This window comes from Crinia signifera, chromosome 4 (genome assembly GCF_055691185.1).
Source record: "Crinia signifera chromosome 4, ASM5569118v1, whole genome shotgun sequence".
Classification (NCBI taxonomy): Eukaryota; Metazoa; Chordata; class Amphibia; order Anura; family Myobatrachidae; genus Crinia; species Crinia signifera.
Window position 1 is genome coordinate 129,338,407 of NC_139220.1, and position 144,179 is coordinate 129,482,585.

General features: G+C 43.1%; 3 protein-coding genes across 6 annotated transcripts; 1 reads left to right on the forward strand and 2 right to left on the reverse strand.

The window, feature by feature from the left end:
* Positions 1-12,413: 12,413 nt before the first annotated feature.
* Positions 12,414-66,648, reverse strand: XPOT (exportin for tRNA). Of its 3 annotated transcripts, none has more exons than XM_083182445.1 (25): positions 66,494-66,648; positions 63,609-63,745; positions 63,313-63,395; positions 46,245-46,301; positions 44,954-45,023; positions 42,925-43,143; positions 41,472-41,656; positions 41,173-41,341; positions 39,715-39,951; positions 39,241-39,279; positions 38,820-38,882; positions 37,438-37,562; positions 33,935-34,079; positions 33,338-33,457; positions 30,796-30,890; positions 28,778-28,847; positions 25,329-25,567; positions 24,688-24,973; positions 23,075-23,264; positions 17,821-17,937; positions 17,626-17,741; positions 16,129-16,176; positions 14,101-14,172; positions 13,223-13,279; positions 12,414-13,114 (listed from the first exon to the last, which is right to left on the reverse strand). In XM_083182445.1, exons 2-25 carry the CDS (start codon positions 63,666-63,668, stop codon positions 13,088-13,090), a joined length of 2,889 nt encoding a protein of 962 aa, XP_083038571.1. In that variant the 5' UTR covers positions 63,669-63,745; positions 66,494-66,648; the 3' UTR covers positions 12,414-13,087. The 3 variants fall into 3 exon arrangements, with proteins under 3 accessions (XP_083038571.1, XP_083038570.1, XP_083038572.1); XM_083182444.1 differs by having other exon boundaries at positions 66,370-66,602; XM_083182446.1 differs by lacking the exon at positions 66,494-66,648 and adding an exon at positions 49,435-49,545 and having other exon boundaries at positions 63,609-63,623.
* A 17,342-nt stretch (positions 66,649-83,990) lies between these two features.
* Positions 83,991-106,469, reverse strand: TMBIM4 (transmembrane BAX inhibitor motif containing 4). 2 transcript variants are annotated; one of them, XM_083182448.1, is made up of 8 exons: positions 106,351-106,469; positions 106,029-106,168; positions 96,503-96,611; positions 90,238-90,343; positions 89,369-89,402; positions 89,131-89,248; positions 86,924-86,969; positions 83,991-85,957 (listed from the first exon to the last, which is right to left on the reverse strand). In XM_083182448.1, exons 2-8 carry the CDS (start codon positions 106,120-106,122, stop codon positions 85,751-85,753), a joined length of 714 nt encoding a protein of 237 aa, XP_083038574.1. In that variant the 5' UTR covers positions 106,123-106,168; positions 106,351-106,469; the 3' UTR covers positions 83,991-85,750. The 2 variants fall into 2 exon arrangements, with proteins under 2 accessions (XP_083038574.1, XP_083038573.1); XM_083182447.1 differs by lacking the exon at positions 106,351-106,469 and having other exon boundaries at positions 106,029-106,199.
* Positions 106,470-106,544: 75 nt separating this feature from the next.
* Positions 106,545-133,560, forward strand: LLPH (LLP homolog, long-term synaptic facilitation factor). Its single transcript, XM_083182450.1, has 3 exons — positions 106,545-106,674; positions 107,476-107,691; positions 133,242-133,560. The coding sequence occupies exons 2-3, from the start codon at positions 107,484-107,486 to the stop codon at positions 133,403-133,405; spliced, it is 372 nt and encodes a 123-aa protein (XP_083038576.1). The 5' UTR covers positions 106,545-106,674; positions 107,476-107,483; the 3' UTR covers positions 133,406-133,560.
* The last annotated feature ends 10,619 nt before the right edge of the window (positions 133,561-144,179 follow it).

Here is a 144,179-nt window from a genome sequence, read left to right on the forward strand (position 1 = left end):
GTAATGTGTCCGTAACCTGCTTACCCTTTATACCTAACTACGTGCGAACAAAACGTAGCGCAGCGCAGTGTACCTTTTATTTAGTATTTTGCACCAAAAACAATACCTTAATACGAGATCCTTTCGCAGTACTTTGTCTCTATTCTGCGAATATACCTTAAAGGACAGTGTCCGTAATATACCTTATCGCTATTATGCGAATAAACAGACACGACCACTGAATAGGAATAAGGAGATTAGAACTCCGTAAAAGGTTTGTATTTAAGTCCCTAATGGACAAAAGGGGGTTACAGAAATAAGAATAAACAGGTATAACAGGTGATACAATATCCTAACAATGAATACTAAACAGACTTTACTAAGGGGAAAGAATACAGTTACAAGACACAATCAGCCAACAATACTTATAAGAATAAATACCGTGAAAATGCAACCGTTTACCCGTCTCATCAAGTATGCAAAGCGCAGTCCGGTCAGAGCTCACTATCGTTCAGGAATGAACTATAGTCCGGTGGTCAGGTCAGGGAAAAGTAGATGTGCCGAAGAGAGCGAGCCTGCTCCGGGTCGCCTATCTTATAGGGTCAGAAGGGGGAGGTCAAAGGCCATTCTCATTGGTCAGGGGTCGAATGTCAGGTCAGCTGTGATTGGGGGGTAAGCTGATACACCTGGTTTGGCTAGGTCCAGGGGAGTGAACTTTAAGAGTCCTTTGTTCGGTGGTTTCGGCGTCAGCAGTGATAAGAACTGGTTTCATCTGGATTTCTTTGTTACATTCTTTCAACAGAAACTGTCCCTGGATTATGGATTATGTCCATAACTATCGAGCCGTGTATATTGCGGAATATTCGCAATGACCGGAATACTTCGCATAATGAACTGAACGGAACGGTACTAAACACGATACAGATAGATGTATGCAGGGCTAACTAAGCTATGTGTGGCGTTCTAAACCTTTAACTATATTTTACTTAGGGTCAGTATGTATTTATGAATTTATGTGTGATAGTATGGCTACTCTTCTGGCCCACTTTGCCACGCATACTCGGGTATGGAAACTTTATTTGCGCAACTCTGCGAACCAAAATGGCGGCCATACTATCCTAAAATGGCGTGTGTGTAACTCGACTTCCATAGTCCACCCTTTAACAGTAATTATAAAACTGTTACAATACAAAACATTTCACACGACAATACAGAAATTCATAATCCTAACAGAGAAATTGGGATACATGAAATAAACATATAAGGGGAGTAAACCATCTGCTCTCGGCCGATCCAGGATCATGGATAAACGATGGGCCGCATTTATCGAACAATCTACTCAGGGTCACGAAGGATAATGTACAATTTTGGGATAAAAATAAAAACAGGGGTGGTTACAACATATACACGTTTTTCAGATATGGCATCCTTTGGTAGGTATTGTTTGTGACAACAGACCCTTGAACTCTTTGTTGTCTCTCTTTTTGGTATGCTTTTAAGTATGATGGTATTATCACTATCAAACATCCGGTCCTGGGTAATGTATCAAGTTTATAGATTCTACCTTGACCTAAACTGGGATGGGTAACACACTCTCAGAACTCTGTATTGTCCGTCCAATGCCTGGCAGCAGTGCGGCGGCGGTATCCTTGATTTTGAAGATAACGGATAGTGGGGGGGAGACAAGAATAGGACCCACAACAATAGAGAAAACTGAGAAAGGAAAAATTTGGTTAGTAATCCTTCCAACCTGTTACCAGTGGGGTGTGTCACAGTCCCTTTTGTAGCTTGTACAGGTTGCTTGACCTTAGCTGCTCTTCAGTCCTCCCGAAATGGTGCCTCTTAGCGATTTCTTTCTTTCGCCCTCGAGTGTAAGGACCTTTTGGTTTTCTGTTCCTTTGGCAGTAGGACGAACGTACCCGAATCTCTCTCTCTGCGACTTTGTTATTGAGGTAGTGCTGGTCAACAAGATCTGGGGTGGTCCTTTCCAAAGGTCTATCAAGCAACCTGTATATGGCAAAGCAAGGGAAACAACAACAACATCTCCTGGTTCATGGTTATGACAGTTCACAACAGGTGTCAACAAAGTCCTTTTGCTGCAGTTTTCCAGGTGTGGATACATCACTTGCATTTGTGGTCTAGGATCTCCTTGTGGGATTACCATAACCTGTGGCTGCCCGCCAAGCAATGTTTCGATGGGGACCAATGAGGTGGAGTTCTGAGAGTGATTCTACTACTACAAAAGAGATTATGGGGTGTACCATCAGTCCCTGAAGGTTCATACATGACTTAAACCTTTCATATATATAAATATACTTGCATACTCAAGGGTGCTTCTGGGCTGCTATATCTATACACACAAACGTCAACACATATATATATATATATAAAAATAAATAAATAAATAAATAAATGCTTCTAGAGTGGACTGTACGAAGCCAATTTTGTATTACCTGCAGAGGATCCTGCTGGAGGAGGGATGTGGAGATGGCTCTGTGGGAACAACCGTTGCAGTTTCTTTCCCCCCAGACAAGTAAGGCATGATCCTGTCGTCTTACCTGTCTGTGGGCACGCCAGAAATTTCGGACTCATTTTTTTTTTTCACATACCTTCCCTGTCAAGACAAATCAGGCCATGGGCTATCTCTGTCCTGACAGTTTGGCATGTTCTCAGAGTCACTGGTTTTCCTTGTCCATCTTTCTATTCCTGTCCACATCCCTTCGGCTTCCAGACTGCTTCTCCTGCAGGGGACACAAATCTTGTATTTCTATGTGAATGTACTGACATTTACAGGGGGGACACAAACATTATCCGCAGAGCGCATGGCTCACCCAGATGCCTTGCCAGCATGTTCATTATCAAGTGACACTGAATCCTCATCGAAGATGTGGCCTTTACACTTGATAACAGCCACTCTGTCCGGCAGCTGTGTGACTGTCAGAAATCTTTTAAACTTACAACGCTTGCGCCACTGGAGTGCCAGCTACTGAAACAAAACATCTGAGGCGCCATAGGGCCTAAGATCTTCTGTATTACCCCAACAAACATACTTGGAGTCGGCATGAATATTGGCTGTTTTTCTCTCAGTTCGCAGTACTATTAATGAGACTGCTGTTGCTGAGTGAGACGTCCAATGGGTTCAGCCTCTACTATGCCTTTTCCATCTATTACGGTATAGCCAGTGTACAATTTTCCCTCTCGGTGTTGTGGAAAGAACGAAAAAAAAAATGAATTACCTCTTCCAATGGGTTGTTACCACCCTTTGGGGGCCTGCTGCAAAAGGTCTGACTCAAACATGTCATGCAATCATATTAGTCTCGGCTCCCACTAAATTCCACCATTCCAGCAACCTCAGCACTAATCCACCCTTTGTGCCTTTGGCGGGCACACCTGGTAAGAGTGTTGCTGGGTTTACAATATTACCCATTTTACTGGTAACATCAATGCAAGTTCCCATTTAGTGGACTTGGCTGATGAATATTTTTCACATGTTTAGGCAGAATTTTAGGAGTGTCCAGACTATATGAGAAGCATAAACAGTTAAAACACACCCCAACACCACATTCTCAGTTTTGTTTACCAGTAGTGCTATGGCAACTACACTGTGTAGACAAGTAGGAAGTGCTCAAATAATAGGGTTTAATTGCACACTGCAGTACGACATTGGTCAGGCTGGCATCACCAGGTTTCTTACGTCACTATATCTGTCGCCCCCTCAGCAGGTCTAATATTCTAAATCACATGGTCTCTTGTGTCAGTTTTACCCATGGCAAAAGCTATAATCAGGCCTGTTTCTCCTTCTTTATCCACATCTGTCTGTGAAGACATGGGTATTGTGATTGCACCTATTTATATGTAAATGCGTTTTACAACCCTTTTCATTCTTTGTAGAAGGGGAATGCTTTGTGCATTACTTGGACTGCTTTTCACAAGATGGTGGCTGTGGTTGCCCTGGGTAACATTAGGAGTAATGCTTAAAGTTACTGGGACTTTGTTCAAGATTTACTGAAAAATATATTGTGACTACTCGCTTTATGGGGTATCGCATATTCACAATGGGTATTTTTCTCTGCTGGGAGTGCGACAGATTTTTCGAACTATTTTTCTATGATTTGTGGGTTTATGGTTACTAATGTGTCCCAGATTTCCCTCCCCCTCCCCCCCTTGTTCAGGCGCAACCGCAATCCGTCCTGAGATACCTTATGTCCTGCCTCAGGAGGATACACCAGAAGTTGTCTATCGCCAACTGCTGGTGCTGTGGATGAGGAAAGGACATAACAATAGATCATTAACCCATTGTATTGGTATTTACCCATTTGTGGGCCGTATGGACAGTGTGCGATCTTGCAAGACCCGGGGGAGGGGCTTGGTGGCTTTCTGAGGTTTCTGGAACAGAAAAGTAGGGAAAGGAGAAAAAAATTGGAAAAAGAGAGAGAAAAACTCAAAAAGGGTAGAAAATATTAATGACAGTAATGTGTACATTTATTTTCAACCAAAAATTTTTCTTTTATTTTGATGACACCAGGATTTAGCACTATGGGGGAATTGGCTCTCAACTATTTGGTTCTTACCCTTTTCAACTCCTGTTCTGATTTGTAAGCCCTCCCTTTCTTTCTGTTTCCCAGTGTGGTTGTGACTATGGGCTGTGTCTAGGGGTATTTAGCTAAAAGTTCTCTTTTGGGAACCTTGTTATTTCACTGGGTATTTTTCCAGCTCAACCTCAGATTTCGAATGGTGAGGCTGTACTTTGGGGCGCTATACTTTCTGTTTTTAACAGGGTTTCTATTGAAGCTATGGTTGCCATTGATCCTGTGTCCTTCCCATCTTTAGTTCAAAGGGAACTCGGTATTTGTGCTGTAGTTTTTAGCTACCTTAGATGGATTTGACTCTATAACAGTGGAATACAACATTAGCCTCTGAGGACTGTCCAGCATATCTTGCACTTCTTGTGTAAGATTTCTAGGAGTGTCCAGAAATACCCCATTAGGGGTGCAATAGATGACACATCCCATTTTACATAGTAAATCTCTACTCGGGAGGTTAGTCGGGGCCGCTGCAGCCAACAGAAAAGAGTGTTTGGTATGCAGAGGCCCGATTGTAACCTTCGCTGGTTTCGTCAGTGGGTAATGTTGTATTTTTCCTGTTACCCCAATTGCTGCTACTAATTGCTTGGCACAACCTAGATCAGGAGGGAATGTTGTTAACGGGTTTGTCAGTGAAACCCAAGTGAAGAGGAGTGTTGAGAACAGATCTGGCCGCCCCTGTATCAACCAAAAAGGTTTGCCTTACTCCAGCTATATCAACCTTCACCTGAGGTTCCTCTCTAAGGTGTTGAGTTAATCTAACTGGCTGTAGGATACAGGAATGACCTGTTTCCTATTGTCTGACCTGGGTTGCCCTTAGCACAGTGTCAGCCATCAGATGGGGAGGAGGCATGTTGCGTGACCTGTCTGTCTCCTCTCATTGTCTAGGGGCTGGGTATCTCCGTGTCTCACCTTTGTGAGATTCCCATTCTCGCTTATGTGTCTGATAATTCCTGGGGTTTCCTAACCTACAATGAGCTGAGTAGTGACCTTCCCCATTGCAGTTGTAACAGATAATTGGTTTTCTACCTGTGTCCCTGGTGTTTCGTTGGTATGCAGTTTTGTTTGGGGCATTAGTAAGGGCTTGGATGCTAACCATCATCAGTTTGTCAGTTTGCAGTTCCCTGTGCTTTGATATGTTTTTGTCATGGGCTACGGCAGATTCCCGTAGGGCATCTACTGTCATTCCTCGCCAATTTGGGAACGATGTTTGGACCCTGTTCTTCAATTTCTCTCTCAGCCCCTCCACTAACACAGAGACAACCATCTCCCTCAGGTGTGGGTTACCCTTAAGATCGGCGACACCAGTGTGTTTTGATACCGTCATCAAACACCGGTTGAAATATTCGCTAGCTGATTCACTATCTTTTTGTTTGATAGTGAATATCTTGCTATATTCCACTGCTGCGGGAAAATACACTCCCAACTGCAAGTTGATTAGGCGTATATTTTCCTGGTTGATCTCATCATTTATCTCCTTGTCCACCTTCAATCCACTATCCTGAATGAATTTCAGGATATCGATGTGAGTGGGGAGACAGGCCCTCAACATGATTCTCCAATCCTTGTTGGTGGGCTCATCAGAGTTTCCCAGATCCCTTACAAATTTCTGACATAATGTCAGATCTTTCCTAGGATCAGGGAAATCTGAAATGATGGACCGCAGCTCTAACCGTGTCCATGGGTTTAGCATGGTCATCTTTCTGGTAGGTATCACACCCTCTCTGTCTGCCTTACCATAGGGAACTTCCAGTGTGCGCATAGGATATGTTTGTACCACATCCGCATTACTGGGACCTGCTTGGGAGTCGTCTGTGTCCGTGCTGTGTAGTGCCTTCTTACCTGGGTCCAAGACTATGCTGTTGGCATCTGCCGTCTCCTCTTCCTGTGCTAGAGCCTCAACAGCGGGTTGAGCTTTTCCCTTAATCATATTAATTGCATGGGAGACGGCTAGTGCCAACAGCTGCTCGTTTTCCTCTCTGGTTTCCTTATAAGGGGATAAGACAGGGTACAAGTTAGCAACAGGTAAATTACTACTCAGGTCTCGCTTATTAGTCATTAACCCCTTCGGCACATATGGGGGTGGGGGAGCGGTTGCGGCTACGGTTGCATTTTTATTGTGGCTGATTGTATCTGGCACTGCCAAACATTTGATTCCCCATTGTTCCTGCCCTTCCTTCTGCCACAATTTAAGAATTTCCATGTGCTTCACTCTCTTCTTACGACTGGAGAGTAGACATATTTCATCCTTTACTGCAGATAAGATTTCTGGATCAAAGCTACCAACACTGGGAAATTCTAACTTGCTGCCTTGTGTCATTCTTCTCCATTTATTTTTGTAAACAACTGCGAGTTCACCGTGCTTCCTGCACATAATGAAAGCCGCCGACCCTTTGGGTCGACTAGATTCCTCCCTAACTGACTCGGTATCCCTGTGTGAACCGTTATTACCCATAATTACAGGAATAAACGTTCACAGCTAGCAGAAACCGGAGGGCCGTTTATCAGTGAGTCACTCCCAAATCACTCCTTCTCCACAAAATGGCACTATTCCGCAATCAAGCGTGAAGCCCACTATGCGAGGTAATGTACTCAATCACCAAGTCTTTCAACTAGTAGCGAACTGCTAGCCAACTTGCAAGGTGCGGCAGTTTTTCCAGGGCACAGCAAAACTTGTTTTTCCTGTACCCCCAAAAACTGGTATTTCTAAAGTAGCTGATCGGATCACTGGGTTCCGATTTAGCCTCTTGTACCCTCCCAGTGGATCAAAATAGGTAGTTCCACGGAAGGGGCAGTTCCTATGGGCACGTCGTCACGTGAACCCGGTCCTTGTCCTACCTGGACTGTCCTACACTGCGCTTGAGTCGTGTCGTCACACACCCGTTCGCCTCAGTTATGTTTCACACTGGGCGCTGGTTACACCTTGGTCTTATGCATATATTTGAAATATTTCTGTACAGAAAATTCTTCCCAGGCTGGTAGCTTTTCACTAGATACTTATGCAGGTATAAATCCCTTATAATACTCTATAGGAATCTATTAAAATAATGCTTGAGTTGCTTGTTTAAAAAAAAATGAACAAAAAGAAAAAAACTTATTTTCTTTTATTAATCACCGCCTTATTCGCAGTATATTGCTATACTGTTTAAATAAAGCTAGTGGTTCAATACTGTTCACCTTTGAGTTCCTATGTGTGCTGCATGTGCAGTACCAATGAACAGCCACGTGTGTACATGCGCTGTTCACAGGCCGCCGGTGAATCGGCCACCCACGTGTTCTATAGTGTATTTGCAAGGTTGCACTCGGGTTTCGCTATACGCAGTAATTGCGCCTAAATGTGGAATAAATCCCTTAACTCCGTCCGAAAGTTACGTATCAAGATGCGAAAAAAAACCCCGCACTTAATCCGTAAATCTCGTACAAAGATGCGAAAATTTCCCGATATGGGCACGTGCTCGCGCACCTTGCGTAATACACAATAGACGCTTTACGTTACTGCAAACGGCCCAGGACTTGTCGCCACGTGGCGGAGTCTCTGGTTTTGCAGTAACTAACAATAAAAGTTATAGTTTTGCACAGAGGGGATCCTCTATGTACTATAATAAACACAGACTCCACGTGTGCGAACCTTATCGCACGTGGTACATATACTGTAATAAACAAGCAGCCCAAGACACTATACCCCGTTAAACTACTTGTGGCAGGCAGAAGTACAGTTTACTAAACACTTAGGTATGATATGCTTTAAAACATGTGGCTTTCACTCATTGTACTCCGGGTTCAGCGCTAGCACTTCCCGAACCCCGCACTGCCGTGGACTCGGCCTATCCAGCAATGGAAACAAATAAATACTTCCACCCTTTTGCTGGTATAGGTCGAGCCGCACGCCTGGTACTGAGTTCTGGACTGTGGAGCGGACGGACGAGCCCTCAATTGTTAATGGTGATTAAAATATAACCAGAGAGACAATGAGTGAAAAGCGCGGGTTACGTAATGTGTCCGTAACCTGCTTACCCTTTATACCTAACTACGTGCGAACAAAACGTAGCGCAGCGCAGTGTACCTTTTATTTAGTATTTTGCACCAAGAAACAATACCTTAATACGAGATCCTTTCGCAGTACTTTGTCTCTATTCTGCGAATATACCTTAAAGGACAGTGTCCGTAATATACCTTATCGCTATTATGCGAATAAACAGACACGACCACTGAATAGGAATAAGGAGATTAGAACTCCGTAAAAGGTTTGTATTTAAGTCCCTAATGGACAAAAGGGGGTTACAGAAATAAGAATAAACAGGTATAACAGGTGATACAATATCCTAACAATGAATACTAAACAGACTTTACTAAGGGGAAAGAATACAGTTACAAGACACAATCAGCCAACAATACTTATAAGAATAAATACCGTGAAAATGCAACCGTTTACCCGTCTCATCAAGTATGCAAAGCGCAGTCCGGTCAGAGCTCACTATCGTTCAGGAATGAACTATAGTCCGGTGGTCAGGTCAGGGAAAAGTAGATGTGCCGAAGAGAGCGAGCCTGCTCCGGGTCGCCTATCTTATAGGGTCAGAAGGGGGAGGTCAAAGGCCATTCTCATTGGTCAGGGGTCGAATGTCAGGTCAGCTGTGATTGGGGGGTAAGCTGATACACCTGGTTTGGCTAGGTCCAGGGGAGTGAACTTTAAGAGTCCTTTGTTCGGTGGTTTCGGCGTCAGCAGTGATAAGAACTGGTTTCATCTGGATTTCTTTGTTACATTCTTTCAACAGAAACTGTCCCTGGATTATGGATTATGTCCATAACTATCGAGCCGTGTATATTGCGGAATATTCGCAATGACCGGAATACTTCGCATAATGAACTGAACGGAACGGTACTAAACACGATACAGATAGATGTATGCAGGGCTAACTAAGCTATGTGTGGCGTTCTAAACCTTTAACTATATTTTACTTAGGGTCAGTATGTATTTATGAATTTATGTGTGATAGTATGGCTACTCTTCTGGCCCACTTTGCCACGCATACTCGGGTATGGAAACTTTATTTGCGCAACTCTGCGAACCAAAATGGCGGCCATACTATCCTAAAATGGCGTGTGTGTAACTCGACTTCCATATGGTATAAGAGAAGAAGCTGCCACAGGCTAACAACAGCACTATGGTATATACCAGGGAGCGCTATAGCCTAATTTGCATACAGCCACAATCTGTTTTACCCAGCTCTAACCCCAATGTCTGCACGCAGAACCTGGGGAAGCTGTTGCAGGTCTGGACACCGGGAGAAGGGGCTGTTCATGAGTCCCGGGGACTGTCTCAGCCAAAGCAGCGTCTCTTTGTGCATGCAGCGGTGCCTTGTCTTTAGAAGATGGCTGCCGCTGCTTATATAGTCACGCTGGGGAGAAGCTGGGGCCGCTGGGAGCATACCACTCCGCTCCCATAATGGCGCCATGTTTAAAATAAACCCAGATCCTGCAGTACCGCCATCTTTTTAACTGACCCCAACGGCTAGCCGGGGGGTCAGGCATACACACACCCGATGCCTTTGCTGGCCAGAGGCAATAGAGGCTAAGGGAGGACGGGGCGCTATCACTCCGGAGACGGTGGTCTCTGCAACCGGGGCGCGAGCCGCCCGCAGCTGCGGCGAGTCCCCCCGGCACCTCCCACTTTGCAGACAGGCAGCAGCAAGTCCATGCCTGTCTGTGCTATGCCAAGAAATCTTGACTATTACATTTTTGCCCTGGAGCAAGCAAGAGTGTGACCAATCTCCAATCTATTGTTGGAGTTTGTTGGAGTGTGCATATGTTGAGTAAGAGCAGTATTCAATACCCTGATGGCGAGCGATCGGCACATAGAAGTGCCGATCACTCGCCGTCAGGGTATTCAACGAATCTAGTTAACTCGTCATTCACCTCACCTGTTCCCTGAGGCGAGGTGGAAACAGTGAGTGTGGCCATTAAAACAATGAGGCTCGCCACAAAATGCAGCAGACTCACCGTTTAAGGGGATCCTCGCCAGCCTCAGAGGATTTTACCCTTACATTGAATATGGCCTTCCTTGCCGTACAAACCCCCTCACCGGTGGCATTGAATACCGCTATAAGTGTAGCCACAATGTTCTTTTTGCCACTTCACCAGAAGCCGTAAAACTTAATGACAATATTACATTAAGAGAAGCCTCACAAATATTCCAGGGTTTTTGGATTTCTAAATTTCTCAATTATTGATGTTTATATGTGTACATATAGAATAGATAGTCCATAATCTTCAAGTCTAAAATCTGATATCAGATTCTCAAACAGCTGTAAAAATTTTCTTTAAGAGCTGAGAGACAGGAGGTTAAGAGATAGGAGAAAGAAGGCATGGCAAGGATAACAGTCTGCCAATATGAAGTGCGGTACTTATGTATTATCTAGGCTCCCATGTTAAACGCACCCCATTTTTTCATACCCCTACTATCCAACTACGCATGGAGTTGATTTTATATAGTGTGGCGAGCGCAGCGAGCCACCGCGCCCGAAGCGCGGCGAGCGCAGCGAGCCCCGCGAGGGGACGCGGTCTCATAAGAAAAACGGGAGCCCAGATATTACATAAGTACCTGAAGTGCTAGTATTTTGGTAAAACATACACTGGGTTGCTAGCTATTGTGCTCAAGGTATGAACGGTCCAAATACTAGTACTACCTAACCCTTTTTTATCAGTCTATCACAGTGGAGGCCAAATTGGTCCTCGAGATGTACCAAGCGTTCATGTTTTCCAGACCACCTGTGGATCTGTAGACTGTTTGTTAGAGATCAATGCGCCACAAGTTTGAAAATGTGACCGTAAGGACTACACCCCCGCACCAGCTAGGCGAACTGTTGGTAGATCTCGAGGAAAGGTTTGGCCAGACACTGATCTAACCCACCTGCTTTGACAATGCATACTGGTCACTGCTGACCGATTTAACTGCTGAAACCCATGTTAATTACCAGAAGGTTCATTTAATGTGCAGACTTGAGAGCTGCGAGAAAAAACTACTTAAAAAATGCAGCTTTGGGATTTTACGTGCATTGAAACCCATTTCAGGTCGCAAACACATGTCGATCCTGGGTCCGACACATTCACGTTAAACCCGGGTCGCCCATTATACAGAGTGACCTGGCTCAAAATTGCTGGGTTGCTCGACCTGGTGCTTTCACACCGCACATTGTCCTGGGTCGTTAAGTCAGCAATCGAGCAAAAAACAAGGTTCAAAGTGAGGTGTGAAAGGGGCCATAGATTGGTGCATTTTATATAGAAACATTGGATTACTACATGGGAATAAAACATAAATTGAATAACTCAGGCTATGAAACTGGAGTTTTTCCCTGCAAGGTAAACCCTATGCCTTATTGGAGAACACTTTATATTACAGACATCTATTATGTAGCCATCAGTGGGTGTTAAGCCCCATACAAACTTGTGAATAATATCACTCAGAAAGGGGCTTCTGAGCAATAGTGTTCACAATATCATCTAGTGTGTACACTCGATATCATTAACAATGTGCGCTCACACAAGTCATTATACGACCCCCCTCCCACGTCTGAACTTGATCATGCCCTCATCTGTACGTTCGCGATGACCATGCTGCCGCTCTCTTCCATGCTGCCGCTCTCTTCCCTGCAACCACCAATATTGACGGGGGCCTTGTTTATGTATATGGGGCTTTAGTTATGGCTACATAGCACTGTTCAAGTTCATAAAATAAAAGATGTTTTCAAGGATGAAGATAAAAAAAATGCCAGAAACTTTTCAAAAGTTGACTAGATAAAATTTATTTTCCTTTTATAAAAAGTTTGTAGAACCAGCTCCAATAAAATGCTAACATTCCAAGAAGCAGTATGTTTTTATGGACACAGTTTAATCTCTGTAATACACTTTATAAATACTGTTTGAATTAATTCAAGCTCATTTATTTTGGGTCCACTTCATATCTCCACAAAACAATATATGACTGGATTGTGTCAAAGACATGGTTAGTCATGGCACAATAGGGGTTACCTTATCAATACAGATTTAACTAAGAAACAGACTGCCGATTTTTCTTCTTTATTAGCCCACAATATCCATCAGAAAAATCATATTTAGAAAATTAAACTCCTTCAATTAAGGTAATAAAAAAAAATTAAAAAAATGTATAGACTTTTTTCTTTACACTTTTTTCAAAGTTCAAAATAAAAAAAAATTGTAATACATAAAAAAAACAAACAAAAACAAAACTGGGGAGAACCAGGTAAAGAATCGTAAGCTTAGGTCACCTGCAATAAAAGTGTTTTTTTTTTTCTTTTAAATGACAATTCTCGCAATTACTTCTGAAACAGTATGGGAAAGATGGGTCTGCAGCTCCTAAATCCATGAATTAATTCACTTTTGTATGGCAAGAAGCAACTTCTGTATAGAACACCAATTTAAAATGCATGTACAAAATAAGCAATCTACATAAATTAATAACTCGAGTCCGGAGTATGGACATTGTGTGCAAAAGAATTCCAGTATGTTCCTCAGGGCTTTGCTCGCTGAAAAAAAACCTAGAAAATACAAAAAAATGAAAAAGACATTGATTGGAGAACAATGACATTTGTACATTGAATGGACTGATTGTGAAAACATTTTAACAGGTCTAACAAATAGCATACCTTTAAATAATTTTTAAACACTTTAGCATCAGGCTGCTGAAGAGCTTGACAAAACTCCTGCAAAAAAACAAAAACCTGCATGTTTTAATAATGCCTGTCAATACAAAATCTGTGAGTTATAGACAACGCTAAAATTCGCATAATTTATTTATGTTGCTCGCAGCTGTGTCCTCAAGATGGAGTTGAACAACAAGGACACTATAACCTTCATATGACAATAAGGGGCAGATGTATTAAGCCTTAACAAGAGATAAATGCAAGGGTGATAAGAAGAGATAAATGTCCAGCCAATCACCTGCCAACTGCCATGTTACAGGCTGTGTTTGAAAAAAGTCAGTAAGGAGCTAATTGGCTGGACGTTTATCTCTCCTTATCACACTTGAATTTATCTTTTGTTAAGGCTTAATACATCTGCCCCGAAGTAAGATATCAGTGCCAGTAAAAACATTGAGCAGCTGCTTTTTCAAACGAAAAAGTTACTACAAAAGGTAAAATATTTTTGTCCTCTGTATGCCTTGAGGAATATAATACTGTCACTACATAGACAATCTGGACACTTTTTTATTCAATCCCAGGTTTTGAGACTGAAAAACGTGAAATCCCGCGATTGGTCTCTGGACGTCTGGCCACGCAGGGAACTGCTGTAAAGCTGGCTTGCACGTCAGAGCCGAGCAAATGCATTTGCACGTTTTGAGCCTGAAATCACGTGATTTGAGGTTTCAATCCTGGCAACAACTGACTTGAATCCCAGTATGCCACCGATCCAGAGATTGGCATTCATAACTGGGCGGTCTGGGATGTGTACAAGACAAAGAAAAGGTTTGCAGCCAAGAACTATAGGTGCATCTCTCCCATCAGTTAAAATCAACAGAATTTACCTGGATGATTTCTGGTGCTACTTGTAAAGATGGTAAATACTCTTGCTGCAGATACTGAATACATTCCGGTCCCTAAAGCAAAAAAATGTTCAGTTAAAGTAAAAATACAAAAAATAGCAACTTTAAGAAACACTTCTAATTACTGATAAAGAGCAGGTCATCCCACAACCGACACACATTCATACAGGTTTCCTCATACTGCTAGCCTCAATACGCCATTCCCAAGACTGGATTCAATTAGGTGTGATTATTATACCCAGAGCCCTGTTCTCACATAGGGGTTTATTCTAGTTCATTCTTTCTGACAAAATCCTTCTTAGATGGACAAAACCATGTGCACTGCAGGGGGGCAGATGTATCATGTGCAGAGAGAATTAGATTTGGGTGAGTTATTTTGTTTCTGTGCAGGGAAAATACTGACTGCTTTATTTTTACACTGCAATGTAGATCTCACTTTGAAGTAAAACCCCACCCAAATCGAATTCTCTCTGCACAAGTTACATCTGCCCCACCCGCAGTGCACATGGTTTTGTCCATCTAAGAAGGATTTTGTCAGAAAGAATGGACTAGAATAACCCCCATAGTGACAGAGGAATATTTGTGTCAGACGCTCAGATGAAGCAGTTACAGGACCGGGGGATGTTTAGTGTGACTGCAGCGATAGTGAATAAGAACACCTATTTATATATACATTTTAGTGTAGTTTGGCACCAAAACCAAACAATAAGTTGGGTTGTCCTCCTAGTAGAACAGCAGCACGCAGACAGAAAGAGGTAGCATTCCAAACTTTAAAAAACATCTTATTAGTGGGATCTGGTCTGCATACTGGTTGTCGAAATACATGCAGTCCAAACACAGATGTTGGAACCCCAACACTGATCACAAAACTGGCACCCCAATATTACTCACAATGTCAGCCTTCAGAGTACTGTCTGGGTTAGGCACTAAGGAGGGAGGGAGTTGGGGAGATTTAGCATACTTGGCATAAAAAGGTGGTGTTCTTTTTACCATAAAAAAGCACGTCTATCTTCTAACCAACAGCATCTCAAGTGCTGGGACCCAGATACCACCAAGAATTAGCAATTACAGTCATTTGAAGACCTCCGTGGCTCTTTGCAAATTATCCAAGATTTGTTTCACCCTTAAGACCCTTTCTATTTACTTGCAGCATTTATTTTATAGTAGAGAAGGTCAGACACCTTTGCATTAATAAGGCTTCGGAGTTAAAGCCTCTGCCAGAACTTTCCTGCACAGGAACAGCAGATCAACTGACGCGTGTGCTACTACAGGCAAGTTTTTGGACTTTGGTGCTAAACACATGATGCAACAATTTGGATTACAGAGAACAGGAATTTTTTTGTAAAATATAAGTAGAAGACTTCACTAAAACCTGTCCATTTCTCTACCCCGAACAGGTCTTATCACTACTACCATTCTCTCCCCTGTTCATTTAGACTGTTTTTTTCCTGTGTACTTGTTTTCACCCCACTGTATTTTGGCATTGGATTTGCTCCACTGGAGACTGACTAAAAGTAAATTATACGTGCTCTGGTAAATAATAATGCTGTGTCAGGAATTCACTGCCTCCTTGCCGGAACTTGATTTAATGCCTTGCAGATTTAACAGAAATAATTATAAAAAAAAAAACAAACAAACAGACAAACAAAAAAAAAACACCACAAAAAAGCCCACCATAGATTTTCATACAGAGCTTGGGAAGTATAGCGGGCGTGTACTAGGTTTTGCGATTTCATAATGTTGTAATGTATTACAGGGCTGTTTGGATTTTTTTAAGGTACCGCCTTTATCCCAAATCATTTCGATTTAAAGGGAATTTTAAAAAAATCCTGTAATTTTACCACTAGCATGGCAAGGTCATTCATGAACAGGAGAGAACTGTAGAAATAAGGTGTCAATCATTTCGATTTAAAGGGAATTTTAAAAAAATCCTGTAATTTTACCACTAGCATGGCAAGGTCATTCATGAACAGGAGAGAACTGTAGAAATAAGGTGTCAGGATCTCTTACCCTTTTTAGATATATAGTTTTCAAAGTCACAGCACACTCTGACAAAGCCTGCGGGCATAAGAAATGCTTTATTAGGTAAACGTACAATATAATAATAGAACACATTTAAACATTGTGTTTAATCCATTAAGGGAGATTTTTGGGTGGAGATGTACTTCGCCTGGGAGAAAATGGAAAGAAAGCACCAGCTAATCCGCTTCTGATACCATGTTACAGGCTGTGTTTGGAGCAGATTGGTTACTAGTTGACCTCTCTACACTTAATCACTCTCAATGCTTGGTACATCTCCCTCTTTATTGCTAACTTGTGTGCAAAGGCACTTACTGGATTCCAATATAACAATCACAGACAAGGTAGATTAGTTTGCATATACGTAGAGCAAGGATGGTGAACCTTGCTCTACGTTTATGCTCTTGTATGAACTACATATTGAACTACTTGTTGAACTACATATTCCAGCATGCTTTGCTATTTGGCCATGCTAAAACTGTTGTAGGGCATTCTAAAATGTCTAGTTCTACAGCTGGAGGGCCAAAGGTTACCCATCCCTGATGTAGAGGGAAAGCAAAAACAGTGCATAAAAAAGGCAACACACCCAAAATGGAAAGAACATTATAGGACAAAAAATCCATCTGTACCCAAATTCCCAAGTGATAGTCTTATTTCTGAGCATCAAACCTAACAACGCTCCAATAGCCTACTACATGAACAGTTAACCCTTTCCAGAATTACTGCAATAACAAAATTAAACAGTCCAAATTTTAAGGGGTCAATCCAATAAGTGCGCACTCTCCACTCCAATAAAAAAAATGCCTATTCACAATACTCGCAGCTGGTGTATGAGCTTGGTCTGTCAAAAGCAATGTGAAAAGTGCATGAAAAAAAGAGTGGCCTTCCTAGATCCTTAAAAAGTTGACCATTTTGTTTACAAAATCATACAAGAGGCTGTTAGTTTGCTTTTACAAAGTTTTGCTTTTTAGGACTTTCACAAAAATGAAAAATGTTTGAGGCATTTGTTTGAGGTGACAAATTAAAAAAATTATAAAGTGCAGTTTTTTAAAATTAGTTGATTTGGGGGGTAATTTGAGGGCTTAACCTCCCAAACATGGCCAGTACTTTTCCTCTTCTCATAAGTTAGACGACCCCCTGGACTAAAGTAAGATCATTGGAAAGTTCCCGTTGTCATTATGGTGGGTGGCCAAGGGGTTTTATACAGTGTCCCAACATTTTCACCTTTAAACAAGGCTTTTCCATCTTACCCTCAGTGAGGAACGAAAGGAAAAATGAGAGTTTACGCTGACTATTTCAGTGCATGTTTTTAACTGGTTTCTTGAGGACTTTGCAAATGAGAAATTGCAGACAAAACAGCAAGACACCACAAATTGGATTTACCCCAGCATGCCGAAAATGAAAAAATTGGTTCATTCAGCATGTAAGTACTTGAAACAAAATATAATCTAACTATTGTCACAGGTCAGGAATATGCAATCAACTCACCAATATTGTTTGGGCATCTGCAAGGTCAAATGTTGGTTTAAGAGGTGCTAGAAAGCATGCTGGGACAATATGTTTGTAGACAAAATCTGCAAAACCAACGAGTCCATCTTTACCAGCTGCAGAAAACATAGTATATTAATAAAAAATCATAAAGCAAAGACAAAGCAAAAAAAAAAATGAAGTCAAGTCTCTTACCCCACAGGTCTACTAGTTTTGAGAGGATGATAAAGCAGGTTTTTTGAGCAATAGGATCTGGGTACTCTACAGCACCTTGAATAACTGTGAATAAAACACGCTCCACGTTCTCAGCACCTACAAACAAATAGGAGACAAATTTTACTTTGTTGACCTGAATAATCTTATTTTAAGTCTACAGCTATTAAAGTCATTAAATTCACTTCCATGACTCCATCTACTGTGGGGACACTGGAGAACGCTAGGTGGTGTGAGGAGCCTTGCTTGTTAAAATTTTCAATGATTTATACATATCTCTACCCCCTATATACTGACTTACCTCAGTCTTAAGTGCCTGAATAATAATATATATATATATATATATATATATATATATATATATATATATATATATATATATATATATATATATATATATATATATATATATATATATATATATATCGCTTGCAATGCAGACCCTGTGCTATGGGAATCTACCTGCTATGGGGGGAGCATCTGGAAGGACCTGTCACAGTGTTGACTGATAATCACGCTCCTCAGTGGTATAAGTAGGAACAGGCTTCTGGGTGACTGATCAGCACTGCACAAGCCACACATATTGCCATTACAAACCTGCAAGTTGTGGTGCAGCTTAGCAACAGAAGCTAAGCAGCCCTTGCTGATAGACTGCCATTGGAGGGAAGAGTACTCGCACTGGAAGGACAGTCAGACTGTTGGCCCAGAATAGTTGTGTGACCCTGTTCTTCGCTCCCCACTGCAGTTCATGTGTGCATGCAGACTACCCTTCTGCAATAGCAGCACCACACAGCACACGTCTCAGCCAATTCTGCAGCAGTGACTCTTTACAGGGAACCTGATTCTGGCTACCTATACAATGCTGGGGTTGTGGGTTTTCTATGTGGGGGGGTAATTTGTATGGAATATGCATACATTTGGTCAGACTGCTAGCAGTGAGAATGCAACATGTAGCAAGCTAGTAAGAGACATGGTTAATACACTCAGAATATTAGGGGTAATTTACCAAGATGGAGGTTCAGATTAGAGGGCAGTTAGAGAGTAATGTGCTGTGGGAGATTAGAGTGGAAGAGTCCGATCTGGAACGCTCTTTAGTAAAAGTATTCTGTAGACCCCTCCAGGGGTTCTTACACAATTCAGACTGACTGTCCGAAAAAACTCAGGTGGGCTCTGTACCCACAGAGATGATCCTATGGTGGAAGAGTGCTTTCTTCAGTTTTTTTAGTTAAAGTTTCAAACTTTCTTGGGTAAGGAGTAGGCTCAGTAGGAAACAACAGCTTTATAGGCTTATAGGGTCCCATATTGGCTTTATAGGCTTATAGATTCCTTATGCACTATAATTTGAAGGGTTCTTCAATTTATTTATTTTTACTAATTTGTGGAACAAACACTGTTCAGCTATGTGCCACCCATCTTGAATCACAGAACGTTCATTTACGGTTTCATAAATTAAAAATGTAATTCCTGTGATGGAGAAAAGGAGAATTTCTGGTTCCTATGGACATTCAGAATGGCTATTTTTACAGATCTTAACCAAAGGTGATAGCTGCCATGGTAGCTCACTATTGGTCACTGGGACAGACAATCGTCTCTTACCTTGACAACCTCCTGATAACAGGCATCCTATATCAACAACCTTGTTTCTTTTAGACATGGCTCAGTGGAACTGAATTCGGTCCTTGAAATTTTATAGTAGGTTTAAATGTTTTACTTAAAAAGGAGTACCTGTGTCTTTTATTCACACAAGAGGGGTTTGGTGTGCATCAAAGCAAATGCGGTCCTGCTGGTTTTGTGCTGTCATTCATCAGATTTACATTGCTCTCGCCATGCAGTGCCATCCAGAGTCCCGTCCCATTCCACCTTATCACTTAGTGCCTCTTGGGCTGCGTACCATGGGTCTCTACTACTCAGCTGTATAGGGGAGGCAGCTGTATTTTCCGTGCACACTTGTTAAGTTCTACCATTTTGAAAGTTGTGTGTCCAAGGAAGCCAGCTTTGGGACATCCCCAGCGTTTTCCAGTGTCCCTTACTGTAAGAAAACAGCATTGTAATACGTCCTAGTAAAATCCTTTTCTCAGATTCCATTGGGGACATTGGATGCTATCCCAGCTCTTGCATTCGATTTGATTTACATTGGTTTGGTCTGTTGTGACATGTTTTGTCACTTGGTTAGATGGGTTCCGCTTCCTTCCTTTTCATCTGTTGTTGATTAATTTAGCAGACATCAGGTTGGGTATGGGAGGTAAATATTCCCATATTTAAAATTTAAAGTGCCAGGCTTCATCTATTTTCCAGTGTTCTCCAATGTCCCCATGGAATTGGAAAAGGTACAATTGTGGTGGGGTGCAACTGGAGAGTGTTAATAGAATGGCTACCGCTTAATAGAAGGACAATTACACAAAGTTATAAACAGGCAATAGGTTCAAGAAAGAAGGCAATGAAGAACATAAACCAGATCAGCCTGTAATCTGCTTATAATTAGCATTAACCCCTTCCTGACAGAGCCAGTTTTTGCGTTCCTGACAGCCATTTTTTTCAAATCTGACATGTTTCACTTAAGTGGGGATAACTTTTTTTTGCTTTTACTTATCCCAGTGATTTTGAGATTGTTTTCTCGTGACACATTGTACTTCAAGTTAGTGGTAAATTTGGGTCGATACAGTCTGTGGTTTTTTGTGAAAAATACCAAAATGTCGTGAAAAAATGGAAAATTTTGCAATTTGCAAAATGTCACATTTTCTGCTTGTGAGACAAATAAACATACCACTCAAAATAGTTAATAACTAACAAAGACCATATGTCTACTTTATGTTGCAATCATTATTTCAACCTCCTTTTCATTTTTTTGGACACTAGGAGGCTTCAAATATGAATAGCAAATTCTCAAATTTTCAAGAAAATTTCAAACTCTGATTTTTTTAGGGACCAGGTCAGTTATGATGTGACTTTGAGTGACTTGTATGTGAGACACCCCCATAAATGATGCCATTTCAAAAACTGCACCCCTCACAGTATTCAAAACAGCATTTTGGAAGTTTGTTAACCCTTTAGGTGTTTCACAGGAATTAAAAGAAAGTGTAGGTGAAATTTCAAAATTTCATTTTTTTTGCAGATTTGCAATTTTAATACATTTTTCTAAGGAACACAGTAGAATTTACTAGAGAAATGTGACTAAAAATTGATTCCCCCAATTCTTTGGTTTTCATAAATATCCTATATGTGGCCCTAGTGTGCACGGTGACCAAACCACAGGCTTCATAATAGAAGGAGCACCTACTTGATTTTGGAGCCTCCTTTTTATGAGATTATTTTTTAGGCACAATGTAGGTTTCTAGCCACCATAAGATGCTAAAAGTTAGGTACCCCCCCACAAGTGACCCCATTTTGCAAACTACACCCTTCAGGGAATTCATCTAGGGGTATAGTGTACATTTCAAACCCCCAGGGGTTTCACCAATTGTGGTACAACTGGGCAGTGAAAATGAAAAAAATTAATTTTTCATTTTCACAGCTCAGTTGTATCAAAATTGGTGAAACCCCGGGGGGTTTGAAATGTACACTATACCCCTTGATGAATTCCCTGAAGGGTGTAGTTTGCAAAATGGGGTCACTTGTGGGGGGGTTCCACTGTATGGGTGTTTCGGGGGTCATTCAACCAGAATCTGTGCTGCAAAATCCAAAAATCACTCCTTCCCTTCTGAGTCCTGCCATGCACCCAACTGGTATTTTTTGGTCACACATGAGGCATTGCCGTACTCGGGAGAAATTGGGGCACAGATTTTGGGGTGCTTTGTCTCCTTCATTCCTTGTGAAAATGAAAAATTTTGAGCCAGATCTGCATTTTTGTGTAAAAAAATGTAATTTTTTACAGAAAAATGCAGTTCTGGCTCAAAATGTTTTATTTTCACAAGGAATGAAGGAGACAAAGCACCCCAAAATCTGTGCCCCAATTTCTCCCGAGTACGGCAATGCCTCACGTGTGACCAAAAAATACCAGTTGGGTGCATGGCAGGACTCAGAAGGGAAGGAGTGATTTTTGGTGGTGGAATGAATGGTGGGTGCTATGTCGCATTAGCAAGACCCCCGAAGCACCAATACAGTGGAACCCCCCCACAAGTGACCCCATTTTAGTCACCAGCTTTGGGAGGGGGGCTGGCGCTGCGGCTGGCGGGGGGGTGGGAGGGGTGCTGGCGCTGCGGCAGCCGGGTGGGTGGGAGGGAGGGGGGCTGCCGATCGGTGGTAATCGGTGCGGTATATACACACACACATATATATATATATATGTGTGTATATATATATGTGTGTGTGTGTGTGTGTGTGTGTGTGTGTGTGTGTGTGTGTGTGTGTGTGTGTGTGTGTGTGTGTGTGTGTATGTATATATATATATATATATATATATATATATATATATATATATATATATATATATATATATATATATATATATATATATATATATATATATATATTTTTTCAGTGCATATATTTCATTTTTAACTTTTTCTGCAGCTTGATGCTGCTGCGGGGGGGAGGGGGGAGGAGGGCAGCGCTGCGTGCGCTCCAGACGCACCGGGGGAGCTGCTGCTGCTGCCGGGTGAGTGCCCGGCGGGTTCGAGGGGGGGCTGCACATCGGTGGTGATCGGTGCTGTACTTGACAGCACCGATCACCACCGATCCCTGTGTTACCGAGCGGCTTAGCCGCCGGTAACACAGGAAACGCTGTGAATGGCTGTTCAGATTTGAACAGCCAATCACAGCGATCGCCGACCGGGGGGGGCACCCCTGCCCCCCCTGGGCGGCGAGGGGGGATGTCTGCTGTCAGGGACAGCAGACATCACCTAACTGTCACTGCGTCTCTAGACGCAGTGACAGTTAGAAGTCATGACGTACATGTACGTCAAATGTCGGGAAGTACTTCCCGACCATGACGTACATGTACGTCAAATGTCGGGAAGGGGTTAAACACTCAATTTAAAAGAAAGTCAACTAAAAAAATCCCTAGAGTGGCCAAATACATGTTTTCTTTTTAGTATGGTCTTTCATAAATGAAGGAAAGCAACAATGAATCACACAGATTTATATTCTCACATTTGCCCCAGTCCCCCAGGCAAGTAATAAACATCATACTCCGTGTATTACCTGTCTGGGAGAAGCATTGTTCCTGGCTGGCAGCTCAGTGCAGGGGGATATTTTTACATTTGTTTTCACCATTTATAGTCTTGCAGCAATTACTAACCCTGGTTGGCTACGATCTCATTCATCCCACTCCCAGTGACTGTTTGCAGAAAGGCAAAATAGCTTCTACGTAACATTTGCTTATCTAAAGCAGCAGACTGGTCATTTTCATCGGATGGACGTACTAAGACCTCAAATATAGCATGTAGAAGTGGCATGAAGACTTGCTGCAGGAAAGGTGACACTTGTGCCTATAAAGTTTTTTTTTTGGGGGGGGGAAAACAGAAGAAAAAAAAAGTAGTTAATTATACCTGCTCAGTGTAGACACACAGCACTTGTATGCAGCAATCCAAAAGGAACCTAATCCAATGTAAGCCATACACCAAGTGATCAAAATAATTATTTGCATAACAAAACAGTAGTTCATAGCGCTATAGTGAACAATACGCCTAATGTATAATTTTTTTCAAATCTGCACAAAATGTTTAATATGCTACAAACCTACTAGAGCTGATATCTTGTTGTTTACACATCAAAAAGTTACATATGGTGGTAAAATGCCTTTTATACAACCATTTTACAGATGATTACCATTACATAAAAAAGCTAAAGAAGCACTGGAGAATGACAAATTGTAGTGATTGAGAAATAGGAAATGGGATGCTTTTGAGGGATCACATTTAAATAGGTCCGTACATCTAAAACTTAAATGTTATTAAATTACCATACAGGTCAACTTAAAGACCAACATGAAATGAATCCTTTTCAGTCAGCACCAAAAAAAGCAAAAAACAGTGAGGGATCTTTACTCAAGTAAAGTAACAATACTGTATGTCCTATTGCAGTGATAGTCATCCTGCGGACCTCCAGCTGTTGTGAAACTACACATCCCAGTATGCATTGCTACAGTTTTAGCATTTCCTAATAGCGATATTCTGGCAAGGCATGCTGGGATGTGTAGTTTCACAACAGCTGGGAGGTCCTCAGGTCAGCTATCCTATCAGAATCTAGTGCAAACATATATAGGTGTAACAGTCATACACAGAATATTAAAATGCACAGAAGATTTGGATTATACCAGCAGTATGCTAAATCGAATAACTGGTATAAATACCCCAGTAGTCAGTAAGAGAAATGGACTGACCCGATCCTGCATAGAAATTTATGTAGTATCATGGCTTATGTCCACTTTCTGGCTTCTACTTTAGCTCTAGGACAGTGAGCAGCCAATGTTGGGATACTGACCAATCACTGCCATAGAAATAGACCTTGAGGTGAAGTATCTAACACCCCTTCCCAATTCTGATAATTCTCTCTCCTCTTCTTCTAGGATTCTTATACCATTCATAACAGCTGCACCAGTCTACACAAGGTATTGATTTAACAAATCAGATTATTGATCGTATTAATCACTGATCTTCATCAATGCATTTTAACATTCTATTTATGACTACCTATATGTTTTGAGTCGTACTATATCTCTGCTTATGGAACTACTTTGAGTTAGGCGATGTACCCTCACAAAAGCAAAAACAGTTCTACTCATTGTGCATGGCGTCTAATAGGGCACAGTCATTGGCATTCATGTACAAAACATATCGTGGTATATCCATCAAAACGACAACCTGGACCAGGCCTCTAATTTTTAGCAGTCATATTCATTTCTATATGTACCTTGAACTTGGCAGTAATCTGGTTAATCAAAGGAATGAATTCTTGCAGGTCCTTTGCTTCACAGTCTTTTAGCATGTGCTCAGAAGCCGTAGGGATGAAAGGAAGCACTTCCTCCTCCAAGCAAATGATCATACGGTGCAGGAAAGTGCGAACGCCTCCTCTGAGAATTTCTTTTTGCACAGGACAACTCAGGGCAGGTAAAAAGCTTTGCAAGCAGTCCAAATAGGCTTCTGAACAACCACACTGTTTCACTGTCTGCTTGTTGCTAAAGGCTTTACTTGTACGGCTGTAAAGTAAATGCAATAAGGCCATTAATGAAAAATATCAACTGTGCTATTACTCCATATAAAAGGCATCTAATAGCTTTACACTACATTGTCTGGTTGCTTAGAACAAAAAGCAGATACTCTGGCAAGCATTATCGCCCGTAGCTTGTTCTTCTACCCGATCCTTAAAAAAAAAAAAAGTGTATGAACTATGACTTGCTAAATGATTACATTTTACTGGACAAGCGTTCTATTCGTTTAGTGTGAAGTATGCACAGATTACGTAGCTTGGTGAACCTAATGTTTTCAGTTAAATGTGTATGCTATACCTTTATTCTGAGAGCAGTGGAAAAAAAAGCGGTGTATGGTACACACCTGGCAAATCCAACAGCATGGTTAAGGCAATCTGCTAATACAGTCTGTCTCTCCTCATCCTGCTCTACTACCAGCTTCCCCAGCAGAATTTTGAACTTTTCCATTAAAGGATTTAGCAGATTCCGCATTAGAATACTTTTCCTTTCAGCCGGGTAGTCACTATTTACAATAAGTACACCAGCAGTCTCGTATATAAAGAGCTGGTCGTCACTGCTTAGCAACATCTGGAAACCATTTTCCTATAGAGAAATAAACAGCTTATTTGGTTAATTTAACCTGCAAAGTCAAACTAAAAAAGGTTTAACCACATGAATGCATGCCTCTGTGCTACGAAAACCATCATCAATGTACCCATCAACACAATTACACAGTACATTTAGTGGGCCCATTATACAAACATCATTAAACAGAAGTACAATAATGGTGTTTACATAAAGTAGCAGAATATTAGCTGTGGTGGTGAAGGTGTTTGGGCACTCAGCAGTGCAATACAGCCGCAAAATGAAAGCAGCCATAAGGTGAATGGTATTTCTGTGCAGCTATCAATGTTGTGATAGAATATTGGCTTGGTCCATATTAGCATCTCATTACATTTTGTTCTAAGAAAAAAATAAAATACTTTCACACATTCCTACAGAAATTACATTCCATACCCAGGAATCCTGTCAGGAAAGACGTCAGACGTGACCGAAAAACAGCAACTGCTGCTGAGGGGAGGAAGGTTGATTTTCCAGCCCTGGCTTTAGAAATCCAAGCGTCCAATTACCCTGCAAACAACCACTTCCAGGTAAAGGGAAGTGCCTCTAGGCTCTTTTTGGATTCAGCATCAGCCATCCACGCACGCAGCCATAAGGATCTGTGTGCTGAGAGCACCATAGTGGAGGTCCTGGCGTTAATGACACCAACCTCCTTAATAGGTATCACAAAGGACAAGCCTGGTATCCTGAAGGTGTTTAAACAGGGTTGTCATATCACCTGGTTCCACCCGACAGGCCTTCCTGAATTTGACCCGCCCGCGAGTGAATGGTGTGAGTCATCCAGCAGCAATAGGCCACTGAGACGCACCCGCAGCAATGTAAACAGATTTTAACATGAACTCAATCTTTCTATCGGCCGGATCCTTCAAAGCAGCCGCCCCTGGAACCGGCAGGACTGTCGGCATCCACCGATGGCGGGATTTTCTGACCTCTCTGCCCTCTGGAGCAAAGGGTAAGGTGGACACTAGATGCTGGTCTGGAATTTTTTATACGGGGATGCCCAAGCTTTCCTGAAAAGGTCTTCCAAATCCTTAGCATCTGGAAAGGTGACACTAGCCTTTTTCTGTGTAAAGAAAAAAGGATTGCCGCACCTCAGATTCATCAGCAGGGATAACTACCATCTCTGATGGCCACAATAAGAGGTTTAGAGTTAGAAAAACCTCTTCCTCCTGCTTCTCCTCGAAGTCAGAGCCAACCTCTAAAATCCCATGCTTTGATGGTGCATTAACACCTGAGGAAGAAGCAACCAGTCTGTCAGATTTCTGCAGACCTTCCACAGACACCTGTAACTGTTGAGACTGGTGCTGTGTAGCAGCCATTTGCTGAGACATCTGCTTCATCATAGCCTTCATCGAACTCAGCCACTGGGCTTCAGGAAGTCCCCCCCCCCCCCAGAGACCTCACTATGCTGAGATAGCTGGCTGCACTGATCACACATGAGTGTCAGCGGGGGAAGGGGAAAACCTGGTGTTACATACAGTGCACTTTCTCCCCATGATGAAAGAAACAGTCACACTTGTACACAGATATAAACACACAGTGAAAACACAGGGGGATAAAAGCAAGTCTGCCCCAGCCATGTAAGGGACCCAGAGGGAGAGAAACCAGCACACTTGCCAAACAGACCCAGTGGGAATATAAAAGGTGCTATCAGTGGAATTTACACAGATTTCCCAGTAAAACAAGCCCTTAAACATGCCACTGAGAATATTTATACTGGCAAATATAAATAGAACATGTAAAACCATGCTCGAAGAGGATTGGAGAGTTGGGATGAGGGTAGTGTGAGCGGGAGAGTATGGGATTCCCAGCTGCCTCATGGTGCCGTCCATCTTCAGGAAATTTTTAGTGAGAATCTGAATGTGCATTTAAATAAAAAAAAATACAATGTCTGCCTACCGGTCATTCACCTAGTGCCCTTAAAAAGCACTCAAATCAGATGAAAAGCAGTGAAAGGACATTTAGTCAAGTAGAAATCTTCCAGTTACTTAATGTATTTTATTCTCGATAATGCATTATTTTTAATACACGAGTATGCATGGAGTATACAATAGTGGCATTACTTGCTCTTTAATGAAGTTTATAGAATCATGTAAGAAACAAATGCTGATTGTTAGGGCATCCATTAGTGTGCACCACCATAATCATGCATTATTTTTAATACACGAGTATGCATGGAGTATACAATAGTGGCATTACTTGCTCTTTAATGAAGTTTATAGAATCATGTAAGAAACAAATGCTGATTGTTAGGGCATCCATTAGTGTGCACCACCATAATCATTCAGAGATTCCATGGCACTGAAGTCTACCAGTAAATAAAAAGGAACACAATTTTTCAGCAGATAAGAACCATATGGTCGAGTCTGCCCATTAGCTTTGGGATAGGGGTGAGGGTATTAAGTATAAGATATTAGGGTTGATTTATCAGTGCCTCTGGAGCTGGTGGCGTTCGATTACAGTGCTTAAAAATGGTTATTGTTTTTGGTTTAGGAACAAGTTTTATTATTTCGTTTATAAATACTTTAGTAGACATAAGTACTGTATCATACATACAGTGCCTGCCGTTTACTATTTGACATTTTCTGCAGTATACTTTTCTGCATGGTCAGTGTCACAATGGCACTATACAATTTTGATAAAATGTAATTAGTCTAAAGATGAACCCTTCGTTGCATGTTTTTTTTATATTTTCATGCTTCTTGTGTATTGTACTGACAAGGAACAATAATAAATAAATAAAAATCACAGGCAAAAAATAAAAGATTTATTTTGAAAAAACGCTCTAGCAAATTTGATACACCATGTAATAGTATACCTATATATGCAAATTTGCTACATACCCATATACATAAGGTACCGGTACCTTATGTATATGGGTATGTAGCAAATTTGCAACAAAGGGTTAAAACAGTGATAGCTAACCTTGACACTCCAGCTGTTGTTGAACTACACATATCCCAGCATGCTCTACTAATTTTACTATTTGGCCATGCTGGGATGTGTAGTTCAACAACAGTTGGAGTGTCAAGATTAGCCATTACTGTGTTAAAAGCTAAATGTTCCAAATACTTTCATTAGCACTTCATCTATATTCATTAGAACTGTTCAATTGCTTGTTGTGATAAGTTACTGGTGCATTTTCAAGTAGAAATGTCAATAAAAAGCAGTGTTCAATTAACAATAACTTACAGGTGGAGAGAGTTCCAGAAGATCTTGAATCTGTCTCAGAATGTCTTCTACAAAGGCATTCATATGTTTACTAGGTAAATTGAGAAAATATATAAGACAACAGGGTAAGTGATGGTATTAAACTGTGGGAAAGTATTTACATGCAACTAAATGTTAAACATTTGGTGTAACGGTTAGCATTACTGCCTCACAGCACTGAGGTCTTGGGTTCAATAACCACCATGGCCCTAACTGTGCGGAGTTTGTACATTCTCCCCGTACTTGCGTGGTTTTCCTCCGGGGACGCCGGTTTCCTCCCACAATCCAAAAATATACTGGTAGGTTAATTGGCTCCCAAAAAATTAACACTAGAATGTCTGTGTGTGCATGTACATGTGGTAGGGAATATAGATTGCATGCTCCACTGGGGCAGGGACTGATATGAATGGTCAAATATTCTCTGTAAAGCGCTGAGGAATCTGTGTGCACTATATAAGAAACTGCTAATAAATAAATAAACATTACAGAAATTAAACTTTTGGAAATCTCATGTACGTAGAAACAATTGATAAAGCCGCCCAGTGTGCGGCGAAACGCATCTTGAAGATTCACAAGCTCCTGCCCTAACAAGTGGCCATCCAAGGGGAATTGACAAAGTGCTTACTGCACAAATAAACCCCCAGCATGGAGATACTCGCAGCGGTGCACGCATACAACGGCAGGCGCCGTCATCCGGCTTCTACACGGCATCAATGAGCCTCCTGCCCGGTGCACTAAAGATTGCTCTCCCCATCACGCTAAGGCAGTTTCACCCGGTTACCTAATCCCGGCAGCTCAGCGGGGAGACGCTGTGCAAGTGATGGAGCTTATGTGGATATCGCTCACCCAATTCAAGTGTGCCAGCCGGCTTGTTCATCTAAACGGCAATCCATCAAACTTGGACACCAAGCCACCCACAAATATAAGGGAAGCATACATCTGCACACGTAAGCGAGCCATCAATAAAACTGTTCTTTGCATTTGCCACACACTTACTGTAAGATACTTTTGGGACTCTAATCCACAGGTGTTGCCCAATCCACAGTGTGGACTTTAACATCTTAAAGTGGGCCATTGGGTTTTTTTTACAAAGTTAAGGGTCTCCACCTGACCATTTTGCCCAACATTAATGTATTGCCATCACGAGGCAGAAATCTGATATTAATGAATTTCTATGTGTGTATTTTTTGTTTATTTATTTTTATTACAGTGCCTAATATTTTATCTATTTGAGTAAATTTATTTTTATATTTATCTTTCAATATTCATGTAATAAAGTTTTTTCATATATTTGTATATCTAATTGATTCATTATCTATATCCCGAGCGCCTAGTGGTAATTTTTTCCAATACATAGAAACAGTGACTAGAAACTGGAGGACAGTAACTGTCTGGCCATAAAAATACTTTATCTTTCCAACCAGATAACTATCTGGTAATGTTTAGGAGCAAATGCCCATTTGCTTCCCAACACCAGAACACCTATGCAAAATAGTCATTCAGAAAAGCTGGTTACAAGATTTAACTTTCCAGCCTTTAAAACAGGATGGTCCTTTCTCATTTACTCACAGACATTAATGTTTTTTTTTTTTTTTATAGAGATACAGGGTCATGGTCAGCTTCAGAGAACATTTAGAAGCCAATTTAGTGAAATGTGAAAGCCACTGAAATGGGTCCCAGCAGCTTCCACAAGTTAATTGCCGAAGGCAAAATACTCTCACAGCTATGGAATACCCCCCCTCCATCCCTCACCCCTCAACTGTCCAGATTACAGCCCTATTTCAATGAGAGGATCTTAACATTTTCTCTTGGACTGAAATGCAAACTGTGTGCAACCACAAACTAAATAAAAAAAAATATTGGTCCAATGGAAGGATTTTAATACTCAAGGTTAGAAAATGGGTATTCTGCAGCAGGCAAATCGTGTTCAGGCAGCAAATAAAAGTACATTTAATAAACACTGATGTGTGATCTAGACAGATTATATGAATTGTTCTTACTGTAGAGATTTCACAAATCTTGAAAAAAGATAGGCTGCTCTACTACGGACTTTAGGACTAGAATGGCGCAGTCCTCGCTGATCCAAAAATGCCATCTGAAATTAATAGTAGTTCATAAAAAATACAAGTCAGAAAAGCCATGTAAATAATAGTAATAAAAACTAAAATAGCCTACCCTATTGTTTTTAAGAGCTGACTAGGAGGACATTTAGCAGATTACATCTAACTGAAAAGCTATCCACATGCAGAGTCATCTGTACATCTAAGACTCAATTACCAGTACAAAGCACTGGTTCGAATTGATAATAGGTCCGTCTTCTGATAGTGTGCACCGGGCACTAACGGATATTGGTCATACATCTAGTAATCTATGCATTTAATGCATAGGATTTCCCGAAGGATACAAAACAAAATAGAAAAAAGCCTATTTATAAAAGACCCAACTTCAACGTTTGTTTGCCAATTTGTACATAATACAGGGGATCAAATGCACAGTTTGTGCAACATAACAAGCTAGTTGTGTATATCTAATACTATAATATGCTGCTGCATTTACTGATCTTCAAACAGCTAGTTATGTAAATCCCACCTGCTGTCACTAAGTCACTGTCCCAAGCTGCTATATTTTAGGAGAATTTACACACAAATAAGATCATCCGGGGACAGAAACAAAATAAGTATGTATAAAGTAAAGTCATTAGCTTAAACTCAATTCTGGTTGCTGTAATGTAGTGCCAAGGTTACATGTTAGGAGCATTCGGTCCCTCTTGGAGAGGGTCAGGTTGGGGAGGTATGAACTACACACTGAGGATCTATTATACCAAAAGTAAAGTGCAAGGTGTAACTAGTACAGAATGCCATTGCAATCTAGTTCAAAACGCGCAGTTTATCACCCGTGTATGAGCAGCATCCAGGTATTTCTCATGATTCAATGTGTAACTCACTGTAATCCATGGGTAACCAGAATTAAATAATTCATCAAAGGAAGTGCCAAATAGGCACACGAGAAGGAGAGGCAGATCAGGACTTGTGCTACATATGATGTGCATATTAATCACTCTTGATTCTCATAAAAGTATGCTGCTAATTATTTCTCAGTCAGGGATTCTTTTGTGGAATTACCTGTTGAGAAATGTGTATTTGCCATCACAGCCACTTAGAATGTGGTCTGTTCATTGTCAGTTTACTATGGGATCACATATACAATGCGATATGGGTGGGACCTACCATCCAGGATGGCATTGCAATATGCAATCCGTACGTCAGAATGTACCTTTCTGCAGAGGCAAGGACAGGAGCCTGCCCCTGTAATCTGCTGTGCCAGTAATCTGCACATGCATAGTTAGTGCTGACCGCACCGCCCTGCCGGTAGTGTGGCAATTGGCCCATAAGCTACAATGGGCTACTGCCATCACAGAAAGGCTGTAGCCCCGGGAGCTGATGCAATGCTGCCCAATATTGGTACATCGGACAGCATTGCATACCCAATAGAAACCTTTGGGAAAAGCGGCTGTGAGTGGCGCAGGAGGGATCGCAGCAGGTATCGGAAATATTCCATCATAGATATTGGAGGTGAGACAGAGCGCGAAGTGACATCCCTCCATGATATAGTCGGTGGATACTGAATATTTGTGGCTAACCCACATTAGGGAATTAGCCGCAAATATTACATGGTCAACGGGCCATTTAGGCAAGTATAATACTACTTTCAACTGTGACAGATGCTCAGTTGAGATGCAGTCAAAATCCCGAATGGGTCAAAATGTACAGGTGAAACAGTCAACATGACTTTGGGTCGACAGGGTTTTTTCACTGTTTTTTGACCCAACATGTGCCGACAGGCGGTATTTCATGCCCTACTATCCTACTAGGGCGTGGTGGGAGAATAAAATATAGTGTGGAGAGCGCAGCGAGGCACCATGCCCGAAGCATAGTGAGCGAAGCGAGCAACGCGAGGGGCTGCGGTTCACGTCCAACTGTGTCCATGTTGACATTCGGGTAAAAAAAACTGTGAAAAACCCATGTCGACCAAAAGTCATGTTGACTGTTTCACCTGCACATTCTATATGTTGGTATTTTGACCTTGTCGGGATACCCCTCTATGCTAAAATATAGTAAAACCAGGGGTTAAAGTGAGGGGGAAGGGGTGGAAGTGAGTACCATTACCTCTAATGGTGAAGGAACATTTTAACCTCCACATTGGCCCTGCACAGTAATTCTCACAGAAAAGCATTCTAGTTTGCAGGGGGAGGGCAAAAACCCTACCACTGGCCCGGTCTCTGCCTAATGGGGGTAGGGGACGGGGTTATTAGGTTGCATAGAGAAAGGAGTTACCCCACCTCTGCATGACCACTTTAAGCCCTGTGTAAGACACATAAAAAGCGTTGGACAATATGCTCACAAAACATTTATTATTCTACTATCAGAAGGGGCATGAATAAGTTTAAATGTCAAATATAGTTTTTCAATGTATAAAACATGACTAATACAGGTAAATGTATGTATTCTGTATACACCTAAATAAAGCAAGTTAAATACTTACCAGAACATTAGGAATGTGCATAGGTTCCACCGAGAAGAACTTTTCATATCTAACAACAGTTTCAAAAAATTCTAATGTAACGGAAGTGTGGTTGTACGCGCTCACACCAGAACTCACAAGCTGGAACGGGAAATTGTAAGGGCATCAATTACAGTTCAACAACAAAATTTATGCAGAAAAAAAAAATCCATGTCATGCATTAAATATGTAGATCACATCCTTGTTGTTAACCTTCAAATACCATGTGTTCCCACAGACGGTGTAATGGTTAGCAGTACTAGCTCACAGCGCTGAGGTCATGAGTTCGATTCCCACCATGGCCATAACTGTGTGGAGTTTGTATGTCCTCCCCATGCTTGTGTGGGTTTTCTCCATGTACTCCGGTTTCCTCCCACAATCCAAAAATATCCTGGTAAATTAATTGTCTCCCAACAAAATTAACCCCAGAATACATTGCCAATAAAATTATTAGGTATATGAAAATAAATTCTATCCAAACTGACGGTAAAGTGGAGGGAGTTTACAAAACACTTTTGGAATGAAAGGAAGAACTACAGTATGCCAGCTTTTCCCTGTAGGACACAAAACAACACTTACCGTTCTCATCATATCCTGCAGAGCACTTGCTTTAGCAGCATCACCACAAAAGTGAGCTCCATGGGATGCCGGGATAGCCTCGCCCAACATGTACAGTAACCGGATGGCAACTTCCACATCCATAAAGGGAGCAGTCTGCCAGTTTCTATAGGAGGGAAACATATTAAATGCAAATTAAAGATATATAACAAAAACAAAATATTGAGACTTCAGGAGAGGTCTTAAATATTACATTATAAAGCTTTTAATATCTTTAAAACACTAAAGAACCCATTTCAGAAATGTATAACTGACTTTTTTGGTCACTTACTGTCTCACTATCAGCTTGAACACTTCCGCATTCAATTTCCATTCTCCTGGGAGAACTTTCTATCGACTTAAAAAGTCTGCGACTATATTCTATGGCCCAGGGAAATATACCGCTGATGTGGATAGAAGATTCCTTTCTGCCTAATACATTCATTTTCTCTGATACAGCAATCAGTATTCTGCTCCTTGTCCCACCTTGATGGTTGATGTGGAAGACCACTGTTTCATTGCCGGACATCACACTCAGATGGGACTGCCGAATCTTTTGTGCGAGACAAAATCGCCTTCCATCTGCCAGTAATTAGTTTGCATTTGAGAACCTTTGACTTTCTTCCCAGGACCAAGTTCCTTGAACTGAAACCCTGATCATATGAGCTCCCCAACCTACTATGCTTGTGTCTGTAATCAAGAACAGAAAGCTTGGGTTCTGCAGATTGGAAAACTTTATGCTTAAACCGTCTGTCCACCAACACACTGATCTTCTTGCTTTGGGACTTAGACCTATAGTTTGTTGACCGTGGGACTTGTTTCATAAATGGAAGCAAATGCCACTGTAGGTCCCTCATGTTCCATTGGGCTCAGAATATCACATGTATGCATGACCATCATCAAGAGCAAACAACAGCAGAAACCTATTCAACTGTAACAATGACTTTGTTAGGCGCTGGATCTTGAGACACCTCTCATGAGAAAGCGCAATGGAAAACCATTCGGTGTTTATCCAAACTCCCAGGAACACTTATCGCTTGAGTCAGATGTAACTAGCTTTTCTCTTTGTTGATGACCCAGCCATGGCGTTGAAGTCACTCTATTGTAAAGTTGACTCTTTGTCGAACTTTCTCCCTAGATTTCCCAGCCACCAGTAGGTTGTCCATGTAAGGCCAGATCTGGATATTGTTTTCTCAACTCCGCAATTAAGGAAACCAACACTTTTGTTAACACAATTTGGGATGTCTTGAGGCCAATTGGGAGGCACGTAAACTGGAAGTGCTGACCCAATACTGCAAACCTCAGAAATCTTCTGTCTCCTTGGCATATCGCCACATGATAGTATGCATCCTTGAGGTCTATGGATACTAGAAACTCTTGTCTTCTTATCCCTGTTACTATAGAATTTATATTCTCCATAAGAAAACTTTGATAGTTTTATGAAAGAGTTCAGATCTCTTAGGTCCACGTTAGTTCTGAACCCTTCAGTATTCTTCTCTACCAAACAGGATTGAATAAAACCCCTTCTTGCGTTGATTTTCTGGCACAAGTTTTATTGCCGTCGCATCCAATAGTTGCTGTATCTTCCCAAGCAGAGCCTTTGTTTCCAATTCTCTTTTTGGGACACGCGATTCCATGAACCTGCGGGATATGGTCATTAGGTCTACAGCAACTAAAATCGACAAGCATTGGGTTGACACCACTAGGTCGACATGGGTTTAGGTCAACAGGTCATTAGGTTGACACAAGCATTAGGTCGACATGGGCAAGGCCGACATTGGGTTTTTAACTGTTTTTTTTGAGCCGACAGGGTGTGGTGGGAGAGCGCAAAATAGTGTGCCGAGCGTAGCGATGCACCGCGCCCGAAGCATTGTGAGTGAAGCAGTGCACCTGAAACTGTGTCCATGTCGACTGTGTTGACATTCGGGTCAAAAAACAGTGAAAAACCCCATGTTGAATTGATTCCCTGTCGACCTAGTTGTTGTAGACCTAACGATCCACTCCCAAACCCGCTTTGTTAGGGAATTTTCAATAACTCTATTCTGTAGCCTTCCTCAATGATGTTCAGGACCCATCTGTCTGTGACCGACTCTCTCTAGACCTTCGCAAAATGTAGAAGTCTGGCTCCTACTTCTATCATCTGATCGTAGTCACAATCTCGAGCCTCTTCAAAAGGACTGCCAAAAGGACTGACGGGCTGTATTTGAGTTTCCCCTTCTGTAATATGGGTGACCAGGTCGATAGCTTCTAGCTTCCTTATACAATTGCTTATTTGGAACAGGCACAGGAAAGCTGTTCCTCCTGTCCTGTGGTAAACGGACCGACTTTCCTCCTGATCATTTTTGGATCATAGTATCCAATTTTGTTCTGAATAGACAAGTACCTTCAAAGGGCAGAGTGGTCAGTTTATTCTTAGAGCTAGCATCAGCACTCCATGGCTTGAGCAATAATGCTCTTCTTGCAGTAATGCCTGCCGCCATGGTCTTGTCTGAAAAGGACACTGCGTCTAAACAGTATTCACAGAGATATTCAATAGCTTTTTGCATTATTTCAAGACTTGTAAGCAACATTCCTTAGAAATCCTGCCTTCAATATCTTTATAAAGATTTGACGCCCAGAGTCTCAGGGCCCTGGATACTGACGCTATTGCCACGCTGGATTTAAGGGACACAGACGAAGCTGAATGTACTTTACGCAGGGAATTTTCCATCTTCCTGTCCATTGTGAGTTTAGATGTGAGTTCTGCTACTGCAGCGTCCACTTTTGGAATGACACACCAGTTTAAGAACTTGTCATCCTTGAATGGGTACATCTTGTTAATTCTGACTCCAGCTCCTATTCTTTTCTCAACACTAGACCACTCTTTAGAGATAATTTCCCAAACTACTTTATGTAGTTAGGCTCCTTTAGAGCCCAGCTATACCCCATAGTACTAAGTGAATCCTTAGTATCCCTTATGGATGACAGAGAAAAAGATCTGAAGTTACAGATAGGAAAATAGACTTATTTCACATTTTTTATTCATAAATACACATCTTACTTTACATAGAAAAGCTGAATGAAGGCCACACAACCGTTGCTCAACTAACCGCCTAAAGGCCACACAACCGTTGCTCAACTAACGCAACCACTTAGTGCATTTATTTTAGAAGGACATGATCTCTCCAAGATGGTTAAGGGCTAAGATCTGACAATGTATGCAGTCCACGCATATGTAAGTGACTTGAGATCATTCAATGGTCATCGACCATCGATAGATGTGGGTGGATACCCCTAGGCTGCAAATGGATATTACGGTGTAACATTCGTTCGCAGGCGCTGTGAGGGAATCACCCTCGCAAATGTGTGGCAGCCAGGCAGGATAAACTCCAAGTTTTCATTACAAAAATTTGTAAACCTACAATATTGTTGATTAAATGAACGATGTGTTTAGGAACCATTCAGAAGTTTGTACCCAATGGGTAAACCTCTGCACAGTAACTTACTGTAGTGTACTATTAAAAACTCTGCGAACAGAAGCCAACAATAACTCCGGAGAAACTTGTGCAAGTCGGTCCAGTAATAATTTCAGCTGCTTTCTGTATTCCACAAACATTGCTTCATCTTCACCCTGTTTTGTTTTAAAACAAATGATTACAGAGAAATTAGCATTTATTGTATACATCTATATAATGAATTGCAAATACAGTACATAATATAACATTGTAAAAATGTCACAAAAAAAAAAAAAAACACTGCTGCAAACTATGCTTCCAGACAACCTTCACTAGAACACAAATTTAAACTGAGATTTCTACTTTTCCCCATGTAGTAGTCTCCAAAATGTCCACTAGCTCTGTTCATTTTCACACAGATTACACATGTAGTGGAGGTTCTTCCCAAATGCTACTCTAATTACAAACCATACTGTCCCCAAAAGGGCCAGCAGTCATCCTCTGAAGGTTTTCTTACAGATAAGGTGTTTGAGAAACCAGGGCAGGAAAAAGTGGTTTGGAAAACAGTAAAAAAAAAACAAATATCCTATTTTCTCTGGAAGGGATGTTGGGCGCCTAAATGCCCCCACACACTAGAACAACTTTTTAACCAATTGTCCGATTTCCGACCGATCATCCTATATATCGGCCGATTTTTGCCGATAATCAGCCGATTATCGTTAGATATATCGGACGATCGGTCGGAAATCGGACAATAGGCCAAAAAATCGTTCTAGTGTGTGGGGGCCTTAAGTTTCAGGTAAGACAAAAGTATGCAAAAGCAAGAATCAGCTGGTAGGTCGGGAGGCTTTACCCGTGTCTACAGACTTTTAGGATATCCCCAGTGAAAGCAAGAATGCCTTATCAGACTGGAAAGCCCCAGGGAGAGAATTGGTCCCCAGTGTTTAAAGAATGGTATAGAAATATTTAGGCTTACGTTTCTCTTTAAATGGACTGCAGAATCAAATCCTTATTTGTGCGTTGTGCAAATAGATACTTTTATCTAGAATGCAAGTAAACTGCAAAAGGCTTCATAACAGCTTGCCTGGTTTGTCCACACCACTTTCCCTGAGACAGTCACATCTGATTAAATACAATTAGTGGAGCCTGTAGGTGGCTGCTGGAAACAAATCCTCCAGCAGCGGCCAACCTCAGCTCACTTGCAGCCTCTCAGCTGCTGTGGCAACTTCCCACTGACTGGGTTACAGAAGGGGCATAATCTGTTTATCCCTAATGGAGTTAGTCTTCAAATAACACATGCTGGTGGAGCCTGTATACCCTCACCAAGGAAGAACCTGTGCCCTTGTCACAGTCTGAAGTGGACACTCTTCCAACACAATTGGGTGAAAATGCAGGGTGGGCCCTTAAGTGTGCAAACTCGCTCATACACTCGCCTCATTCTCGAAGTTGTATTCTTCATCGTATGTTAATTTCTTCATCACCGCAAGCATTATAGCCTACAACAGGAAAGAATAAGACTGCTCTTTAAGAGTAGAGGAACAGACAATGTGCTGACATTTATACACCATATTTGATTATTGTGGAATTATCACAATATAAAAAGGTTAAAGTGCATAGAGCAGGCATTCCCAACCACAGTCCTCAAGGCACACCAACAGTGCAGGTTTTAGTGAAATCCAGGCTTGAGCACAGGTGACTTAATTAGTACCCGGGTGAATGCTTTCCGCTTTGAGAGAAGATGAAAAGTATTGAAAACTGGTTTTTCTTTTTTTTTTTTTATCTTTACTAAAGCAACTTTCAGTTCTGAATAAATGAATCACACCTCCCATGCAGGAATAATAGAGGGCTGCTTACCTCCACATTAGCCTTCTGATGCTCCGAAAGTAAAACCAACTGGAAAGTGACAGAAGGTATCACATTAGTTCACAAATACCTATTCAGTGCCTAGGTAGTCAATTTTAAAAACATCCTTTCATAATGACACTTGTTGTACCTTATAGCCCTTTTAGGTGACAATTAGGGAGAATAATATTAATTTGATGTAACCAGATCAACCAAAATGTGTATTTGTCAAATAAAGCACAGACAGTTTTTTGTGTTTTATTTAAACCACGATAACAGCATGCTTAATCAGAAACTTAACCATCAACCGGTAAATTAAAACGGACATTATTCTGCACTATAATAGTGCAATGGTTAAGGCAATGGATGGTATTTGCACTATCAAAAGGATCACTAGGCTGTACGACAATCTAGATCCCACCTTACCTGATTGCATAAAGTACAATATAAATGCAGAAAGGCAACAAAGCTCTTTTGTTTACAAACCTGTTTCAGGATGTGCAAATACTCGTAACAAAATCCAATGATATTAGAAGAAATATCGTCGTCTTCATGGACGAGCAACTGCAACATCAGAGGCACTTTAGATTCAATAGACAGCAGTGTGTCTTGGGCACTCTTCATATCGCACGTTTTCACCAATTTAGTCCAGCTGATGATCAAAGACTGTCCCATTCCATTCACTAGCTTTGAGAATCTGGCCAGGAAATCCACATCTTCCTCCTAGTGCAAACCATTCAGCAATTACATGTGGGTGTGCAGGAAGCAGATATACCTAAATCATAGCACCAGCTCAATGGCCGGAAACAAAAATAGACTAGAGCTTGACTAAAAATGTGCAGTGCAGCAATTTCAATGCCATCAGCTCCTGCTCTTGTACGTAAAGTGCTACTAAAGGAAAATCAGGAAATAAAAGTAATATTTGAAATGCAAAAAACACGATATTTGAAGTGAACATTAAATAGCACTCTTACATATGGGGAGGGGGAGAGGGGAGAGATGCAAATTCAGGATAACTGCAATTACGTGTGCTCTCAATAAGGGCCCCCCCCCCAAATAAATAAAGAAGAAAATCTTTAGGCTGGGGAGATTAATTCACCCTGAGAGGGCCACAGCAAGAGAGGTGATACCTCAGCGCCACCGGTGATTGCGCCAAGAAAAGTAGGTAATCTCAAAGCAGTATATAAAGCCCCCTGCATCAAGGATGTGCTGCCATGATCTTTGTGAAAACACTATACAATTATCTTATTCCCTACTCAACACAAATACTTAGGAGTAGACACATTTGGTGCATACTTTAATTTAGTAACAGTACCACAAAGTAATAATTTTTTTTATATAAAACTCAATATTAAACATTTTAGAACTGAAAAATCACCAAGAGGGTGGAAGTGGAGAGATTTACAGAGATGTCTCGTTGAGTCGTGGGGCATGCACGTAATTATGTGCTCACTATGCATGAACTTCAATGGTGCTAGCGGAGATTGCGAATGCAAGCGGTACCACTATAGAATGCTGCTACACGCAGCAGACATGCAACTTGACATATCTATATTTCTATCTATATAGAAGTAGATTTGGGCGTCTTCAGCACAGGACACTAGACTGCAGTTGCATGTTGTCCAATAGTGGAAAGCTTAAAGGAAAACTCTACTCTGTACTAGGCAGCAGATAGGTCAAGACGAAATAATTTATAAATGGCCCTTAGATGTTTGTACTAAACTTGTTAATGACATTGGTAAATGCTGTTCCTATTGAGTTAAAAGTTCCTAAGCCAGATTGCAGCAGTTTGAGGAGGGAACGATATTAAAACAAATGTACTTTTAAAGACAAGTTGTTCCAAAAGTTTAAAGGCAAAAGAGGAGTAGATTGTTCATTAGCTAGAGAAGCAGTAAGGAGATCATGAAACAATATGTCGACATCTATTCAAATAGTGTCACAAACCTGATCAATACTGAAGAATCCTGCAGATTGTAACACTTGACACAGCGATTCCACCAATTTGGTTTTGTCAATTGGATCCATTCCCTTATTTACAATTTCATACAAGCAGTCACATGCTTCCTCTCGGAGGACTTCCACTGACATGTGACCTAGCAGCAAATTAATGAATCTGAAAGATCATTACAGAAGGATGCAGATCATTCAGCTGTAACCCCACAGTGTGGTTTTATATGAAATTACTATACTAACAGTAACCACAGGTATACAATATTTAAGTGCATAATATGATGAATTCATACCGATCGTTGGCAATCAACGTAAGATCTATCCAAGAGACATAAGATCCTATTACTTCAAGGCACTGGCACGTCAGTTCAGAGTTAGTGTGCTGATAAGTGTGTAAAATCTGGTACCATGATTCCACCAAGTTGGGGATACACTGCTCCCGCATTGTATCCTTTAATAATGTATTCCTGCGTGCTTCCTGAAAAATGAAGTTATAGAATATAATCTGTAAAGTCTACATTACATTACTTTGTCAGGCACAGTAAAAGCTTCTACTTCTTTAAGAGGCAGGAAGATTATAGAGGGTATATGGAGAGTGCAGATTATCACCATATCTCAAATTGCAGCAATATGTTATGGCTTCCATTTCTGGACACATGTATATTGTTGTCCAGCCAGCAAGTGGACAATAACCTACCAGCAACATCTTAATGTTACCAGAATGTTCTGGCAAGTACACTGAATGGGCACAGACCGTGTCATACAGATTTAAAATATGGAATATAAGTTATTACATTGTCAATAAAAATCATCTGGTTTTGTGCAGAAATAATGATACTGTTCTAAAAGTACAGTCTTGAAGCCAGATGGAGCACAGAACTAGGAATTACAGTAGTAAAGTAAACACTACTCTGAAGCTCAAGGCCCCCATAAACTATGTGACTCCTCCTACGGGAGAAGACGCATCCAATTCCCCTTGACCCATCAGGGATGCAGCCCTTTTGCATGCGATGTATCGCAAGCGATCCCCACTCCCTGACGCCAGGAGGGTGTACGACCGCACATCTGATGTGAATGCTGCAGCTCCTTCCATACCCACAGTCCTAGTGTTACTGAAGGATGGAAGAAATACTGGAAAGAATTTCCTGGTTTAAGTGTAAAACCGAAACAATGTTCCTAAAATGGAAACTGTAAAAAGCGTACATGGAATAGGACTATAGGCGGCTTGCAAGACAAAGCCTCCAAACTTGGAAACTTGCCAATCCGAGGCAACAGGCATGAGAAAAAACTGCTTTTACGTAACTAATGGAGCCTCCTTGATAGTCAACAGGACCTGATTAGGATCCCATGCTGCTACCAGTGGACGAAGCGGTGAATAAATACACAACACATTCTGTAAAAAGGTAAGTCTCACAGAAGACCAGAGTGCACTGGGGGGAGTAGATTCAGCTACATGCTGTCCACTGCTACAAACAGCGCACAATCCAACTTTAGTGTAAATAAACTTGCAATCAAAATATAAATTACATCATCTCAAATGTGCCTCCTCTGGCATTTGAAATGTTTTTTTTTTTTACATTTGTAAGCTATAAATTAGTATTTAAGTGCCAGCTCCTGAACTCCCAATCTGCAAACATGGCCCAAAGTCCCTCAGCCTTTATGGCAGAAAAATTAATGCTCTCAGGAAAAAAAATTACCTATTTAAAAACACAAATTAAAATGGTAATCTCAAGGCATACTGCTTACCTCTGGAGAATGAATGACATCACGATCTACTACCTCTGCATCAACAGCCATCAGGACTCTGAGGTAAAGATCAACTCCACGGGGGTTAAGACCAACAACGGACAAAATATCAAAGAAGAATTTATGCCACGTTGTGAGGTACTCTGTAACAAAAACCAGGGCAAAAACCTGTGCAGCTTTGTTACGGATAAACGTTTTTTCTGGTTGTGCATTAAGCATCTGTAGCAGAAACAAAATCATAAAGTAGAATAAGCATACAAGCCACAGTAAGCCTGTAAAACATGGGTCTTCAAACGGTGGCCCTACAAATCCCGGCATGCCTTGCCACAGTTTTAACATACCCTTACAGCAAAACTGTGGCAAGGCATGCTGGGATTTGTAGTCTCACAACATCTGGAGGGCCACAGTTTGAAGACCCATGCTGTAAAAAATAAGGTTATTGGAAACAAATTTTGTCCTCATCCAAATAGGTCCTAAGTACATTTACAGTTTATAAAAGCATGCTTGGTTTGTGATAATTTGTTGTTAACATTACCTACTGCACGGATTAGGGAAGAGGATATAAATACAATTTACAATGCGATCTGGGCGGAATATTACCGTCCAGGATCGCATTGTAAAATGCGATCACTCTGTCGGGATGTATCAAATTTGAGGGCGCAGGTACAGGGTTCCGAAAGGAGCCCGTCCCTGTGAAGCGCTGACCAAGAAGCAGGGGGGTCTGCGCATGCGCGATTATGCGCTGACCACCGCCGAACGCACTGCCGCCCATAGGCTACAATGGGCTATCGCCATCTCAGAATGGCGATAGCCCAGGGATGCTAAACCGGGCTGCCCAATGTTGATAAATCGGGCAGGTTTGCATCCCCCATAGATACCTATGGGGGATGCGGCCGGCGGCGGTTCAGGGGGGATCGCAACAGGGATTGGAGATTCCCCACTCAAAACCTCTGCATCTCTACCACCATGAATCTCCTAGCCATTACTTAAACCTGTATTACCCCCACTGATACCACATTGTCTACTGCTTTTTCCTCAGGAGGCCTTACATTGTTTTCACACCCTGGTAGTGATGTTGGGTTCTTTCTGTCCTCCTGGCACTATGCACAGTGCCTGAAATGTACCAGGCTAAGAAGGATCTGCAGTAGCAAGAGGGTCTGCTGTATTTAGACCAGGTAAAAAGTCGGGAAAAGTCCTTACAATAAAGAATTTGAAAAATAATTTGTTGTACGTGTATTACCAACTTCTATATACACACTATTCGATTTTGAGCTCCAAGTAGCTCCGGTTATTCGGAGCTCAAAATCACCTAGTTTGTGTCTTTTAAGGTCCATACACACTGGACGACTATGCCCAGCGTGTATGGACAGCGATGATAGCATTCATCGCTGCGGGGAAAGTCGCTCAGTGCATACACACTTAACAGCTTTCCCCCTGCCCGGTGCCGAAGGAGGAGGGGAGGGGGGTTTGCATAGCAGAGCGATATTCAAAGCCGTCCTGAAAGCCGCTCATCTGCTTGGCCAGGTGAGAAATTGTTCAGTGTGTAGCACTGGTTACTTTATCGGCCAGCGTTTTTCACACTGGGCAAAAACGCCCAGTGTCTATGTACCTTAAGATATCACTAAAGACACTAATGTACCCCAAAATACTCTAGGCTCTCACTAGACCTGCATGCTGAGGGGAGATGTTCGGCATAAGAGCAGCAATGGTGTAGGACAGTTGTCAGGGAACTCGGTCCTCATTACCCCACACAGGGCATGTTCTGCAGGTCTCCTCACAGAATCACAAGTGAAATAATTAACTCCACCTGCGGACCTTATAAAATGTGTCTGAGTAATTAGTACACCTGTGCACCTGCTGGGTTACCAGCAAAACATGCACTGTGTGGAATAATGACGACAGAGTTCCCTGACCACTGGTGTAGGAGGACACATTTGTATATAGTAGAACTTGCTCTTGAATATATTGCTGCAGGTGACTGCAGAGGATCACTTCTATATTAGGTGAATTTTAGAGTTTCAGTATCTACCTGAGCTTGAAGCCATGTGATTAGAGTTTCCCTTATTAGTTGCTGTTGCAGTGATGTCAACTCAGAATACCTGTAGCAATACACAACAATGCTTAAACAAATGTATCTAATACCACTTTCACATCGCCGACATGTTTTAAAAACCGGTATTTTAAAACGGTAATTAAAACGGGTCAGAGCCTTAACATTGCTGCAGATTACCGTTTTAAATACCGGTTAAGTCTCATTCAACATAGCAGTGAAACCGTTTCAACCCGAACACGTTTCAAGCCAGAGTGTCAACATTGCCTGTCATTTTAAAGGGGAGCTTGTGTTGTTTGCCTGAAATACCGTTTCAGACACATTGTACACATTCACATTGCACAAAAAACGGCAAGGAACCGTGTAGTTCAATTAATGCCAGTTAACTTTAAACGGTAAATCGGCTGTGGTGCATTCACAGTGCAGGCTTAAACGTTTTAAAAAGGGAAAAAAACGGCAATTTACCGTTTTAAAAGTGCGATGTGAAAGGGGTATAAATGATGCATGAGAATTAAAAAAAAAAAAAATTAAATGAAGAGTTCCAAACACATTCGTGCCTTCATAAGTACAAGCACAATGACAGGTTTCAAATTCTGCATTATTTTATAAATAGCCTTAGTCAAGTCAGTGGCATAAACTGTACAAAAAAAACAGAGGTCTAAATCTCTATAAACAGCAAAACTTAAAGATATGCACACATCCTTTCTGACACACTCAGTACCTCACGCACTCACTGATGCTGCAGTTCGAAAACAGATACTAGTGCAGAACAAAAGTGCAGTGGTTTCTATAGTCATCACTTCTCTTTCAATCATTTAAGTGGACAGTTAAACCCCACGCTGCTGGAAAAGTTGATAACTAGTGAAAATATAAATACTACTGGCTTTCATTATGCAATATACTTATGGATTTACAGTGGCAAAGACAAGCAGCGACAATATCTTTTTATTTATTTTGTATGCATAGAGTATATTTTAATGCCGCTGGCAACATTTATCCTATGGAATATGCCAATTGCAGGATTACTTCCTGATGTTCAAGATTCCTGCCCATGATTATCAGCATTCTGAGATCAGCACAGAAACTAATGAATTCCAATCTGCCCTATGAAAGACAATGCGTAAGGACATCATTTTAGAAAATGCTACACTATGTTGTTTTTTTACCATCATGGCTAATATGTGTATATATTTTCATATTTAAAAGCCAATACTTTTATATTTAGCACTGTAGAATTATACAAACAAAATAGATCACAACACATACATACTTGAATTTAATTTGGTGTTCAAGAACTTGAAAGCAGAAGAATTTGACATGATCATCACTGAAACAAACAAAAAAAAGTGTTACGTATTTATATATTCAGCAATCCTTACAAATCAGTAAAGTATAGTATTAAAAAATGTATCTTAAGGCCCCCATACACTAGGGCGACTTGTCCTTAGGACAAGTCGCCCCCGACTTCCCCCTGAGCTTCCCCGGCTGCTCCCCGGGGGAGCTTGATTAGATTGGCACTTGATGTGCCATTTTTTACATGTGATAAATCGTCTCGATTTATCACATGTAAAAAACCCGGGGAGCAGGGGGGGGGGGGGGGCTACAGAGGTGGGAGCAGGGGGGCTGGGGACGCTGCGGGGACAGCGTCCGTGTCCCCCGCTGCTGGGGACAGCGTCCGTGTCCCCCGCTGCTGGGGACAGCGTCCGTGTCCCCCGCTGCTGGGGACAGCGTCCGTGTCCCCCGCTGCTGGGGACAGCGTCCGTGTCCCCCGCTGCTGGGGACAGCGTCCGTGTCCCCCGCTGCTGGGGACAGCGTCCGTGTCCCCCGCTGCTGGGGACAGCGTCTGTGTCCCCCGCTGCTGGTAACGCTGCCTGTGTCCCCCGCTGCTGGTAACGCTGCGGGGACAGCGTCTGTGTCCCCCGCTGCTGGTAACGCTGCGGGGACAGCGTCTGTGTCCCCCGCTGCTGGTTACGCTGCGGGGACAGCGTCTGTGTCCCCCGCTGCTGGTAACGCTGCGGGGGACACAGGCGGCATAGAGCCGGGCAGGGGGAGCCGGCGGGAGCTGTCAGTGCTAGAAAAAAAAAGCCTATACAATGAATGGGCAGCCTGTGATTGGCTGAGCGCTCTCTCAGCCAATTGCTGACTGGCTGAGAGAGCGCTCAGCCAATCACAGGCCGCCCATGCATTGTATGGGCTTTTTTTTTTATTCAATACTGACAGCTCCCGCCGGCTCCCTCTGCGCGGCTCTATGCCGCCTGTGTCCCCCGCAGCGTCCACAGCCCCCCCTGCTCCCTCTACCGCCTCGCCGCCCCACTAGGTCCCAAGTCGGGTGGTCGGACGTGCAGCAGGTCCGACCACCCGACGCAGATCCGATGCGCACGGGACCGCGCATCGGATCTGAGGGGACATCAAAACTAGCCGATTTTGGTCCGATTTCGGCCAGATCCGACTGATCTGGCTGAAATCTGACCAAAATCGGCTAGTGTATGGGGGCCTTTATACACCGATGTAAGCTACACCCATCATAAATGACTGTCATAAGGCATAGGTGTGACAAATACAAAGGATAATGTTATCAGCTAAACAAACAAGAGCCTCTTGGAGCCAAACTGTGAATTGTACAGGTAAATTCACTACTTGGGATGTTCACAACAGTGTGCTTATATTCTGCAGACATTTTAGAATATGTGCATTTTACATGACTGCTAATGAAGATTAATGGTGGTCACTTTAATGAACATTGAAATGCAAACCAGTGCTCGCAGCGTGATGGTATGCTACAGTATGATCTACCGGCACTTCAAGCCCTGGACATTTTTATTTTTTTTAGAATGCTGCCTACAGTAGAAGTTGCCAAACCACATCTCTCCGGCCAGACAGCCTCCGCCGAGTGCCCGACTTAGTGAGCAGCATGTTCGTGTGCTTACCAGCTGGTGTTGGCAACGCAACATTGTGTCCCACCTCTCCTGTCCAGTGGGAGATAAAAGAGCCAGTGGTATATGGCACGCACCAGTCTCCTATTCAATACAATTGGACACCTGCCAGCTGGACCAGGCATTAAGCTGGTTCCTGTGATTGGACCTGCTTTTAAGAGGTATCTGGAGGTCCAAAAACATACAGCACTGCAGTGATTTCTGGCTGCAGGATGCACTACTACCTGCCAACATAATTACCTCATTACATAGAGGCAGTGACGGGTGTCTACCAACATCCGAAGCCCGACTGCCAGTACTCCGATAGGGTGGGGCTAGCTCAGAGAGGCACCTTGGGGGCTTGCCAAACTGCTGGACTCCCAACTAGGGAGAAGAGCCCTGTCATTCTAAAAGCCCCCATACATTGAGGCGATTTGGTCTGATTTCGACCAATCGGCCCGTTAAATCGGACCAAGTCGCCTCTCGCTGACATGGTCGGGTCCGATGCGCGGTCCCGTGCGCATCGGACCCGCCTAGGTGGTCAGACCGGCTGGCCGTCCGACCACCCGTTCTGGGGCGGGAAGCATGCGATCCATCACAACGGATCGCATGTGTCCCTGCCGCCGGGAAGGTTTGCACTCCGTCAGGTGTCCGTACACCTTAACTGTTGGGTATTTTACAGTTGGGATTTTGAGGTCGGTGTACTAACAGCCGAAATCCTGACTGTGGGGATGTCATCTGGCACCTGGCAGTGACACATTAAGGCCTATTGTAGAGACACAAAGGTAGGCTGGAGAGGTAGAAAAATACACCCTTAACTAAACATTTAGGGCGAGATGTACTAAGCCTTCGTGAGAGTGATAAACAACCAGCTCCTACCTATTATTTTTCAAACACAGCCTGTGACATGACAGTTAGGAGATGATTGGATGGTTGCTGATCACTCTCCATTTTATCACTTTTCAAGCTTAGTACATCTGGCCATAAATGCCTTTACATTTTCCATATCCCAGCTTCAAAATTCCTACTTCAACCACTGACACAGACTGTATTGTTACCAAACAATGGGGTAGATATATCATGCGGCGATCAAGGGAATATGCGCTTTCCCTGTACGTCATTGCAGGGGATAGCGCTTCCCATGATGTAGGAGACCCGTGATGCGGGTGTTTAACAGGCGGCCCCCGGGTGGAGGCTTAGCGGAGCTGCTTTATTTTAAATAGAGCGCCTGGCTCTTAAAGCCTATACACACTGGGCGACTGAGCTGTAAGTCGCTCAAAACAGCAGGTTTGAGCGGCTTTCAGCTCAAAAGCCCAGTGTGTATGGCCCGGCGATGAGCACTGCTGTGCGCTCCCGCAAGATCCCACAAGCTTTCAGGAAGGCTTTGCATAGCGCTCCGCTATGCAACGCCGTCCTCCCCCCATCAGTCGGCGCTGGGGGAAAACCGCTCCGTGTGTATGCACTGAGCAGCTTTCCCTGCAGCGATGAATGCGATCATCGCTGTCCATACAGGCTGGGCATAGTCAACCAGTGTGTATGGAAATTTACCTGGTGTATTATTAGGCACTGCTGGGCTTCCTTCCTTATCTGGCGCTGTCCCTGATTCCAGCTTTTTCTAGTGCTGCCGGTCTCCAACTTTCTAATGTTCCACGCCAATTACTGTTATGGAAATCCATTTATTTATAAATGCAAAGTATATGTAATTTATGCAAGCTGGATTCGCCGCTACAGTGCCAGCACGTGGTCAATAAGCAAATGTCCAGAAATATGATCAATGAACATTATGTAAGCAAACGAATGAAAACTGCATCAATGATTATACAATATGATAAGACAGATATTACAATTATTACGTTTATAATACCAGCATCCTTAATACATTTAAGCTCAATGTTGTTATATGTGTGTGTATGTGTGTACAGGGCTGGAGGCGTGGCTAAGAACGGCAACCATTTTAATATAACTAACAATGGGTCACCACATGGTACAGGGGCCATTTTAAGTCACGGCCTAACTTCATTGTTGCCAAACGAAACATACCATACTGACCTTTCATCCAATGATATTCTACAGCACATTGTAACATTCTATCTTACATGGACTTAACCCCTTCCTGACAGAGCCAGTTTTTGCGTTCCTGACAGAGCCCTTTTTTTCAAATCTGACATGTCTCACTTAAGTGGGGATAACTTTTTTTTGCTTTTACTTATCCCAGTGATTTTGAGATTGTTTTTTCGTGACACATTGTACTTCAAATTAGTGGTAAATTTGGGTCGATACAGTCTGTGTTTTTTTGTGAAAAATACCAAAATATCGTGAAAAAATGGAAAATTTAGCGATTTGCAAAATGTTAAATTTTCTGCTTGTGAGACAAATAATCTTACCACTCAAAATACTGAATAACTAACATAGACCATATGTCTACTTTATGTTGACATCATTATTTCAACTTCCTTTTAATTTTTTGGGACACTAGGAGGCTTACAATATGAATAGCAAATTCTCAAATTTTCAAGAAAATTTCAAACACTGATTTTTTTAGGGACCAGTTCAGTTCTGATGTGACTTTGAGGGACTTGTATGTGAGACACCCCCATAAATGATGCCATTTCAAAAACTGCACCCCTCACAGTATTCAAAACAGCATTTTGGAAGTTTGTTAACCCTTTATGTGTTTCACAGGAATTAAAACAAAGTGTAGGTGAAATTTCAAAATTTCTTTTTTTTTGCAGATTTGCAATTTTAATACATTTTTCTAAGGAACACAGTACATTTTACTAGAGAAATGTGACTGAAAATTGATTCCCCCAATTCTTTTGTTTTCATAAATATCCTATATGTGGCCCTAGTGTGCACGGTGACCAAACCACAGGCTTCATAATAGAAGGAGCACCTACTTGATTTTGGAGCCTCCTTTTTATGAGATTATTTTTTAGGCACCATGTAGGTTTCTAGGCACCATAAGATGCTAAAAGTTAGGAACCCCCCCACAAGTGACCCCATTTTGCAAACTACACCCCTCAGGGAATTCATCTAGGGGTATAGTGTACATTTCAAACCCCCAGGGGTTTCACCAATTGTGGTACAACTGGGCAGTGAAAATGAAAAATTATTTTTTTTACACAAAAATACAGTTCTGGCTCCAAATTTGTCATTTTCAGAAGGTATGAAGGAGACAAAGCACCCCAAAATCTGTGCCCCAATTTCTCCCGAGTACGGCAATGCCTCACATGTGACCAAAAAATACCAGTTGGGTGCATGGCAGGACTCAGAAGGGAAGGAGTGATTTTTGGATTTTGCAGCTCAGATTCTGGTGGAATTTTGGTGGGTGCTATGTCGCATTAGCAAGACCCCCAAAGCACCAATACAGTGGAACCCCCCCACAAGTGACCCCATTTTGCAAAGTACACCCCTCAGGGAATTCATCTAGGGGTATAGTGTACATTTCAAACCCCCAGGGGTTTCACCAATTTTGATACAAGTGGGCAGTGAAAATGAAAAATTACATTTTTTTACACAAAAATGCAGTTCTGGCTCAAAATTTTTCATTTTCAGAAGGTATGAAGGAGAAAAAGCACCCCAAAATCTGTGCCCCAATTTCTCCCGAGTACGGCAATGCCTCACATGTGACCAAAAAATACCAGTTGGGTGCATGGCAGGACTCAGAAGGGAAGGAGTGATTTTTGGATTTTGCAGCACAGATTCTGGTGGAATGAATGGTGGGTGCTATGTTGCACCAATACAGTGGAACCCCCCCACAAGTCACCCCATTTTGCAAAGTACACCCCTCAGGGAATTCATCTAGGGGTATAGTGTACATTTCAAACCCCCAGGGGTTTCACCAATTTTGATACAAGTGGGCAGTGAAAATGAAAAATTACATTTTTTTACACAAAAATGCAGTTCTGGCTCAAAAATTTTCATTTTCAGAAGGTATGAAGGAGAAAAAGCACCCCAAAATATGTGCCCCAATTTCTCCCGAGTACGGAAATGCCTCACATGTGACCAAAAAATACCAGTTGGGTGCATGGCAGGACTCAGAACGGAAGGAGTGATTTTTGGATTTTGCGGCTCAGATTCTGGTGGAATTTTGGTGGGTGCTATGTCGCATTAGCAAGACCCCCCAAGCACCAATACAGTGGAACCCCCCCACAAGTCACCCCATTTTGAAAACTACACCCCTCAGGGAATTCATCTAGGGGTATAGTGTACATTTCAAACCCCCAGGGGTTTCACCAATTTTGATACAAGTGGGCAGTGAAAATGAAAAATTACATTTTTTACACAAAAATGCAGTTCTGGCTCGAAATTTTTCATTTTCAGAAGGTATGAAGGAGAAAAAGCACCCCAAAATCTGTGCCCCAATTTCTCCCGAGTACGGCAATGCCTCACATGTGACCAAAAAATACCAGTTGGGTGCATGGCAGGACTCAGAACGGAAGGAGTGATTTTTGGATTTTGCAGCTCAGATTCTGGTGGAATTTTGGTGGGTGCTATGTCGCATTAGCAAGACCCCCCAAGCACCAATACAGTGGAACCCCCCCACAAGTCACCCCATTTTGAAAACTACACCCCTCAGGGAATTCATCTAGGGGTATAGTGTACATTTCAAACCCCCAGGGGTTTCACCAATTTTGATACAAGTGGGCAGTGAAAATGAAAAATTACATTTTTTTACACAAAAATGCAGTTCTGGCTCAAAATTTTTCATTTTCAGAAGGTATGAAGGAGAAAAAGCACCCCAAAATCTGTGCCCCAATTTCTCCCGAGTACGGAAATGCCTCACATGTGACCAAAAAATACCAGTTGGGTGCATGGCAGGACTCAGAACGGAAGGAGTGATTTTTGGATTTTGCAGCACAGATTTTGGTGGAATGAATGGTGGGTGCTATGTTGCACCAATACAGTGGAACCCCCCCACAAGTCACCCCATTTTGCAAAGTACACCCCTCAGGGAATTCATCTAGGGGTATAGTGTACATTTCAAACCCCCAGGGGTTTCACCAATTTTGATAAAACTGGGCAGTGAACATGAAAAATTACATTTTTTTACACAAAAATGCAGTTCTGGCTCAAAATTTTTCATTTTCACAAGGAATGAAGGAGACAAAGCACCCCAAAATCTGTGCCCCAATTTCTCCCGAGTACGGCAATGCCTCACATGTGACCAAAAAATACCAGTTGGGTGCATGGCAGGACTCAGAAGGGAAGGAGTGATTTTTGGATTTTGCGGCTCAGATTCTGGTGGAATGAATGGTGGGTGCTATGTGGCATTAGCAAGACCCCCGAAGCACGGTGAAATTATGAACCTAATATTCCATAGATGTGTGGTATATTTTAAAACACTCCTTTATACATAGGCCGGGTTTGTCGGGGCAAGTGTCACACTGGAAAATAGTTTGCTTTCTTATTCCCTTTTTATAGCAAACTTTGCACCTTTTTTGTGTCCTGCCCTTTTTTCCAGTGGAGGGGATTTCATCAGGAAAATGCTGCCCTGGTACAATACGGGGGCCAGTACTAGAAGTACTGGGGCCCTCTGGCTGCTGGTTCCCAAATATTAGGCCCTTTATGACTTCCTCTTGAAAGTGCATAAATGTCCCCCTCTGGCCGGTAGAACGGAATAGCACGTAAGCGTTATACAGTGCCATCTGGATGATATACACGGCCACCTTCTTGTACCAGATTTTTGTTTTCCGCAGGGCACTGTACGGCTTCAGTACCTGATCTGAAAGATCCACTCCGCCCATGTACCTATTGTAATCCAGGATACAATTAGGTTTTGAGGTGTGGGTACTGGTACCTCGTACAGGGACGGAGGTGGTACTGTCTCCGTGAATTGTTGTCAGTATAAGGACATCCCTCTTGTCCTTATATTTGACCAACAACATATTTTCGTTGCATATTCCCCTGCTTTCACCCCTTCTCATTACTTGGGCAATGTGCGTTTTTGGGAGGCCTCTTTGGTTCTTGCGCACAGTACCGCAAGCTGCTGTACCTCTTGAACCAAGGGCCTTAAACAGGGGGATGCTAGTGTAAAAGTTATCCACATAGAGGTGATAACCTTTATCCAGGAAGGGGTGCACTAAATCCCAGACAATTTTCCCACTAACACCTACGAGGGAGGGGGGGCATTCTGGCGGTTGAATTCTTGAATCCTTCCCTTCATAAACCCTAAACCTGTGGGTGTACCCTGAGGTGCTTTCACACAGTTTATACATTTTTATGCCATACCTTGCCCTCTTACTGGGAAGGTACTGGCGGAATTTAACCCTTCCTTTAAAATGTATAAGGGACTCGTCGATACAAATAAATTTTTCAGGGATGTACACCTCTTCAAATTTGGCACTGAAATGATCAATGACCGGCCTGACTTTGAATAGCCGGTCAAAGGTGGGATCATCTCTGGGTGGGCACTGTGCATTATCGGTGTAATGTATAAATTTAAGAATTGTCTCAAATCGAGTCCGGGGCATGGCCATACGGTAAAATGGAGTACTGTACAGAACATCTGTACTCCAATATTGCCTAATTTCTGGCTTTTTTACTATGCCCATATGAAACACCAGACCCCAAAACGTCATCATCTCTACTGCATCTACAGGGGTCCACCTAGCAAATGATGACGTGGGGTTTTGAGCAATAAACTGCTGGGCATATAAATTAGTTTGGTCCACCATTAAATTTATAAAATCATCAGAGAAAAATAATTTGAAAAAGTCAATTTCTCTGAGACCTGTGGAATCAAATTGGATTCCTGGCATGGCCAAAAACTCAGGAACCTGGGGCTCAAAATTGTCTGGTGGTGGGGTCCATACTAGATCAATTATTGGGGGGGGGGATCTCAGCTGATCTACGGGGGCGTCTTTGAGGGGGTCCCTCATCACCAGAGGAGGAAGAGGAGCTTAAGACGAATCCTTCAAATTCCCCGCTTGCATCACTGCCTGTGTCAGAGTCAGAGGCAAGCATGGCATATGCCTCCTCCACTGAATACATTCTCCTGGATGACTGGGAGGACATTTGGGAGGACATTTGGGAGGACATTTGGGATGCCATTTTTATTTTTGTGTTACTGGTAGTGAAATGTTTCAACACGTGTATAGTGTAGGGGGGGGTACAAACTTTATTTCAATCCGGGGGGTATGTAGTGTGTAGTGTGTATGTGGTGCAGAAAAAAAAAAATACTTTATACCAATAAAAAAAAAAAAAATGAAGGGGTTAAAAATAAAAAATTGAAGGGGTTAAAAAAAAAAAAAAAAAGGTCCTGCGCCAAAAATTGAGCACAGATGTTGGTCAGTAACGTCTGTCACTGAACAGCGCTCAAAGGCAACAGGAATCTGATAAAAAAAAAAAAAAAAAAAATTGATCAACCCTGTGCCGAAAAAGCTGATCAGTGATGTACGTCACTGATCGGCGCACAGTGGCCACAGGACACCCACAAAATCAGTGTGTGTAAAAAAAAAATTAAAAAAAGACCCCACAGCACTCACAAAAAAAAAAAAAAGGTGATCAGTGATGCGACACTGATTACCAGTGAGGGACAGCAGGTGCACAACCTTTGGTGCAACTGACAGTGCAACTGGCAGCAACTGACAGGTATATATATAAAAAAAAAACCTCTGCGCCCCCAAAAAGTTGCTGATCAGCACAGATATACTGATCAGCACAAAAGGGGGGGTAGCAGACACAAAATATACACTCTCTATCACTATCTCTCTCTATCTCTCACTATCTATCACTCTAGGACACTGCAGCAGCAGCACTGACAGTTATATGTATAAAAAAAAACTGCACCCCCAAAAAGGGGGGGTAGCAGACACAAAATATACACTCTCTATCACTCTCTGTCACTATCTCTCTCTATCTCTCTATCTCTCACTATCTATCACTATCTATCACTCTATGACACTGCAGCAGCAGCACTGACAGTTATATATATAAAATAAAACCCCTGCACCCCCAAAAAGGGGGGGTAGCAGACACAAATCTCTCTATCTCTCTACCTCTCACTATCTATCACTATCTATCACTATCTATCACTGTATGACACTGCAGCAGCAGCACTGACAGTTATTTATATATAGAAAACCCCTGCACCCCCAAAAAGGGGGGGTAGCAGACACAAAATATAGCTCTCTCTGTCACTATCTCTCTATCTCTCTCTATCTCTCTCTCTATCTCTCTATCACACTGCAGCAGCAGCAGGAAGTCTCAGGAAGTCAGATCCAGGAAGCGTCCAGCACGCTACAAGCAGTGATAAGGTGATCAGGTAAGGTATTTGCAAGGATCAGGTAAGTATTAGCAAGGATCAGGTCGGTATTCACGGCAGGCAGGCACGGTGACCGTTCTGCACGCTATTCCAGACCGGAATGGCGTCTGCAGCGCAGTCACCGTCAGTTTAAATGTCGCGCCTTGGCTGTGATTGGTCCGTGGGTCCCACGGACCAATCACAGCCTTGGGGGCAGGTGGGGTGAGGGTGGGGTGAGGTGTCATCGTCACCGATGACCCCCTCATGCCCCCTGACGCCCGGCGGTGATTGACACCTGTGTTACCGAGCGTCCGATTCGCTGGTAACACAGGAAAACGCTGTGAATGGCTGTTCACACTGAACAGCCAATCACAGCGATCGCCGACGGGGGGGCGACATCGCAGCCCCCCCTGGGCATGCAGGGACATGTCTGCTGTCAGGGACAGCAGACATCGTCCCTCTGTCACTGCGTCTCGAGACGCAGTGACAGTTTAAACTCATGACGTACATTTATGCCATGTGTCGGGAAGTACCTCCCGGCCATGACGTAAATGTACGTCAAATGTCGGGAAGGGGTTAAACTACGGTATTTACCAGCAACTTCCATACCACTAACTGGCTGCACATTCAATCATCTAAGTCCACAACTTTACACCAAATTACCAATAACCGGCATCATGCAATACTCACAAAATCTTAATTATGGAAATTAGTAAACAGGAGGGGGGTCGACTTTGACAGTCCTCCCTTTGACAGTAAACAAAACGGTCACATCAAAATTAATAATTCATAATTTCGCATTAATTTCCATAATTAAGATCTTAAGAGACGTTTGACCCTGCTTGTCTTGTAATATAGTCTGAGAAATATTATTCTCATAACAGTCATGTTTAGTCTAAAACTGATTGGAATAATATTAGCTATCAGATGACAGTTATTAGAATTTCATATCACATTGCAGACACATTTTAGAACGATTACTAATTATTAGCAGATAAATCACAGAACACAAAGCTGTGGCTATTGAAGGGCATTTACATAGAAACTTTGACCATTCAGACTCCCCAGGAAGGATGTGTTAAGTATCGGTATTAAGTTTTATTCTATAATTTGACAAATAGGACTCATGGCTTTGGAAAATGGATACAATGGAAGGAGCATAGTAACTTCATATATGTTTAGTCAGGTAGATATTGCTGGATGGGTGAGAATTGTGTCTGAGTGGAACGTACTAGATTGTATCTGTAGTGAGTTCTGATCCTTAAGACTCTAGCTAGCCAGAAATATGGTATTCCACGGATTGTTAACATGGTATGTTTTAATAGCGGTGGCCAGATAGTGAGATGAATTGCTGTTTGGTGGTTTGCATGAACTAGCTTGTGTAGGTGAATGAATTGTCTAGTGATTCTATAGATATAAGTTTGTACAATGGTTATTAAGACTCAGCACAGTACCAAGTGTTCAGGATGAGGCCTAGATATCTGTGTTCCCATGTGCTCAAGGCCAGGCCTAAGAAGCAAGTTCTTAAGCCTGTTGTAGACAAGATCTGTGTGATGGATTGTAACCCTGCATTACCCTTATCTAAATGTAGCTTGGTATTTGGAATGATAAGTCTTGGTGATGGTTACATGCTGTTTTAGTGATAGATTGAACCCAGCAGGGTCTTAAAATGGTTATTAGGAAAGCACAGTGAATCTAGGAATAGCATTTTTCTCTCATTCAATGTGACCAAAGATCTGTGATGTGCTGTGTGGGGTTCTTATTATAGTATAAATGAATTCTTTTGTGTACGGCCATGTGTTTGGGCCTAGATTCAGCAAGGCCCTCTAGCCATGTGATAGATTGTGGTATAGCAAGGCCTTGGATTGTATAGTGCCATTTAGGTGCATTAGAGAATACATTATAACTCAAAGATTAAATGTGCATATGTTGTAGGCTTGCCCTGGTTGCTGAACGTGAGAGTTACATGCAGGATTGTGTATATTGCATGATGCCGGTTAGTGGTAATTTGGTGTAAAGTTGTGGACTTGGATGATTGAATGTGCATCCAGTTAGTGGTATGGAAGTTGCTGGTAAATACCGTAGCATGAGTCAGTGTAAGATAGAATGTTACAATGTGCTGTAGAATATCTTTGGATGAAAGGTCAGTATGGTATGTTAAGTTTGGCAACAATGAAGTTAGGCCGTGACTTAAAATGGCTCCTGTACCATGTGGTGACCCATTGTTAGTTATATTAAAATGGCTGCCGTTCTTAGCCACGCCTCCAGCACTGTACACACATATAACATTGAGCTTAAATGTATTAAGGATGCTGGTATTATAAATGTAATAATTGTAATATCTGTCTTATATTGTATAATCATTGATGCAGTTGTCATTAGTTTGCTTACATAAATAATGTTCATTGATCATATTTCTGGACATTTGCTTTTTGACCACGTGCTGGCGCTGTAGCGGCGAATCCAGCTTGCATAAATTACATATACTTTGCATTTATAAATAAATGGATTTCCATAGATATTCTACAGCACATTGTAACATTCTATCTTACACTGACTTAAGCTACAGTATTTACCAGCAACTTCCATACCACTAACTGGCTGCACATTCAATCATCCAAGTCCACAACTTTACACCAAATTACCACTAACCGGCATCATACAATACTCACAATCCTGCATGTAACTCTCACGTTCAGCAACCATGGCAAGCCTACAACATATGCACATTTAATCTTTGAGTTATAATGTATTCTCTAATTAATGCACCTAAATGGCACTATATAATCCAAGGCCTTGCTTTCCCAAAATACATCACATGGCTAGAGGGCCTTGCTGAATCTAGGCCCAAACACATGGCCTTACACAAAGGAATTCATTTATACTATAATAAGAACCCCACATGCATAAAGTCAACATGAGTGTCAGATGTTTTTCTTCATTTCTGAATGTGAGGTTATCAGACGCACTGTAATTATTATATTTTTTTATGTGTACTACTACGCTACTGTGTGGACTTTTAAAGGTTTCTGCTATCACTGCTGTGTGGAGAGTGATAGTTTTGTGATTTGGAACTGCGATGCTAAAAGGACTTGGACTGCTACCTGGATGTTTCTATGCTAGGTTTTGCCTCTTGTTCCTGTCTTTATCTACTTGTGTGTGCTGTGAAAAAATAAACCATATTTTGGTTTGATCTGCTCGGTGTCTGAGTGATTGAGGAACCTCGTATCTTCACACTGAACTTTCAACTTTTCAGATGAGAGAGGAGATTCACTTTATCGTCATTACCCCGCAACAGGGCAACAAAATGAAGTTTGAAAATCTGTCCATATTTCAGTATACAGCAAAGAACAAACTTTGTTACAGTACATAAAACACTGTTGCAGTAAATCATTGCAACTAAAAAAAAATGTAATGCTACAAAAGCTGTAGGAAAGAAACTGTTCCTCAGTCTGCTAGTCCTATTTTTAAAATATCTAAAACGCCTACCAGAAGGCAAAAGTGTAGTTAAACCCTGTGCGGGTGCCACACAGGCATTCACCCGACTTCAGGATCCCGACTGTCAAAACACAGACGGCCACCCACTATTTTCCCTCGTGGGGGTCCACGACCCCCATAGAGGGAGAATAGAATAGGTGGCTCACTACGCGAGCCACCGTGCCCGCAGCGTGGCGAGCCCGCAAGGGCCTTAGTTGTGCTCACCATGCTGTCTGGGTCCGGCCTGTCGGGATAATGACTGTCAGACCCCTATACCACCCCCCCCCCCCCCCCCCTGTGCTGGGTGAGTCAAATCCCTAACAATACTATGTGCGCAGTGCTTACAGCGCTTCCGCTAAATAGCCTCCACTGCTGGAAGTGTGGTCCCTACAATCCACTGGGCCGTTTTAACCACCCTCTGCAACATCTTGTGCTCCATAACTGTCCAATCCCCATACCACACTAACACAGTTGGTCAGAATGCTCACAGCTCACAATATACTTGTTGACAAATTATGTCTTCTCAGCACCCTAAAAAAAAATAATATTTTTTTAAAAAGGCGTTGATGGGCCTTCTTCACTTTTTAGTGTTAACTGACCTCCGAAATATAAGTGCCTAAAAATGTAAAACTCAGAACCCTTCCAACCTCCATCTCATTTATCTGGATAGGCACAACCCGTTTACTTTTCTCCCTTCTAAAATCGACAATCTCTTTTGTTTTACTGATGTTAAGTAACAGATTATTGTCTCTACACCAAGCAGAGTGTCTCTTCTCTTTAGGCTGTTTCATCAGTATCGCTAATGAGACCTATCAGTGTAGTGTCATCCGCACACTTAATGTTAGTATTGGATGGATGTACTCGTTTACAAAAAGTAAAACAGATTACAAAAATGGACTTATCACACAGCCTTGCAGTACCCCTGTGTTTAGTGTAGATGTAGAACAATTGGATCCTGATCTAACCACTTGCAGTCTGTAAGTAAAAAAATCCGCAATCCAGTTGCACACAAAACTGTTCATTCCCAGCTCCTTCAGGGGTAGATTTATGAAGCAGTGATAAGGGAGAAGTGATAAAGGCCTGGTACTTTATCACCGGCCAATCAGCTTCTGACTGTTAAGTTACAGGCTGGGTTTAAATAGGAGCTGATTGGCCGGTGATAATTTACCAGGCACTGTATTACTTCTCCTCCCTTATCACTGCTTCATAAATCTACCCCAGAGTTTGTTAACTAAATTAGCCGGAATGACAGTATTAAATGCTCAAGTCCACAAATAATAGTCGGGCATATGTATTATTTTTATCTAAATGAGACAGCATTCTCCATGCTCCTACTCTTGCGATATGCAAGTTGATATGGATCCAACATAGGGGAAAGACTGTCCTTTAAATGCGCCAGGACCAGCCACTCAAAGCCCTTCATAATAATTGGCGTAAGTGCCACAGGACGATAGCGATTCAAACCTTTAGGACTAGCTATCTTTGGCAACGGGATAATAAACGTACGCTTAAAGCATGACGTCACAATTGACTTGAACAAGGATAGATTAAAAATATCTCTGAAAACCCCTGCCAACTGCTCCGCACATACCCTAAGAACACTCCCCGGAATACCATCATGTCCAGCCGATTTGCCTACCTCAATCTGGCTCATTGCCACACAAACCTCTTCTGATGTCAGCACAAGAGGCTGACCACTCAGAGGCAGTTTGATCACCTCACAGTTGTCTATCAAAACATGCATAGAAATAATTCAGCTCATTTAGAAAAGAGGCATCAGAGGTTAATGAGCTGGATACCATTGTCTTATATAGTCGCTAAAAACCTGGATACCTTGCCAAATGCGTCGAGGGTCAGATTTTGAAAAATGCTCCTCTATTTTTAACTAACAACAATGCTTTGCTTTTATAGATTTGCCCTAGATATATTATAGGCTTGTTCCTAATGATGCTATGAGCCCTTAACAGAAGCCGAACCTCCCCATTCATCCATGGCTTTTGATTGGGATACTCAATGTTCAATATTCAGTATATTCAATGCCGTTTGGCAAGCTATGATGGTGAGCAGTGCCTATTGCTCGCCTCAGTATTCAACCCACCTTCCTGCATTCGCCGTTTTCACCTCACTGTTTCTAAAAAGCAAGGTTGTAAACAGCGAGTGCAGCCATCAAAAAGTTAAGGCTTGCGGTCGGGGGAATCCTTGCCGTCCTCTGATGGTGAGGATTACTCCGTAACATAGAATAGGGGGAGCGGCATTGGTGATGAAGATGGCTTGTTTTGGCGATCCTCGCTAAAACAAGCCATCCTCACCATACAAACCCCCTTGCTGGCCGCATTGAATATACCCCCCGTGATTACATGTGGGAAGGTGATTGAACAGCTTTGCATTATAACAAAGGATCAACCCTTTGGGGGAATTCTCTGTTCCCCCATCTTTCTCAATTTTATTTCATTTGCTCCCTTTCCCCCTGCAAGGCTAGTGCCTGTCCCCCCCCCCATATTTACCCTTCCTTTGTCCCCTGCCTCTATCACCATATTCTTGCATGCTTTTTTCTGTTACACTATTTTTCTATCCTCTACCCTTTTGTGCAGCATCTCTTTCTTTAAGATGTATTTGTGGTTTATTGAAAGTACTTTTTAGTAACACGTAATTATATTTTCCTTGTTAGCACTCTCTGCTTCGCTTTGAGTTTTCTTCTGTTGTATGTACTTTTTTACTGATGTAACAAAACCTTTGGTTTTCTTCATTAAGACTATGCTTCTTTACAACATTTCCAATGTCTTTAATAAGGGAATCAAGAAACGGCGTCACTCCAGGGGACTTAGTAGAAAATAGTAATCTTTTATATACGGAATATCATATGAATAACATGCCAATTCAGTGGTCGACGTTTCAATGCTAAGACAGCATTTTCATCAAGACATGACATGCGATAGGTTGTATCGCATGTCATGTCTTGATGAAAATGCTGTCTTAGCATTGAAACGTCGACCACTGAATTGGCATGTTATTCATATGATATTCCGTATATAAAAGATTACTATTTTCTACTAAGTCCCCTGGAGTGACGCCGTTTCTTGATTCTCTACCAACACTTTGGAAGGCACCCGGGGCATTCATCCCCTCATTCTGGGAGTGCCGGCTCGCACAGCTACCAATGTCTTTAATAACATACATTTTTCTTTTGTATAGTTCTATCGCTGACAGTCTCTACCTACTTACTGCCACTGAAGAGGTGTGCGGCAATAACATTGCAAGGGTGTATGTGGCCACCGTTCATACACACAACAAAACCTAGATGCAAAGCCAATGGGAAAAGAGATCTGTTTGGGCCCTTAATCAGGTGAAGAATTCAATTTCTGTGTGCGGGAATCTTTGAGAAAAAGCTGGCAAGGCTGATAGCATACAAGTGCAAGCAGATTGTCCCGGTTGGTACGCCAGGCTGGAGGTGAAGAAGAGGGGGCACCTGCAGGCTTGCAGCTCCCTTTCATCATGAATGTCAGGGACAGAGATTTTAGAAAATGTTTCACAGGTTCTTTTTTTGGTCCAATGATGAATTTATATATTACGTCAGAAGTTACATTATTTTAATTTTCTGAACATCTGAAATAACCTTACCCAATTTGTTTGGATAATTGTTCTATGGTATCATTAGAGTCAACAATTGAATTGGCCTAAGATCATATGATCAAAGTACATCTCACCTATATATACGTTGGGCTAGTGCTTCAGCACAGACCTGCCATGCGTCACGTGAAACTTTCAATTGTTCAAAATAAGCCAATGCCTGAAATGAAATTAAGTAAATATAAGGTGAAACATCTATACTATAAAGTCTGCTGAGAAGAAAAAACATTGCTAGATTACAATGAAAACATTACATATACCTGCAATTGAGGAAAGACTTAAGACAATACCAGAAAAAAGAAATGTACAAAAACATCTCACAAGGACTTTTTAAGCTGTGTGTACAAGCCCTTAATAACCTGGCAGGACATACCCGCTCTCTGTAGTCAGCATTGGCATTTGGATTAAGTCCAAGCAAGGCTTGTTCATCCATGTCTGGTGCTATACTTCAAGCTCCCTATCTCTCTCAATAGGTTTGCCCCTTTCTGGCACAGCAGAATCAACCAACATCTGCCAAAGAATAAAAAAGCAAAGTTAGGAGAAACATGGTATTTGAAAACACAAAAGTGCTGCCTACCTCAGCAAAACAAGTGAGAAAAAAAATACAAGGCTTAAAACATCAAGTACATTGTATAAGGTAAAAATATACATTTATGTTTCAAATGTTTGTAACATACTGCAAACAAACTACTTTACAGTCAAACATTGAAACTTGCTATATAGAAAATGTAATATTTTTACTGAAATTTGACTTAAGCGGAGGGCACACCATGTGTTTAATAATGAAAAGTTTATTATTCGGCCGTTAGGTAGATTATCTGTTCGCACTGACACAAAACTTATTGTAATCATATTAGAGTGTTCACTCTAGCACCCTGCACCTTTCAAAATCCATGCAGTTTATTTTTCCTGCCTAGGGTGTCACTCTATGCCAGGGCTGGACAACACCGGCCCTCCAGATGTTAGTGAACTACACATCCCAGGATGCTTTGCATTAGTTTTGCTATGCGGCCTTGCTGAAACTGATGCAAGGCATGCTGGGATGTCACTCTAGCACCCTGCACCTTTCAAAATCCATGCAGTTTATTTTTCCTGCCTAGGGTGTCACTCTATGCCAGGGCTGGACAACACCGGCCCTCCAGATGTTAGTGAACTACACATCCCAGGATGCTTTGCATTAGTTTTGCTATGCGGCCTTGCTGAAACTGATGCAAGGCATGCTGGGATGTGATGCAAGGCATGCTGGGATGTGTAGATCATCAACATCTGGAGGGCCGGTGTCCCCAGCCCTGCTCTATGCTGTGGTGCTTCTAACATAGCCTAATCTGTATTTCAGTAGAGATACAGACCAAATTGTGCTGTGAGCACAACAGTAGAGTGACATCCCAGGCAGGAAACGCACGGATTCTGGAAGGTGCAAAGTGCTCGAACACTATAAGACTTTTACCTGCGTTAAACTGGCGGGAAACTTACTACAAACCAACACTACTACAGGTGGACTACATTAGTGCCACAAAAGTATTAGTGTTCACACTAGGCTGTTATAGCAGGGCACCGCTCCCTGCATGATTTTCAAAGCGCAAAATGTCATCCTCCTAAAACAACCTGCCTGCGTGTATATGCACAGTATTGTTCATCCAGGACACTGGGAAAGTTCAAGCTCCTTTTGCATATGTCCCGAGATCTTGGAGGAAGTCCTGCACCTCCATAGATGCCAGGCACGCCCCTATCAGGGACAGCAGAGACCAGACAAGCCCACTTTGGTGACCAGGCGGGGCCATAGTGCCAAACTCATGCTGCTTCTTTAACCTGGTGCCCAGCTGTAATCCTAGCAGGATCAATAAAGGTGCATACACACTAGACCAGTGGTTCCCAAACGATGTGCCCACACCTGCGGGGATGCGAATGCTTAGTGGTCCACAACCAATTCAAATTATTTATGGTCAATGGAAAAGGCAAAACCAATGTTAGCAGCTGCCAATCATAAAACACATGAACAGACCGAACTGAATATTGTATCTCACCAAAGGCCAGATGCACTAAGCTTCAAAAGTGATACAAAAGGAGCTTGAACTTTCCCAGTGTCCTAGATGATCAATACTGTGCATATACACTGAACGATATGAGGAACGATGTAGCTAGACAATTTTTTTGAGGCATCCCGCATGCACAGTAGACAAACTGCGTTGATGAACAAGCGGCGTTATGCAGTCGCTCGTAGCATACACACTAGCCAATATTTTGGCCAATTTTGTTCAGAAGTGCCAAAATGGACGCTATTGGTCTAAAAATCGTCTAGTGTGTATGACTTTCATTTCTCATGCTGCAAAGTCTCCAATCTGTTCATTACATTGCTAAAGTTGCTCAGTGACACATCATTTATTGATTTATGATGCCTGGTGTCTACTCAAAACATTCATAATATTCTCCTTGACCATTTGTGATCAGGTGTAGCCTGTCAGACTATAATATCTTTAGAATTAGTGAGGTGCAGCCGTGGTGTAAAGGACAATGTGATTTCTGAATAATAATAAAAACAAATTCCTAAACATCGATCACCTACTGTACATTTAAACTTTACACTTTTTTTTTTGCACATGCACGTAGTATTCTGCAGCTCGAACACTAGTTATTATATGGCCAGAGGACGAGCAGTCATGTAGGTGGTTAGTGGTGTGGCGCCTGCTCAGCACCATCAGCTAGTAGCGCAGGGGAGAAAAGGCGTGTAGTGCACAGCAGAAACGCGTAACTCGCTCTTCCCCCCCATTACAGGTAACTAGTATGAGCCAGGTTACAGTCATTAGGAATGATGCCGCCGCCGCCACCACACAGGCAGCTGTCAGGGGACCGGGCGCACGGAGCCGGTATTGACTACGCAGCACATGATGCAATGGGGGGCTGCACACAAAGGACACGTGTGACGCCCCTGGTCATGTGTGTGTGATGTGACACGGAGCCCTGATCGCTATCGGACACGCCGGTAGTGATACGTTGCTGCTGCTGGCCGGGTCAAGTGGCGCCTATTCCAGGCCAGAGCCACGCATGTGCCGGTGTGCTAGACTCGCCGCCGGCTGCCACAGCACCACATGGCGCACAGTCGCTATTGGCACGGCTCAGCCCGGTTCCTCCCTCACCTTCCCCGTCAGTCACTGCTCCATACGGCGGCAGTGGCAGCTCCGCCTCCCAGCCCCCGATCCGCCGCACCGGCCGGCGTGCACTACGTCCTCCCCGCGTCGCCTCACGTGATGTTACACTCACAGCTCCCCGCCGGCAAGATCAGCGTTGTCAGGGTCTCCTGCAATAACACGTTCAACCCGCCTGGCTCCAGAGGCGTGTCTGACTGACGCACCGACGGCGTGCGCGCCGCCTCCAGCGCCGTTACTGGCTGCTGCTGCTGCACGACGCGGTGTGAGTCACGGACGGTACCCGCGGCGCCCTCTAGAGGCAGCACCAGTCTACTGCATGCTTGCGGCTGTGTCTCATTCACATCACACATCGCACACATGTCGTCAGGAGGTGGGGTGGAGGGGATGAGGAAGGGGTGGGTGGAGTTGTTATTGGTAACTAACCTGTTTAGAAAAGTTTGGGGTGATGTAATTATAACACATGTACTAACGTACTGCATTAGCAAAAATTCTCCATTGGTAATAGGAGAATAGCGCTCCAGTGTCCAATAGGAATCCATCTGAGAATTACTACTGGCACAGGGTCCAACTCCAGCTCCACAGCGGCTATTGAAAGCTCTGATTCTAACATGTTACATGCATTCTATTTTTTGTATGTAATCATAGGCATGCGCAGCCCATTTTGTTAGGGGGTGCACCATTGGAGGGGCGTATCCTGCACCGCCAACTGGGCGTGTCCAACAATGCCTGTTGGGCATCAATGCAAACTAAATAGAAGGTGACTTATTTATATATACACTTCAGAATGAACTATTCCCCACAGTGCGTGTCGTATAATGCCACACACAGTAATGCCCATTACATATTATGCCAGGGCTTGACAAATTTTTGTAAAACATGGAGAACAGGGACAGTGCGTCTATTACACGTAATGCCTATTGCACGTCACACACCCATTACATAGTATACCACATGCCATAATGCTCAATACATTTTATACCAAACACCGTAATGCCCATTACATGTTATACCAAACACCGTAATGCCCATTACACATTGCACCTCAAACCGTGATGTCCATTACACATTACGCCTCACCGCCATTCCTTCCCCCTGTGTCAGCCATGTCTCCATTCCCCTGTGTCAGCCATGTCCTTCCCCCCTGTGTCAGCCATGTCCTCCCCCCCTGTGTCAGCCATGTCCTCTTCCCCCTGTGTCAGCCCTGTCCCCATTACCCCGTGTCAGCCATGTTCCCGTCCCAATGTGTCAGCCATGGGGGTCCCCCGTGTCAGCCATGGGGGTCCTCCGTGTCAGCCCCCCTCCCCAGTGTCAGCCCTGTCCCCTTCCCCCCTGTCTCAGCCATGTCCCCTTCCCCCTGTGTCAGCCCTGTCCCCTTCCCCATGTCAACCATGTCCCCTTCCCCCTGTGTTAGTCTTGTCCCCTTCCCACTGTGTCATCCATGTCCCCTTCCCTCTATGTCAGCCATGTCCCCGTCCAATTGTCAAAACTGAAGGGGATTTAGACACTACCATGTCCCCTTCCCCTTGTGTCAGCCCTGACCTTCTGCTGTGTGAGTGATTATTGTTGGATGTCACATACCATTTAGTCGGGACTGCCAGTTCCCACTGTTGTGCTGGCTGCTCCCCGGACTCCCTCCTTTGTGTGCGTGAGTGTGACAGGCTCAGCGCACCTGCATTTCCCGCTCCTCAGTCAGTCAGAGCACAGCCTGCTTAGAAGAGCGCAGAGTTGATCTACATCACCGAGGGGAGTACCGAGCTGATCGCGCTACCACCTCTGTTTGGGGAATGCTCAGTCGGGGAACATTGTAGAGGACACAGCGGCAATGAGGCGCAGTGGAGGAGGTAGGAGATGGGGCCAGTGGTGCGCCCGCTCTCCTCCTCGGCTCCTGGAGGAGGAAGGCACCCACCCGACACTGACCTCGACCATTCAGCCGCTCGCTGACCAACTCTGAGTGACAGTCCTGCGCCACTGCGTCAGCGTGATTTGGGCAGTGGCAGTGGCGCGGGACTGTCACTCAGAGTCAGAGTTTGGCGGCGGATGGTCATTAGGAGGTGCCTGTGCACCCCCGGCACTCCCTGTGCACACGCCTATGTATGTAATACCTTCAATTCTGCAGCACATCTTTCATTTGACTTATTTATCGCTATTGCATACCTCCCAACATGACCCTCTCCAGGAGGGACACAATGCTCTGCACCTACACTTCCCCTCTTAATGTGTGATTGCCATCACCTGTCAATTATCAATTAAACTGTTCAACACAGGTGATGGTAATCATACAGTAAGAGGAAAGTCCAGGAGCAGAGCATTGTGTCCCTCCTGGAAAGGGTCATGTTGGGAGGTATGCTATTGCATCTTTTGTTTGCTATTGAAGTACCAATTAGCTGGTGATGAATAACTGATCGGATCTATTTGTCATCTCATTTGTTATTGTATAAAAGATGCACCTTATCAGTATGCTTCAGAACTAATAAAATAACACATTGTTTTTTAAATGAGTTTCCGCATAAGTAGCAACATAGGTATATTTTTCATGAATAATAATTTTATTTATAGAGCACTTTTATCCCATTAAGGTGGCCATACATTACCTTCACCTGATTCCAAAACATCTGGCCAAGAAGTCAGGTGAAATCGGGCAATGCATAGTCCATAGATCTAGTATCAGAGAGGAGCAATTCAAATGTATTCAGTTCTCATCGGCAAAATTCAGATTTTTTTTCTGATTGGCTATCAACAGTCACATGTTTTGGATAGCCAATAAGATCCCGCTTTGAGATACGAGTAAATCTGGGTAACACCGAACCCGCACATCTCTAGTAATAATGGAGAAGTACAGAAAACAAAACCGAGGCCCTTATTCTACTCGGCTCGGTACGGCCCGCGTGCGGCCGTACCGCCGATGTTTTTGTTCTGCACATGCGCAGAGGTCATTCTGCGCATGTGCAGCCCCCTTCGCCGCAGACGGATTTCGTCCGCCGCAAAGGGGGCGTATAGGGGCGTGAGGGGCTTCAGCCCCTCATTACCCTATGTGTACGCCCCGCGTTTCATGGGCGTTCCCATGCAAACGCGGGGCGTATGCATGGTAATGAGGGCATGACGCCCTCATTACCATGACATGGGGGCGGAAAGCTGACGTCGCCGGATGTCAGCTTTCAGCCCCCTTTCAAGCTCCCACACGGACGATTGTCCGTGTGGTCTGAGCTTGCGGGAGCTGCCGCGGCGTGCGGGCCTGCCTTCGATGGTCGTCGACCATCGAAGGCAGGGGGCAGCTCCCACCATGGTGGAGGCGTAGCCTCCACCATTTTTGTGCGGATCGCCAGCCGTCCGTGTACGGACGGCCGTGGCGATCCGTCGGGTGGGCGGCCCTTGGTTTGTGCGGTCGGAGCCCCGTGTGCGGCTCTGACCGCACCAACCAGAATAAGGGCCCTAGTGAGGACAATAAGCATATGGTCAGGTTGGTGTAGACCTTTTGACTTTTCCATTTCACCCTAGAAAGATACTAGGTGAGGTAGCCGTCTTGGGCACACTACCCAGGATTACCCTGGGTAGAATAGGTTTGACCTACAAGATGGCATAACTACAAATAATTCAAATGATGAGCTAGTCATTTGTACAGTTTATTTAATACATTTGCTGAAAGTGGCACTATAGCACACAAAAAACTGTCCAATAGGGTTATACATTGTCCAATAACCTGCATATAAATGCTCAATAATTACCTCCCCCCCCCCTCTTCAGTAAGAACAAGGGGGCAGATGTATTAAGCCTGGAGAAGAGATAAACTGGAGATAACTTGGAAGAGATAACGCACCAGCCAATCAGCTGTGTTTGAAATATGACAGTTGGGATCTGATTGGCTGGTGCGTTATCTCCTTCCACTTTATCTCCAGTTTATCTCTTCACCAGGCTTAATACATCTGCCACATGTGCTCTAATCGCAAAACCATACTTTTATATCCGGGCTGCAGTGAGTCTGCCTGAATATCCAGAACATGGCTTATACACCTATTGAGCATTTATTTGTGTGCTATAGCGCCACCTTAATTAAATAAACATTTCTATTTAACAAATGTCTAGCGCATCATTTTGATTATCTGTAGTTACATTTTGTCTTATTCTGAGTTATAGAACACACTCCAGAGCCCTGTGAAGTGGGGAACTTATTTTTCGCTAACTCTGTACCTTATTAACTTTGGGGCAGATGTAATAAGCACTGGAGAGAGATAAACTGAAGAGCGATAAAGTACCAGCCAAAAAAAATCATATCTGCTATTAATCCAGTTCAATGTTTATTGATCAGAAATATTTCAAATGAAACAGCCGGTTCTAAACTATTTCCCTCTTACTATTGTGTCACAAGAAGGAATTTATAAGGCAGATATACCACTCTTGTATGTGCGGTCATACTCTGATCTACGCACACCTTGAGTGGTTGAACACACTTGGCTTCTATCATCCCCTTAAGCCCTTTCTCCCCGTTCTGATTGAAGGTGAATTAGGCTCAGAGTTCTAACCAGTCTGCATATGTATGGTGTACTCCTCAGCCCGGTCCCAGGTCAGGATGTCTCACCTTTAATCTCCCAATCTGAATGCAGAAATAATAGCTGCTTTGCCAGTGATATGTGTTTGGGGGTCTGCGCATGTGCAGATCCCAGGAACGAACGACCTCAGGGAGTTACCCACTCGCCAGGCTGTTCGTTGCTGGGGGGAGCCGGCAGCGAATGGGGCTCACCCATGGGAACTCCCAGTATTTTATGGGCATCCCCATGGGTATGCGGGCCGGCCGTATCGAGATCAGGGAGAATTGTTTACAGAAGCCGGCACAGAACCACTGATTAATGAAGGAAATTTATGAAATTTGGCATACTGCATGTGAGAACTCACTAGCAAATGCGACTTCCATCAGCAAGAATGCACAACACCAGCTCATTGATTGTTGTGCAGAAGAGATTAGGAATGTGATTCTTGAATATTTGAATAGGCAACATTTTAATACGTGTTATTTGATGAAATTACGGTTATGTCCCACAGTTCTCAGTTGACTCTTTGTTTAAGTAATGTGTACATGGGCCAAAGTTATAAAGACTTCATAAAGTGTTTATTAGGCTTGTTACAAGGATTTGTCCCCATCTTTTGAGCCTAAAGTGAATGGCAAAGTACCGGGGCAGCTTGTACTACAGCAAATTAAAACTGAAAGTTAGACTGCTCAATTGTGTTGGGATTGGCACAGATTGTTGATCTTGGATGATATCAGAGATACAAACAGAGGCCATAAATGCAACACAATGCACTTGCTTTAACTATGCACTAAACTTATCGATGTCCAAGACTTAATTGGTTCAGAGTATACGCAACAGTACTGTCAACATCAAGGAAGTTACAGTTTTCTTTAAATCTTCAACTAAGCAAATTCATAGTCTTAACAATATTGTTGATGGACAATTATTTAATTTATTAATTAACAGTTTCGGTACTTGTGTAATAGCACGGCACCCACTACGCTATTTGCTTAGTGGGCTATTCTGCGTAGTGAAATCGCACGGCACGAAAACGTGCCATGCGATGGAATACAAAAAGTATTACAATATATACTGAACAGCACTGTGTATACCACATTATATACAGTAAAGCCCTGGGTACACTACAATATCTACAGAACAAGACTGGATATACCACAATATACTGTATACTGAACAGCACTATATATACTGCAATATATACAGTACAGCACTGGATATACTATTTTTTATCGCGTGCGATGCCATGCAGTGGGTCACCCCAACTATCCATGCCAGCCCGAAGCGTGGCGGGCCCCGCCCGGGGATGCATTACACATCCTCCCGACCTTTTCATACCCCCACTATCCACGTCGGCATGGAGTTGATCTAATAAAGTGTGGCGAGCGCAGTGAGCCACTGAGCCCGAAGCGTGGCGAGGGGACACGAAATACATGTAAAGTAATCCGCGTCCCCTCGCGGGGCTCACTGCGCTCCCCACACTTTAAAAAATCAACACCACGCTGACGTGGATAGTGGGGGTATGAAAAGGCGTGCACCTAATGCAAAGTGGTATGCCCAGAAATGGTATGCCCGGAAAAGCCAAGGGGTTGATGTACAGTGCATGCGGAAAATATTCACAGTGATTAACTTTTCCACATTTTGTTGTTTTAGCCTTATGCCATGCTTCAGAATTCTACACACAATACCCCATAATGACAGGGTTGCCGACTTTTAAAAGCTCCTCTTCGGGAGAAGCCCGGAGAGGAGACTTTCAGCAGGAGCTCGGGGGCGGGGCTTAAATGTGACATCATTAAGCCCCACCCACATGAAGGAAAGTTACTGCGTTTGCCTATCTCCATGGAGGTGGCGGGCCTAAATGACGTGATTATGACGCCCCCTCCCCGGAGATCTGCAGACATAAGGTAATTTAAACGCCGCAGTCAGGGGGGGGGGGGGGCGCAATCAGAGGGGGGGAGCAGGGGTCCCCCAGAATCCGGGAGGGTTGGCCACCTTTCCGGGGGGCCGGGAGGGTGACCCGATTTTCGGGACCCTCCCGGCCATTCCGGGAGGGTAGACAACCCTGCATAATGACAATGTGAAAAAAGTTTTTTTTTTTTTTTAGATTTTTGCAAATGTATTAAAAACAAAAAACTAAGAAATCACATGTGCATACTGTAAGTATTCACAGACTTTGCTCAGTACTTTGTTGATGCACCTTTGGCAGTGATTACAGCCTCAAGTCTTTTTGAATATGATGCCACAAGCTTGGCACACCTATCTTTGGGCAGTTTTGCCCATTGCTCTTTGCAGCACCTCCCAAGCACTATCAGGTTGGATGGGAAGGATCAGTGCACAGCCATTTTCAGATCTGTCCAGGGATGTTCAATTGGATTCAAGTCTGGGCTCTGGCTGGGCCATTCAAATACATTCACGGAGTTGTCCTGAAGCAACTCCTTTGATATCTTGGCTGTGTCCTTAGGGTCATAGTCCTGTTGAAAGATAAACCGTACCCCAGCCTAAGGTCAAAAGCGCTCTGGAGCAGGTTTTCATCTGGGGTGTCTCTGTATATTGCTGCATTCATCTTTCCCTCTATCCTGACTAGTATCCCAGTACCAGCCGCTAAAAAATGTTGTATTGTAAAATGTTACAAGTTTTTATTTATTTTGATCTATTTCTTGTTAATAAATATTTTATTTTGTTGTTCAGTATTCTTAAACTGCGCTCCCTAAAATAATAACCGAAACCTGCCACTAATTTGGCGCACCTTCACCCTGCAATGAATGATATGCAGGCGTCAGCCCTCACAGCACCTGCCCCCACTCATATTTCCTCCACCAGTGGTTTACAGTTATCATTCAAAATTACTCTATTACCTTAGCTTAGGCCAGAGTGGGGGACATACAGTGAAGGAGGGTCAGGCTAGGGGACATACAGTGAATGGAGGCAGTGATGGCCATTCAGAGAAGGGGGAGCAGGGCAGGCTGGGGTACATAGTGAATGGGAGTCCTACAGTGAAGGAGGGTCAGGCTTGGGGACATACAATGAATGGAGGCATTGATGGACATTAAGAGAAGGGGGCAGGCTGGGGGACAGAGTGAATGGGTGCAGAGTGGGGAACATACAGTGAATGGAGGCAGGCTGGGGGAAATACAGTGAAGGGGCAGGCTGGGGGACATAGACTGAATGGGGGCAGAGTGGGGGACCATTCTGATCTGATTGATTCAAAGAATGGTCGGCCCCCACACATTTACACTTCACCAAATCTGGCCCTCGTCGCAAAAAGTTTGGACACCCCTGACCGGCATCTTACACTTAGGATATCCTCCAGGTTCCTCATGTTAGCAGCAACTGGGTCAGGAGTCTCACAAAAGTGTTTTTTATTTATATATTTTTTTTCTGCTGTGCCCAATTAGTAATTTTGTTTTTTTTTGTGCTTATTTTTTTATTCTTTATTTTGTGATATATAATTTTTATTTTATCAAATAGGTTTAGGAAAAATCGGTTAAACACCTACGAGTGTAAATTATTAACCAATAAATATATGTTTGAATAGATTTTATACAGGCACCCTGCGATTATATATAAGGTTATTTAAACAGATACTGGTATCAAATTGAAATAACTTTGTTCGATATCATCGATGAATGATTAATTATGAAAGATTGACCATCATATAACCCTATCAGCACATCACCATCGATGTTTATGGGTATTTCACTCAATTATTTAGTGATCAGGGTTTAATCATTAGTCAAAAAATAATTTTCATAGAATATCAAACAGTATTTACAATACAGGTTGAGTATCCCGTATCCAAAATGCTCGGGACCAGGAGAATTTTGGATAACGGATTATTCCGTATTTCGGAATATTTTAATATCTCAATTATGTATTTTGAAGTATCTTGCATGTATGCTGTATAAACACATAAAATACACACAAATATATTTTATTAGCACACAAAATACACACAAATATATATATATATATTTTTTTTTTTCAAAATGTGTTTATTGGGTTTTCAGATTAACGAAGTAACATTCAAAGCAGTATAGTGTAATACAATATCTCCACATATTACAGGTATGTTCGAACAGTGCATATTAAATACATAAAAGGCAATGTAATGACAGACTGCAAATGCTATGGTGAATTATTTGAACTGAGCAATGAGTTTCACAATTATATACATGCGATGTTTACTGTATACTAAGCATTCTCTTGGGAGCATTTCTACCTGGAGATTTAACTCAATCGAGTAAGTATTCAGATTGGGCTTATGTCCGATAGAGAACTAGAGGTCATCTTATCTGATCGAAAAGATTTATCAGTGTGTGTGTCAGTAGAGAGAAAACTTTCAATGGGGCAAACAGGATTGGGGGGTGGGGGGGAAGGGGGGGGGGTCCATTCCTAGCATGAGGCAGTCAGATTCTAACAGTGATATGGCACAGATTGCAGTTTTAAGAAAACATACAATTCAAAGAGTTACATTACGTATGGAGATTAACAGATGTAGGGCATAGTCGGAACAAAACAATGTATATGAGGTGAAACATTTCTGGATAGTATTCCGTATTACTTCATCAATTCGAGTGCGTTGTAAATACGAGATTGTGATTCAGGTGATCTCAGGTGTATGAAGGGACCCCATCTCCTCATGAAACCAGAAGACAGTAGTCGGGTGTAGTATAGAGAGTTGTATCTGTCATACGACATGTATTTCAACAATAAGCCCTCTAGGTCCACAATTGTGGGTACATGTTTATCTATCCATGATGCTAAGATAACCTTTTTCGCTGCTGTAAATAGGATGGTGAGGAAGGGTATGAGGCTTCTCTTTGCTATGTCTAGATTCCATTCGTCAAAATTTAGAAACAGTAGCGGGGCTGGATGAAGGTGCACATTGAGAGAAAAGGACTTATTGACATAATTGATAATCTTGCACCAAAATTTTTTAATATGTCCACAGGCCCAGAAATTGTGTGTGAGAGAGGCTGAATGGAATCCACATTTGAGACATCTACCCGTTTCCTCAGGATCAAAGTAGCTGCGTTGCTTCTGTGATGTGTAGGCCCTATGTACCAGTTTGAAGTGTACCTCTTGCAATGTGGAAGATTGTAATATTTTCATAGTGGACTCAAAGTATTGAAACACGTCAGAAGTTTTCAATAAAGGAAAGTCCCTCACCCAAGCTGAAGTTGTTTTGTTTCTTATTGAATCAGAGGAGAGGAGTTGTAATTCGGTATAAATCGATTTTGGTTTGAAAAGGCCTTTTTTAAGTCTATTTGTCCAGACGTGGAGTAAAGAGTGGGAATCATTTACTATTTCTATGGGGGACATTGAGAGAACAAAGTGGTGTAGCTGCATAATAGGGAATAGACTAGCGTGGGGTAAGCCGAATTTCTCTTTCAGTACTGGGAAAGTAAGAATTTTTCCCCCTGGGTCAAACACTTGAGAAACAATCTGTAGGCCTTTGCCCTTCATTCGGTTGAAGATTGGGTTATTTATGGCTGGGGGGAACAATGGATTTCCACATATTGGCATCCATTCTGTACGGTTAGGGTTAATATTCAGTTTGGTACATGTCTGTCGCCAAGCATTATATATGTCTCTGAAAAGAGGGCTATCATATATTAACCTGGGTATGTCTTTAGGTGTAACGTGAAGGAGGGCGCTCGGAGAGTAGGGGAAAAAAAGGGCACAATCCAAGCTATAGATAGAGAATGAATCATTTTACATAAGCCATCCGAATGCAAACCGTGCAAGGAGAGCGCCCGAATAGTGTTGTATATCAGTTAGTCCTAGCCCTCCACCCTCTCTAGGAAGTCTCAATTTGTGGATTGAAATCTTGGGTTTTTTATGATTCCAAATAAATTTGGAGCAGGCCTGCCCAAGAGTGGCAATATCTTTGGGCTTGGGTTTGATGGGAAGCATCTGCAATGGGTATAACAATCTCGGTAGAACCACTGTCTTTACCACTTCTAATCTACCTAACAGCGAAAGCGGGAGGCCCTTCCAGTCTTGTAAAGTTTTAACAATTTTGGTTATGATGGGTAGGTAGTTTGTGTTACTTATGTTTGCCAGATTTTTTGGAATTTGTACCCCCAAGTATTTTATCTGGTTTGGTTGGGATTTTATCGAGCCTAACTCGTGCCCGGCCGGAAAGCAAGGAGGCGGACCCCGGATAGCCAGCAGCTCCGATTTGTCCACATTAACCCTGTATCCCGAAAAACTTCCAAAGTCCTTCAGAATCTGAAAGACTATTGGGATGGCATGTTGTGGGTGGGACATGAACAGTAACATGTCGTCAGCAAATAACGACACTCTGAGGTCAATCTGGCGAATCCTGATGCCCTGGAACAGCGGGGAGCTCCGTAGGGCGATGGCAAGGGGTTCTAGTGCTAGCACGAATAACAGAGGTGACAGGGGGCAACCCTGCCTTGTGCCTCTCAGTATCGGGAATGGGGGAGATAATAGACCATTGGTTATTATCGCTGAAGTGGCATTATTATATATGGTAGTGAGAAAGTCTATGAATTTGTCCGGGAATGCGAATCGTTTCAGGGTGTAGTGGAGATGATCCCAGTGCACCATGTCAAACGCCTTCTCGGCATCCAGGGATAGGATGGCCTTCGGGTCGTCCGACACAGCGCACTGGGATGCATATATTGCAGACAGCACTCTTCTGATATTAATAACTGAATTTCTTCCCTTCACAAAGCCAGTTTGATCTATGTGCACAAGAGAAGGGAGGAGTGTTTTAAGTCTCTCCGCCATTATCTTGGTCAACAATTTATAATCAATATTTAACAACGATATAGGTCTGTAGGAACCAGGAGCAGTGAGATCTCTGCCAGATTTAGGAATGACCCGGATATTTGCTGAATTAAAATACCGTGGGATTGTTTTCTTGATCAGGATAACATTGAAGACCTGCGTCAGTATGGAGACGATTTTGGGGGCTAGTAATTTATAGAAATCTGGGGTAAGACCGTCTGGGCCAGGGGCCTTGCCTTTCTTTAGGCCTGAAATTGCTTTTGCTACTTCTTCCTCAGTGATGTCTCTAGACAGTATTTCTGAATCCCCTTGGGACAACCTGGGAGTTTCAAGGGATTCCCAGAACTGACCCGCCTTCCCCATGTCAGAGGTGGGCTGCGAGTATAGTTTGGTGTAATAGTCGCAAAGCAGTTGGGCTGTATGCTCGTTGGAAGTTGTAAGGTGTCCCTGGGGGGTGCGGAGGGGTCTAATAGTGGCTGGCGGCCTCTGTCCCTGCAGCAGTGAGGATAAAAGCTTGCTTGATTTATTGCCGTGTGCATGAAATCGAGAGGCTTTCGTAAAAGAGTAAAAAGTTTCTGATTTTTCAATTATATTCTCATATAATGCTTTTGCCTCTAGGTATAATTCTTTATTTTGGGCAGTGGGGTTTGTTTTGTAGGTTTGGAAGGCCTGCGTCAGAGAGGACTGTGTGGAAACGTAGTCTGTCTTAAGCTTCTTTTTGATACTGCTCATATGAGATATTATTTCTCCTCTTAATGTGGCCTTGGACGCCTGCCAATAGAGAAGAGGGTCCTCTAATCTGGTTTCTGAGTTGTCGTCAGCATAGTTATCCCATGCTGACTCTACTGCTGTTCTAAGTCTGACTGAGGATAGCAAGGCTGAGGGGCATCTCCAAATTTTTGATGTGGTTTGAAGGTTAGATATCTGTATTTTGGTATGGATCACTGCGTGATCCGAGATCACTATCGGGGCTATTTCTATGGAGATTATCCTGGGGAGAAGGAAATGAGATAATAAAATGTAATCAATGCGTGACATTAGGCCTGTGGCCGCTGAAAGGCACGTATAGTCCCGCTCGGTGGGGTGGAACACCCTCCACATGTCTAGTAAATTGAGTTGTGTGCATAATTCAGGGATTCCTAGTTTTGGTAACTTGCGTTGGTGTTTCGGAGGGGCCTGTTTGTCTAAAGTTAGAGACGACACCAGGTTGAAGTCGCCACACATGATGATGGGTAAATGTATAAAGGGGGACAAAAGTGAAATTATAGATCTCATGAAGGGGGCCGAGTATTGGTTGGGGGCATAAATATTCAAGCAGACCATATCTTGTTGCTCATATATCAAATGACACAGCACGTATCTACCGTTAGGGTCTTCTATTACTTTAGTTATTTCAATGTCCAAGTGGGCCTTGGCCAATATAAGCACCCCTCTGGCCTTTGAATTATAAGATGCGGAGGCTAATAATTTCCACTTAAGCATATTTAGTTTAAGTGCCTCTTTTGGGATCAGGTGAGATTCCTGTATGAATACCAAGTCTAAGTTTAGTTTATTCAGATATATGAGAATCCTCTTTCTTTTGATCGGGGAATTTATACCACCGACATTCCAGGAGCCGACATGCAATGCCATACCTAACTATCTAGATGTATTAAGGGAGACATAGATGCCCCCTTTAAGTTTACTGAATCTCCAGCCTTGAAATGACAACAACCGTTGTGTAGTGGGTAAAGAGCATTTTTGCATAGGAAATGGACGGGTGGGAGGAGGGAAACGCATAGGGGGAAAAACAATAACAACAAAACAATACTTAAACCATAATTGGAAGCTTCCGTATCCTGTGGGAAAGAGTTCTTTATGCAGTCTCCAGTCGATCACAGGATAGCTCCCAAGCCTAACCGGCTCAACATGGATGGAGAACGTAACAAACGCCGGAGTCAAAGTTATTAACTTGTACAGTTAGTGGCGGGTTTTGGGATCCTCTAATAGAGGGGGGGGGGGAGGAGGATGGCTGTGGGGTCTGTTGTCACATAGGTTATGTAGACAGCCTTGGCAAAAGATGTACCTCGCAGGGGAGCACAAGGAAATCCCGAGACAGGTAGATCGATTCATAGGGGTGGTGGCGGAGGTGTCCGTCAAGGTCCAGGTGCTGGGCGTCATGTCACACAGTCAGCGCCGGGTCGGAAACCCCGGGTTAAATGTGGAGGTAAGTCGGATGTCATCTATGGCAAAAATGAAAGACAGTTCTTGGCTACTCACTCACAGTCGGACATCTGGCTATGGGTCAAAGAGTGGCGGTCCTCCTCTCCCAGGTAGGCCTCCGCGTCTGCAGCAGACATGAAATCTTTGTACGACGCTCCGTCGTAGATCCTTAATTTTGCTGGGTATAGTAGCGCAAATTTGCGCTCCATAGTGATGAGCTTGGAGCAAAGAGGGGAGAACTCCTTCCGTTGTCTGGTAAGTTCTGCCGAATAATCTTGGAAGATTAGTATGGTATTACCCTCCCAGCACAAATTCCTGTGTTTACGGGATGCCACCCAGAAGAGTTCTTTGTGAAGAAAATTGAGTGTTTTAAAAATGACCGTTCTGGGTCTAGAGTCCTTGGGGGGGCGCTGGGGCCCGAGCCTGTGCGCACGTTCTATTACCAGGTCAGTGCAGCGGTCCTTGATTTCTAGGAGGTCTGGCAGGGTGGTTCTGATAAAGTGAAAAAGATCCGGGCCTTTTACTGACTCAGGTAACCCCACCAGGCGGAGATAATTCCGCCTGGATCTGTTCTCCAAATCCTGGATCTTATTATGCAGGAGGAGCAGGTCTTTTGATTGATGCTGCACTATTGGCTTGATTTCGGCTATATCTTGGACGCACTCTCCCAGCCTGCATTCTGTGTCCTGGGCTTGTTTTTGGAGTTGGGCCAATTGCTTATTTATTTTGTCGGTCTGCTCCTTGAACAGAGGTGCTATGGCTGCACGGATTGCCCCCACCATATCCCCATAGGTGACAGGGGCAGACATGTCTGTGATCACTGTGTCCAGGTTCAGGGGAGAAGAAGGCTGTGACTCCTCTTCTAAGGCACTTTGTGTGTGGGATGGAGAATTTCCCACACGCTGGGGGAGAGGGGCTGTCTGGCGCGCTGGACGCGCTGTTTGTGTGCTCAGCGCCATCTTGGATGTGGCAGGGGCAGCGTCTTTTACCTTCTGCGCGCGGTGTTTTGTGCTGGGCATTTCAGCCGGGAACCTGTCCATCGGCTGCCTGGCGGGTCAGGAGTCGGCGCCGGGTCGTGTGCGGCGTTTCTGGAGGCTGGAGCAGCCGTGGGTATGTATAATGAGCCGGTCCGGCAGCGGAGCTCAAGGAGAGAGCAGTCTCACATCCCGCTCCGGAACCGGAAGTCAACACCTCCAAATATATTTTATTTGTTCAAAAAACAAGGTTTCAAGACATGAAACAAAATTTGTGTACTATCTCAGATATTGAATTTGAATGCCAAGCAATCATTTTCTTGCACATATATAGTGCCAGTTACATATCAAGTCACCAGTAGTGCTGTTACAAATGTCCCCAGTGAGTTTTTAGCAAAAAAAAAAAATTTTTTTTCACTTTCTGGAATGTATGGTTTTCGGAATAATTCGGATAACTGATACTCGGAGACGGGATACTCAACCTGTACTATATACATATATACAATTATGCGGATCTCATCCACAATTTTATATTATCTTCCCTCGTATTTGCTGCACTCATATAAAAAAATGTTTAAAATATTATAGCAAATAATATTGTGGGTATTTGCTTATGGAGGGGCAGAAAATAGACCGGCGCTTGCTTGGGGGATGGTGGGAAGACAAAAGGGGGGGGAGGGATGGAGGTTAAAAGACAATGGAGATGGAAAAGCAAAGACAAAAAGAAAAAAGAAAGATATAGATGAATTAAAGGTGAATACAAACGAAATAAAATCAAAATAATAATAATGAAAGTAAGGAATAAGTGCAAATGAAAAAATAAAAAATAATAAATAATAAAAATCAAAATGAAAAAATGGCGATAATGTGTTACAGCCCCTTTGAGATATTGGAAAGTCCCAGTGGTTAACCTGTACTGTGCTAACTCTTATCTAAAGTACCTAGAGTCCGTTATTGGAGCTCCCGTGGACAGCAAAATGTAGCAGCGGCAATGCGCTGTTTGTTGTTTTCAGCGTGTCCGGACTTCGGCGGGTGACGTCACCGTCTCTCCGGCGGCTTGGTATAGATAGCGAGACAGCGTCTGACAGGTCTTCTCCTTCTCTGGGGGATCTTTTACAGCGGTCCAACGCGTTTCACGTCACTAGGACGCTTTTTCAAAAAGCGTCCTAGTGACGTGAATCGCTATCTATACCAAGCCGCCGGAGAGACGGTGACGTCACCCGCCGAAGTCCGGACACGCTGAAAACAACAAACAGCGCATTGCCGCTGCTACATTTTGCTGTCCACGGGAGCTCCAATAACGGACTCTAGGTACTTTAGATAAGAGTTAGCACAGTACAGGTTAACCACTGGGACTTTCCAATATCTCAAAGGGGCTGTAAAACATTATCGCCATTTTTTCATTTTGATTTTTATTTTTTATTATTTTTTTATTTTTTCATTTGCACTTATTCCTTACTTTCATTATTATTATTTTGATTTTATTTCGTTTGTATTCACCTTTAATTCATCTATATCTTTCTTTTTTCTTTTTGTCTTTGCTTTTCCATCTCCATTGTCTTTTAACCTCCATCCCTCCCCCCCTTTTGTCTTCACACCATCCCCCAAGCAACCGCCGGTCTATTTTCTGCCCCTCCATAAGCAAATACCCACAATACGTTTAACCGCAAGACCTGGCAGCTCAAACATAAGCGCAAGTGCTGTTTTGTAGGAGTAATTCCTACATACTTTTTATAGCAAATAATATGATCTAACAGAATAGTTTCATTTGGGGGACCTAGAGTGCACCCCACCCGAGTTTCTTTTCTCTTCTTTTTGTAAATATGACGTTGTAACTCGGGGGTGCACCACTGAACATCACACATATGACCGTTACCCAAAGGGAAAAGTCATAAGGTGATGTGTATTAGAAAACTGTTTATTCAATTATAATCAGTTATGTCCCCCAAACAATAATATCATTGTAAAATTTCCCAATACATAGTGCAGCTCCCCCCAAAAAACCTCCTTGTCTCACAAAAGTGGTCAGAGTAGCAGAAGGATAGAGCCCTGGCATAGGGAGCTTGGCAGTGCTGGTTAAGACAGAACCCCTCACACAGACTGTTGCCTCTCTCACTGGTAAGAGGTCTCTATAGCTAGGCCCGGGCTGCTCTGACTGAGTGGCTTAGAGCAATGGTCCTCAAACTCTGTCCTCAGGACCTCACAGTTCATGTTTTCCAGAACACCCGAAAGGTGCACTCATTACTGACTGACACATAATAAAAGATCCAAAAGTGGAGCTAATTATTTCACTTGATTCTGTGAGGAGACATGGAAAACATGCACTGTGTGGGGACCCTAGGACCAACTTTGAGAACCTGTGGCTTAGAGCATCTATTAAGCATGCAGCCATGGAGACAATGACAAAGCCAGCAGCATTTCAAATGGGTCACTCGCCATAAGTCAATCAGAAGCCACTTCTTTGACTGCTTCTGATAGGCTGCTGGTTTGAGAGCTCTGATTGGGTTGCAGTGGGCATCATATTTGACATGCTGTCAGCCTGCAGATTCGCCAGCTGCAAGCTTAATGTGGCACAGTATGAATAGAAAGCACTGTAATGGCATAGTATAAACTGGGGACACTGAGTCATAATGTGAATTGATACTGTGTGGCATAATGTGTACTTGCAGCAATGGTTCAAAAACATGAACTAGTGCACTATTATGTGGCATAAAATTAATCCATGCTGTAGAAAGGTGTCTCACAAGAATCATTGTACAGGAGCCCCTTTGATATCTTGCCCTCAAAGTTCTGGTTACACCCCGGCTAAATGTGATCGCCTCTGAATTGGTATGCTTTTAAATGATTTCTATGCTAAAACATCAGTCACACTTGCCTGGAACCCACCGATGACTGCAGTTTGCAGGCTCACATTTACCCTCAATACTCTTAAATCACTCATGCTTGCTTCATAAATGGCCACATAACTATTACATGGTAACGTTTGGTGACCAACCAATTAATTACCTGTTATACAATATAGAACTATGAATGTCATTTCAATTCACTATGTAAATTCCAAATATGGAGCGTACTGCTTTGAGGAGTTTTTATTGGCTATCAACATGAAGATACAACCAGAACACTGTAAAACTGAAATAAAACTAGAAGACAATTGAAAATCAAGGTGTTTTATTAAAGAATATCCAAATCATTGATCAGTAATTTTAAAATGATTAAATTAAATCCAATAAACCTATACAAATATCCTACTAGCATTTTACTATATGAACAATCAAGTTAATTTAGATAAGTTTAAAATAACTTTGGCATGTATTATATCCTTTATACTGTAAATTTTTACTGCGGGTGGTTAGCTCAGTTGACTGCAGTCCCTCTGCACCATGAACACGGTCTCAAAATTACAATATATGAGGACAATCTGCAGCAAAACCACTTTTGCGGTACACTATATGTCCCAATGTCTCCATAAACATATAAATGTACAAAAACTGCATAATTATGTATAGTAAATAGAAATGCAATTTTAATACTTTTCATTTATGGCAATTTGGCCAGCTGGTGATCAAGCTATCATATTTTAATTTGGAGGCCTGAAGCTGCAGCTCCATCTGCCTTATTGTTAATCTGGCCCTGGTCTCATGTGGAATATGCAAAGATATGCTGCTCTCCAGGGGCAGATTGTAAGAGTGGAGAGAATACTAAGGTCCAGCATGTAGAATATTTTGTATCCTACTCACATAAAATCCTTACATACGTAGTATAAAAGAAAGCCCCTGAAGCGCATCTGTCTGAACGTGCTAATCTCAAAACCTCTGGATGAATTTTTGTGCAATTCTTACTATTCTGTAATACAGTTCCTGAGGAAGGATTAGGTATATGATTTAATGGCCTATCACATATGGGAGTCCACCAATAACTCTTTTAGTGAATTAAGTTCATCACTGCGGCGTGCCACGAAAGTACATAAAGCAGGGAGGAATGTGGCGCTCAGCCATGTACCCGTGTGAAGCATGGCTGGGTCATTAGTAGGAATATATATATGTATGGTACCCCGCACCCCCATTTTAAAATTCTATACTTGCCACAACAGCTAGTTACGCATCCCAAAAAACATCAAACGAATGCAGTAAATACAATAATTCTTCTCTAATTGGATGACTGTAAAGGTGCATTATCCACCTGAAATTCCAAAGGAGGTATTAAAGCAGGTGGAAGACAGCAGTTTCAAATGATTGACTACATTAGACAGCTAAAGCTGGTCTATGACTGGTTCACATTGGTTATAATACATGCGCCTGCTGTGCATCAATCAAATCTGTTACTAGAAACTAGACAGACGAAAACATAAAGGTTACATGAAAAAGTAAAAACACACACACACACACACACACACACACACATAAAGATTGTTAAAAGGTAATGTCATTTGTGCACAGCTTCTTCAGCTAAACAAACACAGCGTTACAAAACCACTGCTGAAGAGAACCAGTATATGGCATTATACAAGTCTTCTTCAACATCAGTGTCTCATTCTAGCATCTAGAGATGGCATATATTCCGCAGGGTCATAACGAATAATGATAGTTGGAATATTGACTGAAGTTTTTTGGTGCAAAACTGTTAAAGGAGGTATTAAGCAAGAAGCAGAAAGGGGGAGATTTGTTTCTGAAAGTCAGAACCCTTTTCTACAATTATTACCAAGTCATTTTTGAATGACATTATATTTAACAGCATCTTTAGTTATCCTTTGCACCTGTTGGTCTAAAAATCCCAATGTATATTGGCAACTTAGAGATGGTGACAAAATGATTGCTGTTCAGAGGAATAATAATGCTGGTGCAGTAAACACTTTGTTGCCGACACTGAATTGCTTTATTCAATATTGCGTTTCTTAATAAATAATATGGTGTATCATTTCTTGTTGATTGCTTCTAATAAGCGAAGAAGATGCAAGAAGAGATTGATGATGTCAAGATACAGGTTGATTGCAGCCAAGATATGTTCCTCTGGAGACAGTTTGTGCATAAGTAAATGCGTATCATAGATGATGAAACCACAGAAGAGCAGAGCTCCGCCAGCGGCAATGACCAGCTCAATGGTTTCGCTGTAAAAGAACAGCTGCAAACAGAAAAGACATTTGTTAGTGATCTGATCGGAATTACAGTATGTGCAAACCTGTCTAAACAGTGCAATGGAAAGGTCTATGTTTGCAATACATTAACAATTCCACTAAATTATGTATTACAATTATAAGTGATTTATTAGTTGTAAATTGACATCACATAAAAAGGTATCATTGAGTATACTAGAAAATTATATTATGAACTCCAAATAGGCTGCTCTTTAAAAAGGTAGCCAAAGGGGACGATTGGAATGTAATAGTCTCACATTTTGGAAGAAACGGTAGTGTACCAGTAAGTGGCAAATCGATGGTTAATCATAATAATGTAATACCATGGGAGTAAACCAACAGGAAAATAGGAAACCTGCATTGCCTTTCCTCTTCAGGGGCAGGCCCACATTATCATTACTTTATTAGGGGTAAACATTTACATAATTGCTACCCTAGTATCCAAAGACCAGGAGTACCAAGGTTAGCCCAATACAAATCAGCAAGAGGGACCCACATGATGATTTTACTGTTCAACAAATGCAACTAACTAGCTTAAGCCATCGGCAATATATGGGCTAGCAGATTGGTTTTCTTCTTCTATTCTAAAAAGGTGCCCATACACAGGTCAGATTTCAACCGATTCCGCTGGATCAGGCAGATGGGATTGAAACCAGGTCCGACCCGATGAGTGTTCCCGTGCGCTCTGGATCAGAGCCTGGAGATCTTATGAGCAGCACATAAGATAAATCGCAATCGGACCAGTCAGCAGCACATCACATGTGCCTTTCCCTGCTGTCACACACCTATAGTCTGCGGAGCGAGGAAGTGTCATGCAAGAGAGGCGCTCTCCCTGCTCTGCTGCAATGCCTGACAGGCACCAGCGTTATGCACCTCCGAGACTGTCAGAATAACATAGCAATTCAATCTCACTGGACATTCTTGAACATGTTTTTGCCATATATTTTACTCACCCTGAGAAATGCAGCAATGATCAAGATCCATAAGCCAGCAAAAAGTCTGAAATAGTAAATTAAAGGATTTAATTTAAGCATTTCTTGCCGTCTAAAGCACCAATGGAATGAAAAAGCTTTTTATTTTTTTGCAGCAGTTTCAAGAATGAAAGTAAGAAGGCAAAGATTTAGCGGTTTCTAAAATAGATGTCTGTTACTAGTCTTACACAGTAAGGTTATCTGCACCGGAGAAAAACGATTCAGCCCGCTGTCAGTGCGGGCTGAGCCGTCTATGCAGAAGGGAGACCAGCGCTGGATCCTGGATCGGTAAGTATGTTGGTGTAAAAGTGAGGTGTGTGGTTGTATGTATGTAATAAAGTTATACTTCTCTGTGTGTGTGTGTTTTCTTTTAACATTCTTTTTACAGGTGGAATACAAGTCCCAGCGGGCCCATTAATGCCCCGCATGCTGGGACTTGTGGTTCTCCAAGTCCCAGCCTGTGAGGGAGGTCTGCTGGTACTTGTAGTTCTCCTGTATAAAGCAATGTTAGGTTTGACAGATTTAACCCTATCAGGCCGGCGTCCACTGGCCACGGACGCTGGTGACAGCCCCGGGCTTCAGGCCTGGACGGGTGAAGCCTGGGGGGGACCCCTTTATTGGGGGGGGTCCCCACTCCTCCAGGTACCCCGTCCAAGGCTGACCAGCCACGGTGCTCATGTTTCGGCCGGGGGGAAAGTGTCGGTACTTGTTTCCTAGAACGGCGCCCACGATTTTGATCTTAGGCATCGCAAGGAAAAAAATCGCGTCGGTCGCATCGCATGCGGCCAAAAAAAAAAAAAATCGCATGCGATGAGACCGACGCGATTACCGCGATTTTACATAGGGAACAATGTTAAATGGCCCACAGACCCCAAATACCCACCCTGAAGTGTGAAATGGCCCCCCCCAATTGTTAACGCCACCCTACGATCAACGTGAACCCGAAGCATGGCGAGCGCAGCGAGCCCGCGAGGGGCGGCGGTACGCGTCCTCCGACCTTTTCATACCCCCACTATCCACGTCGGCGTGGAGTTGAGAATAGAAAGTGTGGCGAGCGCAGCGAGCCACCGAGCTTGAAGCGTGGCGAGCCCCGCGAGGGGACACTGATTACTTAACATGTATTCCGCGTGCGATCGCCACGCTTCGGGCTCGTATTCCGCGTGCGCTCTCCACGCTTCGGGCTCGGTGGCTCGCCACACTTTCTATTCTCAACTCCATGCCGACGTGGATAGTGGGGGTTTGAAAAGGTTGGAGGACGCGTACCGCTGCGTTCGCCACGCTTCGGGTTGACGTTGATCGTGGGGTGGCGTTAACAATTGGGGGGGGGGGGCATTTCACACTTCAGGAAGGCTATTTGGGGTCTGTGGGCCATTTAACATTGTTCCCTATGTGAAATCGGGTCAATTGGGCCATTTATCATTGTTCCCTATGTAAAATGTAATCGCGATGCAACCGACGCGATTTACATTTTTCAATGCATTTCTATGTAAAATCGCGGACATCGCATCGGTCGCATCGCATGCCATTATAATGGCATGCGATGCCCGCCGTTCTAGGAAACAAGTACCAAAGTGTCCCCCGGCTGTGGCATGACACTGTGGGCTGTTGGCGCCCGGTGCTGGTTTCAAAATACGGGGGACCCCCAGATTTTTTGTTCCCCCGTATTTTTGGAACCAGGACCGTTCCAAGAGTCCGGGGCTGGTTTCAGAAATACGGGGGACCCCTACGCTTTTTGTCCCCCGTATTTTTGGAACCAGGTCCAACTCAATGAGCCCGGGGCTGGTTATGCTCAGGAGGGGGGACCCCACGCCATTTTTTTCCCAAAAAAACACTTTAACACATTTTTTACCACAGGACCCTGCACAAATCTCGATCTGTGCAGGGTCCTGGCCAATTCGCATATCAGAACCTGGTCTGATTTTTTGGAGAATTTAAGACACATTTCCCAAATTCGCATCTCATTAAATATGCGAATTGTTTACTTTTCAATGGGAAAATATCTGGATGCGAGTTCTGGCGCGAGTAAAAATGGCACTTTCAGAAAGTGCGATTTCGCGTCAAAATCTGCATCTCATTAAATATGCGAAAACGGGATTTCGTCTGTTTTTCGCGAAAATATCGCAAGAATCACATTTTCGCATCTCATTTAATGTCACCCATTCTCTTTTAGGGTTTGAAAATATACATACCCAGCTCCAAACTTGCTGAAGTCTCTCTTGGACTGGAACGTGAATGCAGTTAGGCCAAAGAACACAGCAGTTGTCAGTATAAAGGCCTGAACAACCACCGCTACCTCATAGTATGTCACTGAAAACATAAAGCACATACAGAAGCTATAATAAACATACAATGGGAAGTACACTGATAACTTGTACTGGTTGTTATTTATTACCTACGGTAGATTATAATGTAACAACATTTATTTACCTGCAATAGCAACAGTTATAGATTCCAAGAGGGTCTACAAGTAAAAAAAAAAAAAAAAGTTATGTCTATTAACCAATTTATACAAAACATTTTTACATTTGAAAAATATATATCTCATTACAAATTGAAAACAGGCCATAAACATACTTTCTAAACAGTCTCTAGTGTCAAGGTGTGCCAAGAAACTCTATACATGCTCACATGATGCATCAGTCGCTCATAAGCAATCAGTAGAGGGTCATATGATGAAGCAACCCAAAGTACAAAAAAATAAAAAAAGGAAAGGAGAGGTTGTCGAGGCCAACTGATCCCTCTGTAACGCTATTTTCCATTAACCTAATTAGCTAATTAGAGCCTAATTAAAAGTGGGGTAGGTAGTAGAGTTATCCAAAAGGTTCTGAAGAAAGTCTTGACATTTTTACATTAAAATAAAGATTTTCCTAACCTTTTCACCTGTTCAAGGAGAACAAAAAACAAAACATTTTCTCTGAAAAAGCAGTGCGAGTTTGCTGGGAGAATAACTGGGTCAATAAGGAGCGACCCCTTAGTCAGCACTATGGCCCATGTTACCAGTTTTTCAGTCAGTAAAATAACCAATGTTACCCATTTGCTTATTTATGAGAACATGTACTGCAACTAAAGAGAATACATCTCATCAGTCATCAGAAGATTTTGAATTAAGTTCTATTATACAAAATCTGGCACAAAACAACAGGTTCTATTAGTCGGTTTGTGTAATTGATCTTTACATAGTTTGTGGTTCAGTACCATACTGTATGTCAAGCAATGTCATTGCCACGTTGTACAAGAAGATCTAGAGCATTTTTAAGCCTATATTCTCACATTAGACATGATATATGGTTACTTACAAATCCAAAGAGCAGGTAGAGGTTCAATGGATGGCGGTGCCGATTGACAGTCAGGGCTATAATTGTACCCAAGGATCCAATAGCAGAGATAAGAAGCAAAGCAGGGCTATAAAACAGGAGGCAAAAAGGGAAGTAAAAACTTTTATGTTCACATGTTGTAAACATGTTTCCGTAAATGTCTCCAAAACCACATAAGAGCAATGCTCTGATTTGACTTAATACCTCATAGTTATGAGTAAACAGTTATATGAAAAATAAGGATAAGACGACTAAAGAAATAAAAATCAATATAGCCGAAACGTAGTTACCCATAATTTTACGTAGAATGCATTATATTATACTCCATGTACAAAAATATAAGCAACTGGGAAATAACCAACTAACAGGCAATTACACAGTACAGTCTCTTACAAATGATCCAGAATTTCCTATTTCCTGCACACAGTAAACCTGATCAAAATCAGGGGGCTGTGGCAGACAATATATAATAGAGATGTTTTCCTGGCTACACTGGCAGAGCATACACACTGTAGTGTACAATTACAGCACAGAGTCAGCAATTCAATTTCATCAAGAAAAGCTCCCTTTATATTAGGGTGAGCAGAAAATCTGGATTGAATATATGTGGAACAGGCTGGATGGTGGACCAATATGTTTTGACCCTTTTGGAGCCTTGGTGAGAATATGCAGGGGAAATGTAATTAAATGTGATGTTGGGACAAGATGTGCACTCACAGACATCAGTGATACTTACAGTAGCCCACCATCATTCCAGTAGCCCACGACACCCACAGAGGGACAAAGTGCCGGGATTTCGGCGGTCGGGATTTTGACCGCCGGGAAAAGGGACTGCATCCCCTTCCATCCATGTAGCAATGTGCAGTAAAATTAAATGATGGTGGGCTCCACATCCCCCCCCCTGTCAGGATTTAGGCGACAGGATTTTGACCGCCGGGATTCCATACCAATTCCGGATGGAAGGTAAAGGGAGTGATATTGCGTTCATAATAAGCTGTAGTTATGAACTTCATCATCAGCATGTATTGAAGCTGCCATGTAGCAGGTACAAAAGATACTAACCTGACCCTGCAGATCTTCATAAACCACATTTTATATAAATATGGAGTGTAGAACTCACTCTGCATCTCCCCCCCCCTACATGTCACAATGATGTAGCATGACAAGGACAGTTACCCTAACACGACCAGTGAATAAAATTAGGTAGTGTTCATTCTAGCACCCGCCACCTTTGAAAACCCATGTAGTTCCTCTTCCCTGCCTGGGGTGTCTCTGTCTACTGTAGTGATTCTAGCACAGTGTGGTCTGTATATCAGAAATGATATGCAAACCATACCTGTGCTAGAAACATCACAGCAGACAGTGACACACCAGGCAGGGAAGAGGAACTGCATGGGCTTTCAAAGGTGGCGGGTTCTAGAATGAACACTATTAGGCGTCACGTTGTTGTGTCCGCTAGCAAGGCTATCTGCGACACATTCAGTACTGCCAGAACCGTAGTCCAGGGTGAGATCGATCCATAAAGGAAAGTAACTTCAGCTGCTGTTGATTTTAGGTTACTTGCAATGGCAACTTGACCCCTTCCCCTGTAGATGATTTCACCATAAAGATGAAACACTTAATTCAATGGATTGCAGAATATAGGACCTTGATACTCCAGCTGTTATTGAACTACACATCCCAGCATGCTCTGCATCAGATTTAGCATGGCCAAAATAGCAAAACTGAAGCAGAGCATGCTGGGATGTGTAGTTCAAAAACATCCGGAGTGTCAAAGTTAGCCATCAAGGATACAGGACAAGGGGAAACTTGTTTTAAGTCACATAGCATTGAAGGTGCAAATAACAAATAAGCAAGATTTTTGTACTGTAATTGGTAATCTGTGCACCTGTATATAATAAAAACATGGAATTTGCCAGCAGATAAGAAGCAATTGGTAAATATAGTCTGCCCCTTTTTTAACCATATTGTTACCTCAAACCCTATTTGATCCATTTGTAATTTATGCCTATCCCAAGCGGTTTAAATTGCTTTCTCTATTTGCCTCTACCACCTCTACTGGGAGGCTATTCCACTACCATTTCTGTGAAGTGATTTTTCTCAGATTACCCCTGAACCTCCCTCACTCCAGTGTCAGCACCTGTCTCATAATACTGCTCTTAATTTGAAGAATATTTACCTCTTGGACCTTGTTAATATCCTTGATATATTTGAAAGTTTCTATCATGTCCCCCCTTTCCATTCATATCAAGGTTTTTTTAGTCGTACTTAGTAAGTTTTGTGATGAAGGCCATGTCATGTTTTTGTGGGAAACGGTCTTTAGGTCAACATACATTGGGTCGACCAATGAAGATTGGCAGAGCTTAGGTCAACACCTGAAATGCCAGAGTTAAAAGGTCGACACAAGCATTAGATCGAAAATGGCAAGGTCAACATGAGTTTTTCACGGGTGCCAACAGGCGGTATTTCACGCCCTACCACCCACTATGGTGTGTTGGGCAAATAAAATAGTGTGTTGAGCACAGCGAGCAATACGAGGGTACGCGGTATACTTTGCCGGTGTCCATGTCGACTTTGTCAACATTCGGGACAATAAAATCGAAAAGAAAAAAACTCATGTCGACCTTTTGAATGTTGACCTAATGCTTGTGCTTGCAACCCTCTTAACCTTCAGCTGTCGAACCAATGCATGTCCACCCAATAACCCATGCACCATTTTAGTTGCCCTTCTTTGTACAGTCTCTAATGTATTTATATAATTCTGGAGATGTGGCCTCCAGAACTGAACATGGTACTTGTGCATTATCAGGGCGCCCATTACGTAGTGGTGTATTGAGAATACCAATACAGCACTATGCTGGCTACGCAAAGTACGTAAGTGGCTCTGGAGCCCTAAAAATACACAATGCTTAATATCCCCACTATCCACGTCAGGGTGGAGTTGATTCTATAAAGTGTGGCGAGCGGATACGCGTCCGCTCGCCACGCTTCGGGCTCGGTGGCTCGCCACACTTTACAAAATCTACTCCACGCCGACACTGGGGGAATGACGCGGGTAGTGGGGGTAAAATGGCTGGTCTATACTTACCCTCCTCCGGCCCAGGCACCGCGTCGATCCCCGCGACCCTCGGTGACTCCCCGGCAGTTGCATTTAGTCCCCGTGCTCTGGCACTCGCCACGGATGCTGTGCGCAATTAGCATAGTGCCGCTGGGGGAGCAGGGAAACCATGTGATGCGCTGCCAGCAGCACTACGCTGAATTACGTACAGCATCCGCTGCGAACGCCAGAGCAGGGGGACTGAATGCGACTGCCAGGGAGTCACCGTGGGGATCGATGCTGTGCCCGGGCCGGAGGAGGGCAAGTATAAACCACACCACCCTGCTGCCTCCTGTATTATCACGGTGCCGGCTACACTGACAATTTAGCTTAGCCTACGTTGAAAACGTAGCATAGCCGGGCGCCCTCATAATACACAAGTACCCTGAACACAGTACTCTAGATGAGGTCACACCAATGACCTATACAGTGGCATTATGACTTCTTTCTTTCTGCTGCAGATTCTTCTCCTTTAGGTGCCCATATACGGAGGGATCCTGCTTTGCAAGGTGATGCACGCTCCCGTCCATTGCACATCACAAAAGGTATGTGCTGCACATACCTTTTTGAACTAGATCACATCTAGTTCAAAACGCACGCTGCTTTAGCACATTGCACACATTGAGAACTAGATGCAATGCGATCTAGTTCAAAACACATGGTGTGAATCGCACCTTTATGCAACCAAGCATCTGACTTGCCTTCCTTATTGCTTTGTTACATTGCTTACCTGCCTTTAAGTCACTTGATATAGTGACCCCTAGATCCCTCTCCAATATAGTGCCATTAATACTATATTTAGCCTATGGATTGTTGAGACCCAAGTGCATGATTTAGCATTTTTGGTATTAAACCGTAATTGCCATGTTCTTGACTATTCATCATGTCTACCTAGATTATCAATAATTTGTTTAACTTTCTAGTGCAGCGGTGGCCAACCCGCGGCTCGCGAGCCGCATGCGGCTCGCCGAGCTGTAAACTGCGTCTCCAGCCTCCCGTCTGCAAAGCGGGGTTTTGAATTTGGCGCCAATTCGGCTGCCAAATTCAAAACGCCGCATCGGCGGCCAATAGGAAACGACCGCGGCGAGCCATCAGCGCTCGCCGCGCCGTTTCCGCCCTGCCCCCAGCGTCTGACATCAGACGCCAGCGGGAGGGCGAAAAGTCTTCTCCACGCCGGCGGAGCGCAGGAGCGCTCCTGAAGACGCGAGAAGCCGCCGGAGGATGGCGCAGAAGACGGCGGCGGGGAGAAGAGTTCCGGCGCCGCTGAAGAGGCCAGAAGACGCCGGGATCAAGACAGAAGATCTCCGGCGCCTTCTGCAAGAAAAAAGAAGATGGCTCCCGGAGAGGCCAGCGGGGGTGGGAAGCAAAAGAGCTGACGAAGCTCCCCCCAGCGGCCTCTCCCAACACCAGGTAGGGGCCTTTGGCCTCCTACCCTCCATCCACCCTAGACCACCGGGTGTCGGGCACTAGGCCCGTGGGCAAATTCAGGCCCTTCTGGCCTGTGTGCGCATTAGTCGGGCCATCTTGGCCTGTGGCTCATTTATTTGTTGGGCCCTCCTGGCCCTCTAGGTGGGCCCTTTAGTTAGGAAGCTGGGCCCTCCAGCATAGGTGTTGCACTGTGGGCAACACCTGTGCTGGAGGGCCCAGCTTCCTAACTGTGGGGTCATATGATGTTTGGCACTGTGGGGGGGCATATGTTTGGCACTTTGAGGGGCATGTGATGTTTGGCACTGTGGGGGGCATGTGATGTTTGGCACTGTGGGGGGCATAAAGTTTTGTCATGTGGCCACTCTCCTTGTGTCATATGACCACGACCCTGACCACTCCCCTGATCACGGCCCTTTTTGGCGCGCGCATGACGTTGGCTCTTTGGCTTGACAACTGATATTTTTTGGCTCTTTACCTCTGACCGGTTGGCCACCCCTGTTCTAGTGTGTTTACCCTATTGCATACCTTTGTCTCAAAAAGGCATACTTTCCCTTCAATACCATTTGCAATGTCATAAAATAAAGATATATTTTTTAATATCCACTGGTCCAAGTACAGATCCCTGGGTTACTCCACTGGTAACATTTCTATCCATTTAAGAATATTGCACTGGGATGAAACTATAAAGCCAGGTACACACTGGACAACGTTCTAACTGATTAACCCCGACGGGATGGAAGGACAAAATTTAAATATCATCCAGTGTGCTGACAATGTGCGATCCTGCCCCGGGCATAACCAGCCCCGAGCTCATTGAGCCGCACCTGGTTCCAAAAATACGGGGGACAAAAAGCGCAGGGGTCCCCGTATTTCTGAAACCAGCCCGGACTCTTGGACCGGTCCTGGTTTCAAAAATACGGCGGACGAAAAATCTGGGGGTCCCCCGTATTTTGAAACCAGCACCAGGCTCCAACAGCCCGCAGTGTCATGCCACAGCCGAGGGACACTTTTTACAGAAGGTCCCCCGGCCGAAAAATGAGCACCGTGGCTGGTCAGCCTTGGACGGGGTACCTGAAGGAGTGGGGACCCCCTCAATAAAGGGGTCCCCTCCCCCCAAGCTTCCCGCACTGGCAGAGGGCTGAACGGGCTTTCTCCGAGGCAGATAACAGCCTATGTCGCGCAGTCCCAGTGTGGCATGACACTGCGGGCTGTTGGAGCCCCGTGCTGGTTTCAAAATATGGGGGACCCCCAGATTTTTGTCCGTCCCCCCCCCCCTATTTTTGGAACCAGGACTGGTCCAAGAGTCCGGGCTGGTTTCAGAAATACGGGGGACCCCTATGCTTTTTGTCCACCGTATTTTTGGAACCAGGTCCGGCTCATTGAGCCTGGGGCTGGTTATGCTCAGGAGGGGGGACCCCACGCCATTTTTTTACAAACACAAAATCGCACATTTTCATGCCGAAAATTCGCACATTATCGCACTAAATCGCACTTTTCTTTCCGGAACACGCACCTCATTAAATATGCGAATCTGCGGCAAAAATGCGATTTAAAAAAAGTGCGATAATGGGCGATTTTGAAAGTGCGAAAAACTCTCATTCTATTAAATGTCACCCAATACATCTAAAACGGATACAACTTATGCACAGGTTACATTCATACTGTAGCCACCTTTGTGTGAATAGGAAAACATTTTTTAAAGAAAGCACATGGGTAACCTACCTTTCATGAACAAAAGACCGCACAGAATCAAAGTAAAGGAATACTGCAGCAGTTACGGTCGTCAAAAGAACTTGCACAAACAAAATGCTGTAGACTTTTCGCAGAAAATCTATCCAATAAACAAATAAATATTAGTGTAATGCACACAACAGGAGTTTCATATACATTATCAGAAATAACTTACGACACACACAATGTTCCTTCCTGATTTCAATGTTTCACAAAAACATAACATTGATATACCTGTCAGATATAGTGTGGTAACTTTCGGGTGTGGATCAATTGGTCACCAGCAAGTTGATAGACAGTCATTAGGTAGACATGAGGTTTTTCACTGTTTTTTGACCCGAATTCGACACAGGTTGAAGTGCCCAGCTGCGCTCACCATGCTTCGGGCTGGGTGCCTCGCTACACTTGGCACACTATTTTATTCTACCACCACGCCCTAGTGGATGGTAGGGCATGAAATACCGCCTGTCAGCACATGTCGGGTCTAAAAACCAGTGAAAAACCCCATGTCAACCTTTTGACTGTCGACCTAATGACCGCATCCCCAAAGAAGCAATGTATATTCATTATTTTTACATTTATACAATACAAAGAATTAGGCTACATAACAGAAAAACAAAATAAAAACCCCAGAAATATTCACCAACCTAGCCTGTTTGTTATACCCCTTCCACATCACAAATGCTGGGTTACTACCAGGATTTAGACACGAGTCCATCCCGGAAGCAACCCGGCATTTGTGAGGTGAAGCTCACCTCAGTGACCTGGCAATTAGCCAGGTCGCTGATGTCATACGGTGGTGAGGTGGAGCATAATCAGGGGGCAGGGAAGGAGGCAGAGCTTGGAGCAGATGCTGCCTCCTCCCTATAGTGTAAACTATATAATCTTGCCTTCAGTCTATTTTCTGTTTGATTTAAACCCCTTTTCCACTAGCCGAAATAACCCAGGTTTTTGCATGGGAGCGCACAAAAGCCGGCATTTTAGGCAGGTGGAAACGCTCCCTGAGAAAGCCGGAGTTCTATTATCCAGGGAAATGCGTTGAGCTGTTGAATTTCCATTTATTGCTGACACCATCCAGTCGACTAAGCGACCAGTCCATCTCCCACCGATGTCACCCCATCTGGATCCATCATCTATGGGATATCTGCTTTTTTCGTAACAAACATCCAGTAAAAGGAGGAAATCATCCTAGTGTGAGGCTTGAGCCCTTGAAATTATAGGGCAAACTACAAAGGACTTCCGAGTCGTCTAATTGGACACAATATCTATCAGGATGGTAATATGATTACACTTGTCAGCTTTATGAAAATAACGGATATAATATCCCGGTGATATTATTTTTATTATTACTATTGACTTTTTGTTCTATGATTCACCCATTGTGGCCTCATTAACACTAGTCATTTTATTAGGTTTTTATTGTAATAAATGTTATATACTTTTTGAGAACCGTCTCATTCTATTATTGGATCAGCCAGTGCTAGCACACCTTCTTTCATTTTCTAGTGTGAATGGGTTTGCAAGCCGGATCGCACCCAGGCTATAGCCGGGTACAAAATCCCGACCTGGCTTGCAGATGGAAAAAGGGGTATTACACTACACCAGGCATGCCCAAAGTCAGGCCCGGGGGCCAATTGCGCCCCATCCTGTCATTTCAAGTGGCCTGCAGCTGGAAGCGGGCAGAGCATCAGATGTGGAAAGCACAGCACAGGACACTAAAGGTGGGGACCCGGCGAGCGAGTCTTTACCTTGCTGTCCGCTGCATTGAGGAGGTGCTGGCCATCACAGTCAGTTTTGGGTCCTACCCCTGCTACTGCAGTTGTATATCACCCTACTCCACAATCATAGTGACAGCAGTGTTTGGGGAGGGGGGCAGCAAGGGGGAAGCTTTCTCCCGTAACATGCAGAGCGGAGGAGGGCAGCAGCGGGAGCCCAAGCATCTCCTGTCCTTGCAGTTCCTGCTTTACCTCTCCTTCCTCTGGCTCATACAAGGGGCTGGGAAACATACAGAGAAGGGAGGGGGCAGAGTGGGGGACATACAATGAAGGAGGGTCAGGCTGGGGGACATACAGTGAATGGAGGCAGTGATGGCCATTTAGAGAAGGGGGAGCAGGGGCAGGCATACAGTGAATGGGGGCAGAGTGGGGTACATAGTGAATGGGGGTCATACAGTGAAAAAGGATCAGGCTTGGGGGACATACAATGGGTTCAGAGTGGGGAACATACAGTGAATGGGGGACATACAGTGAAGGAGAGGCAGACTGGGGGACATACAGTGAGTGGGGGCAGGCTGGGGGAAATTCAGTGAGTGGGGGCAGGCTGGGGGACCATTCTGATGTGATCAATGATTTAAAGAATGTCAGGCTGAATGGTCGGCCCCCACACATTTACACTTCACCAAATCTGGCCATTGTCACAAAAAGTTTGGACACCCCTGCAGTACACAGTAGCACGCACCAGCATCCAATCGGGATTGAATGTGGTTAAAAACTGTTCTATTTTGACTATATAGTAAAAAATAGCAGGACTATCTCACCGTGTGTACACAGCAAAAGTGGATGTAAACAAGTGCTGACCTGGTGTCTTCCTGCCTGGGCCTTGTGGTCCTTTTTGTAGCAAAGAGAATCATTTAGTGAAAAAGATTATTTGCAATGCAACATATTTCGGGGGGCTTGGCCAGGTGAGTTGCACCTAGTGCTGATTAATTTATGTTTGTTTGGGGGTGGGTTCTCCTGTTAGTATAAGTTTGTGGCACTTACACAATGAAAGTTGCCCAAAACATGTTGGATTGCAAATACATTTTTCACAGATTTTTCACTAAATCCGGGAGTTACGCCTGATTCTCTTTGAGATATATATATATATATATCACAGTCCGTAGTGTCATGTCCCACGAAGTATGTGTCTTCATATGCTGTTCAGTTCATGTTATTATTGCAAAGCTTTGCATTCTTTTGAAAATTGTCCTTCCTTGTTCCTGTAGGGCTCTGATGTCATTAGCCCTCCCTTCTTCCCATCTCTATCTCATTGTATGTCTGCCATCTTAACCTTCAGTTGATTCCTGTTGAGCTCTGGCAAATTATCATCTTTTCACCTACTGTTTTTGTGCATTATTACAAGAATATCAGCTTGAAATAAACCCTCATCTGGATTCTTCATACATGCCTCTTCAGTTGAGTTAACACTAGGGTGGCCAATCCCGGGATCGGGGGGGATCTGGCCCCCAAAACGCCGGGATTTCAATCCCGGGATTGGAGTTTCCAATCCCGGGGTTTCGGGATTAGACTGCGCTTGCGCGCAGTCTAATGCCGGGCAGCGTCTGAGCATCGCTCAAACGCTGCCCGACTTCTCCCGGCAGCACTGTGTGCAGCGTGACCTCTCAGCGTGAGATGAGGTCACGCTGTGCAGGCAGAGGCCGAGCCCGGCATTGTAATGCCGCGCCACCCGCCCGTCCAGCGTGCCCAGCCGCCTGCCCGCCCAGCCAGCGTGCCCAGCCGCCCGCTCGCCCAGCCAGTGTGCCCAGCCCTAGCGCCCAGCCAGCATGCCCAGCCAGCCAGCGCGCCCAACCGCTCACCCAGCCAGCGCGAAGCCAGCATGCCAGCAGCATGGACGACCCGCCCCCCCACCAGGCAACCATCAAATGTAAGTAATTACGTTGTAATTACTGACTGGGGCAGTAATTGTGGGGCAGTTTTTTTATTAGGAAAACCAATCCCGGGAATCCCGGGGATTGAGCATTTTTCAATCCCGAATCCCGGGATTGAAAAAATGCCCCGGGATTGGCTTCCCTAGTTGACACTGTCTGACAAAGTCTCCTGGTGTGAGTACTGGTTCACTAAAGACATACACAGATGAACTGTCTTAAAGGCCCTTACATTTACAGCCTGGTTATTGAGTCAGAATAGTGAAAAGATAGTTTATAAACTGCCAGATATACCAGCAAGCCAGCTGCAGCTTCTGCAGATACAAAGAAAGTAACTAGTTTGCCTGCAGTGTGAGGAGAAATCATCAGTGTTTTGCAGCCACATACAGCTACATCACACAGATTCTTCTAGCAAGCTACTGTACAAACTTACTCCAGTGTTATTCAGCTAAATTCTACCTGTGTGCTATCATGGCTGAAGGGAACACTGTGCAGCCTGTTCAAGATGAACACTATCTACAATCAGAACAAGAAGAAGTTATGGATCTCAACTTACAGTCTAAACGCCCTGTTAAGCCTACATGGAAGGTTAAAGAGAATCTTGAAGGTAGGAAACATGAACTTTCTGCCCATATCCTAAACTTATGGCAAAAACTACAAAGTCACATGTCCAATATCTCTCATGATGTGTCACCACTAGAGGGAGCCCTAGGTCAGCTTTGTTCAGTATATGAACTTTACACAGTGAAATGTCAAGAATATGTTCATGTTTTGAAACCGCTTAATACTCACGATGCATTAAAAGAATTGCAAGGCTTCAATCATCTCAATTTGGATCGAGACAGTTTAGTATGTGAAGTTAAGTGTAAGACAGCAGCCAGAATCGCACAATTATTGGAAACATCATCACGCATTTCTGTTTCCACCAGGCATTCAAAGCGATCATCTAAGTCACGAAGTTCAAAATATTCCATGCTAAGTGAACAACTTGTAAAGGCACGTGCCGAAGTAGAAACTGCTAAAATACAAGCCGACTTTGCAAAAAGAAAGGCAGAAATGCAAGCTGAAATGGAAGCCAGAGCAGCACGCGAAAAGGCTGAGATGGAAGCCAGAGCAGCGCATGAAAAGGCTAAAATGGAAGCCAGAGCAGCATGGGAAAAGGCTGAAATAGAAGCTCTGGAGAAACAATGTGAACATGCTACAGCAATGGCACGTTTAAAGATTTTAGAACAAGCTGCCAGTGTAAGTGAAAGAGACAGCATCAATTTAAGTGAAGTGGATGCAGAGGATCCTCTTTAGCGCACAAGAGATTACGTCCTAAGCCAGAACAGTGAACCCCTGATTGCTGAAAACATTCCTAACAGGGCACAACAAAGGGACTCAGATCATTTTTCAACAAACCATGTCCAAGGTCAGTACAATATACACACCACAGTGCACCAAGGTCCAATGCCTCAAGAAGCTCCATATACAAATGTATGGTCGCAAACCAATATGCCAGTAAGTCACCAGATCCCTGGTAACCACACAGTTTCATATGCAGCGAGACCTATGGACGTTAAACCAGCTCCTAGGCTGAATGCCTATGCACCACCATATCTCCCTATGTCTCTTACCCAGAACACTATAAACAATACGAACAACCAAACTCAGCAGCCAGCATTTTCTTGCCCAAAGTCAGAGAAAACAGACATGTCAGACTTTGCAAGATACATGGTTCGCCGTGAACTTATTAAGACTGGCCTTACTAAGTTTGATGATCAGCCTGAGAACTACAGAGGTTGGAAATGTGCCTTCAGGACCGCAATTAGTGACCTTGGCATTACTGCTGCTGAAGAACTAGATCTGCTGGTCACATGGCTTGGCCCACAGTCCACAGAACGTGTCAAGCGACTCAGATCCGTCCACATCGCTAATCCTGCGGCAGGCCTCATTGCTGCCTGGGAAAGGCTAGAAAGGAGCTTTGGAAGTCCTGAAGCCATAGAGAATGCTTTGTTCAAACGGCTGCAGAATTTCCCAAAAATATCCGGCAAGGACAATGAGAAATTTCAAGAGCTCAGTGACCTACTCTTTGAACTCCTGCTGGCCAAGGCTGATACTCACTTACCTGGCCTCAGTTACCTGGACACAGCTCATGGGGTAAACCCAATAGTTTCCAAGCTGCCATACGGTATTCAAGAAAGGTGGACTACACTTGGGTCAAGATACAAAAGGGAAAATCAAGTCTCCTTTCCCCCATTTTCCTACTTCTGTGAGTTTGTCAAGAACATTGCAGAATCCAAGAATGACCCAAGCTTCTTCTATAGTGAGCCAAATCATTCTGGTTCGCTTTCCCCCAAGTATGATAGCCCACGTTCTAACTACAAGAACCACAGGGCGTCAGTGTCAGTGAATAAGACAGAAATCCTTTCCACATCAACATCAGCTCCTGACAAGAGCAACCAAGGTGAAGTGATCGAAAACCCTAATCGTCTGTGTCCCATACATAAGAAACCACACCCCCTCAAGAAATGCATTGGTTTCAGAAAGAAACCACTCCAGGAACGCATGGAACTTCTAAAGAAGTTTGGGGTATGTTACAGATGTTGTGCTTCCACTGAACATTTTGCTAAGGACTGTAAAACTGCTATTAAATGCACAGATTGTGACTGTGAGGACCATGTGCAGGCACTTCACCCATCTCAACTGAATCCTACACCACCCGCACATCTCCCTCCTATGCCAAGGCATGGCGGGGAGATTACAGAACAAACGGCAGGTCCCGCTACTATATCTTCTTCATGCACTAAAGTTTGTGGGGAAGGTCTTTGTGACAAGTCTTGTGCAAAGATATGTCTAGTCAATGTATACCCCAAGGGACAGCCAGAGAAGACTCTAAAGGTTTACACCATCTTGGATGACCAGAGCAATCAGTCACTCGCAAGTCCAGAACTCTTTGATCTGTTAAAATTAGAAGGATATATTTATCCTTACACTTTGGGTACCTGTAGTGGAATTACGGAGGAATCTGGAAGAAGAGCCAGTGGACTGGTTGTAGCATCTCTCAAAGACAATCTTGAGATACCCTTACCCACACTTGTCGAGTGTAACCAGATACCATCCAACAGAGAAGAGATTCCCACACCAGAGGTCGCTCTTCATCACATTCACCTAAGGCCTATATCCAATGAAATACCGAACCTTGACGAGAATGCAAAGATCTTACTTCTGCTCGGTAGAGACATTCTCCAAGTACATAAGGTGCGTCAACATATAAATGGACCAAATAATGCTCCGTTTGCCCAACGCCTTGATCTAGGTTGGATTATCATAGGCAATGTCTGTATGGACAAGATGAAGACGCCTACCAAGATTTCCTCATTTAAGACAAACCTCTTGCCAAATGGTCGCAGCACTCACTTTCAGCCATGCCCACATCATTACTGGGCGAAAGAGAAGCTGGGTAGCAGTAAATTACAGCATGACCATCACAATAATACCAACATAGTCCTGTCTTGGGATGACAATCTTGGATTGACAGTTTTCAGTTCAACAAGTGAGGATAACAAGTTAGCGTATGCAAGAGAAGATAAAGAATTTCTCAAGATAATGGACAAAGATTTCACTCAAGATGATTCCAACAGCTGGGTTACACCTTTACCCTTCCGCCTGCCAAGAGTGAAACTACCAAACAATCTACAACAAACAGTTGCAGACCCTGAACATGCAGAGGAGTTTCTCATTCAGCGTGTACAACAAGAAGTATACTGTCAAGAAATTGATAAGATCACAAAGGGAGCCACCCTATCCGAGAACAGTGCACTCTTTGAACTGAACCCAGGAATGGATTGTCACAAATTGCTAAGAGTGGACGGTCGTATAGCGAAATCCAATAAGACTAGAGCTGCTTTAATTCCTTCTGAAATCTTAGACCACAATGACATCTACAGGCGCCAGTGGAAACAGGTTCAACACCTGTCCAATGTGTTTTGGTATCCCTGGAAGACAGAGTATCTACACATGCTTCAAAGTCGTCATAAATGGCAGATGTCAAAACCCAACCTCCAGATCGGTGACCTCATTCTCTTAAAGGACAAAGAGGCCCATCGCACTGACTGGCCAATGGGACTTATCACCAAGGTTATCCCATGCGACGATGGAAAGACTCGTAAAGTGGAAGTCAAAGTGACCAAAGGAGGTTCTGTCCGAGTTTTCTTCCGTCCAATTAGTGAATTAGTGCTTCTTCTCCCAAAGGAAGATGTCACATAAAGATGAACTTGGCTACTAGATTCAGCTAATCATAGGAAGAAATTTACTACAAACTTCCAGCTATCATACCATCGACATCTAATTATTTGGATTACAGTGTGGGTTGGTGGAAGTGTTTGCAAGTTGCGACTTCCCCAATCCGAAGATGGGTTTGACACTTGGGACTTCAGTCACAAGATTTAGACTAAATGTTTTCTTATAATTATCTGTTATTGTTGCAGGTTCTCTTTGTTTACAGGTCTCAAGATCAATTCTGCACTTCACCAAATGACTTTATTATGTTTGAATTATCGTGAAATCTAAAGATTTCAGACGGGGAGTGTCATGTCCCACGAAGTATGTGTCTTCATATGCTGTTCAGTTACTGTCATGTTATTATTGCAAAGCTTTGCATTCTTGTGAAAATTGTCCTTCCTTGTTCCTGTAGGGCTCTGATGTCATTAGCCCTCCCTTCTTCCCATCTCTATCTCATTGTAGGTCTGCCATCTTAACCTTCAGTTGATTCCTGTTGAGCTCTGGCAAATTATTATCTTTTCACCTACTGTTTTTGTGCATTATTACAAGAATATCAGCTTGAAATAAACCCTCATCTGGATTCTTCATACATGCCTCTTCAGTTGAGTTGACACTGTCTGACAAAGTCTCCTGGTGTGAGTACTGGTTCACTATAGACATACACAGATGAACTGTCTTAAAGGCCCTTACATTTACAGCCTGGTTATTGAGTCAGAATACGTAGCCTCCGGAACTCCTGCCACCCCCGACAGGGTTAATGTGCTCCGGTGCCCTCCTTAGAGGCAAATAGCCAAGTAATAGAACAAAATAACCAGGTGGCACTCGAAGTCTTGTAAAGCCAAACTCAGTGTATTAGAAAAATCACATCTATGGTGTGGTTTTTCTAATACACTGAGTTTGGCTTTACAAGACTTCGATGCCACCTGGCTATTTTGTTTAAATGTATATAGGTGAATAAGTCCTGGACGTGTCGACCAAATGCTGAAATAAATATCTTTGATTGAAGCCCTTTGGAGTGAGGCTGCACATACATATATATATATATATATATATATATATATATATATATATATATATATAGATAGATTTTTTTTAATGTGGCCCCTTCAATGAGTGATTTTCAACTGCAGCCACTTGACTAAAAATGTATATACAAAAAGACCTATAAGTGGAGTCTTACTGTATATTGGCGTGTACATAAAATCATTAGAGAAGAAAACCTTTGGTCACAATACATTTCAGCAACACACACATTAGCAAAACAAAAAAACAGTGACAGTACAAGACAATATAGGACCACTAGTACAGGGTATATAAACATATTCCATGGTGGTGGAGAGGGTGTCAATAGGAGGTTGTGGGGATGTCATCAATTATTACTTGAGGCGTCCATACGATGTCATTGCATACAGGAGCCACAAGAAGTCAGAGTTGGTAAAAAGAATGGGGATGGGTGGTCAGGGAAGGATGGAGCACGTTGCTGAGGGTCTGGTAGATGTGATGTCTGACTCCTGACATATGGAGTAGTATCCGCTCAGCTGCCCCTCAACGCAGTGTCACACCGGGCTGCAGTAAGCAGTGGTCACAGAGCGGGACGGGGGCAGAACTCACCCATACGGATCTGGATACTGGCTGAGGCCACATTGCTGCCGTAGTTGAAGTCATCCTCGATGGAAGACCTGGGGTACTGCTCCGCGGCCGCCATTTCTTATTCACCTGTCACACTATGTATACTTCCTGCTGCGGCCCAGCTGTAACAACAAAATGAGGAGGTGTCAGCGCATGCGCAGCGCCCGTTCATTGCGTCATCTCTACCTACAGTACCCGCCTTCTGTAAATTGCCAAAGCGATAGGGGTCTATGCAAGTGGCCATTTTTCTAGAGACGATTATATCATATATATGTGAGTGACTCAATGAAAAGGAAGCTGTTACCCTGTCTATAGAGGCATCCAGATGGAAGTATAGCTTATGCCTCGTTTACGGGTTTCCTGAACCGTCATACAAAGCAGCGCGTCGCGTTGACTGTACTGATAGCTAAGTTTTATAAACACAGTAGGGCGAAATACATAGGTTGTAGGGAAAATGGCTGCCGGGCTGTGGAGACTCTTTGTAGTAGAAATACTACTTACGTCCTTTCCCTCTAGTGTTAGGGGAGCGTAACGTGCAGCAGCAGCAGCAGCAGCACGTGTGAGGAAGTCGCTGTCGCAGTCTTTCTGAGTGCAGCAGTAGCAGTGTTCGGGTTGCGTGTGTATACCGGTAATTGTTTTCTCCTTTCCTATAGGGTTCTGAGTGTCTATAGCAGTTTTATTTATTCTGTGTAAAAGGTGTAGCGATGTTCTCGGTAAAGGTTCAGAACATAGGGTACCCTATTTTTCTTTATTTTATTTATCGTATAGTAACCTTTTATGGTACTTATAAGTTAGTTGGGCGCCCACTAAGCTATTTGCTTAGTTTTCCGCGTCCCCTCAAGGGGCTCGCCACGCTTCGGGCTCGGTTGTTTGCCGACATGGATAGTGGGGGTATGAGCGTACTAACTATAGTGGGCGCCCAACTAACATATAAGTACCCATTTTATTTCATTTATATTCTCGAAATTAGGTTAGTGTACCCGGAATCTGTGGGTTGAAATGCAAGCTAGCCATAGGGGTTTCTCATGTGGGGAACTCTCAGAATTGAATAGCTCAGAACAAAATAAACCCATGGCATTACCCACACAGTGAACACTGCGACTAATTGTATCTGCTTCATAGGGAGGTATTCAGTTGTTTTTCACCAGCATTTCCACTCGCTATATCTGGGGGTGGTGAGCTGTAATGAGCAAATGCTTTACTAAACCTGGCCATAATGAGGCTCAAAAAAAATAGATCAATTGAATATCGCTCCATGATCTCCCATCATTTTAGATCGGAGACTGGGCATGATATAACAATTAAATACCACCCATAGAGTAGAAATCTAGAATTGTGTATTTGTAATTTAATAATCATTGTTTTAATGGTGAAGGTGTAGTGTTGTACAGCATTTATTTTCTTACCGTGCATTTTATCACTCCCTTAGGAACCAAAATGGCAAAAAGTTTAAGAAGCAAATGGAAGAGAAAGATGCGGGCTGAAAAGAGGAAGAAAAATGCCCCAAAGGAACTTGCCCGCTTAAAAATTATTTTGGCAAAAGCAGATACAGATGTGCTGATGAATGACGTGAAAGATATTGCTACTGTTGTTACTGCAGAGAAAGTGAAGGAGAAAAAGGAAATGGAAGTTGAAGCAACAGAAGGTGAGTGCGTCAATGCGGCGTGCAGTTTTACTTCTGTACGCTGGCCACATGTACCAGTGCATACAAACAGACCTCACTAGGGAAATGGAATAGCAGACTGTATTCCTGTTGCTTTCTTGTTGCTGCAGTGTAAAACTACATGTAATTAAGGGTATTTCTCTCCAAAGCAGTACAAATTTAGATTGGTACATACCTACAGGGCAGGATTTTAATAATGAATACTCCCTGTGTGTAAAATAATAGGATATCTGCAATAGTGTTACATATATAAACAAGAGTCTTGTTTTGCTCCTCCCTTCGCTGAAATATAAACCGTAATTCTAAAACAATCACAGTGGTAATTTACACCTTTTAAGATTCGCTTTTAAAAATAACACATTAGTCCATCAATGATCCATTCTGCACCCTGCATCGTGTATGCACTTTACCCGACATGCCAGAACACAGATGGCTGTTACCTGGTATGTTTATTTTAGACCGAAAAAAAACAAAAAGCACACAAGTTGCAACTAACATCTACTGTAAGCCAGTAAAAAAAAAAAAAAATCCATTCTGTATTATAAAGCACCTACCACTTCACGGTTTCTGCTTAAGTACATTTCAAAGGCCGCATACACTTCTAATAGGTGACTTAGATGATACGGCATTCATTCTCTTGTGTCTTTGTTTTACAGCAGTGACCGTGGTATTCTGTTATCTAATAACAGATTTCACTAGTGTTTACTTCACTGTGAATAGTAATTAAGCAGAATTTCACATTTCAGTAGTTACATTACTAGATATAAGTTTTTAGAATATTGAAATTAAGCATTATATGTATTTATTTACAGTTTCTTATATAGTGCAGCATATTACAATTGGAAACAACAGTGATTAAACAAACTGGATAGATACAAACCGACATGGAGGTAGGAGGGCCCTGCTTGCAAGCTTACAATTTAAAGGGATAATAGGAGGGATACATAAGGATAGAATTCCATGGCATGGCAGTCCCATCAGATTACAAGATGGTTCTGATGGGATGCAATTAGATATGAATGCTACTGGAGGTTGTGTGGGGGTCCTGAATATGATAAGTTAGCCTGAAGAGGTGAGTTTTCAGGGAGCGCTTGAAATTTTGGAGTCTAGAGGAGAGTCTACGTCATGGGTCCTCAAACTGCGGCCCTCCAGATGTTGTGAAACTACAAATCCCAGCATGCCTTGCCACAGTTTTAACACTCGCTTATAGCAAAACTGTGCCAAGGCATGCTGGGATTTGGTAGTTTCACAACATCTGGAGGGCCGCAGTTTGAGGACCCATGGTCTACGTGGAAGGGCATTCCATAAGGTGGGTGCTGCCCGACCAAAATCCTGCAAGTATAAGTGGGATATATATCAATTTATGGTTGCTTCAGTATTTATCATCCATTATAATATTAATGCTAGTTTTACTAAAAATCATTATTTTAGGCAAGTTGTACAGTGTGTTCTATTCCATTTATTCATTGTAGAATTTCCAACCTCTGTACTCTAGGCCAGGCGGTACTTGTGTAGTTTCACGGCGCCACCGCGTGTACAGTGAAACTTTAAAACTTGGCAGTCTCCCAGACTCTGTGTTTGTTGTGCGCGTGCCGCTCTAGCTGTTCTCAGCGCAGCGCGTGGCTGCTTTCCTTATGTAAGCTACGTTATCAGCGTAGCGCTGGGCAGCAGTAGCACACGCTGCCCAGCGCTGACAGGTCACCGTGGTACTTGTAGTTCGACAGTGAAAAAGGCAGTCCTGCGCACCGCTGACAACCCGGCAATTTAGACGCTAAAGCGTCTAAATCCAGAGACTCCCTGAACCGGACACCCCGGCAATTTAGAAGTCTAGATTTAGACGTCTAAATCCAGACTCCCTGCAAACCGCTAAGATGGGGGCATCTAAATTTAGACGCTAAAGCGTCTAAATTTAGTAGGGTCTAGGGGTACACTATTAAATTAAACCTGTTCACAATGACACTAGTCGACGTAACAGCTGTCGACCTTGTTAATTCCACTATCCACGCCAACCCGAAGCATGGCGAGCGCAGTGAGCCCGTGAGGGGGCGGCGGTACGTGTCCTACGACCTTTTCATACCCCCACTATCCACGTCGGTGTGGAGTTGATTTTATAAAGTTTGTCGAGCCACCGAGCCCGAAGCTTGGCACACGGACACCTTCACAGGTATACGCGTCCCCTCACGGGCTTCACAGGTATCTGCGTCCCCTCGCTCGGCTCGCCACGCTTCGGGCACGGTGGCTCGCTGCGCTCACCACACTTACAAGTACCACAGTGACCTGTCAGCGCTGGGCAGCATGCGCTGCTGTTGCCCAGCGCTACGCTGATAACGTAGCTTACATAAGGAAAGCAGCCACGTGCTGCGCTGAGAACAGCTAGAGCGGCACGCGCACAATTAAACACAGCGTCTGGCAGGCTGCCAATTTTCAGACACAGACTGTGTGCGCGGTGGCGCCGTGAAACTACACAAGTACCGGCCAGGCATTCCCAACCACGGTCCTCAAGGCACACCAACAGTGCAGGTTTTGTAGATATCCAGGCTTGAGCACAGGTGACTTAATTAGTATCTGAGGGATTCTGATTAAACCATCTGTGCTGAAGCCTGGATATCACTAAAACCTGCACTGTTGGTGTGCCTTGAGGAGCGTGGTTGGGAATGCCTGCTCTAGGCACTCAACAGTCCATGTTTTAAGAATATCCATGCTTAAGTAATTGTGACTTACCATAAAATCCTATAATTTGATGGCAGACTAGATGGGCCACTTGGCCCATCTAGTCTGCCTTTTTTTTATCCTTTAGGCAATCTCATATTTTTTAATTACAAAAAATAAACCAATTCAGTGAACAATGTATCTTGCTTTAAATGAATTATAATATGTTTAATGAAGTATAATATGTAGTTTCTACGTTTTCCTGACCATGGTCTAAAATAGGTACATCTTGGATCCTTTTTTGAATCTATAGGGTAGGAGAGTAGAGTAATATTGGCTGTCAAATAGTTTTTTGACTCACCCCAAAACTGTATATGTGCCAGTAAATTGGGAGATCTATACAAGGATGAGAGCTGCAAAGGTCCTGGGTTATAGACGAAATGCATTTAATTATTTCTTGCCTTGCTTTAATATTTTACTGCAAAGAAACCGCTGAATACGCACACCTGTACATATCGGTGCACACCATTTAATTATCAGACTGGTCAGCCAATTTCAGCTAATCGGCCTGGTTATTGGATATTGTGTACCTAGCTGTATTGAATAGTATACAGTGTTCCACATCTTAGCAGCGGTAAATAGAATATTTCTTAATCGTTAACCCTAGCAACATTAAGTTTTGATTGGCAGGGATTTTGAAAGTTACCACCATTGACTATATTTATAACTGAAATTTAAACATTTAATCTGTTAGTCCTTAGAATATAAATTTGAGTTATAAAAGTTCAGTGGCATTTATATTTATTATAGGGTCAGTTCAATTATATTTATGATACTATCCCCATACCTCCCAACTTTTGGCTTGAAGAAATAGGGACACTCGCGCGGCGAAGCCGCGCGAGCGCCCGAAAAGGGGCGGGGTGTATGCAAATGAGGGCGCGGCTTATGCTAATTAGCCGCGACCTCATTTTCATACGAGAATAGACGCTGTGCGCATGCGCACAGCGTCTATTCTACTAGATTGGGGGGTCTCCCAACTGCCACCCCCCGCAGCGGGACAATGCCTGCCGCGGGTGGGACAGAGGGACAGGACCCGAAAATCGGGACTGTCCCTCTAAAATCGTGACAGTTGGGAGGTATGTATCCCTAGATTATATGATATAGGAATTGGGATGAGCTATTATAGGCTATCAACATTAAATACTCTTAAGTGCCTTGTGGTTTTAACCCCTTCCTGACAGAGCCAGTTTTTGCGTTCCTGACAGAGCCCTTTTTTTCAAATCTGACATGTATCACTTAAGTGGGGATAACTTTTTTTTGCTTTTACTTATCCCAGTGATTTTGAGATTGTTTTTTCGTGACACATTGTACTTCAAATTAGTGGTAAATTTGGGTCGATACAGTCTGTGTTTTTTTGTGAAAAATACCAAAATGTCGTAAAAAAATGGAAAATTTAGCAATTTGCAAAATGTTAAATTTTCTGCTTGTGAGACAAATAATCATACCACTCAAAATAGTTAATAACTAACATAGACCATATGTCTACTTTATGTTTCCATCATTATTTCAACTTCCTTTTAATTTTTTTGGACACTAGGAGGCTTACAATATAAATAGCAAATTCTCAAATTTTCAAGAAAATTTCAAACACTGATTTTTTTAGGGACCAGTTCAGTTCTGATGTGACTTTGAGGGACTTGTATGTGAGACACCCCCATAAATGATACCATTTCAAAAACTGCACCCCTCACAGTATTCAAAACAGCATTTTGGAAGTTTGTTAACCCTTTAGGTGTTTCACAGGAATTAAAACAAAGTGTAGGTGAAATTTCAAAATTTCATTTTTTTTGCAGATTTGCAATTTTAATACATTTTTCTAAGGAACACAGTACATTTTACTAGAGAAATGTGACTAAAAATTGATTCCCCCAATTCTTTTGTTTTCATAAATATCCTATATGTGGCCCTAGTGTGCACGTTGACCAAACCACAGGCTTCATAATAGAAGGAGCACCTACTTGATTTTGAAACCTCCTTTTTATGAGATTATTTTTTAGGCACCATGTAGGTTTCTAGGCACCATAAGATGCTAAAATTTAGGAACCCCCCCACAAGTGACCCCATTTTGCAAACTACACCCCTCAGGGAATTCATCTAGGGGTATAGTGTACATTTCAAACCCCCAGGGGTTTCACCAATTTTGATACAACTGGGCTGTGCAAATGCAAAATTACATTTTTTACACAAAAATGCAGTTCTGGCTCAAAATTTTTCATTTTCACAAGGAATGAAGGAGACAAAGCACCCCAAAATCTGTGCCCCAATTTCTCCCGAGTACGGCAATGCCTCACATGTGACCAAAAAATACCATTTGGGTGCATGGCAGGACTCAGAAAGGAAGGAGTGATTTTTGGATTTTGCAGCTCAGATTCTGGTGGAATGTTGGTGGGTGCTATGTTGCATTAGCAAGACCCCCCAAGCACCAATACAGTGGAACCCACCCACAAGTGACCCCATTTTGCAAACTACACCCCTCAGGGAATTCATCTAGGGGTATAGTGTACATTTCAAACCCCCAGGGGTTTCACCAATTTTGATACAACTGGGCAGTGAAAATGAAAAATTACATTTTTTTACACAAAAATGCAGTTCTGGCTCAAAATTTTTCATTTTCATAAGGTATGAAGGAGAAAAAGCACCCCAAAATCTGTGCCCCAATTTCTCCCGAGTACGGCAATGCCTCATATGTGACCAAAAAATACCAGTTGGGTGCATGGCAGGACTCAGAAGGGAAGGAGTGATTTTTGGTGGTGGAATGTTGGTGGGTGCTATGTCGCATTAGCAAGACCCCCAAAGCACCAATACAGTGGAACCCCCCCACAAGTGACCCCATTTTGCAAACTACACCCCTCAGGGAATTCATCTAGGGGTATAGTGTACATTTCAAACCCCCAGGGGTTTCACCAATTTTGATACAACTTGGCAGTGAAAATGAAAAATTACATTTTTTTACACAAAAATGCAGTTCTGGCTCAAAATTTTTCATTTTCATAAGGTATGAAGGAGAAAAAGCACCCCAAAATCTGTGCCCCAATTTCTCCCGAGTACGGCAATGCCTCACATGTGACCAAAAAATACCATTTGGGTGCATGGCAGGACTCAGAAGGGAAGGAGTGATTTTTGGATTTTGCAGCTCAGATTCTGGTGGAATTTTGGTGGGTGCTATGTCGCATTAGCAAGACCCCCCAAGCACCAATACAGTGGAACCCCCCCACAAGTGACCCCATTTTGCAAACTACACCCCTCAGGGAATTCATCTAGGGGTATAGTGTACATTTCAAACCCCCAGGGGTTTCACCACTTTTGATACAACTGGGCAGTGAAAATGAAAAATGACATTTTTTTTACACAAAAATGCAGTTCTGGCTCAAAATTTTTCATTTTCAGAAGGTATGAAGGAGAAAAAGCACCCCAAAATCTGTGCCCCAATTTCTCCCGAGTACGGCAATGCCTCACATGTGACCGAAAAATACCAGTTGGGTGCATGGCAGGACTCAGAAGGGAAGGAGTGATTTTTGGATTTTGCGGCTCAGATTCTGGTGGAATGAATGGTGGGTGCTATGTGGCATTAGCAAGACCCCCGAAGCACGGTGAAATTATGAACCTAATAATCCATAGATGTGTGGTATATTTTAAAACACTCCTTTATACATAGGCCGGGTTTGTCGGGGCAAGTGTCACACTGGAAAATAGTTTGCTTTCTTATTCCCTTTTTATAGCAAACTTTGCACCTTTTTTGTGTCCTGCCCTTTTTTCCAGTGGAGGGGATTTCGTTAGGAAAATGCTGCCCTGGTACAATACGGGGGCCAGTACTAGAAGTACTGGGGCCCTCTGCCTGCTGGTTCCCAAATATTAGGCCCTTTATGACTTCCTCTTGAAAGTGTATAAATGTCCCCCTCTGGCCGGTAGAACGGAATAGCACGTAAGCGTTATACAGTGCCATCTGGATGATATACACGGCCAGCTTCTTGTACCAGATTTTTGTTTTCCGCAGGGCACTGTACGGCTTCAGTACCTGATCTGAAAGATCCACTCCGCCCATGTACTTATTGTAATCCAGGATACAATTAGGTTTGGAGGTGTGGGTACTGGTACCTCGTACAGGGACGGAGGTGGTACTGTCTCCGTGAATTGTTGTCAGTATAAGGACATCCCTCTTGTCCTTATATTTGACCAACAACATATTTTCGGTGCATATTCCCCTGCTTTCACCCCTTCTCATTACTTGGGCAATGTGCGTTTTTGGGAGGCCTCTTTGGTTCTTGCGCACAGTACCGCAAGCTGCTGTACCTCTTGAACAAAGGGCCTTAAACAGGGGGATGCTGGTGTAAAAGTTATCCACATAGAGGTGATAACCTTTATCCAGGAAGGGGTGCACTAAATCCCAGACAATTTTTCCACTAACACCTACGAGGGAGGGGGGGCATTCTGGCGGTTCAATTCTTGAATCCTTCCCTTCATATACCCTAAACCTGTGGGTGTACCCTGAGGTGCTTTCACACAGCTTATACATTTTTATGCCATACCTTGCCCTCTTACTGGGAAGGTACTGGCGGAATTTAACCCTTCCTTTAAAATGTATAAGGGACTCGTCAATACAAATACATTTTTCAGGGATGTACATCTCTGCAAATTTGGCACTGAAATGATCAATGACCGGCCTGACTTTGAATAGCCGGTCAAAGGTGGGATCATCTCTGGGAGGGCACTGTGCATTATCGTTGTAATGCAAAAATTTAAGGATCGTCTCAAATCGAGCCCGGGGCATGGCCATACGGTAAAATGGGGTGCTGTACAGAACATCTGTACTCCAATATTGCCTAATTTCTGGCTTTTTTACTATGCCCATATGAAACACCAGACCCCAAAACGTCATCATCTCTACTGCATCTACAGGGGTCCACCTAGCAAATGATGACGTGGGGTTTTGAGCAATAAACTGCTGGGCATATAAATTAGTTTGGTTCACCATTAAATTTATAAAATCATCAGAGAAAAATAATTTGAAAAAGTCAATTTCTCTGAGACCTGTGGAATCAAATTGGATTCCTGGCATGGCCAAAAACTCAGGAACCTGGGGCTCAAAATTGTCTGGTGGTGGGGTCCATACAAGATCAATTATTGGGGGGGTCTCAGCTGCTCTACGGGGGCGTCTTTGAGGGGGTCCCTCATCACCAGAGGAGGAAGAGGAGCTTAAGACAAATCCTTCAAATTCCCCGCTTGCATCACTGGCTGTGTCAGAGTCAGAGGCAAGCATGGCATATGCCTCCTCCGCTGAATACATTCTTCTGGATGACTGGGATGACATTTGGGATGACATTTGGGATGCCATTTTTATTTTTGTGTTACTGGTAGTGAAATGTTTCAACACGTGTATAGTGTAGGGGGGGGTACAAACTTTATTTCAACCCAGGGGGTATGTAGTGTGTAGTGTGTATGTAGTGCAGAAAAAAAAAAAATACTTTATACAGGAATTTGATCCCAATAAAAAAAAAAAAAAAATTGAAGGGGTTAAAAAAAAAAAAAAAAGGTCCTGCGCCAAAAATTGAGCACAGATGTTGGTCAGTAACTGAACAGCGCTCAAAGGCAACAGGAATTTGATCAAAAAAAAAAAAAATAGATCAACCCTGTGCCGAAAAAGCTGATCAGTGATGTACGTCACTGATCAGCGCACAGTGGCCACAGGACACCCACAAAATCACAGTGTGTGTAAAAAAAAAATTAAAAAAAGACCCCACAGCACTCTAAAAAAAAAAAAAGGTGATCAGTGATGCGACACTGATTACCAGTGAGGGGCAGCAGGTGCACAACCTTTGGTGCAACTGACAGTGCAACTGGCAGCAACTGACAGGTATATATAAAAAAAAAAAACCCTGCGCCCCCAAAAAGTTGCTGATCAGCACAGATATACTGATCAGCACAAAAGGGGGGGTAGCAGACACAAAATATACACTCTCTATCACTCTCTGTCACTATCTCTCTCTATCTCTCACTATCTATCACTATCTATCACTATCACTCTAGGACACTGCAGCAGCAGCACTGACAGTTATATGTATAAAAAAAAACCTGCACCCCCAAAAAGGGGGGGGTAGCAGACACAAAATATACACTCTCTATCACTCTCTGTCACTATCTCTCTCTATCTCTCTATCTCTCACTATCTATCACTCTATGACACTGCAGCAGCAGCACTGACAGTTATATATATATATATAAAAAAAAACCTGCACCCCCAAAAAGGGGGGGTAGCAGACACAAAATATAGCTCTCTGTCACTATCTCTCTATCTCTCTCTATCTCTCTCTCTATCTCTCTATCTCTCTATCACACTGCAGCAGGAAGTCCCAAGAAGTCAGATCAAGGAAGCGTCCAGCACGCTACAAGCAGTGATCAGGTGATCAGGTAAGGTATTTGCAAGGATCAGGTAAGTATTAGCAAGGATCAGGTCAGTATCACGGCAGATAGGCACGGTGACCGCTCTGCACGCTATTCCAGACCGTTATGGCGTCTGCAGCGCAGTCACCGTTAGTTTAAATGTCGCGCCTTGGCTGTGATTGGTCCGTGGGTCCCACGGACCAATCACAGCCTTGGGGGCAGGTGGGGTGAGGTGTCATCGTCACCGATGACCCCCTCATGCCCCCTGACGCCCGGCGGTGATTGACACCTGTGTTACCGAGCGTCTGATTCGCTGGTAACACAGGAAAACGCTGTGAATGGCTGTTCACACTGAACAGCCAATCACAGCGATCGCCGACGGGGGGGGGGCGGCATCGCAGCCCCCCCTGGGCATGCAGGGACATGTCTGCTGTCAGGGACAGCAGACATCGTCCCTCTGTCACTGCGTCTCTAGACGCAGTGACAGTTTAAAGTCATGACGTACATTTATGCCATGTGTCGGGAAGTACATCCCGGCCATGACGTAAATGTACGTCAAATGTCGGGAAGGGGTTAATCTATCTTTGTGTTATTATATTTTATTAATTTTGTGTCACTTTGGTGTTTCTTTCATTTTTTGATTTATTCTATTGTCAATTCATCTTTTTTCCCGTAGTTGCTTTAATATTAACCTAATAAAGTCTTTTGCTTTTTATTCTGCTGCATATTTATTATAATTGACAAAAGGTCCAGTTGTACTATGTCATGAAAAGTGATAAACCACCAACCAATTGACTCCTTCCTGTCATTTATCAAACATGTGCCTTTGACATGGCAGTTAGGAGCTGGTGGTTTATTAGTGTCAGTTACTATTTCATGAGCATATTTTAGATTACTAATCAATACACGACATGTGCTCTGAAAGTCAAGAATTTATTGTCTGCTTTCTGTCACATGTGAACTAGTTTAGTGTGGTTACAAATTTGATGCATGTGCTCTGTCCGGAAAGTAATGATTTTTTTAAAGGCTTTGTAGAGTGGCATGGCTGGAGGGGTGTCTAGGCTACACATTTTCATTGGTGAACATTGCCTGCGAGCCTTTACAGTGTATGGATGGAGCTGTAAACTAAGTGTCTTTTTTTTTACATCGATCGAGGTTCAAGATGAAGCATATTATTGAGCAATAATATGATATATGATCAAGTCTTGTTAAACTCTAAAAATTTGGTACCGAGACGCTTGCCATGCTTTTTACCATAGGATCTGGAAGGCCTATGTAGCATGGTGTGTGTCACGCAGACTTCGCACAGCAGCATATAGTCTGTCTACGTTTTCTGCAAGCAAGCTTGTTGGCTGGCCTAAGAGTAGGTTCCCTCAAGGTACAGATTTCAGCCCTTTTGGTGTTTTTCATTGGAGGTTGGCTGCTATTTTGGTGGTTGAAACCTTTTTGAAGGGGTCTTCTGCATCCAAGCTCCATTTCTGTTGTTCCTACAGAACTTTGGCACTTGGCTTTAGTCTTGTCCGTTCCTCTTATTCTATACCTTCGAGCCTTTTGCATCTTTGGACTTGTACAGGCGTGTACACGCGTATCGGCTGTTTGTGTACGGTCCGACGCGTCTACGGTCGCAAGAAAACAGGGATTGTATAGTGTATATGTGTATGTGTACCCAGCTTTACGGTTGTTTAATATGGAAGACGGCAGTGTGTGGCTTCAGCCAGGCAGGTCTCTGACCTCAGGGCGACAGGCAGGAGAGTGCAGGGCGACAGGCAGGAGAGTGCACTATCTGGTGTTTCATTTGGATAGGGTGGAATTAAGAAGTAGGCAAGACTTCTTGCCCAAGGTAGGATTGTCTTTCCATATCAACCAACCCATAGAGGTTCCACCTTTGACTGTGTGATTCAGTTTCCATAGATGTTGTGTACGCTTTGCGTATCTAGGTAGGTAGAACAGCCTCTTTGCAGAAGTCTGATTCACTCTTCATACTTTACAATGTGGCAAAAAGAGGATGGCCTGCTTCCAAACAGACTCTTTGGTGCTTCAGATTGTTCTCGCTGTCAAAGAAGCCAAGCCGATTAAAGATGTTACTTCAGTGCTGATTGGTTGCCATGGGCCACATCTCCTACCTTATCACTGCTTCATACATCTACCCTTTTATTCTTGGAGATTTTGCTCCTAAATGTAATCCTGAATTGAAATGATTAATGTGGCCCAAAAAAAGCGGATCATGTCTAATGACCATCCAACTAGATAATTTTCTAATACACATTGGATAAAGCAGTTTTTTGTGTGTACTGCCCTCTTCCATCTTCCCCAGTATATGGCAGTACCAGAAATCATTTAGTCCAGAGGTTCCCAAACGCGGTCCTCAAGGCACCCCAACGGTCCAGTTATTAAGTATATCCATGCCTGGCCACAGGTGACTTAATTAGTAAGTCAGTCTGATTTAACCATCTGTGCTGAGCCATGGATATACCTAAAACCTGGACCGTTGGGGTGCCTTGAGGACCGTGTTTGGGAACCTCTGATTTAGTCATTTAGCGTAGTTTGTTGATCACCCAGGGTGTGTAGCTTTAACTTAATGTGCCCCAATTTAACAAAATGAATAGAGCTTAGCAGTTATGTACATTTGTGCTAATTTGTAAGGAATACATGATCAATATTTGCTCAATCCAATTCCTGTAACACGGCTTGCAAAAAAATCTTAATACCTTTCCTGTTAAACTAAGGAATTTTTGTCTTGATATGAATGGATATGGCTGTCTAGAGATGAAGACGTGGTGGGGGATCCTGGCATGGAAATCTGTCTGTTTGAAGATATATATATTTTCAAATATGGAATTGGTTTCCACCTCCACAGAAGGCAGCTTTATAGTTCTGTGCTGGATATGTGGTGATTTGCGCTGCTTTCACCACACTTTGGGGAATTTCATTTGACATTTTCTGGGCATTCTGCAGTGTTAAAAATTGCAACACAAACATTGTAGCATATCTTGTTTTGTCCTTTGTAATTAGTGAAGTATCAATATAGCATACAATTTTGTGCAATACAAATTAGCTGGCTTTATCTAAGGTTAGACAGATTATGGCAACATATCTTAGCAATTAAAAAAAATCTGACTAATTTTAATACAGCTCTTTGCGCAAGAGAAAATAACAATGTAAATAATGTCTGTACATCTGTCAGTATTCTTTTACATGCATTACTTTCAATGATCCATTTGGGGGCTTTATTGTCTTTCACAACTGCCACTAGATGGTGCCCAAGGAAATTCAATTGTTGCACGATTAGGGGGAGAGCTTTCCATTTGGGGATAATTTATTAACAGTTTCTTATATAGTGCAGCATATTCCATTGCACTTTACAATAGGAGACAACTGGGTATTTACAGACAGTCAAAGGTATGATGGCCCTGCTCGCAAGCTTACAATCTTTAGGGAAATAGGCATTGATACATAAGAATAGATATTCTTTATTGCATATTGAAAGTCCACCAGAATGCAAAGATTCCTGGTGTGCTGTATGATATGGTGACCCAGCAGTTTGGCCAGGGGATGCGTCTGATTGGCTTCAGATTTATTCTGCAGCAGGATAACAGCTTCAGACATATAGCCAATGTCATTAAGAACTATCTGCATCATAGGGCAGTATTCAATGAAAAAAATTCTCCGTGCATTGCGAGAGATTTTCTCTCTCGCCATGCACTCGCCCTGTTCCGGAGGGCTCGCTGCCACTCCTGCTCCCACTATTCAATGTGGTTAAGACTCGCCGCCACTCGCGGCGAGTCTTAACCCCTGCAGCGGACGAGCGTCCGCGGCAGGGAGCTGGCAGGGAGCCGGGGGACGGTGGCAGCCAGGGAGATTAAAGTCTCCCTGGCTGCCCCAGAACATATGTGGAGGGGAGGAGGGCTCCCCGGGACCCAGGCAGCACAAGCTGCCCCCCCTATAGCCAGCGGGGGACCCAGTATTCACTGCACCCGATCGTGCATATGTAATGATCGGATGCAGTGAATATATGAATATCTAATGAGCGGCTCGAGAGCTCCGGCCCCTTGCTGGCTGCTCTGTGTAAAAAATAAATAAAAAAAAAAATATTTTTTTTTTAAATTAATATATATTCATGTGCTATAAGCACATGAATAAAAATAACATTCCCCTTCAGAAAAAAAATCCTGATTTTTTTTTTTTTTTTTTTTTTTTTTTGACACCAAAATGTAAAAAAAAAACCTTTTAGTTTAAAAGTTCACATTCCAGTTCTCCATGAAAAGATGGAGAATTGCTACACGGAGAGACACGGCGAAAATCACTTATAAAGACGGCGAAAATATCACATTGAATAGGGTGGTTCACTTTTGGAGAGCAAAATGCTCCTTCCCACGCGAAAACAGCACAAACTTGCCATAAAACAAGGCAAATTTTTCTCATTGAATACTGGCCTTAAATGACAAGTATTCCTCAAAGTTATGATATGGCCCCAACACAGCCCTGATCTCAAAATTGACTCTGTATGTGGTTACATATAGGCCAATAATGATTTGAGCGGTACTCTTTACCTAGCACGGCGCCCATCGCGGGTACATTTATGTCTGGCCGCGACGCGATGCCTGCGATTTCCCATTGAAACCCATGTTAAACATGGAAATCGCGTCGGTCGCGGCCGGCCATAAATGTGCCCGCGACGCGATGCTCCCGATTTGCCATAGGAATCAATGTTAAAAGGCCCGATGGACACGATTTTACTGTTAAATGCCTCAATGGACCCGATGTGGCCATAGGAAACAATGTTAAATGGGCCTTAGAGGCCAAATAGTTACTCTGAAATGGCCCCCCCAATTGTTTACGCCACCCCACGATCAACGTCAACCCGAAGCGTGGCGAGCGCAGCGAGCCCGCGAGGGGCGGCGGTACGCGTCCTCCGACCTTTTCATACCCCCACTATCCACGTCGGCGTGGAGTTGAGAATAGAATAGTGTGGCGAGCGCAGCGAGGGGACGCGGATACCTTCACAGCTATACGCGTCCCCTCGCGGGCTTCACAGGTGTCCATGGCGACGCGGACACCTGTGAAGCCCGCGAAGGGACGCGTTTACCTGTGAAGGTATCCGCGTCCCCTCGCGGGGCTCGCTGCGCTCGCCACGCTTTGGGCTCGGTGGCTCGCTGCGCTCGCCACACTATTCTATTCTCAACTCCACGCCGACGTGGATAGTGGGGGTATGAAAAGGTCGGAGGACGCGTACCGCCGCCCCTCGCGGGCCACGCTTCGGGTTGACGTTGATCGTGGGGTGGCGTAAACAATTGGGGGGGCCATTTCAGAGTTCAGGGTAACTATTTGGGCTCTAAGGCCCATTTAACATTGTTTCCTACGGTAAAATCGGGTCCATTCAGCCATTTAACATGAAAATCGTGTCCATCGGGCCTTTTAACATTGATTCCTATGACAAATCGTGGGCGTCGCGGCCATCGTGTGCACATTTATGGCCGGACGCGACCGACGCGATGTCCATGTTTAACATGGTTTTCAATGGGGAAATCGTGGACATCGCGTCGGTCGCGTCCGGGCATCTTTAGCCCGCATACGACGCGATTTTTTACCTCACGATGCCCACGATCAAGATCGTGGGCGCTGTGCTAGGTAAAGAGTACCATTTGAGCTAGCCTACATCTGCAAAATATCTGCGGTCAATTTTCAAAGATGTTTAGAACAACCTCCCTGCAGAAACTTCCTTCAAAAACTGTGCAAGCCTACCTAGAACTGATGCTGTTTTGGTGGGAAAGCTTTCTTACATTGCAGAATATATTCTTCAAACCTGCCTGAAACTTTTTCACAGCACTGTATATATTAATATTCTGTTTGCCATGTGCTGATATGGCTTATTGGATGAAATGTTTGCCTCTTGCAGATAAGGGTACTTGTTTCCTAGCACGGCCACAATCGCGGGCATCGGGTGTAATTTTTAGTGGTCTGCGACGCCCCCGATTTTCCCATTGAAATGCATTGAAAAAAGTCAAAATCGCGTCGGTCGCGTCGTATGCGGCTAAAAAAGGCTTAAATGGTCCAGACGCGATGCCCCCGATTTCCCATAGGAAACAATGTTAAATGCCTCAATTTACCCGCGATGCCCCCGATGCCCCATAGGAAACAATGTTAAATGCCTCAATTTCACCAAATCATCATAGGGAACAATGGTAAATGGGCCAGAAACCCCCAAAAACTCCCCTGAACAGTGAAATGTCCCCCCAAAAGTAGTTTACGCCACCCCACGATCAACGCGAACCCGAAGCGTGGCGAGCGCAGCGGTACGCGTCCTCCGACCTTTTCATACCCCCACTATCCACGTCGGCGTGGAGTTGAGAATAGAATAGTGTGGCGAGCGGACGCGGATACCTTCACAGGTAAACGTGTCCCTTCGCGGGCTTCACAGGTATCCGCGTCCCCTCGCCACGCTTCGGGCTCGGTGGCTCTCTGCGCTCGCCACACTATTCTGTTCTCAACTCCACGCCGACGTGGATAGTGGGGGTATGAAAAGGTCGGAGGACGCGTACCGCTGCGCTCGCCACGCTTCGGGTTCGCGTTGATCGTGGGGTGGCGTAAACTACTTTTGGGGGGACATTTCACTGTTCAGGGGGGTGTTTTGGGGGGTTTCTGGCCCATTTACCATTGTTCCCTATGATGATTTGGGTAAATTGAGCCATTTAACATTGTTTCCTATGGGAAATCGGGGGCATCGCGGGTAAATTGAGGCATTTAACATTGTTCCCTATGGGAAATCGCGGGCATCGCAATCGGTACCATCGCACTTGATTTTTAAGTGCATGCGATGGCCGCGATGCCCCCGATTTTTACTCACGATGCCCACGATCATGATCGTTGTGGCCGTGCTAGGAAACAAGTACCCAGATAAGTGCTGTCAGCTAGGACATCCATTATTCTACAGAAGAATTGGAAAAGCTTATATACTTGTATATCTGGGTCTTTGCTGTTATTCTATATAGAGTATTTTTTTATATGTAGGATCCTGCGGGTGCTGTATTGGATGCAGACGCTTATTACATGTAGGATTTGTGAAGGAATTAAACGTGCATTTAATTGTCATATGGGTAGATCTGATTGTATGAGGGAGGGGGTGTTCTTGGTGTAAATATTTTATTGCAGTTTCTTGAAGTATAATCGACAATGTCAAGAAACATACAATAATAAGTAAGCTTATGGTATAAACCTATTATGTAAAAGGTGTCTGCCCATTTAGTTAGTGAGCAACAAGAGACTATATTACATAGATTTAGAAAAGAGGAGGGACCATTGAAATTAACTGACGCATTTCTTAATAGGAGTACATTACTTGGTCCTAAATATGTTAACTGTCTTTAGTCAATAGTTGTATAACAAACTTACATCTATAAGAGAGGACAATGGGGAGGTGGGGTTTCTCTTCTAATCAAGTTGCTATTTACTATAGGAGTTGTTTTTGGAAATAAAAAATATCTAGCGGTTTCTAGGATGGGCTTTGAGAGTCTTTGCTAAAATAAGAAAAATAGAATCTTGGAGATTACTGGAGAGGATTGAGACTTAAATCCTTTATGGAGAAGGTTCCTGCTGTCGCACTCCCTGGAACAAAAAAATTTCCACAAGACACTAGTCACTGGGTTGTCTATCGACTGGAGGATTTGTTTCACTTCATAATTTATGTTGCTTTTGGAGATGTATAGCAGCCTCTGGGTCCTTATGTCAGGATCTAGAGATGTAATGTCTGGGTCCCATTTTAGGTGGAGCGTATCAGTGGATGGGAATTTTTCAAGTTGTAGTAAGCGTATATCCTATGATAGGAGATGAAAAGTTTATCTTTTAGTTCGCAGACAGTCGGAGTAGAAGTTTTAATCCAATGAATTAATGAGTTTTTTTTAGCTAGGTAAGAATTATCATTAGAAAAGGAATATGGATCTGTGAGGAATGAGTGGTGTCCAGTTTTGAAAATTTTAGGCATAGGCAAGCAAGTGGGTCTAAGGACAGGGAGGTTTTGATTAACACTTTTATATAATGGGTGACTTTGCGGCAACATTTTAGAATCTTGCCACAAGTCCAAAAGCAGGGGGAAAACTTGGCATCCATCATTCTGCACCTCGGGCATGGTCCCAATGTTTGCGGAGTCATATGCTTAGTTTGGGCTGGTGCCAAGTTTAGTCTGTGTGGTTTTAAAAGGAACTTCTTGAAGATCGGCTGATTTTAGTATTTTCATAGTGGGGGGAAATTTCTGAAGATAGTGTGTGTGTGTATATCTATAACAGAGGAAAGATCAGATGACCACATTTGGGATAAGTATGGTGGGGTTTGGTGTGTGGAGTGTTCTAGAAGAATGTCATAGATGGAGGAAATTTTGAATTTGTCAAAATATAGTGAATTTAATAAGGGAAGTAATGGGTCTGGAGATTTATTATGGGAGGTATCCATTGAGAAATGTAGTGTCTCATCTGAAGATACTTAAAAAACTGGTATTAGAAAGGTCGTACTTGGTTTTCAATGTCTCAAAGGAGAGGACCTATCCCACTGGATCAAATAGTTTGGTGGCCAAGTCTAAGCCCTTTCTTTTCCAGATCAGAAATGTGTTATTAAATAATGATTGAGGGAAATGTGGGTTACCCCAAATAGAAACCCAGAGATATCCCAATTCATCCCTGTTTGTCATTTTATTTATTTGGATCCAGGCGTTGTAAGTGCTTCGGAACAGTACATATTTTAAGATATGTGAGGGGATCATTCGAATATGGGCATAAAGTAATGTGTTAGGGGAGTAGGGTGAAAAAACAGCTCTATCCTTTTCAGCGTCCGTGTATATAGATTTATCTAGAAGCCTGTCAGAAATTAATCTAAAATGTATTGACCATGAGTATAATTTAAAATTAGGTATGCAGAGGCCTCCTCAGATTTATCGCTCATTATTCTGGAGATAGACATCCTAGGACATTTGCCCATCCAAAGGAATTTGGACATGAGTTGGTTAATGAGTAATAGGTCAGCCTGTAGTATGATACAGGGTAATAGTTGTAACAAGGGAAATTAACACTTTTTTTAGAATTGCGGCTCTACCTAACAGGGAAAGGGGGAGCTTGGTCCAGCTCTCCAATTGTGTTGCAATCTTGGTAAATATTGAAGAGAATTTCGCTTTATAAATTTTTTATGGGGGTCATAAGTGACTGAGATGCCCAAATATTTAATTTGTGAGGATTGTATTTTAAATTTTGATGGGCTGGAGTGAGAAAGGATGGAGGGAGGTAAGGGAGTAATTGGCAAAAGCTCTGACTTGGTGACATTAATTTTATATCCTGAGAACGTGCTAAAGGAATAAATAATATTCAATATGTAGGGGATTGAAGACGTCGGATGGGATACAAAAAATGTCGTTGGCAAAGAGTGCTAATTTTAAGTCCGACTTGTCCAATTAAGATGCCTGTAAATTCTGGGGATGAACGAAGTGCTTATAGCAAGGGGTTCGATAGCTATGGCAAAGAGTAGTGGGGATAGAGGGCATCCCTGTGGGGTGCCTCTCTGTATGGGAAAAGGTGGTGAAAGGAATCCGTTACATGCTATTTGTGAGGAGGAGTTTTTATATATGGTCAGTAGAAAGGAGATAAATAATGGGGGAATGCCAAATTTTTCCATCGTGGAGAATAGGTGGGTCCAAGAGACAAGATCGAACACTTTCTCTGCATTGATTGTAAGAATTAAGGGTACTTGTTTCCTAGCAGGGCCACAATCGCGGCCATCGGGGGTAATTTTTAGTGGCCTGCAACGCGACCAACGCGATGCCCCCGATTTTTCCATTGAAAACAGTGAAAATCGGGTCGGTCGCGTCGTGTGCGGCTAAAAATGCTTAAATGGTCCACACGCGATGGCCGCGATTTCCCCATAGGGAACAATGTTAAATGGGTAACTTTACCCGCGATGACCGCGATTTCCCATAGGAAACAATGTTAAATGGGTCAATTTTACCCAAATCATCATAGGGAAGAATGGTAAATTGGCCAGAAACCCCAAAAAACCCCCCTGACCAGTGAAATGTACCCCCAAAAGTAGTTTACGCCACCCCGCGATCAACGTGAACCCGAAGCGTGGCGAGCGCAGCGGTACGCGTCCTCCGACCTTTTCATACCCCCACTATCCACATCGGTGTGGAGTATAGAATAGTGTGGTGAGCGCAGCGAGCCACCGAGCTCGAAGCGTGGCGAGCGGACGCGGATACCTTCACAGGTAAACGCGTCCCTTCGCGGGCTTCACAGGTGTCCGTGTCGCCATGGACACCTGGGAAGCCCGCGAGGGGATGCGTATAACTGTGAAGGTATCCGCGTCCCCTCGCGGGGCTCGCCACGCTTCGGGCTCGGTGGCTCGCTGCGCTCGCCACACTATTCTATTCTCAACTCCACGCCGACGTGGATAGTGGGGGTATGAAAAGGTCGGAGGATGCGTACCGCCGCCCCTCGCGGGCTCGCTGCGCTCGCCACGCTTCGGGTTCACGTTGATCGCGGGGTGGCGTCTAGTACTTTTGGGGGGACATTTTGATGTTCAGGGGTGTTTTTGGCCCATTTACCATTGTTCCCTATGATAATTTGGGTAAATTGATCCATTTCACATTGTTTCCTATGGGAAATCGGGGTCATCGCGGGTAAATTGAGGCATTTAACATTGTTCTCTATGGGGAAATCGCGGGCATCGCGTCTGGCCCATCGCACCCGATTTTTTAGTGCATGCGATGGCCCCGATTTTACCCCCGATGCCCGCGATTATGATCGTTGTGGCCGTGCTAGGAAACAAGTACCGAATTAAGTCAGATGTGGGGCAGGAATATGTGTGCTTGGGTGGCTGCTAAGATTTTATGTACATTCCATACAGATTGCCTGCCCATTATAAAACCTGTCTGGTCCTGATGTATTATGTGGGGGAGAGCTGGGTTCAGTCTGTTGGCCAGTTTTTTTGTTAGCAATTTGTAGTCGCAGTTTAGTAAGGAGATGGGTCTGTATGTACTTGGGCTAGTAAAGTTTCTACCTGGTTTGGGTAGGACTGACTATAGCTGAATTAAAGTGTGTTGGGAGGGATTTATTAGTCAGGATATAATTGAAAAGAAACTAGAATGTGTGCTAGTTTATCTGGGAACATCCAGTAGAAGTCTCCAGAGAAACCAACCGGGCCAGGGGCTGGCTTCAGGGATTTAATGGCTTGTGTGACTTCTTCTAATGTGATGGGAGCCGTGAGAGTGGACGTATACTTTGGGCGGGGGGGGGGGGGGTTAATTGAGGGAATTGGAGAGAGGACCAAGCGTATTGAGGATGTGGGGAGCTATTGAAACTTTCAGATGTGACTGTGGGGTCAAGTTGAGGTGTTGGGGGGGGGGGGGGGGAGAGGAGAAGTAAATTGATACATAAGTCTACCATGACTTGAGCTATCTGAGCATTAGATGTGGTTAAGTTACCATCTGGTAAAGTTATGGGATGTACTGTCATGGTTGGGCGGGTGAAGTTGAGTATGTTAGACATCAATTTACCAGTTTTATTACTGAATTTATGAAATTTGTAATTAGATCTAAATTGCATTTTATCTGACATGGCTTGAAGAGTAGTATCCATAACTGATCTGGCCTGGAGATACTGAGATCTGTTTGTAATAGTTGGGTGAGATAGGTAATTAGAGTAGGCTTCAGTTAGGGTTTCCTGTTGTTTAACATAGGATGAGGAGACCGCCTTAGCCAATACCTACCACAATTGATAAAAGAGGAACAGGTGGGATTTGTAAGAGACAGGCAAGGAACAGAAAATATCAGGAAAGCAATAAACATAATGGAACACTTTTCAAAAAAAGAACTTTCGCTTGACGCACAAAAAGCCTTCGATCGTCTCAACTGGGAATATATGGAGGAGGTCTTGAGGAAATTCAGAATAGAGGGAACGTTTCTTAAAGCAAGTTTGGTGCTATATTCAACCCCAACAGCACATGTATATACAAATAATAAAACTTCGTATAGATTCCCCATCACAAACCGGACGCGGCAGGGATGCCCACTCTCGCCAATTATTTTTGTGCTCTCTATAGAGCCCTTTGCTGAAAGCATAAGAATAGCGCAAGCAATAAAGGGGCCTTTAGTAAACAAAATCCAACATAAAGTAATGTTGTTTGCAGACGACGTATTATTAATGCTAACCCACCCAGAGAAATCGATAGAGACACTAATGGAAATTATTGACGAATATGCAAGAGCATCATATTATAAACTAAATTTAAAAAAAAGACGGAAGCCTTGCCAATAAACATAGAAGAGCCAAAATTAGCCAACCTGAAAGAAAAATACAAATTTAACTGGAGATTAAAAACAATTAAATACTTAGGAATAAACCTAGTAGATAAGGAGGAAAACCTAATAGAGTATAATTATACCCCAATGCTGGAACAATTAAAAAAGAAAACTAAAGATTGGATAAACTATGAGGTCAACTGGATAGGAAGGGTAGCAACCCTTAAAATGTTCCTCTTACCAAAAATAATGTATTTATTTAGAGCAGTCCCACGAATACTACCAAAGTATTGGCTAAACAAGTTTAATGCAGTCCTAAATAGATACATATGGAAAAATAAAAAAGCAAAAATAGCAAAGAAATATTTAGTGAGACAAAAAAAGAAAGGAGGCGTAGCACTACCAGACCTAGAAATATATCAACAAGCATGTACAATCAATCAAATATCAGGCTGGGTAAATAAAGGAAAAAAAGCAAGGGTAAAACTAGAGGATGACTTGACAGACCATTTGGACACAGATTAATTAATTTGGATACCATCAAAAAATAGAAACATAACTAGTTCTACCCCTAAAGCAATAAAAGGTACTCTGAAGGTATGGGACAACATACTAAATACAAAAGCTAAATTTACAGCCCCATTAAGACAAATGGAAATAAAAACAATATCAAAATGTATCCCACAGTTAAAACTAAAAGAATGGATAGCTAAAGGTATAACAAATTTACAAGACATATATTCTGGAGAAGGACTATTGTTATTTACACAGCTACAGACAAAATATGGTATTTTAACAGCAGACTTCTACAAATACCTCCAGATAGGAGCTGGCTGGCCGAATTCCCAACCACCGAGGACACATTAGAAAAACTCCCTAATAATTTATTAAATAAAATAAATAGTAAAAATCAGAAAGGAGGAATTACATTCTGGTATGGATATATCCTGAATAACAAACTAGAGGAGAAAATTAAACCACAGTATAGATGGGAGCAAGAACTGAAGGTGTCCCTGGATGAAGGGGATTGGGCCAGCCTGTTCAACTCAATACACACAATGACGAAGTCCAGTTCACATATTGAAAAATTTATGAGACTGTTTTATGCGGTATACCTAACTCCAGAAAAAATTAACAAATTTTGCCCGGAACAACCAAATACATGTTGGAGGTGTATGGAGGAAAGAGGTGACCTGCTCCATGTGTTCTGGTCATGTAGCAGACTAAAAGATCTATGGCACGAAATTGAACACCTAATTTGACAAGTAACAGGAGTCAAAATAAATCTGACCCCCCCCCCCAAATGGTATTGCTACACAGATATAATAAAGAAGTGGAAGTAAAAAATAAAATACATAGTAAACCATATTTACATGGCAGTGAAAACAGCTATCGCCCAGAACTGGAAACAGAGCCAAGCACCAAATCTAAACCTAGTAATAAGTAAGGTAAATTATGCATATAAGATGGAACATTAGAAAGTAACATAAATAAAAAAATGGCAAATGTGGGAAAAATATATGGTAAAGGAAGTAATACCACTTGGGGGGAGTCAAGAATAGACCTAAGACCAAGGAATTTATTGAACCCTGCTATAAATACCATATAAGTAATGTTTAAAAACCGAGATAGGTTAATACGGACCCATGAATGTTAAATGTAAAATGTTAAGTGTTAAATGTTTGTAAGTCAAGGAATGTAATTGAATATATGTGAGATATGGGACATATATGTAGATGTCAAACATATCTAAATGTATGTAAATGGTTTATAAAGAAAAAAAACAAAAAAAAAAACACAGGATGAGGAGAAGGATTTTTTTTTTTTTTAAGATGAGATTCGTATGCCATTATAACACCTTTTAGTACTGATTTTGCTGTCATCCAATACAATGGGGGGTTAGATGCTAGAGAATCACTATTATGAGAGAGGTATTCATCCCATGCTTCATGGAGTTTAGTTTTTAATAGCTGTGAACGTGTAAGGTGAGCAGGAAACCTCTATGCTCTGTATGTTGATATTTCTTTAGAAGTGTGTAGTGTAATATGTTGTAGTGCATGGTCTGATAGAAGGATGGGTGGATTTCTGTTTCCTTAGTTTGAGAGGAAAAAGGAGGCGGAAATGCATATGTAGTCTATACGTGATCAAGTATGATGTGCTGCTGAGAGGCACGTGTATTCTCTTTGGGTGGGGTGGAGGGCTCGCCAAACATCTACTAATTGGAGGGATTTTAATATAAAGGGGATATTTACTTTTGGGTTAAGTCTTGGGATATTAGTTTCAGATGATCTCTTTAAGGTAGGGTGAGAAGTCCAAATAAAATCTCCAGACAGTATGGTATTTGAATCTATATGAAAACAATTTTTTATAGAATTGTTTAGAATAGTTATTGGATGCATAAATGGAACATATTATATAAGGTTTACTATGTTTAAGTTAAGCATTATGTATCTATCTTCCGTATCTATTTGGGTGGTAGTAATTTCTATAGGTATAGACTTAGAGGCTAAGATGACTATGCCCCTCGCCTTACTTGTATAGGGAGCGGATGCTACCAATCTCCAATTCAACATTTGTAGTTTAAGGACCTCTGGGGGAGAAGATGTGTCTCCTGTAAACAGACCATGTCTAGATTTTGTCTCCGAAGATACAACAGCACCTTTCATCTCTTGGCAGGAGAATGGAATCCTCCTACGTTGAGTGTTCTGATTTTCATATTGGTCATGGGAGTCTGGGTGTGGTATCCAAGATTGACGTGGGTGAAATAGCTGCATTTCCACAGATTGGGTGTTGAATAGCCTGTAAACACAAAAGGGGAAATGGGGAGGGAAAGAAACTGACAAGACAAGGGGAACAACCAACAATGAGAAGGTGGTATGATCAACATACCTAGTGATTAACACAAAAAAAATTACTTTCCACACTGTAAATCAAAGAACTTATTAACGTAATGTGCCTCTTAACTGGGCACAGTTAAATTGTACAGATCCGAGTCAAAACAGTTGTCCTGAGACCCTAGTGCAGAGAATAGGAAATATTAGTGCCTTAATCATGTAAAATGTACTGCAAGTGGAGCACATTAATGAACATCTATCAATTCAAATCAATTATAACCTTAACAAAACCTTAAAGGTACAAGAAAGAGTCAAGTAGATTTTAGGTGTAGTTAAGGGAAGGGGAGGCAAGCTTCATCATGAAGATCGGCAGTAGAATTGGCTTCATAGCCTGAGTATTTTAGAGAAAAAATGATTCAGAATTAGTGGGAGGGATGAAACCAAGTTGCAGTCCTCAATGTCTTAGGAAATACATCTAGAGATCAGTCTTGGCAGTCAAGCTGGCGGATCGGATATGTCTGCAGAGTGGGTCTTTTGTAATTCTCTGAGGTATTCTTCAGCATCTTTTGGGGTGGAGAAATCTTAGTGGGAGTCTTCTATAAATACATGTAGTCGTGCAGGGTAGAGGAGGGCAAATTTATCAGCTACCAGTTTGGTGCAGATCGGAGAGAAGGCTCATCTCATCCTTGATAGCTCCACAGAGAAGTCTTGGAATAAACTGATGATGATTTTGCCTTCTCAAGTTATATTGGGGACTTCACGTGACTCTTTCCAGTAAGCAACCTTGTGTAGATCATGCAGCGGAAAAGCACCACTCTGGGGTGGGTGTCGTTAGGTCTGGGGGGAGGGGGGGGACTACTCGGTGGATTCTCTCTATTAATAGATCTTTACAATTCCGGTTGTATGCGTAGTAGTTAAGGTAATGTCTCGGTTACAAAACCCAGTCAGTGCTGGACCCTTTACGTGTTAGGGGAGACCCACAATTCTAATATTATTCCGTCTTGAATGGTTCTCCTCATCTAATTTATTCCATAGCTGATGGTTCTCTTTCTGTAGAGTGATGACCTGCATATCATGATTTAAACCCCCAATCCTGTTCTCACCCTCTGATACCCTGATACTGAGTTGGTGTATTTGCTGTTATCTCTGCCACTGCTTTTGTTAAGCAAGGGAGACATTGTGGACTAAATTGCCTCCACAATATCTCTGTATGATACAGAGGCGTTGGGGTCCCTGGTTACCTGTGGATCGATAACTCATTATAAAAACATGACTTTTAAAATGACTTAAATTTGTCCCTTTATTTTAAATGTTTGGTTTTGTTCTCCCATCCTCTTTAGGTGATGCCATGAAGATGGATATGGATGTAAAACGGAACAAGAAGAGCCTGTTAAACCAACATGGCCAGTACCCTGTGTGGATGAATCCAAGACAGAGAAAAAAGCTGAAAGCCCAGCGTGGGAAAAAGGGAAAATCCAAACCCCCAAGAGGACTGGCATGGTAGAATGAATGTGTATGTCGTACACAGAGTGGTAGGGGATGCATCTTACACAGAGGAAGAGCTGGCTAATATACAGCATGTAGCTGTGGTGGAGAGGTGGTGTCAATTCTCTAAGGACATTCTTCATTATTTTAAAATAAAGCTTCCTTTTTCACGAATCAATGTTGCAAGTGGGTTTTATTTGATCGACTCCACAATCAGTAAAAGTATGTGTACTATATTTTAGGTGTGTTTTGTCAAGGTTTACAACAAATACATGCTAACAAACAGCATTATAATATGTAATTTCTTATTTGACATTTACAGAAATAGGATTTGAAACTGTTACTAGCAATCATTTTTATTTCCTACAACAAATTAAGGTTGCCAAGTACAGAGTCTCCCATATACAAAATGATTGGGACCAGAAGTATTTTACAAATCAGATTTTTCCATGTTTTATAATACAGGTCGAGTATCCCGTATCCGAATATCCGTTATCCGAATTATTCCGAAATACGGACATTCCAGAAAGTGAAAAAAAAATTTTTTTTTGCTAAAAACTCACTGGGGACATATGTAACAGCATCACTGGGGACATGATATGTAACTGGCACTATATATGTGCAAGACAATGATTGCTTGGCATTCAAAATCAGTACTGAGATAGTACACACATTTTGTTTCACGTTTTGAAACCTTGTTTTTTGAACAATTAAAATATGTTTGTGTGTATTTTATGTGGTAATAAAATATATTTGTGTGTATATTATGTGTTTATACAGCATAAATGCAAGATACTTCAAAATACATCATTGAAATATTAAAATATTCCGAAATACGGAATCCGTTATCCAAAATTCTCCTGGTCCCGAGCATTTTGGAGCATTTTGGATACTGGATACTCAACCTGTATTCACATTCCATAATGAGATCTTCCGGATGGGACCCAAGTCTAAACACGGAATGCGTTTGTTTCATGTGCACCTTATACACCTTTATACACAGCCTGAAGATAATTTAAACATTTTGTTCATTACACAAAGTTTGTGTAAATCAAGCAATCTGAAAGCCAAGATGTTCTGCTAAAAAATTACGGAAGTTTCGGATACGAGGGGTTTGCTATGAAGCTTTGTTTTTTAAAAATATATATTTTTTGTCAATCATGTGATACCTATCACTATTTTTGTGTTAATAAAAACCTATTACTGAAAAAAAAAATATTTTATAGAGTTCTCGTAAGGTAAAACAAGTTGGTATATATAAAAGGGAACCAATAGGAGGGACAATAAGGGGGAAGGAATAAGATCTGATACAAAAGTGCTATATGACATGCTATAAAACATAAGTCTTCTGAAACATCCAGCGGTACTTGTGTACTAGCACGGCGCCCCAATTATTAGTCGCCCCGATTTTTTAATCGCATCGCATGCCATACACCCGATGGCATGCGGTGCGACGCGATTTTAACTCAAATTTGATATTAAATTGTAAAAGCTCCCTAATAGGTGCTTTTAAGTATAAAAACAGAAAAGAGTGCCAACATATAGTGCACAATTAAAACTCAGTGCAGCAGATGTGATTACACCCTAAAGTAGGACATCCAGAACCTACTTAGAAAGACATCTAATAGCAACAACAAAAGAGGTGTCTCACATACAGCGCTCTGTGTATAACCTTAACCCCTTCCCGCCGCAGCCTGTTTTTGCCTTCCTGACAGAGCCCTTTTTTTCAAATCTGACAGGTATCACTTAAGTGGGGATAACTTTTTTTTGCTTTTACTTATACCAGTGATTTTGAGATTGTTTTCTTGTGACACATTTTACTTCAAGTTAGTGGTAAATTTGGGTCGATACAGTCTGTGTTTTTTTGTGAAAAATACCAAAATGTCGTAAAAAAAAATGGAAAATTTTGCAATTTTCAAAATGTTAAATTTTCTGCTTGTGAGACAAATAATCATACCACTCAAAATAGTTAATAACTAACATAGACCATATGTCTACTTTATGTTTCCATCATTATTTCAACATCCTTTTAATTTTTTTGGACACTAGGAGTCTTAAAATATGAATAGCAAATTCTCAAATTTTCAAGAAAATTTCAAACACTGATTTTTTTAGGGACCAGTTCAGTTCTGATGTGACTTTGAGGGACTTGTATGTGAGACACCCCCATAAATGATGCCATTTCAAAAACTGCACCCCTCACAGTATTCAAAACCGCATTTTGGAAGTTTGTTAACCCTTTAGGTGTTTCACAGGAATTAAAACAAAGTGTAGGTGAAATTTCAAAATTTCATTTTTTTTTTGCAGATTTGCAATTTTAATACATTTTTCTAAGGAACACAGTAGATTTTACTAGAGAAATGTGACTAAAAATTGATTCCCCCAATTCTTTTGTTTTCATAAATATCCTATATGTGGCCCTAGTGTGCACGTTGACCAAACCACAGGCTTCATAATAGGAGCACCTACTTGATTTTGGAGCCTCCTTTTTATGAGATTATTTTTTAGGCACCATGTAGGTTTCTAGGCACCATAAGATGCTAAAAGTTAGGAACCCCCCCACAAGTGACCCCATTTTGCAAACTACACCCCTCAGGGAAATCATCTAGGGGTATAGTGTACATTTCAAACCCCCAGGGGTTTCACCAATTGTGGTACAACTGGGCAGTGAAAATGAAAAATTAAATTTTTTTTACACAAAAATGCAGTTCTGGCTCAAAATTTTTCATTTTCACAAGGAATGAAGGAGACAAAGCACCCCAAAATATGTGCCCCAATTTCTCCCGAGTACGGCAATGCCTCACATGTGACCAAAAAATACCATTTGGGTGCATGGCAGGACTCAGAAGGGAAGGAGTGATATTTGGATTTTGCAGCACAGATTCTGGTGGAATGTTGGTGGGTGCTATGTCGCATTAGCAAGACCCCCGAAGCACCAATACAGTGGAACCCCCCCACAAGTGACCCCATTTTGCAAACTATACCCCTCAGGGAATTCATCTAGGGGTATAGTGTACATTTCAAACCCCCAGGGGTTTCACCAATTTTGGTACAACTGGGCTGTGAAAATGAAAAATTACATTTTTTTACACAAAAATGCAGTTCTGGCTCAAAATTTTTCATTTTCATAAGGTATGAAGGAGACATAGCACCCCAAAATCTGTGCCCCAATTTCTCCCGAGTACGGCAATGCCTCATGTGTGACCAAAAAATACCAGTTGGGTGCATGGCAGGACTCAGAAGGGAAGGAGTGATTTTTGGATTTTGCAGCTCAGATTGTGGTGGAATGAATGGTGGGTGCTATGTGGCATTAGCAAGACCCCCGAAGCACGGTGAAATGATGAACCTAATAATCCATAAATGTGTGGTATGTTTTAAAACACTCCTTTATACATAGGCCGGGTTTGTCGGGGCAAGTTTCACAGTGGAAAATAGTATCCTTTCTTATTCCCTTTTTATAGCAAACTTTGCACCTTTTTGTGTCCTGCCCTTTTTTGCAGTGGAGGGGATTTCGTTAGGAAAATGCTGCCCTGGTACAATACGGGGGCCAGTACTAGAAGTACTGGGGCCCTCTGCCTGCTGGTTCCCAAATATTAGGCCCTTTATGACTTCCTCTTGAAAGTGCATAAATGTCCCCCTCTGGCTGGTAGAACGGAATAGCACGTAAGCGTTATACAGTGCCATCTGGATGATATACACGGCCAGCTTCTTGTACCAGATTTTTGTTTTCCGCAGGGGACTGTACGGCTTCAGTACCTGATCTGAAAGATCCACTCCGCCCATTATTGTAATCTAGGATACAAATAGGTTTTGAGGTGTGGGTACTGGTACCTCGTACAGGGACGGAGGTGGTACTGTCTTCATGAATTGTTGTCAGTATAAGGACATCCCTCTTGTCCTTATATTTGACCAACAACATATTTTCGGTGCCTATTCCCCTGCTTTCACCCCTTCTCAGTAATTGGGCAACGTGCGTTTTTGGGAGGCCTCTTTGGTTCTTGCGCACAGTACCGCAAGCTGCTGTACCTCTTGAACCAAGGGCCTTAAACAGGGGGATGCTAGTGTAAAAGTTATCCACCTAGAGGTGATAACCTTTATCCAGGAAGGGGTGCACTAAATCCCAGACAATTTTTCCACTAACACCTACGAGGGAGGGGGGGCATTCTGGCGGTTCAATTCTTGAGTCCTTCCCTTCATATACCCTAAACCTGTGGGTGTACCCTGAGGTGCTTTCACACAGCTTATACATTTTTATGCCATACCTTGCCCTCTTATTGGGAAGGTACTGGCGGAATTTAACCCTTCCTTTAAAATGTATAAGGGACTCGTCGATACAAATAAATTTTTCAGGGATGTACATCTCTGCAAATTTGGCACTGAAATGATCAATGACCAGCCTGACTTTGAATAGCCGGTCAAAGGTGGGATCATCTCTGGGTGGGCACTGTGCATTATCGGTGTAATGTAAAAATTTAAGGATTGTCTCAAAACGAGTCCGAGCCATGGCCATACGGTAAAGTGGGGTGCTGTACAGAACATCTGTACTCCAATATTGCCTAATTTCTGGCTTTTTTACTATGCCCATATGTAACACCAGACCCCAAAACGTCATCATCTCTACTGCATCTACAGGGGTCCACCTAGCAAATGATGACGTGGGGTTTTGAGCAATAAACTGCTGGGCATATAAATTACTTTGGTCCACCATTAAATTTATAAAATCATCAGAGAAAAATAATTTGAAAGTCAATTTCTCTGAGACCTGTTGAATCAAATTGGATTCCTGGGATGGCCAAAAACTCAGGAACCTGGGGCTCAAAATTGTCTGGTGGTGGGGTCCATACGGGATCAATCATTTGGGGGGGGTCTCAGCTGCTCTACGGGGGCGTCTTTGAGGGGGTCCCTCATCACTAGAGGAGGAAGAGGAGCTTAAGACGAATCCTTCAAATTCCCCGCTTGCTTCACTGGCTGTGTCAGAGTCAGAGGCAAGCATGGCATATGCCTCCTCCGCTGAATACATTCTTCTGGATGACTGGGATGACATTTGGGATGCCATTTTTATTTTTGTGTTTCTGTAAGTGTAATGTTTCAACACGTGTATAGTGTAGGGGGGGTACAAACTTTATTTCAACACGGGGGGTATGTAGTGTGTAGTGTGTTTGTAGTGCAGAAAAAAAATACTTTATACAGGAATTTGATCCCAATAAAAAAAAAAAATTGAAGGGGTAAAAAAAAAAAAAAAAAAGGTCCTGCGCCAAAAATTGAGCACAGATGTTGGTCAGTAACATCCGTCACTGAACAGCGCTCAAAGGCAACAGGAATTTGATCCAAAAAAAAAAAAATTATATCAACCCTATGCCAAAAATGCTGTTCAGTGATGTACGTCACTGATCAGCGCTCAGCGGCCACAGGACACCCACAAAAGCAACGTGGGTGGAAAAACAATTTAAAAAAAATAAACCACAGCACTCTCCAAAAAAAAAACAATTTAAAAAAACTGCAGAAAAAAAAAAATATCAACCCTGTGCCAAAAATGCTGTTCAGTGATGTATGTCACTGATCAGCGCTCAGCGGCCACAGGACACCCACAAAAGCAACGTGGGTGTAAAAACAAAACCCCACTGCACTCTCCAAAAAAAAAAAAACTGCAGATCAGTGATGCAGTGATGCAACACTGATTAGCAGTGAGGGGCAGCAGGCACCCAACTGTGGGTGCAACCTGACAGGGTATATATATAAAAAAAAAAACCTGGACCCCCAAAAAGTTGCTGATCAGTTAATTTATACTGATCAGCACAAAAGGGGGGGCAGCAGTCAGTTGCACAGGCAGCACAAGCTTTGGTGCAACTGACAGGTATATATATAAAAAAAATAACCCCTGCACCCCCAAAAAGTTGCTGATTAGCACAGATATACTGATCAGCACAAAAGGGGGTGCAGCAGACACAAAATATAGCACTCTCTGTCACTATCTCTGACTATCTCTCACTATCTGTCACTCTATGACACTGCAGCAGCAGCACACAGGAAGTGACAAGATCCAGTAAGCATCCAGCTGCTGGCAGCACTCTACCAGCGGTGATCAGGCAAGGATCAGGTATGTATATCACGACAGATTGGCCGGTGACCGCTCTGCACGCAATTCCAGACCGGAATGGCGTCTGCAGCGCAGTCACCGTTAGTTTAAATAACGCGCTATGGCTGTGATTGGTCCGTCGGTCCGACGGACCAATCACAGCCTTGGGGGCAGGTGGGGTGAGGTGTGGTCATCACCGGTGACCCCCTCACGCCCCCTCCCACCCGGCGGTGATTGACACCTGTGTTACCGAGCGTCATATTCGCCGGTAACACAGGAAAACGCTGCGATTGGCTGTTCACATTGAACAGCCAATCACAGAGATCACCGACGGGGGGGGAGGCATCGCCGCCCCCCCTGGACATGCTGGGACATGTCTGCTGTCAGGGACAGCAGACATGTTTAAACTGTCACCGCGTCTATAGACGCGGGGACAGTTTAAAGTCATGACGTATATATACGTCATGTGTCGGGAAGTACATCCCGGCCATGACGTATATATACGTCAAATGTCGGGAAGGGGTTAAAATAGAGATGCCACCATTTGTTTTTTCTCCTTTAAATGGAGATCTCAAATCTGCAGGCTTTTTGGTGAACCTGAAATGATAAACACCCAATCTCACAGATTTTGAGAGAGGGTGAGATAGGAGAAAAATGTAGTGCAGATTATCCTTGGTTTTAAAAAGGGGTTTAATTTACAATCCGCACTTACAACATAAAAGCTTTTAAAACAGCATGTAGTACATTCCACCAGGCAAAAACAGCTCACAGTTAGATGGAGGAGGATCTTAAAACCAGGGGTCCAACGTCCAGTCCGGAACCAGAAAGGGGGATCCACCGATATGCACCTTTTGACGACCTGTGTTCAGCCTTGGATGGGGGTATGCACCGTCAAACACTCAACGCGTTTCGAAGGAATCTTCTTCAGGAGTGTGATTCTCTGTAGGTCTAGCAGGCATATTTATACCTGGAGGTATAAATATGCCTGCCAGACCTACAGAGAATCACACTCCTGAAGAAGATTCCTTCGAAACGCGTTGAGTGTTTGACGGTGCATACCCCCATCCAAGGCTGAACACAGGTCGTCAAAAGGTGCATATCGGTGGATCCCTCTTTCTGGTTCCGGACTGGACGTTGGACCCCTGGTTTTAAGATCCTCCTCCATCTAACTGTGAGCTGTTTTTGCCTGGTGGAATGTACTACATGCTGTTTTAAAAGCTTTTATGTTGTAAGTGCGGATTGTAAATTAAACCCCTTTTTAAAACCAAGGATAATCTGCACTATATTTTTCTCCTATCTCACCCTCTCTCAAAATCTGTGAGATTGGGTGTTTATCATTTCAGGTTCACCAAAAAGCCTGCAGATTTGAGATCTCCATTTAAAGGAGAAAAAACAAATGGTGGTATCTCTATTTTAAGGTTATACACAGAGCGCTGTATGTGAGACACCTCTTTTGTTGTTGCTATTAGGTGCTTTTAAGTACCCGAAGGGGTTCTTACAATGCTTAAATGCACCCCCACGCCACCCCCCAAGTATAAACGTGAACCCGAAGCGTGGCGAGCGGCGGCGGTACGTGTCCTACGACCTTTTCATACCCCCACTATCCACGTCGGCGTGGAGTTGAGAATAGAAAGTACGGCGAGCCCGAAGCGTGGCGAGCGGACACGGATACCTGTGAAGCCCGCGAGGGGACGCGTATAGCTGTGAAGGTATCCGCGGGGCTCGCCACGCTTGTGGCTCGCTGCGCTTGCCACACTTTCTATTCTCAACTCCACGCCGACGTGCATAGCGGGGGTATGAAAAGGTCATAGGACGCGTACCCCCGCCCCTCGTGGGCTCGCTGCGCTCGCATCGCTTCGGGTTCACGTTTATACTTGGGGGTGGCGTGGGGGTGCATTTAACCATTGTAAGCACCCATCAGGGTGCTTATACAATTTATAATAGCATCGCATTGTATGCCATATACAATGGCATACAATTTTAAAATTGTATGCCATTGTACAACATTGGCCGATATCGCATTGCATGCGATATGGTCTGCGATGCGATGGGCGCCGTGCTAGTACACAAGTACCCAACCAGCAGTAGACCGAAGCCGGTCAAGTATGCAAATCAGTCACTGGAGTGTTCTGTTGTGTTTTTTTTATTTTTTTATTGTGTTTATTTAAGAATAAGAACAATAGCTTACATGGTAGTGATAGACAAAGTTGTAGATGGTGTAAAAAGTTTAGCAAAGAATCCCCTTTTCATAAACCATTGACAGTATTTTAAGCAATCATACCCATATCTAGTCCCATTTTATTCTAAAATGGTGCAGAGCCACTTTACGGACATTTTCCGTGGAAAGTAGAGTTGTTAGATAAGGAAGCCATACCGAAAATTTATTTCGCTGAGCGAGATTCCACATCTAGCAAACATTCAATATAATCCATTTGGAATAAAAACAATAAGTGGGCCAACATTTGGGAAATGAGTATATATTTTTCTTTTTGTATCCATTGTGGTGTTTTTCAAAGGACAGCTGCTACGCCAGCCAGTAATAGTTTAGGGTACTTGTTTCCTAGCACGGCACCACCGATTTTAATTGTATGCAATCAGGTCGCAAAAATCGGGTCCATCGCATGCAACCAAATCGCATGCGATGCGACCGACCCGATTTTTTACATTGGCCCGAATGTTAAATGCCCCCCTGACCCCATTTTTCATTGTACGCCCCCTCATTGTTAACGCCACGATCAACGTACACCCGAAGCACAGCGAGCCCGCGTCCTCCGACCTTTACATACCCCCACTATCTACGTCGGCGTGGAGTTGATTTTATATAGTGTGGCAGAATGAGTCCTGGACAGGTGTTCCACCATCGGTGATGTATGCAAATCATTGTGTACGTCTACGAATTAGGGGCCGGATTCACGTTGCCTTGCTAAGCAACATAAATTTGCTGTTTAGGGAGCCATCTAACGACGTACGAGGGATTGCCCGCACCCTGTGCCTGGTGAACATCCACACCGCATTGCAAATGGATTACCGCCCATTCGCATCGGAGAGTACAGTGGTGAAATTATTCGATGGTCGCTGACCTTGGAATGATTTAACCCATCTGACTCCTACAATGGGGTGGGCACTGATGCCATGTGACATCAGCCGCCTGCCCCCAGAAGCCATCGGCCCATCTGCGTTCCTATGGGGACACCCACTGTATTTGTGGGTATGCCCAGGAAATGCTGGGCGTCCCCATGCACCAGCCCCCTGCCCGCCCCCATCCTGACACCCTCCCCCCGTGTGATTGCCTCGGCACAGTGGCCCTGCATATGTGTATATTTGCTTATATACATGCGCGGAGCAAAAACATTGGTCCACTGTGCGCAAACACCGGGGACCGATCAAACGTGAATCAGGCTCTAGGTCCAATGCCCAGCTACTGCAAGTGGAGGCAAGTACTGATCACTGTATATGACATTCTTATGCAATTTACTGACTTCTGTTTCTGCACTTCCTGCATATTTAGGAGATCTACAAATACTGTAGAACACAGATGCTGTTTCTAAAACAATGTTTTTTTAACATTGAGTATGAAAAGCACAAAAATTCTACAAATGCTTAAATAAAAATCAGAAAATAGTATTTGACTTCAAACAAATATTTTATTGTTTTAGGTTCTTTATATTTAGTACTAACCTACTTTTATGATGTAAATATTTTATGTATTTGAATTTGCTTTTACTTTATGTATGCTGCCTTGCTGCAGTGGCCTGGAATATGTTGCTTACACAATTAAGATTTTTATCATTCCAAATCGTATCAACATGTGAAGCAGCACCTGCAACCTTTTACTGTTTGTTAAAACCATATGATACTTTTATGTATATTCTATATTGCCAGTTCAATGGGGTTTTTCTTATTTTACTAACAATACTAACAGTATAGATGCCACACAAGTGACTTGCTCTAAACCATGTGTATTGGCTATAGGAAAGCTGTTGGTAAATATTTACCACTGCATGTAGGGATACGGTCGTATTGTCGACACCACTTAGGTCGAGACCGTTGGGTCGACAGGTGTCAAGGTTGACATGGGACAAGGTCGACATGGTGTTGGGTGGACATGGTTTTCTTTACTGTTTTTTGAGCCGACAGACGGCATTTCATGCCCTACCATCCACTAAGGCATGGTGGGAGAATAAAATAGTGTGCCGAGCGCAGCAAAGCACCGTGCCCGAAGCATTGCGGGCGATGGGGATTATGCTAGGTACACACCAGAACGATAATGATCCTGAGCAGATCGTGAGACGATCGTGCGATCTGCATAGGATCCGATCACGATCTGTCTCCAGTTGTATGAATCATTTACAGATCCTGACTGCAGCACGTAGGATCTCCAAAATGACCAAACGACCAGTGGGGATGCGCATCGAATCAGAATCAGATCTAAAACATGCCCAATTTATATACATATATACATACATACATACACCCATACACCCATATATATACTCACATATATATAATATTGTGAGTATATTATATATAATATTCTCTCTCTCAGACAGCCTTAATGTATTACATATCACTTATATGTATAAATCTGTATGTGTTTTGCTGTATCTGGATATTAAATTACTTAATGTTTGTGGGCAAAGATTTGCAGAATTATCGGTGGACCACTGAAATGGTCGTGCACAGTATGAGTGGAACCAATTACATATGAGGAAACATT

Coding starts and splice junctions, on each gene's coding strand:
- LLPH (XM_083182450.1), top strand. CDS start 107,484: ATGGCAAAAAGTTTAAGAAGCAAATGGAAGAGAAAGATGCGGGCTGAA. Junction 107,692..133,241: donor GGAAGTTGAAGCAACAGAAG/GTGAGTGCGTCA, acceptor CATCCTCTTTAG/GTGATGCCATGAAGATGGAT.
- XPOT (XM_083182445.1), bottom strand. CDS start 63,668: ATGGATGAACAAGCCTTGCTTGGACTTAATCCAAATGCCAATGCTGAC. Junction 45,024..46,244: donor GAACACCAAATTAAATTCAA/GTATGTATGTGT, acceptor GTATTGCTACAG/GTATTCTGAGTTGACATCAC. Junction 37,563..38,819: donor AATACAACTTCGAGAATGAG/GCGAGTGTATGA, acceptor AAAACAAAACAG/GGTGAAGATGAAGCAATGTT.
- TMBIM4 (XM_083182448.1), bottom strand. CDS start 106,122: ATGGCGGCCGCGGAGCAGTACCCCAGGTCTTCCATCGAGGATGACTTC. Junction 96,612..106,028: donor CAGTATCCAGATCCGTATGG/GTGAGTTCTGCC, acceptor TTTATTGGATAG/ATTTTCTGCGAAAAGTCTAC. Junction 90,344..96,502: donor CGGTCTTTTGTTCATGAAAG/GTAGGTTACCCA, acceptor CCTGTTTTATAG/CCCTGCTTTGCTTCTTATCT.